This window comes from Cryptomeria japonica, chromosome 4 (assembly GCF_030272615.1).
Source record: "Cryptomeria japonica chromosome 4, Sugi_1.0, whole genome shotgun sequence".
Lineage (NCBI taxonomy): Eukaryota > Viridiplantae > Streptophyta > Pinopsida > Cupressales > Cupressaceae > Cryptomeria > Cryptomeria japonica.
In genome coordinates this window covers 259,393,384-259,537,562 of record NC_081408.1, presented here as the reverse complement: position 1 = coordinate 259,537,562, position 144,179 = coordinate 259,393,384, and the positions used below count along the sequence as shown (strand labels likewise).

At 34.2% G+C, this 144,179-nt stretch overlaps 1 pseudogene; it reads right to left on the bottom strand.

Moving 5' to 3' along the window:
- Nucleotides 1-118,649: 118,649 nt before the first annotated feature.
- Nucleotides 118,650-120,841, bottom strand: LOC131065439 (indole-3-acetic acid-amido synthetase GH3.6-like; annotated as a pseudogene).
- Between the last annotated feature and the right edge of the window lie 23,338 nt (nt 120,842-144,179).

Below are 144,179 nucleotides of genomic sequence, written 5' to 3'. Positions count from 1 at the left end.
GTTTGCAATGTATATGGGCACAAATCTATTGAGTACGGGTCAAATAGGAATGTTGATAGAATTGAAAATGATATAATAAATAAAAGTAAATCTCAACAAGGTCTAGTATGCTATAACTTTAATAAAATGGTACATATTGCAAAACAATAAAGAAGAAGGAATGAGAAGACAATTGATCTGGAAAAGAAAATTGATATCAATGAAGAGAAGGAGAGAATGAAGATGACATCGGTGAAGAAATAAAAAGATAAGGTTGAAGAGAATATTGAAGATGGATCCACACCTTCTGTATGTTATGACCCTTCTTTCAGAAAATAATTCAGCCAACTTTGTCTGAGGAGGAGAATTTAACGCAAATTTCTTTCACCCCCTTGAAATTTGGATGTTGAGTTTCTCTCAGCATGGAAGATGTTTGGAAGATGTATCTAATAGTTTTTTGAGTGGATTTGTTGATCCAAAAAAAAATTGTGGTCTCTAGTGTATAGTGTGTTAACTTTTTGAGGAAACCTTAAGTGGCAAGTATTTTTTTGTTCAAAGTTCATTTTGTGCAATTGTGATTCAGGAGTTGGTCAATGTGAAGAAGAGAAAAGGCATTGTTGCACATGATCATATGCATTTTTCAAACTGTGATCTTTCAAACCAAAAAATATAAAATTCTCTATGTTCATGATGAGGCTTGACCTATTTTCGAGAGTTGTCTATTTATTCCTACAATAGAAGGTTTTGCATATGTTTTTTTCTTATTCCTAGAACAAAGTTATACATAATCAGGATGTCCACTTTCACATTCACATTTCTATGGAAGAATACAATCATGGAAAGAATAATTATTTTAAGATACTTCATCTAGTCATTGGTTTGCAAAGGTTTAAATTTGATTATGCCAATATAGGGCATATGGGGTTGGATATATCGAGCAAATTGCTGATGTTTTATGATGAAGAAATAATAAAGATTGTGCTAAGTAGAATACATGAAGACTCTCTATGTTTGGATCAACCATTCTTGATTTCCAAGGAATCCCTAAGGAATGTGACTAGCTTGTGATCTACTGAAAAGGTACCCACTTTGAAGTCAGAAAAGAATGAAGAGGTGAATAGGCTAATTTGAGTTGTATTTGCTAGGTGATCTCTTCAAATTGATAGTATTGTTGATTTAGGTGAAAGGTATGTGACTATGGGAATTTTGTATTAATTAAATTTTAGAAATTGGGAAGGGTCATCTTCCTCAACAACAGTCTATGTAGTTTATTAAATCGTAAAGGAGAAAAAATATTATGGTCTGTGCAAGATTTTGAAGTGTTAGCTATTGGACAGTATTTGGATGATAAAGGATGAAATGTATGCCTTTCGGTAAAACTCTCTTATTGTTTTGTGGGTGTCTATTTTCTTAATGCTTTGTCTGAAATGAAAAAGATTGTGTGGAGAAAAGATTTATGACTATTGGTACTCCAATTAAGGAGTACTTGGATATTTTGGATGACAATAATACTAATTGCTATAAGTTGTTTATGGATATCCAGAAGGAGATGGTTATCAAGTAATGGATTCCTCCAAATGTTGTGATTTGGTATAAAAATTAGATTACGTACATGGTAGACAAGGATAATTGTTTTATGGAGGTAGTAATTCTAAGGAATTTATGGGTGTCAAAGCTTCTCTATGACACGTTTGAATATGAGTGCATGTGTCTTGCGGAGATACTTCTTAAATTACCTAAAGATTTGAGTGAAGAAAGACTCAGAACATTTGATGAGATCATAGAAAAATTAGGAAAAAATAGAATTAGTGATGTTGGAAGTGTATCAAAAGCTAAAAGATCTAAGAAGTCATCTATAGAGGCCTCCTTCTCTACCTGTAATATTTTAAAATCTAACCATTTGAATCGAGAAAAGATGGAATGTTCAAATGTTCTATTTATAGAAACTAATGAAGAAGTAAAGGGAAAAGTCGGTATGTAGAAGGATATTGAGAAAGAAGTAGAGTTGGTTTCTTTCCCTCTTCCTTGTAAAGAAAATTCTTTTGATATTGATAAAGTACTTGGTTTGATTGGACAACCTAATGGTCTAAAGGATGTTGATGATCTATATCTTACTATTCCTACATATGATCAATAAATTATTTTAAAAGCATTTGTGACATATCCACTTTGAAACAATATTGTTCCTAATAATTTTTTTAATATACTTCCTGAAGTGCTAGTAGAAGTGTTGATTAGGCATATAGCTCCAGTTAAGAAAGGTAGTAGGGATTCGAATGAGTTATGTATAGAGATGAATTTGGTAGACAAAATGACAGAGAAGTGTCTAATGATACATCATAAATTTAAAATTTTATTGGTTTAAGAAAAATGATGGATAATGTTGGATGGTTGTATTGGTATTTTTTGGGATGGCGTACTACTACAAAGAAATTCAAGGACGAGATAGGCTCCATTGAGTCTCAGTTTATTGAATTGGCTCACTCATTTGGTATCTACAAAGATTATAATGGTGCTATAATATCTAAGGTTTGAGATCTTTAATCTAAATTATCCATGTGATAGAGGCAAAGAGATAAATATATGAGATTGTTCTCTGTTCTTAAGGATGTAATGGAATTACAAGTGTCTTCATTCATCAAGTTATAAGCAGATGCAGAAAAGGTATTACAAAGTGTGATAAATGCTAATATTTTTTATATTGAAGTAAATTTATGTTTTAGTGTGAGTATTAGAGTAGAAAATTCTTTCTACTACTATTCATGCATGGAATTCCTCTCTCATAGGATTGAAGAAACAATTCAAGGATATTCAACCTGGTAATGTATGACGAATCTTTGTACTTAGTTATTGTTTCTTATTTTGATTATTTTTTATAGGGGGAGTTACAAATTTGTATAGTGTGTTTTTGGCAAGGAGAGTTGTCTTTTTTCTTTGATGTCAAATGGGGAGAAGTATTCTGCACATGAGGAGAATTTTTTTTGCCATCAATGATAAAGGGGGAGATTGTTATAAATATGAATCTTTGTTGTCATTGAAATCAAACCTATTGTTGTGGTCTAGCATGTCAACCTACTTGTTCTAGTTAACTTAATGGTGACCTAGTTATTAGTTTGGTTGTTGGTTTGGTCCAGAAGTGATGTAATGTTAAAGTATATTGTCTAACAGTGTGCATGGGTTAAGTTATTGATATTGGTTGTATTTGGTCATTAGTCCATATTATTATTAGTTAGTGATATGATGTAGATTTTTATAAAGATTCTTGTGTAGATTAATGTGGTGTTTTTAGGAATAGGTGAATATGCTATGATAAATATTTGCAATTTCTATGGATGGATAATGTTGATTATATGATGTATTTCTAAAGGATTAATGTCTCTTATTTGGTCTAGAAACTATGTGAATATTTTGGGTGACTGCTCTAGTGAATAGTATGTTTATTTGGAAATGTGTGTATATGTGAATGAAAAGACTTTTTAAAACTTACTTTAAAACTTGACTTAAAACCTTTTAAAACTGCATAAGCGTGAGAAATGAAACACCACACAAAGGCAAATAAATGAATTAAGTTGCTGCATAAACAGAGACGTTATGACATAATGCGATGCAAAATATGATATGAGAGAAAAGACATTAAATAACAGAGATAATGCAGAGGTGTTACAAACTGTAAGGAAAGCTTAATCTCTGAGCAAGATGTCAGTGCAAGGAATTGCATGGTCTGCAAGAGGACTACAAATGTTAGACATTACAGAGACGTTACGACAGTAAAAGTTGAAAAAGAAATATGTGTAGAAATAGTTACAAAGATGTTAGCACATCAGACGTTAATAGTAGATGAAGAAAAAAAATAGAGGCGTTGCAAATCCTTGTTTAACAAATCTGCAGAGACAATGAAGCTTGCAAATGTGAAAGATTTACACAATTATTTGCAGAAATAGAGTTATATTTTGTAATAACAAAAACTAGGTTCCAGATTTGAAAGGAAATACAATGTAGAACTACAAATAGAGAGATTTATGCCTTTCACATGGTAGAACCTGCAGAACATGTTAGACTCTGATATTTTATTTTTTTGTAAATACATAAAGATTCAATGAAGAAACAATATAAAAAATTAGTTTTATCAAAAAACTTGCAAGTAAATGAAATGTCAGAACCTACAAACAAATAGAGAATGCAATTTAATAATAAATCAGATTTGGCGACAAGCCGACCAAACAAATTAAGGAGGCTGAGTTTGGTGGTAAACCTTCCAAACTAGTCACAATAAAAAAACCAGAAAGAAGAAACTTTGGCCGCAAGCCTTCCAAACCCACAACTTTAAACCAGAAAGAAGAAAATTTGGTGGCAAGCCTTCCAAAGCTTTTTTTTTTTAAACTAGAATATAAGAAGATTAAACCTACAGGCAAACTTGTTAACAAGTTTGAAAAAAAAATTAAAAATCTGAACCTGCATAGTAGAAAATTTTTGAGAAAAAACTTCTTCTCTTCTCAAGAATGCCTCCAAAAAGGTGAACTCCACAAAATGGTAACCTTCATCAATCTCAACTTGAAACAAGGATTAAAAACTTGCTCTGATACCATGAAAGGAAATACAAGAGCAAGGAAAGAAAAACAAAATCCAAGTAATTTTATTGATGAAGTAAATGTTACCAAGAGAAATGCAAAAACCTTGGAGCAATCACCCAAATGTGAAGAAGGAGGAACAAGAAATTTTGAAAGGAGAAAAACAATGAAAATCCCCTTGTGATATTATGAATAAGGAAATGCCTAAAATGAGAGTGAGAGAGAGAGAGAGAGAGAGAGAGAGAGCAAGAAGCTCTTTACAATATTGTCATTAAGAAGAAATGAGAGAGGAGACATCTCTTAAATAGAGATGAGGAGAGGAGTTACAAAGTAACTCCCAAATCTATAAATGCCACCATTCATAAAATGTATGTGTCATGTGTCCACATCCTCTTATGGAGGAAATCTAATATTCCCTAATAAAGGAAAATAAAAGAAATGACTTGTCCTCACACATGTACTAGAGGACAAATTACATGTAGGAATTCCAAAGGAATATCCTAAACTAAATACAAATAAACCTAAGCCAAGTAAAGATTAAATATTCTAACAATTTCTTTGTACATTTGAAGTGAACCCAATTACCCAACTGAAACCATATGTGATAAATCTCTAATCTCTTTAATTGTGAAGGATATGGGGTCAAATTTTATTATTAGACTACTAAGGATTTTTTTCAATGATAATGATATTTGAATCCTAGATATCTTTATAATTATTTTATGTTGATTTATGGGGCTATAGGATATTATGTGAAATTTTTCAATGGACGAAGTATTCTTCAATTGAAGGGTTTCAAAATCTTCCAAGAAACTATAATTTAACCAACTTTCTCAATTCATTTTTTTGAATTTTGAAGAATCTCCAATGCCTCCTTTGAGTAGTTAGCTACTATTATTCTAGAGAGGAAAATATATCATTTTTTGTTTAATAATGCAAAATTGCATCCTTCATCCTATTTTGTTTTAGCAAAGTTTATTGTAATATGAGAGCTATATTCAATAGAGTTTGTTAGACTCGTGATTCTATTTATGGTAAATTCTAATAAATCATTAGCCATTTAAATAGTTTTTGTTTTCTTTCAATATATTTTAACTTTTTCTATTTAATATGGTTTGCTATTGCAAAGTTTTAATGACCTTTCCAACCATGCTAGAATCTCAAAAAAAAAAAAATTAATATCTAGAACTATAATGTTCCATATAATCCATTAACTTTGGCTCTAACATAAATTGTTAGAAAAATAAAATAAATAAAATTAGAAATATGAAAGAAAACATCTCTAAAACTCAAATATATTTTAAAATATCTATAAAAGTTTCGTTTGTACAAAATGCTTATAAATATATTCTAAAATATCTTAAAAAATTATACTTTATATTATGTATGTTATCCCTAGAGTTAATGTATGAGCTCTTTTTATTGTTGATCTTTGAGTTGCTATGTACACTCTTTCTTACATTGTTGTCACTAGTTTGCATTTGATTTCTAGAGCTATTTCTATGTTCTTCCTTGTACCTACCTATTCTTTAGACATGTATTTCCCTTCTTGTTTTCTACGTAGTCTTGATTTGTACATTTTTGGTTTACACTTGCCCAAAGTTAATTTCCACTTCATTTTTTTAAAAATCTGCACATGCCTTAAAATAAAAGAAATTAGGTAAAAGTTGTGGGATGAGATCTCTCAAAATTCTAAGAGGTCTTAAATTAGAATTGAACATATGTCAACTTAAGTTATGTCTCAACATGTTTTATTTCCAACAAAAATTATACTCTAAATAAGAAATTCCTTGGTAAGACTATCAGCTAAGATGAGAATGTAATGGTAGACCTATGGTGGGATTGTGGACTTAGGGTTTTGAAAGATGGATGAATATTTGCAACACCGACCTTTATGAGTAGAGCCACTAAACATTGGTGGCAACAACACATGGTCCTATTTGAGGAAACGAAAAATTTTATTTACTAGCAGTTGGACCTGACGAAGGTCCAATTGTACTGCCAATAGTAATTATAGCAATTTATCATATGAAGCTGAAGAACACCATGCCTGAATTGCCATTCACATTATAATTTTATAATATTAAAATGGATTTATACATTCAAAAAATGCGAAATTCAGTCATTCAGAAGGGACAATGGGAAGGATATGCGTGGAGACCACAGAAGTCAAGAATATTATCCCCGTTACATATTTCTATAAAATCATATCATTTACAACCTTCCAATCGATTTATGCATCTATTACAGAAAATGACGTAACAGTTTAGGGTTGTATCATCTATGTGTTAGGTGGAATGTTACAAAATCAATGCATAAATGTGGCTGAATAAACAAGGAGCTTCACTTTCTTTAATCTCAAATAAACGAAGATCTTCAGTTTCTTTGATCTATAAAACAACATAAGAAACAAAAATATTAGAATGGAAGGTAGTTGTGAAAACAAACTAATTAATTTTTCTTGCCCTCTCTAAATTTGTAAATGTCTTGTATACTTATAAAATACTCAGAAGGAGCATCAGTTTAAGCAGATCGAATTCCTTTTGATGATTGAGTTATATAGTGGATTCCAAAGAGTAGGAAATTTGGCTCAACTAAAGTAGTGCATAATTCTTTGAAAAGGTAGCATTTGGGTGCACAGCGTGGTGATTTTCATCACAATGGGATGACGAACATAGATATTATGATGTGGTATATAGGGATCTCTAATAAAATATTAAGTAAAGTAAGTAGTGCCAGTCGAAGGATGCATACCTAATTTTGGCAAAATTCCAAGGTATGTAGTGTTTTCCCATCATATGTCATTGTAGGTGAACTTCTTCCTTTGGTTGTGAACCCTATGTATGACACAGAAACTTGTTAAGGATTTTCATGGATGGTATATAGATGAAATTCACTGAAAATGTTTCATGAAGCATACTTATTTTTTATCTGGAGAGTTGTTGTAGTCGAGCTTCTTCTTTTTTCCTTATTACCATGTATGGATTGTTTTCCATTTTTGCATACTGCTCGTAAGAGAATGCTTGGTCAGTCAGGAGGTCTTCCAAGGATTTCACTCTGGAGATTGTGGTGAATGCTCAACCTTGTCTTTCTATTGCACCGATATTGATGGTTGCCTTCTATAGTGTTAAACCTTGGGCTTTGTGTATGGTCATAGCCCATGCCATTTTTATTGGTAGTTGCCTAAGATTGCCTAGTGAATCAATATTGTAGGCTTCACATGGAAGGACAATTTAAATGACTATGACTTAGTTGTGAAATAAATATAATGATATATTTATGCTTGTGCTTGTTTCATTACATCTCAATAAAAAGGTTTTTCAGAAAAAGAAAAAGAGAAATCATTCAGATAGGGAAAATGTTGCTATGTTTAAGATAGTTTAGGAATGCCTAATGCCTTGTAATGTTGATGGTGGGTACCCATCTATACTAGTGCTCCATTTTCTTTGAAATTTTTTTATTGTATAGCCCTTACATTACTCGAAGTAGCCCAAAATGCAGTTCATAACCAAAGTTTCAAGATCAGGGCATACAGTGAGATTCAGATTTAATAGCCCATAATAGGGAAGCCCTGAGAGGATGTAGAGTGTAGGACAAATTTAAAGTTCTATGGTAGTTTGAAAGGACAACATAGTTGACAACATCAATATAGCATAATACATAGTAAGAAGCAGTTTAAGCATTGTACCAAGAACAAGTATCGCATGTTTCACTTGGAAGTAGCAATTTATATAGATTGTTGTTCTAATATGATCATTGATGTCGTAGTTCATCAGTGCTCTTTAGTTTGCACAATGTGGAGCCTCCTCTTGCGCAAGATGTAATCAGAATTCTGGTTACAAAGTGAAGAAAATTGCATCTAACAAGTGAAACATAGGCACTTGTTCATGGGTTTGCTTCTGCGTTTACTATTTCTATATCACCAGCATCCAGTGCTAAGGGCTTATTGGATCAAGCAAGTTTACTCCCATTACACAAATGAGGTAAGATGCATCATAGTCTATTGAATCGCAAGTGTTGTACAAATATGTCAGCTCTAAATTAGTGAATTTAGAAAGACTCTGCCACCCAATTTTTCTACAAGAGCATTTAACTTGTTTCTTTTTATCTTACACATTTATATCTGGTTTTAGTTCTATTCTAAAAGAGGTCTCTTCAGTCTCCATACAGGATTATAGGATTATAGACAGTAGAAACTAAGGGCAGAAATACATAACAGAAAAAATAGATTTTGAGATTATATTTGCAGATTGGCTAAGGCACGAAGGAATGATTATAAGAGCAAGCTTTCAAGGCTCCACCCATCCAGCCAGATCCACTCGAATTAGTATTAGAATTTTTAGCTTTAGGTTTAGTAAATATTTATTATTATATAAAAATTATATTTAAATCAATAACAGTTCAAGTGCTGGTATATACAAAGAATAGACAATCTCACCAAAATTAAACAAATGAAGAGACTATTTCAGCTCCAATCATGGAGGAAAGGTTAAAATTAAGGCAATTGATATTCAATTCAATTAATCACAAACATAGGCAAGCATTTACGTTGATACATAACTATATAAAAACTGATCATTAACACAAATGCAGGTTAAACAGAATCTAGAAAAATTTAGCACACTAGGGCACTTGTGCCCTATTTCAGCTAATAGGAGAAAAGGAGCCCAAAACAAAAAGCAGCAAAATTAAACAAACATCCATGAAGCAAGGCACAAAATACGTTTAACTACATATCTAGTTAAATTCTACAATTGATATTTCTAATGGAGAATAGACTTGCAGATGAAGAGACTTCAGAGAAGTCATTGAGGATAAAGAGGCTTTATCTCTGCCAAAACTCATGAAAGTTGTGAACAGATGGGTAAGAATAGCAGCATTTAGTATATGACAGAGTATGCATTTGTGGTATGTTTGGGAAATATTAGTATCACATTATCAAAGCAATTGGGTGTTTTAAGAAAATGGGTATGGCTTGATCCTTCTTCACAGTGCATTACCGTATGAAGTTATGAGATATTGCTTATGGCCTTATTTTGGATCAACTGGGCCTATTCATGCATTTTATTTACCTATTGACAAATGGGTATGGCTTTTGCACCTTTTTTTTCCTCAAATCCTCATGTTTTTTGGTTGATTTTGAGCTGGTGGGATTCAAGGTGCCAACCTGTACTTGTAAGGTTGGCTTCTTGCGCACTCTCATATAGGGGTATGCCCTTGTCACCGCTATTAGGATGCTTCTGGCAACTCGAGGATTCCATCTAATTATAATTAATGCCCTATTTCTCTTCCATTTAAGGGCATAAAAGTCTGTAGACAATAAGTGCCCTATTGCTCCGTGATTGTCTGTGCTACAACAGGGTTTTCGATTAATGCTAGATGTATTTAATGTCTAAAAGGCCTTGTAATATTGTGGTTCTTTGTCAACGGTAAATGCAATTAGTGTTTAGCAGTTCAACTTTACATTAGGGTTGCTCATCAATACACTTTAATGTTATGTCGATAAATGTAGGGCCTATTGCTGTTTAGTTCTATTCACAACTATAGAGACAGATCATAAAGAGATTATGCCAATTTCTAGGAATAATTAAAATTGGTTAGTGAAACTCAAAAGTGAAGCTGCTCCATTGAAGCATGGAGGGATAAATTTTCATCCTTAGCAAAAGAGAAATCAGTGTTTTTGTTGCACTTAAACGACAATGATCTACTCCCAATGTTATTGATTTACATAATTTAGTATTCTGAAGATAAATATTTATGACCTAATAACTCTTCTTATCTTGAGGGTGGATATGATTTGGGATCCTAATACCCACCTGTATTAAGTTATCTCTTTGTTGGCCAGTTTACATGAGTAGTCATTCCTTCTATAACCTTTGAGGGAAATATGTTAATATGTCAACTTGTGAACATTCACCCCAAATCTTGATCCAAATGGGCAAACTTTTGTAGTATATAATCCTTATAAGCTTCTATTGTCACAGAGTTATTATCAATGTGGTTAATTCCATTCGAACATTTTTTGATATTTGTTATTTTTCTAGAGCTTTGATTGTCATATTTTAATTAGACTTATTTGATTTTGGTGGGATTTTTGTAGCTTGTGTATTAAGCTATCTCTTTGAGGACCAATTCTAGTGAGTGGTCATTTCTTCTATGGCCTCTCTATCATGTACAAGACTAACAATCAAGAGGAATGGGAACTCAAAAAACAAACAAGCACTTCTAATTGATGTTAGGACTATAGAAAAAGGGAGACCATAAAGCATCAACTTGGGGACTTTCATCCCAAAGCTTGTTTTGTATGAAAAAAGCTTTTGGTGTGTGTGCATTTCTTTTCCCTTACAAGTGAAAGAGGCAAACTTCATCTGCATGATAAACTCATAATAAATATAAGTTACAAAAACTAATTGCGGTATCTTGTTCTTTTTCAATAGATGCAGATCATATGGTTGAAACAGAGTTGTCACAAGGTAAATTAATCATCAGAGTAGTTGCTATGGACTATTGTATATTATGCTGGGTTCTATTGTTTGAATCTTAAATTGCTTGTAATCTTCAATCTGACTATAGAAATAGATTTGGTTGAACTAAATACATATTACAAATACAGGTTCAAAACCACAACATTCAGGCTTGGTCATTGGACTGAAATAGCCTAGACCCTATGTAGAGAATGGGATAACCCATTATAGCTTTAAAAAAGTGCATAGGGGCAAGCTGAAAAATAACCCTGTTGCATATTGTGTTTGATCTATTGTATCAAAATGGGCTTGAGTGTAAGGGATGCCATCTTTGGCTTTTGATGTACATCATGTTTAGCTGTTGCATGTGTAATGAATCTTAATGAATTAAACCATGTGCAAACCCTTGTATTGGTAATGTCTAAGAAGAACAATGTATTTGAAATAAACACATTCGCATCTTTGAAGAAATGAGTATAAAGTATTCCAAATTAATTTAATTTTATTCTAACAATAACAGGTAACATTTCTAAATAGGCAGTATTCGTAAACACAGAATCTAAAATTTTTTTTTTTGTTTTTAGATTAGACAAACAATAATCATTATTTCAATCTAGTTGTATTAAGTTAGGAAGGGCCAGTTGAAAGAGGCATACCTGATTTCGATGAAACTACAAGGTACACAACAGAGACAAATTTTATGCACATAAAATGCAATGTAAAGTGCAGATTGATATCTTCAAAGAAACTGTGGATTATGATGCTCTTGAACCTGCAATTACATACACTTCTTAATTCCTAAATAGAAAGCAAAAATTAGATTTAAAACGAATAATGTCAATCTGGTTGTATTAAATTAGGAAGCGCCAGTTGAAGAAGGGATACCTGCTTTCAATGAAACTCCAGCAGAGACAAATTTTATGCACAGAAAATGCAATGTAAAAAGTCGATTGAAGAAGGGTTTAGGCGATCTTTGAAAATGCCTATACAAAGCCCTAAATAGAATGCCAGCAATACACCTCCAGATGGATATGCAACCCGCATGCAGGGAGGCACAACAATGTCCACCACAGTTGGAATCGGAAGCCCATCACACGGTTACAAAATAAACCCTAATGTCAAGCACAGGTGGAATCGAAAGGCCCTCACACGATTACATGATAAACCCTAACCACGCGTTAAACGAGCTATCACAAAAAACCTATCAGCAAAAAATCGATGGCAACAAGAAGTGTCGAATCCGCAGTGTGAGACAATTCCAGTAGGGGTGCAACCCCACAGGGAATTGCCTATCGGCAAATTAACATCCCTTTCGATTATGTTTTGTGAGGTAAGCTGTAGATCAGAAACCCTAGCTTTTGAAGTAGCCTACGTAATCTTTGTCCTCTGCTGAAAGAAGTACTAAACACAATGGAGTATAATTCTGGGCTGAAGTATAAAAGCTCAGGTGGCGCAGCTTATGGTGGACCATCAATAATGAAATTCTGTGATAGTACTGGGCTACACTTGTCTACTTGTCGAGAGATTAATTTTTTAATATGTTTGTCTTTTCGATTTTGTGCCGACTCCCAATTTCTGTCTGCTGAAACGAAACAAAACTGATAGAAGCTGGATACATGATATGCTCTCAATGCTATAGTCCAAACTATACAATAGCGACGATTTAATGGATGTAAAAATATATATATTATCCGATATCTCCAAGGATTGTGGTCCACTAAATACGAAACAGAATCTTATTTTCGTTCTCAACCTCTCTTTCGATCTTATCCATGTTCAGTGACATACTGTATTGTATGATAGTGGTTAAACACATCTATTAGGACAAGAATGCCAAAGGATGCGATTTACGACGGCATTGTTAACTCAGCTTTACAGACTACTTAACATCTCAAAGCAATGGGGGTTGTCGCAAATTTGCCGGAATCTTTTGACCGGCCCCGGGGAGTTTTTCCACTTGTGTCGGTAAGAAAAGTTGATAGGATCGTTTAAAGGCGTAAGCTTCGTCATCGTTTACATTGGTGTGTACCTTTACTGATGATGAAACTGGTACAATAATGGGTTCGTAATCAGACTGAAACAAATACGTACAGGCCTTTATCAATAGTCAACAAAAAATTATTGTTGTTGGTATTTGCTGTCTTCAGCAAACTTTGTCTTTTTGAAATCCTATGCACTTGTAGAGAAGTCAGACGGTAATCCCTGTCATTGTGTCTATTGTTTGATCACGCAAGCTTCACAACACTCATACAAAATGCGTACTTTGTCATTCTTGTTATTTTCGTGTGCTAATATTCCTAAAAGAAATTAGCATTAACATGAATAGGGGAGAGGATCCATAGTAGTGCACCCTAACTTCACGCTTCTCAAAATCTTAAGTGGAAATTTCAAATCACTCCCAATTTTTTACAATAGCTTACTTGGCAAGTCTCTTCTTATAACTAAGGTTTCAGGGCCACATCATCAAGTATGGTGCCACATCAACATGCTTTTTGTTAAGGTGTCCAAAACAGCCTCCTAAAAAAGTGAGACCAATAGACGTGCAAAAGAGGCCCCAATACTTGTGGAGTTGATGTGGCATCACATGATTGGTTATTTTTCACAACAAATGGTACGTTCCTAACAATAACAATTTAAGTCACAACTATTGATGCATGAACACACAAAAAGTGATATTTTATGTTTCAAACAATAGTTTTTATTTGTACCAGTATTGGACCAAAAAGTATCAACAACCCTCACAACAATTCACACATGCTCAACTAGTGTTACTCTTCCCTTAGATATCATTTCATAAGAATGAAAAAGAGTTAAAAGTGTGGAATAAGACTTTCAAATGTTAAATCTAATAGGAAAGATGATGTTAAAAAAAATTTCTCACTCTTAAACTATTACAAATTAGATAAACATTTATAAAATCAGATTTAAACAAATATAACCACAATATCAGATATGTGGAATAATCCTTTCGGAAAAAAAACTCACACTCCAATAATTGAATGCAATTGTATTATTAGGAACACCAACAAATAGAGTACAATGTCTAGAGCTAATGATATTCAAGAGTAAATACAATAACATAGAATTATAGAGAATATCCGACACATAAAAGTTTCTTAGAAGATATCCAATTTATCATACAAATACGCAAAAAAGTCGCATATTTATAGAGCTCAACACAAGCGGAAGCGCCCATGATTTCCAAAACCAACTCAAATTTCAGAGAGGTATGTGATGTCACAAACATCAACTTGCTAAACCCATGACATGTTGCACATAGCAACTTCTAATGCAACAATGCATAACTCATCCATAATAGTCACCTTGTCATATGCACCACCTACCTCACACCTTTGTCGAAAATGAACTCCACCATAAATACAAGTTGCCAAAAAATAACTCTCTATGACTCTTTCACCAAACTAGTAACCATCATAGTAAATAAAAGTAATTGTCATAATCTCAACATAGCAACCTATGACACTAGTTCCCTAAAATTTAGGACTTCTAATGTGAGTAGAAATAAAATAAATATGTTTGGACTCTTAGAAGGTTGAGGTACCTTAATCCCAACAAATAATTAATCAATAGAATATTTTACATGAAAAAGTTTTCGCTTGAATGTAATGTTACGTCGGAAAATATTTCTCAACTAACCAAATGAAATTCACGTTTCCACAAAACTGAGATTTGCCAGTGTCATGTCAATAACCCCAATAAATTACTAAGCTTTGTTAGGGCCATGTGAGCAACCTCAATAACTTAACAGCATGCAATTTAACTTTATCGATGATGGGAACGACAATAAGCAACACACACATATAATATATATCTATCAGGTCAGAGAATCGTGCAATATGTTGTGTATTTTATTGAAGGATGTACATTTTGATCTAAAAACACACACACACATAAGTCAGAGAGTCATGCAATGTGTTGTAAATTTTGATCGTGCAATGTGTTGTGTGTATTTTATCAAAGGATGTAAATTTTGATCTTAAAAAAGTCACCCATGGATGAGGATGGGTATTTTAAGCAAAGCCTTAGTTATGTAGCCTCATTTATTAATAACTTGTCTTTGTGAACTTCATTAAATTGTCGTGTCTTTCTTGGCTATCATTACTTCATTTATAAATTTTAATGATTGAATAATAAGGCTTCAATGGAAGAACAGTTTTTATTTAAATTATAAGTATACAAAATGTCAATTTTATATTTTTCAATTTGTTTGTTTTTTATTTTGTATTGTTGATAATCTATTTCAAATTTGTATTTTGTATATGTTTGTTTTAACTTTGTGTTTTTAATATTTCTTTTTTTAACTTTTTATTTTAATTATTTTCTATATTATATTTAATTTTGTAAAAATGTATTTTTATTACAAAAATATCTTTAATAATTTTAAATTGTATTGTTTATTATAACAATTATTTATGAATAGTTTAGTTATAATTTTATAAGCTATGTTACTTTAATATTTTTAAGGTGTTTATTTTTAATATATTTTTTAATTTTCTATATTAGATTCTTATATATGTGTAAATATAATTTAATGTACAACTATCTTCAACAATTTTAAACCGTATTGATTGTTTAAATAATCTATTTTTAAGTATTTTAATTTTAATCTTATATAATATATCTTTATATGTTTGTTTATATTTTATTATTTTTTATATCATTTTTTTTTTTATTATAGAAGCATCATACTAATTTAAAATTGTAATGATTTTATATTTTTTAATATGCTTGTTTTTAATTATGTCTTTCTAAATATGTTTGTTTATATCATAATTTATATTATTAATAGATTTTTAATTAATATTGAAGTTATATTATATATTATATAGGCATAAGTGGAAATTAAGTGACCTTAAATTGAGAGAGTATCTTCTTAGATACGAGATCAAGAAAATGTTGTTTCTCTACAAAAATAACTATTCAACTATGATCAAAATATAGTTTTTTACTCTTGTGCTTTAACAAAGTAAATAATAATTTAACTAAATGAAAAAGTTAATAGATTTCATAATAAATGAATTTTGTCAAATATGTATTTAAAATTAAGTAATTAAATTTAATTGGACTAAATATTAAAATTAAATAATTAAATAGAATCAAGCTACACCTCAAATTTAAAATTGCCTTAATACAATATAATACAAAATGTCATTTTTTTTTCTATGTGGTGGAGTTTATGTTAGCTTAAAATGCATGCTATATAGTCATTTTTCTTGTAGAAGTAATACCTTCTTAGAATTTACTATCATATTTCTCTAACCCATGCCTTTTTATATTTTATTTAGGCCTTTTTAATAATATTGGCTCTAATTTTCTATCGAAACACTTGAATCCTGCATAGGCCCTTGTTTCCTCTATGCACAAGCACAATAATAACCTTCATATTTTATTTAGTGTATCTAATGATTTATGTTCTCTCATTCTTAGGTTTCTACTCTCCAATATATTATTTAATGTATATTTTTTAAGGATACCCAAGGTTCTTATTTATATCTTTAAATGAAAAAATTAGGCAACTTTCAATTATAGGCCAATGTATATTCATTGTTTTTTGAATTTCAACTAAAAAAATTATCACTAATTTTCATGCTTGTTAGCATTATTTTTGGATTAATTGAATTCCTTTAATTAGCATTATATTTATAATATTTAGCTAAAATTTTATGTATTAATGTTAATTTTCAATTCTTTTGAACAAAAATAATTTTAGATATTAAATTTCCACAGTTCATACACAATTGTTGGTTATTTATAATTTTCTTGTATTAAAATTATTTTCAAAACATAAATATGTAATGAAAATCATATAGAATAAATAATAATTATAATTATAAATAATACTTATGATTTTATTGTAATGAAATTTGTCTCTGATTTTTAATTTTGATTTAATTACATTTTTTAAGATATTTTTCATTCTATAACATTATTTATTTTTTATTAAGGGAAAATGGGTTTTAAGAGGACCAGAAACCCCATACAACAGGTTTTGAAGGGACCTGAAACCTAGAAGATTTTATCAAGATCTAGAACCCAACAAAGCAGGCTGCTCGACGATATTAACAAAGAAAATCATAGCCAAAGACCAGCACAACTAACTCATCAGCTTCCAACTAATGCATAACGATGCTGCTAAAAAGAGTAGACATAGAAAACCAGCAGGCCTACCAGATCCAAGAAAGAAAGGATCAGCCCAAAGAACCAACACAAGGGTTTTATAGGGGGACCCTTAACCTACAAATGTAACCATGGGTGGATCTAGACACCCATAAACTCCATCATAAACTCCAAATTACAATAATTGACCATACAAACCCAATCTAGACATAAAGGGTTTTGAAAGGCTCCCCTAACCTTGAATCTGGGTTTTGAACTGGTACCCAAAACCATCAAAGGGTTTTCCCAGGATCGCTTAACCTTAAACAAAGAAAACAAGTCACCAGACTCAAAACAAGCCCTTAACCAAAAATAGGGACAACAATAGGCCAGGCTAGGCCCTTGAAAACTACCAGCATCCAACCTGCCTAAGAGAAAAGCATGGCTCCCATAGCCCGACAAAGGGTTTTTCAAGGCTCCCAAAACCTGCAACTTGAATAGCAGAAGCAATTTGATAGCCTCTTCCAACCATCTCCCCACCTCAATAGAACATGAAAGAAGGCGAAATGATAGCCCAAAGTCCACAACTGCCAATGGAAACCAAACCAATCCCTTCTACCAAATCTCCACCTCCAGAAGAGATAGGGTCACCTTGGACAGACAAGGATAGGAAAGGTTCAAAAGCCCATTAATCCCTCTCATTGTGTACCACTGAAGAAGCCCCCTAACCACAAGAAGAGTGAGACCTAGCACAAAAAAATCCCCTAGAAACTAGAGGAAAAGAACAGAGAGAGGAGAGGCCACAAGCCCAAAAAGGAAATGAGCAATAGAAGCTCTTCCCCACACTACCTCCTTACCGCACCAGGAAAGCACACAGAGTCCACCACCAAACATCTCCACGAGCATCTCCACAAGAGTTACAGCCATTATGCAGAACCAAGGGCCAAAACAGAAACAACAAACCTTGGCTGCACCAACACCAGCAACAATGCAGAAAGCCCTGGTATGGCTTCTCCAAGAAGAGAGAAAACCCAACCAAAGGTAAACCATCCGTCAGTCAAACAGAATAAAGGGGGACTCTCACACCTACCTAGGACAAAACCCAAAAGCCCTAAAGACTGAGGGCCATTACCCTCGAATCAGTTAGCAGTGAGATCACCTGCAGGGCTCAAAGAAGGACCTCCAACCCTACTGCACACCCCACCGCTCTTCCCAAGCATCACGAAAGCCATTCGTAGGGGACGTGACCATCATACACAGACCAAGGGAGGGAGGTCCAGAGACAACCAAACATCACAGAAGCAACAAAGGGCAGAAAGACTCTAGGTCTTTCTACACCCACACACCCATGGGTACTCAACTCCAACAACCACCAAAATACTGTCAACATCATGGGGTAGAGAACACCGAGTGTCTAAACTTGTGACACTCAAACAGTGGGCGGTCATGGGCACCATCATCGTTGTCGTCGTCCGCCTCTCCATCAATGCATTCTCCAGAGGAAATCCTACCTCCTCCTCCTCCACCGTTCTCCATCATAACACCCAAATTGTATTTAAATTTTATATTTAATAATATTAGAAAATTAGAAAATATTTATTAAAAAATGTAATAGTTTTTAAAAAATTAAATTATTTAAAAATTAAAAATTCATTACAAAATTTATAAAATTATTTTATTATAGTGTGTAGATTACCATCTTTATGAATTGAATTAAAATCTTCAAAATAATGTAAATATTAAAAAACATCTTCCAAAATTAAATAATATGTACCATCTTTTAATTGTAGTTAAGTTAGGGTTAGGGTTAATGTTAAGGTTATCTTAATGTTAGAGGTTGGTTAAAATAAGGTTATATTAGAAGACAAATATTATAGTAGGTTTAGCATTAAGGTCCAATTAGGGTTATAGTTAGTGTTATTTTAAAATTTATTTTAAAAAAATATTAATAAAAGTGTACTTATACTAATAAAAAAAAGAGACAATATCTATAAAGAATCAAAATGTATTGTTCAATAATTAAATTAAAAATTAAAATATAGTTTTTGATTTCTGAATAGACAAAACTAAGAAATAAGAATCAATTTGAGTAAATGTTATATGACATAGTAATTATTCCATAAGGAACATTAGGGCACAAGTTCTTCATCATAGTTTAATAGTTTTGTTAATAAATAATGGTGATTTCTTTAACTAGTTATTTCTTGAAGAGTAATAATAAAACTTAATAAATTGTTGAATTATTATGATTGAATATATTTGAAGTAAGCTATTTGTTATAGTATTGGATGATTTTATCTTTAAAATTTTATCTTCTAAGAAAGTATGATAAGAGAATTAAGGAAAGTTTAAAATGAAATCTCAAATTACTAATATATTTTAACACTTACAATTCTAAATATAATAGCAACATCTTATTAAAAAAAATTAAATTAAATAATTTAAAAATTGAGATCTGCATCTTTCAGCTGGCCCTAAACGGATCATTTTCAAAATTCTCGACAGAGTAGCTTTTCTATTTCTTGATTATCCACAAAGGAGTTTGTGGAACTCACAGGTCAATCTTTGCTAGGGAAATCGGATGCTTAGTTCCTTGATATTCTTAAGCTAGGTTGGTGAAAAAATGACTAAAGATATGGCAGATGAAGTGTTATCAGAAGATAGGTGTTTGGATCAAGGTATGTTGGATGATCAGTGGTCTGATCATGATCTTTCACCTTCTATTAATCAGACTCTTTGCTGGTAAATAAGAAAACTCTGAAGAAGATATCCAAATAGAGTAAAGGGCTTGAGCATCCAAGGAAACCAGTAAAGATTGCTCGAGAATTAAATCAAGGATCCAAATAACTCTAGATGATTAATTTAGGTCATGAAGAGCTTGTCGCTCTCCACACAAATCATATTAGGGTATTAATGCCCCTAACAAATCCCGCCTCATTAAATCACAAGTGGATTCTTCTGGGGTTGATATTGCGTATCTTCAAGAAACCAAATTTTTAGCAGAGTGGGTTGAAGATTTTTTTTTAAAAGTGAAATCTATGGAAATTTATAATGTCACCCTCTATTGGTGCTTCAGGTGGTTGGCTATTTTGTGGCATCATAAAAATGTTCAAATTGAGTTTCTCTGTAGTAATATAAATTGGATTCTCGGCCAAGCCTCTTCTTTTCAGTCTTAAGTATTTCCAAATCAATGTTTATAGTCCTAACTATATAACGGGGAAAAATAATTTATGTGATTCACTATTAGATCTTCCTGCTACCTTGAATGAAGGGAGTATCATCCTAGGGGGTGAACTTGATGTCATTCTTTCTTTACAAGACAAATTTGGAGGTATTGTTCCCTCGCTTAGAACAATGCTAGAGTTTAGCTACTTTCTATTCCAAAATGGGTTACTAGATTGCATTCCTCAATTTGGAAAAGTACCGTGGATTAAGAAAAGACTAAATTTTTTCACATTGTAGAAAGGTTAGATAGATTTTTTGTCAATCCAAATTTGTTGTCAAATCATGATGTTGCTATTATTGGAATTTTTTGTCTTTTTTAGGTTTTAATCATTTCTCCATTCAGCTAAAGGTTCTTTTTCGTAATTCTCCACCTAGGCCAAAATCATCATTTAAGTTTGACCAAATTTGTCTTAGGGATCCTTCATTTCTTCCTTTGTTGAAGGTATGGTGGGAAGTAACCCCTTGCATTCATGGTTGAAGAATATATAAGCTAGGTAAAAAACTTCAATTCCTTAGAAGCTAGATGAAAGTGTGGAATGTCACCACTTTCAAGAACATTTTTCAATCAAAGGTGGTTTTGGAGGGGAAATTAGCTAAATTCAATGAAGAAATTATAACATATGGTATCAATGATAGATCATATCAGTTGCAAAAATCTCTTCAAAAAAGTCTTAAGGAAGTTTTCAAAAGGGAAGAAGTTTCTTGCAGACAAAATATTAGGGAGATTTCGCTTAAATATGGTAATAGAAATACAAAGTTCATCCAAGTTTCAGCTAAGGTGAGAGGCCAATATCATTCTATTTCCCATATTAAGGATTATACAAAAGTTTTACTTAAAGAAAATGATAAGATCCAAGCTGAAGGTATTTAGTTCTTTCTACTATCCTCTCAGCACCTCTAAATCAATTGGATTATTTTGACGTTGAATGTCAAGAGTTGCTTTCACATGTTCCTAGTCTCATATCTCAACAAGACAATAACATGTTACTTTTGCCTTAAATTTGTCTTGAAAAACCTAGAATAGCAGTTTTCTCCATGTGTCTAGATAAAGCTTTAAGGTCAGATGGTCTTTCTAACATTTTTTATCAAAAGGTCTAGGAATTTATTGGTATTGAGATATAGAAACCTCTTGAGGAATCAAAGAGGAATGGATCTATGCTCAAACAATTTAATTCTACATGTATTGTGCTTATACCAAAACTTACTAGTCCTTCATTTTTTTAGAATTTAGATGTATTTCTTGATGATATACTATTTATAAGATCTTTACTAAAGAAACATCTATGAGATTTGGAAAAATCTTTCCCTTTTATTTTTGAGGGACAAGTGGGCTTTGAACTGGGTAAAGAGACCTCATAAGGGGCTTTAGTAACTCGTAAAATGCTTCATACCATTTATACCCATAAGATTGAAGCAATGATTATCAAGATAGACATGATGAAAGCTTATGACAGGTTAAATTGGCAATTTTTGGATTTGGTATTGCAGAAGTTTGGTTTTTTAGATAAATGGTGCAAATGGATTATGTCTTGCATTTTAGGAGCAAGATTTTTAAGTCCACATTAATGGTGCTGTGTGTGTTTTTTTTCCATCATCACAAGGGGTAAGCTAAGAAGATCCTCTATTCCCCTCCTTATTCATTATCTTGGCTAAAGATTTAAGCAAACCCATTAAAGCTCAACATCATATTGAAAGATGGCAGGGTATTAAGATTCTAAAATTCCTCAAATGTATTGACTCACATTTTTTTTGTAGATGATACATTTCTATTTGGTGGAGCTTCCTTGAAAGAAGCTAGGGTAATTAAACAAGTTTTGGATAAGTATTGTGACATTTTCAAACTAAAAAATTAATGTTCTTAAATATAGAATTTTATTCCAAAATTGTAGTTTGTGTTAGCAATTGACACTCATCCGGTAAGGGATAATGGCATTTTGGGTTGTCATTGATGGAAACTCATCTCCAAGTGTAGATATTCTTTATCGGGATTCATTGATTTATCATTTTACTCTAATTAGGTCAACTGGTATTCACTACACTCAACCAATATTCACTTTTCTTAACAACTAGTTAAGTCCCCATCCCGGTAATGTGTATTTGGAACCCGGTTAAGGTTAGGACCTGACTAAGACATCTTGTGGTCCCGATAACTTCTTTCAAGGAAATTTTGGTAACGTGTGAAGGCCAACATGATCATCAGAATTATGTATGAAATACCTTGTGATCTGACAGCTGACATGATTATATTCTTCATTGAAGCCAACATGGTAAAAAATTAGAAGGGTATTTAAGGAAATCTTTTCAGCGATGGATCAGATAGGATTTGAAATGCGATTTTGGTAGTGAATTAATCAGTGATCGATGATATGCTTTTTGGTTAGCGAAAGGAAGCTTTTGTGTGCAGTTTCATGTGCATAGTGTAAACCAGTAGCAGAAGAGGGTAGAACAAAGCATCAGCAAAACCGGTACACAGTGAGGGCTAACAGAGCTTAAACCAAAACTTATCCAGCATGGTCAAATGCAATTTATAAGTTCATTTATATTTGTAATCACTTTGTAATATTATGTAAGTCAGTGAGACTTCTATTTGAGTAGTGAGCTCTAGGTTGTTGGCCTGATTGCATGTGCAATTCCCTCAATGTAATATGTGTATACCTTGATCAAGTATATAGATATTGTGGGTATCAGCCCCACCATGGTTTTTCCCTTTTCAAGTTTTTCAACGTATAAATATTGGTGTTATGGTGTTGCTTCTTTATGTGTTATTTGGTTTATGCACTTTAACTTTATTTAATGTTAACTGGTTCAGAAGGAATAAGTTCAAAATTAATATCACTGTAGAACACTGATTCACCCCCCCACCCTCTCAGTGTTCTTGGATTTCAACAATTGGTATCAAAGATAGTTCCTCGAAAGAAGTTAAACCACTTGAGGGAGATCTGGAATTTGGAATAAATGGAAACCAGTTTGCAGCAATAATTTCAACTTTCTCTTGACTATCTTGATAATGAGTAGATGGAAAATAGTGAACTGGAGAATGAACTAATTCAATATAGGAAACACATCATTTATTGCAAGGAAAGCTTTCAATTGTTCAAGCTAAGAGAAAGGAACTCTGTGATCAATTGCAAAATCAGAACAATGATGAGGAAGATGCTATAAAGGATCAATGTAAGAAACTCACTCGGGAGAACACTATCTTGAAGAATGAGATGCAAGCCCTAACCATGAGAATGTGTAAGGATATTGAAGACAAAAAGAAGACTGAAGAAAACCTATCTCAAGCATTGAAGGACATATATGATGAATGCAATAGACTCACACATGAGAATGACATGTTGAAAGTCGAGTTGACCCAGTCCCAAAACAATGAACAAATACTTGAGAAACAAATTATTATCATGAGAGATGACTTAGTCACTGCAAATGAATACAAGGACAAGTTCAAAGAAAACTCTACAAAACTTGATGAACTAATGAAGAGTTAGAGGGATGCTAATGGAAAGACAAGGTCAATCATCTGGTTAGAAGCATAATCATTCCAACAACTGAAACTAGATCACTGATAAGATAGCCTAATGCTCACAAATTTAATGATACATGCTTTGTCTATGATAAATATGGTCATATAGAAAGAGTGTAGAAATAGGAATAATCAGAACAATGAATCATTCACTGGTCTTGGAAATATAAGATGTCATGCATGTAGTATATTTGGACATATTGCTAACTAGTGAAGATCAAAAGGAAATCAAGGAAATCAAGCGTTTAACAAAGCAATTCAGAATAAAAATATTGTCTATTATGCATGCAACAAGATTGGACATATTACTAAATATTGCAGAAGTAACAACCCACTGGTAACTAATGGAAATGCAGATGAGAAAGGAAAGGCAAAGCTAGAAGATATTAGAAAATAGCATGAGAAAAGATGGGTAAGGAGATCACTTACATAATCGACAAAACACCTGGTAGAGTCATCGGGTCCTGCACCAGAAGAAAGAACAATCAGTAACTAAGGCACTCTGCCTTAGGGGTAGGTAAATCATTGAAGATCATGCAAATACCCTAGATTAGATCTGTAGTCAGAGAATTCTAATTGTGGATGGGTACTCAGGAAATTTCAAGTGTTTACCAGAACCTACTTGCAGACTATGTGACCCGATAAAACTTCTTGGTGGCATTTATGACAGTGAAAAATTAGGGTTAATGGCAATAAAAAGGGAAAGTTAAGTTATTTTCTTTACACAACGATCGAGCATTCAAGAGTCCAAGATGATTTGTGCAAGTATTTTCTCTTGAAAGCAATTTCATCTTCTGGCAGTATCTTAAGGTATTTTTCGTTAATAGAAACCCTAGTTTCGATACTTCTTTAGATCATGGCTTCTTCATCCAATATCGATACTCCTTTGGTGGTGGAAATCAAGAACCACCCTCATCCTGAATTCAAGAAGAACCCCTTCAAATCTCTTTTGGATGAACCACTAAGAACATTCTCGAGTGTCTGCCATGATGTTCTTCATATCGAAGACATTAGGGCATACATTTACTGTGACATCGAGGATCTCAGAGGTTATGAGTTATCCCATGTTTTCACTGAGAATTTGATCACAAATAACTAGCTAAAACCAAAAATTCGCCCACTTGCAAAGGAAGGGTTTCACCCAATTCATGGATTTTCCCACATTCGATGAAGCACAATGGGTCCGTTACATTCTAAGCCACATTCATGGTGAATTTATCTGGTTGGACCGGCCCTACAAAATCACGGAGGAAGTGATCAAGAAAATCGCCAACCTGCACAAGATTGGAGGTCTATCCAGCCGTAGGTGCAACCTCTCCAATCTCGAACTCTACAAACTCACCAATGCCATTTTTTATGGTCATTTGATGAGAGTTGATGATGTTAAGGAAATTGATTTTAAATTTTCTACAATGGTAATCAGATACCAAGTTTACTAGTCAAACTGGTTGAACTCTATCGCCGGTAACAACATTTTGATTGCTCACCAAATTGTGAAGGAGGATTCACAATACAATTTCTACAGTGTGATGTTGAAGGAGTTGATGTCAAACCTTTAGAAGATCAAACAAGACAAGAAAAATACCTTCTAGTATGGTTCATTTGTTATTTGCCTAGCATTCTCCTTTTTGGGTACTGTTCTCGGTTATGGGAAGATACAATGGGCTTTTGATCGATCAGTAGCCACCCAGATAGCCCAAATTTTGGATAGTCAAGAGGATAAAGTGAAAAGGGAAAATTTATGGGCATTTTTCATACCTTTCAGGAGGAAATAAAGAATAGGGCTAGGATTCCCAAATCTATAGTAGAAAAATATAAAGATAGAATATGTTTTATGGTAAATAAGGATGAATGTATGATGGAAGTAGACCAGCCTAGGATAGTCTAGATTATGCCTATGGGTTATGAGGTGGATGAGGCCATGCTGGATGCTTATGCACAACATCTACTACAAGCACCATTTGATGAGAAAGTGGAGAAATTTGGCATAGCCCAAGAAAAAAGGTCTAAAAGTTCACCAAGAATAGGTTGCACCAGCTATCAGAAGAAAAATGACTAAGGTTGCAGTTGAGACCTTAATAAGTGAAGGACATGATAGGGGAAAAGTAGAACAAAAATTCAAAATCCTTGAAGCTCAGAGAAAAGAAGAAATGAAACAAAAGAGGAAGGAAGAGAGGGAATCCAAGAAGGTATCTTAGGCCACTCCCAATGTGGTCTCAGTACCTACTGAGTCTTCCAAGCAACCAGAAGCATCATCCGTCGATCCTGTCAGTTCTAAACCAACTGAACAAGTAAAGAGAAAACATAAGGTATCCCGACAATATATGATAGTTTCTTCTAAAAAGACCAAGTCAGATGAAGAAATCACGGTTACTCCAAAGAAGAAAGGAGTTTTTTCCAGGGTAGTATGACAGAAGAAGGAAGAATAGAAGGAAGAACCAGCGAAGGAGCCTTCTCGAAACCCTAAAATTACCATTGTACATAAACGCAAGCCAAAGTCTGATGAGTAGTCTAAACTAGAAGCCAAAAGAAGAACTAGTAAGAAGAAATTAGATGCTCAAGACATTATTGATCAACTAATTAATTATGGTAATTTAGACTATATTTCTACATTCTTTGATGAATTTGATGAGAAGGATAAAAAGTAGATTGAGGAAGCTATTCTTTTATAGCTTCATTCTTTCAGTAGAGAATTAATTGAGTTAGAGAAAATTTTACCTAAGGGATTGTATGATAATATAGAAGTCAAAAAATTACATGCACAAAATCTGGACCGACAGATGAAAGAAACTAAATTAGTTAATCTTTTCCCATCAATAACTCCGACAGAGGTAACTAGTTTTGTCAATAAAACCAGCTCATCTTAATTCAATTCAAAGAACAAAATAAATAATTTAATGTTTGAAATATTTGAAGAAATCGGGAAGGAGACCATAGACACTTGGGTCAGAATTCTTTTGAATTTAGGTTATGAGTTGAGCCCTAGTTTTGTTCAATCATAGAATATACAGTTACCATGGAACAAGAAACTGACAGAAACAGAGGAAAAAAATGTAAATACAAATCCACCAGCTAGCACTCCACCGAATACTACTATACTAGCTAATGAGTCAAATTTTGTAATAGAGGATAACCCCTCAGTTAATGTACAAGATACAAAGGTTAATGTTGAGAAAGAAAAGGATACAGAGGCAAATATAGATAAGGATACCATCAATAAAATTGTTGAGGATGTATAGGATTAGGTCAAGGCACCAAGTGGGGAAGCCACTGGTGCACAACAAATAGAGGATTCAACAGATACAGTAAATAAGTCTCTGGTAGACAAAGGGAAAGAAACTATGAGAGATCCTTCTACCGGCATGGTAATTCACACTGCATCTATAACCAAAGGAAGTTTGTCACAATTTTCTATCATTTTTGAAAAACCTTCCCATAAGATGTCTTCGATAGAAAATTTTGGTGGCAGCAACACTCTAGGCTCAAGCAACTAGAGAGTTGGCCCAGGAGGAATCAAAAGACAAAGAGATCATTAAGCACAGTTTTGAATTTTTGAACTGGTTGGTACCTGAATTCCAAGAAGAGGAGAGTGCAAGCTCATCCGATAAATTGAAGGATTTAATTGATTGCATTCCTAAGCACTATGATTCTTTACTCAAAATTTCAATAACTGAGGCTAATGACAAATTTGTTGAAGCCTGAAAACAAACATTCTTACAAATGATTGCATCTGAAAAGGGTAAACTCCAAATTTACTTGCAATCCTTTGATACATCATTGGAGGAAGGAGGTAAAGCTTATAAGATTTGTCTAGATTTTTCCAAGCTCACAGCTTCCATAGACAAGCAACTTTCAGATAGCATGAATAATTTGATTCTGATTTCTAACTCCTATAACCCAGAAGCTAACCTTACAAGTTCTTTGGATGATCCAATTGTGGTAATCATGGATCAAATTTTAAAATTAAAGAAGGAAATGGACAACACAATAAAGCGAGCAACTAAGCTCTAGAATCTCATAGGTCCTTGATTGGAAAATTTATTATTTCACAAGACTAAATGTATGACTTACATGTAGAAGAAGGATCCCACCATACCTGAAGAAATTGAATATTATGCCAATCTCTTGAATGGATTTACCTCCATTATTTACTCTCTTAAGAAAGGTTGGGACTCTTATTTTTTATTTTTGAAGTCTATGTATGTTGATATTCTGAAACTTGTATAGAACCAACATGTGTATATAGTTGTACAAAATTCTTTGTGGGCACCCCGCTTTGTCATTGATGCCAAAGGGGGAGGAGTACAGTGAAAAATGTATATATTGCTTAGGGGGAGTATCAGATGTATTTAGAAGATTCATGTACAAGTTAGGATGTGTAGGTTCAGAGGCCAATTCAGTGAAAGCATCATTTTCACATGAGTGTTGTCATCAATGCCAAAGGGAGAGATTGTTGGCAATTGACACTCATCTAGTAAGGGCTAATGGCATTTTGGGTTATCATTGATGGAAACTAATCTCTAAGTGTAGATATTGTTTATCAATTTTTCATCAATCCTTTAATGTAAATTGTCACTATTGTAATAATTTTGATCATAAAGCAAGTGAATGCAGACGTAAGTTGAATTGGAACTAAAATGGAAGTTTAATTTTTGGCAGAGTTGTTAAATCCTTCAATGGATATTGTTATGTTTGCAATGTATATGGGTAGAAATATATTGATTATAGGTCAAATAGGAATGTTGGAAGTAGTGTAAATGGAAAAATAAATGGAATTAAACCTTAACAAGGTTAGCAGAGGAAGGAAAGAGAAGATAGTTGATCTAGAAAAGAAAATTGATATCAATGAAGAGAAGGAGAAATGAAGATGACATGGATAAAGAAATCAGAATATAAGGTTGAAGAAAATATTAAAGATGGATCAACACCTTCTATCGGTGTTGACCCTTCTTTCAGAAACTAATTCAAACAACATTGTCTAAGGGGGGGAATTTAATGCAGATCTTGTGTGCCCCCTTAAATTTCGAATGTTGAGTTTCTCTCAGCATGGAAGATGTATCTAGTACTTTTTGAGTGAATTGGTGACCCAAATTTTTTTTTGTCGTATCCAGTGTAGAGTGTGTCATCTTTTTGAGGAAACCCTTCAAAACTCCTAAGTGGCAAGTATATATTATTTTTTGAAGTTCATTTTGTGCAATTGTGATTGATGAGTTGGTGAATTCAAAGAAGAGAAAAAGCATTGTTGTACATAATAAAATATATTTTTTAAATTGTGATCTTTCAAATAGAAAATTCTAAAATTATCAATGTTCATGATGAGGCTTGATGTATTTTCAAGAATCCTCCATTTATTCCTATAGTAGAAGGTCGTGTCTAACTCTTTCTCTTATCCTTGACAAAGTTATACATAAAGAGGATGTCCATTTTTACACTCATATTTCTAAGGAAGAATACAATCATGAAAAGATCATTGATTTTGAGAGAATTCATCTAGTTAATGGTCTATGAAGGTTTTAATCTGATTATGCCAGTCTAAGGTTGTAATGGTCAAAAATTGGGGTTTCCACCTTTGGATGTATGAAAACCACTAATTTACCATTAAATTCAAAAAAACCCAATAGATTCAATCACAAACAAAAAAGATAAGGATTGAATGTTGATTGGATTTCAAGGGGGTGTATTTTGTTTACCCTCTTTTGTGAGTTGAATTGCTGAAAGTTAAAAAAGGTGTTGAAAATGAAGGTAAAAACATGAAAAATAGAAAGATATAGATGTTGGATTAAGGAACACACCTAGATCTGATGAATATAAGCATATTCAAATCTAATCCTTGAAAAGGCTCCAAAAATGTCAGGACTAGAATTCCAAATTTTGCACACCAAAAAGAGTTGATTCATCTCTACAAATAATGCCTATTCTAAAGATCGTAGCTCTATACCTTTCCTCCACACAGAAAGAAAGGGGAATACATCAGGAATAGGATCTTACCTAAGTCAAACCTCATTTTTGGAATTAACCATGAAATAGAGATAAAAGATGATTGAATTGCTATAATTGAAGATTATCCTTTTCATGGAGATGTTGAATAATGACTGAAAACCAAATAATATACCTCTTTGTGAATTTTTTTTGTCTCCATGCTTGATTAGGGTTTCATGAAGTCTTTAACAAAATAGGATGTGAATCTCCACTTTGTTGTTGCTCCTAAGCTTAAAGGAAGACTGGTTACTTTCTCAATTACTTGAATACTTGAATGAATTATTGAATACTTGATCTCATGCATATGTATTTGTTTTATTGATTCCAAAATGAGAGGGGAAAGTCTCCTTTTATACTTTCCCATCAAAAAAATTGCAAATTTCCTAACATGAACCAACACGGAGCTAGAAATATCGCTCAAATTTGAAATAGGAAAGAGGGTTTAAAGGGGCCTCAATTAAGAAGGACTAGAGTTTGGAACCCTGGTCCTAATTAGGACCATGGTATGGTGCTCTATTCCTACCCCAATTTAGGGCTAGGACAAGGTGCCAAATCGATGCAAAAGTAAAAAATGTAGTCATTCATGAGTGATATGAGTAGAATCAGATCCCAATCAATCCTAGGGCACAAACGCTAAGGTAGGGACCCAATATAGTCAAAATTATACAAGGCTAAAATTTTAGAATGCTGCATTTATCCCCCACTTTAGTGAGAGTATGACGTCAATCATACTCTCAGTAAAGTACAAGGGTTCACACTAAAAAATTTTAACCAAGTCACCGAGAAGGCAAGATACACCAAGCCCCCTAGTACACTTTAGGATCTTACAACTTCGATGACAAGATAAAAGGGATATCTTGAGAGAAAGAGAGAAGGAACCATGACTAAAAACTAGTAAGTTTTTCTGACCATGAGTCATAAAAAGAAAAATACAAAAATTACAAAGCAAAAGACTAAGTTTGCTAAGTAACTTGAGTATCAAGATATGCAAAAGAGAGAGAGAGATAATTGAGTAGAGTGTATGCCCCCATGTTAAAGTGATTGCATCCACCTAATTAGGAGCAATTTTTTAAGGTACGATACACCCAAAAATACAAGCACATTATCACAATAATATGTCGCAAAGAAAGGAAAAACCAAAGGATAATGATAACAAGACAAATAACATGAGGTGGTTTTTCTTAACTCTAGTGAGTATTCTTTTTATGATAGATAAAGTATATCATATATATATATATGCACAAAATTACCCTCATCCCCCAAAGAAACGAAAACTACCATGGAATAAGGGAACATGTGTATTTTGAGTCAACATAGGAGAAACCAAAAGAGATATCAACACTTTGCATCATCCTCAAGTACACAACACTACGGACAACAAATAGAATAGCTGAGAGACAAATAGAAGAATATCACAAACATAAATAGATGAGAGAGAGAGAGAGAGAGAGAGAATCTATGACACCAATGAAGCTAATAATATAGACCATCCGCCTCCCCATCTTTCTCATTACTATTTAGGGAAGGTGGATGACATGTAAGAGGAGCAAAATCGAGTACAATAGATGGGGCTATCACAAGTTCCAAACAAGGACCATGCTCTGATTACTTGCTCAATTACTTGAAGGCTTGAATGAATGACTAAATGCTTGACGATCAATAACGAAACTCTGTGATAGTACTAGGCTACACTTGTCGAGAGATTAATAGCATCGCCTACCTTGTGCTCATCAATGGATAGTAGTGTATGGACAACAAGGACATATGTCCCAATTAGGAAAGAGAGAAGGTATAACAACACCCGCACAAAAATAATATGCCTAACCTAATAGCTAACTAGCTTACATATATTTGATTTTAGTCAAATATATATATAATACGCTGAGAGATATCCTTCTAGAGGTGCCTATTAGAGTTCGGGGTACATGATAAAAATAGGCACCTCGAGAAGGATATCTCTTGGCGTATTATATATATATTTGATTAAAATCAAATTTATGTAAGCTAGTAGTAGTCGCGACGCAACATGGGAAACAATAAAAAATTTAAAATAGAACTATATAATTTTATATTATTAATGTTTGTTGCAATAATATGTAATATTATTATTGCAATTATTATTATTATTTTCTATTTTTTTTGGAATAATATTATAATATACTATTATTATTAATTAATATTGTTTTGATTATTATGGTATTATTTTTATAATTTATTGAAAATAATATTCATAATATAAATTTGAAATATTTTAAATGTATTATATTATTATTTTAAATTATTGTTAGTTATAATATTATTTTTATATATTTATTAGTAAAGTATAATAATATTATATTCTTCTTTTGAAACTGTAATATTGTTGTATAGTTACTAAGTGTATAATATCAGGGTCGAGGTTTAAATCTTGGTTAGAGGTAGGGTTAGGATTATGGTTATAGATAAGATTATGATCATGATAGAATAATAATTATGATAAGATATAGGTGAAAATTACAGTTAGGGTTAAGGCTAATATCATAGTTAGGTTTATGCTTAGGATTAGGATTAGGATTGGGGTTAATCTTAATGATTGTAATTAGGGTTAAGGTTAAAGACTATAATCATTAATTATAAATAAAATTAAGGTTAGGGTTAGAATTATAATTAGGATAAGAGTGGGTTAGGGTTAAGATTGCAATCAAAGATAGTACGTGATGATAGCTATAAGAGTTAGGGTTTGGGTTAGGATTAGGGTTGGGGCTAGAATAGGGTTAGGGTCAGGGTTAGAATGATAATTAAGGTTAGGGTTAGGGTTAGGGTTAGGGTTAGAATTATAATTAGCGTTATGGTTAAAGATTATAATTAGTGATTATAATAAAAAATAGGGTTAGGGTTAGAATTAGGGTTAGGGTTAGGGTTATAATTATAATTAGGTAGTGTTATAATTATGATTATAGTTAGGGTTATAGTTAGGATTATAAGGTTATATACAATTAATAATTAGATATAAGGTTAGGTTAAAGATTATAATTAATAATTAGATATAAAGTTAGGTTTTATGGATAACGTCAAGCATAGGTTGGATTTACAATCAAGGTTACTTTAGGGTTATGGTTGAGGTTCAAATTAGGGTTTAAATAGTAATTATGGTTAAGGTTAATTTTAAGGTTATGTTATTATAAGGGTTCAGTTACAGTTAGTGCTAGAGTTTAAGTATGGTTAGAATTAGAGTTGTTATTCAAGTACATTATGGTTAGGGTTAAATTAGTAGTATATTTCAATTAGGATAAGGGTTTGGGCTAGATTAGGGTTATGATTAGAGTTCAATTAGGGTTAGGGTTAAGTTTAGGGCTAGGATTTGATTATGGTTAGTATAAGGGTTAAGATTATAATTATTATTAAGGTTAATGATATAATTATGTCAAGCGTTAGGGTTACAGTTAGTGTTGGGCTTAGGATTAGGGTTAATCTTAGTGATTATAATTATTAATTATAAATAAAATTAGGGTTAGTGTTAGGGTTATAATTATCATTAGGATTAGGGTTAGGATTTGGGTTAAGATTGCAATCAAAGATAGTATGTGATGATAGCTATAAGAGTTAGCGTTTGGGTTAGGATTAGGTTTGGGGATAGAAAAGGGTTAGGGTCAAGGTTAGAATTATAATTAGGGTTAGGGTTAGGTTTTGGGTTAGATATATAGTTAGGTTCAGGGTTAAAGAATATAATTATTAATTATGAATAATATTCAGGTTTTGGTAATGATAATGATTAATATTAAGGTTTTGATTATGGAAATTTCTATAATGTGAGTGGATAAAAATAAAACATTATATTTATTTGATTTATATTAGCATTATTAAAAAAACTTTCAAGCCATTTGAATTTTGATTTTAGCATTAGTTAAAATGTGTAAAAATTGTAAAGATTTACAAAATATTAAATAATTAATATTAAAAATGAAATTCTTATCTATTGTGACAATTATTATTATTATATACATGAGCCTTGTCAATTCAACAATTTTTGAATCATTTGAAAAATAAATTTATTGGTGGAAAAAATGCATAAAATAGACTATCGAACACTTAATAGTCATAGTAAAGTATGTAATAGTAATTGAGGAAAATTTGAACATAATTTATTAAAACATTTCATAGGAATTAAAGTGAATTTAAACATAATTCATTAAGAATCAGAGTTTACAATCCAAAATTTTAATTTTTATTACTCAATCCAAAATTGACTACAATCATAATAGTTACAAAATTTAGTAGGCTCAATAATTGTCCATTGGTTTTTACACATTCCCTAATAGCACATAGTGCCTAGTTGGGCCATTATTTAACAACTACATAAAACTTCAATATTTAAGAAGTATTAAAGATCGACCAAGAAGTAACTAAATGATGTAAATACATAGCAAATTCTTCAATGATGAGGATGGTATTCTGACCCTTGTTCTCATAATGATTGTGATATACTTCTTTTAAAGAATCTGGAAATTTTGATGCTATTGCAGAAACTTCCTTAACTTTTGTTGCAACATCTTCCATTTGCAATATTTCCAATTCTTCAACATCATCTACCATTAAGGCCATGTTTTCATATTCTTTGACAATTTTGTTGCAGTAATCTAAAATTGTTCTCGCACATTTGTCCATATGGCTCTCAATGAATTCATTTGAATTTGCATATACATCTGGGCTTGCAACAACAATTTCTGATGTATTTTCAGAAACATCCATGTTTTGATTATTTGCTGAATATAAATAACATAAAATGGAAGTTAGTATTTTAGAATTATGAGAATGAAAATATCCATAAATAGTTACAACATAATATTAAAAAATATTAACATTTAGTAATAAAAAAATATGCATAAAATAAACCACCAAACACTTAATAGTCATAGTAAAGTATGTAATAGTAATTGAGGAAAATTTGAACATAATTTATTAAAACATTTCATAGGCATTAAAGCAAATTTGAACATAATTCATTAAAAAATAGAGTTTACAGTCCAAAATTTTAATTTTTATTATTCAATCCAAAATTGACTACAATCATAATAGTTACAATCATAACAGTAATAGTCATTGAAGCAATCTTGGATTTGATATAGTAAAGTATTTAAGATTAATTGGAGAAAATTTGAACATAATTTATTAAAACATTTAATAAGCATTGAAGCAAATTCGAAAATAGTTCAATAAAACATTCAATAGACAGTAAAGAAAATTTGAATATAATGTGTTAAATGTTTTCCCCATTTTAATAGAATTAATTTATGCTTATTAGATTCACTTGAACTTTTACTTTTTTTTATATATGTATATAATAAGAGAATAAATAAAAAATAAAGTTTACAATCCTAAATTTTAATTTTTTATTACTCAATCCAAAATTGGTTACATTCATAATAGTTACCAAATTTTGTAGACTCTTATTTTTTATTTTCTTAAGGTCTCATTACAAAAAGATTTGTTTAAGGTCCCATTGCAATTGTGTCCATTGTCCTTCTATCCACTCTTGAGTAGGGCGTAGGTCAGACTTAGGATATGCTTTCATAGTACAAGTATCAGGAAAGTAGATTTGGAAGAGTTCCTTCCCATCAAAAGGTGATGGAAATTTATTCAAAATAATACCTCTCCACCAACAATCAGTGTTAATCACTTCTACTGCAAAGCCAGGTGAGCAATCGATGGGCATTTGCTTGTATGGTGGAATGGGTCTCATATTTTTCAAATATACCTCCTCCACTAGTGGCTCTCCATTCAAATCCTCTGTAATGAATCTATCATATTGAAAAAATAATGTATGGTTCTCATGACCGTCATTTTCAAATGCAATGATAGTTCCTTCAAACCAAGGTTCTTTGAATCCCTCCTCTTCACTACACACCTCCACCTTCATTCCTACGCTCACCTCCATTTTTCTGATGAATTATCACTAACAAAATTAAGTTAAAAAAAATATCATAGCAAAAGCTATACAAGAGAAGGCTATGCATATAACATATTAAGTTTGATATTTAATTTAAATTCACTATGATGTCAACTATTCATCAATTTAAAGCTAAAGAAAATAGTATTGTTAGTAAAAAAATTTGTTCACATAGTTCAAGTTTTGAAAATCATAGATATATAATGAGAAATAACATTGTAAAAATTAAGTTGTACCATTTTCAACTACAAATGATGACTTGTAATGCAACTAACAATGGGTCATAGTAGTAAACATAGTAAAGTACAAAATTTTGCAAATACAATAGTAAACCATTAACATTGTAAGAAATAAGCATGCTCAAATATGAGTTTAATACATCTTAACAAAAATATAGTATTTTATTAATTCATCAACAATAATCAAGTTTCTAGTCTTAACATTTTTATAAATTACTATTAAACTTCTAATTGAAGCAAATTTGAAGAAAAATATATTACATCAAATTATCTTCTAAAAATTTGAGTCTATTTTCTTCAGCTTTTCGCTTGGAAAGTTGTTTGCCATTTTTCATTTTATCATAACAATCATATGTGAATGGTGGAATTATTCTAAGACTTTCTAGAGACTTCACACAAGATACTGTGAAAAATATCAATCTTGTTCTTTCTCTTGGTCCTATATCAATTGTAGCTTTTGAGAGAGTCAACCCTTAAGACTTATGTATTGTCAATGCCCATGTCAATCTTAATGGTAATTGAAGTGTTCCACCCCTCTATATTGGTGTTATTGGAATTATATTTGGATGATGATCTTCAAATGGCATTCCAGAATAACTATCAAATTCAACCATCACATATGTAGGTGGTTCAGGAGGAGCACTTCTTGGTTTGTAAACTATCTTTCGAATATACCCTAGAGCTCCATTTATAAGACTTGCTTGTATCCAAAGATTTGAATTCAGCATCACCCTTGAATTCTTACTGATCAACAACTCTAGATCAAGTTCATCATTTGAACAATCCTTTATTGTATTGACACTTCTTGCTCTTGTTGCAAGACTACGTGCAACGAGATGGTTCAATGAATATAGCATTCTCTTATTGTGATTATGAACAATTTCATTTGTAGAGAACAAGTGGATAGCATTGTCAAAATCATTGTTGCTTGCAACATCTAAGCTAATAGGGGTTCTCATCATCAACAACTTCCAGTCATCAATTTTTGGGTTTGCATCTCTTAGATTTGTCAAAAGTTGACGAAAACCTTTGTTGTTGAATGTTTTCTCCATTTTGTCTGAATATTTTATCTAAAGTAATCACAATTTTGAATTCTTCCCATAATAACTTTGCCCTTCTATTGCTATCATATGCTAGTCTATCATTCACATGAGGTAACTATCCCAAATCTCCAACCTAAATCATCGATATACCTAAAAGATAATCAATAAAAATTATTGTCAGACTATATACAAATATTATATCAATCTAATACATATGAGTTATATTTAATATTGTAAAAAATATTAGACCTTATTAGTAATATTTGAAATATACCTACAAAGCTCATGTCTGCACTTTGTGGGAATGCTTGTCTAAGTTGATAATCTATATTCTCCAACATGTTTTGACCAATGAAGCTCATTTCATCAATCAAAATGTATTTGATATGTGACATTTCTTCTTGAAAACTTGTAAGCCTTGTTCCTTCTAGTTCAAAAATATCTCTTATTGGAATTTTTAGTTTTGAATGAACTATAGAGGCTCCTATATTGAAGGCTGCAACTCCTATTGGTGTAAGTAATGGAAGGAGAGAATGACATGGCATTGTTGCATTTTGAAAAGATTGACTAATGGCACCAATCAGATATGATTTTCATGTTCATGTTGTTCCTTGAATTATCATGAACAAAGGCATTCCTTCCTGATTGCTATAATAATGTGTCATAATTATGTTGACTGCCTTTTGTTGTTTATCACTAAGGGTTGTGTAGTTGATGCATTGTGGTATATCAACATAGATGAGACATCCATGCTCCTTCATGTTGCTTATGAAATTGATTGCTCCAACTGTGTACTCTTCACCTTGATATTCATTAGGCCAATATGTATTTCTATCAATGTCCCTTCTTCCCAACATATCTATTTCAAAATGTTGTATATGTTGACCTTGATGAAGTCTAGATATAATCTCCCATTCATGCTCTATAGTATTTTGCTGAATAGTTCCATTTTCTTCATTTTCAAAATCACTGGTAGCTTCAACATTTTGTACAGTTGTTATTCTCTCCACATGCCAAGGATTATAATTAAATGACTCCCATTTTGCTTGTATGGAGTCATTGTCATGCCCAATATCTCTTTCAATGTTACGGAATGGTTTGTAGAGTAATAACTCTGATAAATAGAAGTTAGTCCATTTATCTGAATCACGTGAAGGAATGTTTAAAAATCATGGAAAAACTTTGACAATAGCAGCTCTTTGTCTTGGCCCCCATTTGTTGTCACCTCTTCTTCTAGGATTGTGTATCCATGATTTGGCTGCATCAATCAATGCGATACCTTCCATAGAAATAGGCCTTGTTTTATATCCATCAATGAAAGATTTTGTTTGTTCATTATCATTCTCCTCATTATTTACTGTTACAAGTTTGAAAACTTCATGTGACACATTTAGATTAACAAATCTTCTACTGCTCTCCATCAACGAAAGTTCTAATAACATGTGACATGTTTCTTGACCTCCAATGTCTCTTTCTATAATTGTCTCTGTTAGAAGCCTTCTATATGCTTGTGAAGCTAAGTCATTAGGGTTTTCCATGTTTGAAATATGCATCAACATCTGCTGATATGTTTCAGAGCTTTTCTCGGCTTTTGATGCATACTTTGCAATGTATTTGATTATTGCATGCTTGGAAAGAACAAGTTGCCAATCTATATTTGCTCTCCACAATTGCAGTATGTGGCGGTTATGTGAATTCACTCTGCCATCATTTCTTGCTAGTTCAAATTTTTTTTCACCTGTTTCTATGTCTTGATATAATATAGATCCCCTCAAATTCAATGGCCAAGGAGCATTGTACCTATTATTAATATTAATGTGAGTTAAGTATTTCATTTATTTGTTTAAGTAGTCGTTATATATTGATATACAGATACTCTTTGATAATAAAAAATTACCTGCAAGCCATCCTTCCCCCTTTTTTTCATAGGCATGCACCTTCTTTGCAAAACGTGTCGTTCTACACAGTTTAGTATCTCTTCATAGTCATGTTCGATATCCATCTCCACAAGTTGTGTCATATTTTTGAGACATGGATGCTGAACAAAATTTTGGAATGCCTACAATTTATAATAGAAAAAATTAATATATTACTTATATGATAAACTATGTAACATGTCATATAATATTAGATATATATGTTGAAATGATTAAATAAACATGCCTAAATATTTCTTTGATGGGGATCTTCTCTAGGATTCCATGCATGGATAATGGAATGAAAATATCTCTCAGCACTTTTTCTTTCCTCCTCATTTGACCAGTCAATGTTGTCCATATTGGGTGCTCCATTGATCCATATGAGTCCATGCACATGTGGTGACCCCCTATGTTGCCATTCATATCTTGGCCAATAATCTTTAACATTCATTCCTTTTTCTAGAATTTCTTTTCTAAATAATGAATGTCTTAAGTGCATGTAATGTGTGACTATATGAGGATAGTTTATTACATTTTTCCTTCTCCAATTTTGAGCTTCACATGGAGTTGTTGGTGTTGCTCCTAGCATTAGCGCATGCAAATCTGACCAATACATATCAGATGCACTTAATGTGAATAATATTGTAGGAGAGCCAATTTGATGAAGCATATATGTCAACTCTGCATGACATTTAGCCCAATATGACCTTGTACCCCTCAATGATGTTCCAAACCGCATCAACCTATCAGCCAGATTATTGTTTGGCATGTTTTCCATATGCTGACGCAACTCATTGATGGTGATTGACATATCTTGAAAACTTCTTTTTGCAAACACTGCAGATGAATTTTGTGCACAGTGTCTCATAATCATGTTCATCATAAAATACCTAAATCTTGGATGTTGGCCAAAGCGATGATCCTTATATCGCAATAGATGTTTAACATATTCATGCAAATGCACTCGCCTCAATCGTGGTTCTAGCCAGTCACATCTACCATCAGGAAACAATGTTGGGAATGCCATATCAAGTAATCCTAATGTGACATATTCATTAATAGGAGATGTACCAATACCTAGCCATTCAATCAATGTTGTTGAATTTGCATTAGGGTTATTAACCCATGCATGGATTAATTCCATTTTTCTTTGGGCATTAGGTGGTCTTGAAGCCATTGATGTTGTATGTTCTATTATATTACCTTCATCGAACTCCATGACTGGACCCACAAATATGACTTCATTTGCATCAGAATCAAAGTCCATGTGCTCTGTTTTCAATTTATTGAAAATATTTTCATCAGAATTTCTTGGCAAATCATTGAGAGCATTTTCATCAATTCTAACATTTGCATAAAACTTGTCATTCTCTACTTTGTATTTAAGTGCTTTGTACACACGATCCCTATTGACTGTAAAGTTATAATTTGTGCCATGTTGATCCCTTCTCTGGACAATAATGATTGGTAAATGCTCTATTGTATGTGGCAAAAATTGAGAAATTTGTTCTACATTTTGTTGGAAGCTAATCATGTGTCCTTTATATTTAAATTGACCACCAGTTGCATGTGTAACCTATAGTATTGGGTTGACACGTGCAATCAACATCTCTTCTACTTGTGTCAATTTTGAAAGTTCTTCTGGTTGAGGGCTAGGATCCATATTAATTGAAGATGAAAATATATGATTTCCTCTCTCTTGTCGACATCGGTTGCATACAGGTCCTTCAAAGTTGCGATATACTTTGATTCCAAGATAAGATTATTGACAAATATAACACATCTTTGGAGTTCTAAATCCATCAAATTGAATTTGAAACTGCATTTGGAATCTTCTAAAATCTGATTGAAGCATACCATTTGGGTTGGGTATGTTTTGTTTAGTATCTTGTACAGCCACATTCATTTCTGTTTGACTTCCATGTTGTGGTGTTTTTGGTACATGTTCTATTGATCCTAAATTTTCATTTTAAATATTGAACTCAATATTTATTACAAATGGATGATTATATCTCTCATATGATTGGGGATCAACTTGATGCCTTTCTTGTCTTTCAAAATGAGAGACTTGTTGAGATGTACATTGACGACTATTTCTATTCCCATTTGTTTTATCTCTATTTTCATATTCTAATTGTTCCACTATTACTTCTGCCCTTCTCCTAGCATATCTTTGTCTATCACCTTCATTGCGTATTCTTCTTTGTTCTTCTCTTTGAACATTTGTCATTTTTTCTTGTTGTCGTCTATGATACTCTCTTTGATATTCTCTTCTTTGTTCCTCTAATTCAAAATTTAGTCTTGGTCACACCATAGCTAGTATTGATAAAATTGAAGTTAAGAAACTAAATAAAATTGCTTCGCTTATTATCTAACACTTTTTGATCATCAAGATCCCTCAAAGGGGCAAGATGAGAGCATACGATAAAAGAGAAAAGGTCGACAAATATAATGCTAATAATTCTAATTAGAAGGCACACAACTAAAAGAATTATTTATTTATTTCACTTTGATGTTATATTTAATGAAATTTCAATCATATTCATGTAGTGGCATCAACTTGTAGATAAGAAGTTCAAAATATTACACTATTATATATTTATTTCTAAAATTGTATTTAGAACTATATGGTGGCATTTCCTTCCGTAAGAGAAATAAAAAACATTCTAAATTTCTATATACATTTGAAATAACGTGTTTGCATTCATCTAGGAGCATTTCCTTGCAAATAAGAAATCAATATTTTACTGATGCATATTGCTTCTAGATAATAAATAAAATTTCTAAAACAAAATTAGTATGTATTTAGCAGCATTACCTTCCAAGTAAGAATTTAAATAGTAAAAATTGAAATGAAAAAACAAAATAGAGTTGCTTCCCTTATTATCTAACACTTTTTGATCATCAAGATCCATCAAAGGGCAAGATGAGAGCATACGGTGAGAGACAAAAGATTGACAATTAACTAAGAAATATATTTATTTATTTCATTATTTATTAGCTAAATTGCCATCACATTCCTGAAGTTCCATCATCTTGTAGATAAGAAGTTAAAAAAAAATGAGTATTATAAATTTATTTCTAAAATTGCATTTACAACTATATGGCGGCATTGCCTTCCACAAGATAAACAAAAAAGCATCCTGAATTGCAATAACATGTATTTGGTGCCATTGCCTTCCAAATAAAAAAAAACTTTCTAGTTTTATATATATATATATATAAAGATTCCAATCACTTAGATAATAAATGAAATTTCTAATTTTATATGTAATTACTATAGTTTAAAAATTAACCAACCTAAAAGTTGAAAGACTCCTCTTGTGTGAAAAAATGAAGAAAAAACTTGGCTCTGTGATAAAATTGTAAAATTTATAATTAGTAAAAAAAAAAACACTAATTGAATAATTTTTTTAACAAAAATCAACCATTAAATAATATATGTAATACATTTATTTTTTTACATAAACTTAACAAAATCCCTATTTTTTCTCCTATGAAATTTATATGTACCTATGTTGTGCATAAATTGTTTACTAATTTCCCCTCTAAATTTTAAACAATATTTTTTTAAAACATTTAAGAAATTTTTTTTCTAAAAACATTAATATGTCACTACTAAATCAGCCTGCAAAAATTTCTGCAATTTAAAATAGAGCTCTCTTTGGTTACCTATATTAGCCCACAAAATTTGTCATAGGAACCTACGATTATGTAAAAAGAAAATTTTACAACATTCATGCTATATTTTGACTTGAAGTGAATGTAATATATTTTCAATTTTCTCAACTACTTTACGTTTGGCAATTCAAATAGTTGTCTAAATTTAAGGAGATGAAAAAGTAATGTTCAATGCAAATAATTTCTTTCAATTTCCTATCATTTAATAAAAATCCTCGGTTTAAAATAGAGTTTCTTTTGACTATTTTTATTAGCACATAATATTTCTGTGTATAATTTCTAGTTTTTGTTTTTTATATAATTTCTGGTTTTTCATAGATCTTTCTTTGGCTATTTCTGGTTTTTCAATTAATTAAGACTCTTTTAAATAAAAGTGAAATGGAAAAAAATGAAAACATTAACCCTAAATCATTTAATAAAAATCCTCAGTTTAAAATAGAGTTTCTTTTGACTATTTTTATTAGCACATAATATTTCTGTGTATAATTTCTAGTTTTTGTTTTTTAATATAATTTCTGGTTTTTCATAGATCTTTCTTTGGCTATTTCTGGTTTTTCAATTAATTAAGACTCTTTTAAATAAAAATGAAATGGAAGAAAATGAAAACGTTAACCCTCACAATTAAATCTACTAGTTGGGTGTTTAGCAATTCAGATATATTGATTTTCAGTATGAATCATTATAAGGGTCAAACATCTCACACTATTTTGGACATCCAAATTAAAAGTATAAGGGTGAAATAAGTATCATGCACACTCCATACACATTAATTTATTAAGTATCATGCACTCTCCATACACATTAATTTATTTCAAGTTACTCATTTAGATTAACAAAATTTCAATTCTGGGACCAAATTTTATCTTCTGGTAATTAAGGTTTTGTGTGAACTAAAACAATTATATTAAATCCGAAAGACCAAGTTTTATTGTAATTTATTAAAACAATTATATTAAATCTGCTATATTCTATGGTAACAATTTTGGAAAATTGGTTGTATCAATGCAAATTATAACACTCTTAATATAAGCCTTTTTAAATTTCTCGAACTGAAATTTTAGCTTTTCCTACTTCTGAAATGCACAACAAAACTGGTTGGATTCCAGACAAAGATCTACGCAATGGCTACAAATTTTCTGTGGTCATATGATAATGTAGACATAACAAAGTAATAAGAATAATGTGTCAATGTAATGATCAATGAATAAAGATGCAAAAGGTGTAATGATCAAGGGATAAATGAAATGATTAAGACCAATATTGCAGTGTTATTTTTTGTACAACAATTAATGATTGTGAAAGAAATAAAAAATAGAGAATTTCCTCAATTTCATTATGATCATCGAAGCACACATGAGCAAACAGGGTATTCTGGAAACGATGCATACTTGATTTTGGCAAAACTGTAAGGTGTCTACAACAAATATTCTATAGAGAAAATGTAGAAGAGTAGAAAGCCCAGAATATGATGCACTGAAAATTGCAAGAAAAATACATTCGTTAATTCCTCTACAATAAAGGAAAACTGAATTTAAAACAATTTTTTTTGTAAAGCCAGCTTACCAATAACGTACTTTTCTTCAACAAGATGCCCAAATATGGACTATAACCTGTATTTCAATCTTTGCAAACAAATATTTTGGAAGAAAATCACTGCTAAAAAGGAATGCTAGATATCTTCAAAACAAATGACTGGAAAAGAGAATGAAATTTCATTTAAAAAGACTGATAGTGAAGAGGAAACTAATTGTATTTCACCATATTACAGTTACCAAAGCTGAAATGAATGGTTTTCCATCGCCACTATAGCTACAAAAGCTGAAACGGATGGCCTTTTGGTAGCATGGCTCTGTTGTGGTTACAAATGGCCTTTCGATAGCATGACTTTGCTGCTATTACAAATGAAATCACTGGCCTTTCACTATGATTGCAATTAATGGATATAACCACTATCATTATTCACACAAGATGGCAAGACTCTTTGAATTCCATATGCTAGACTGTAACTGCCCTTTCTTTTTTGTTTCATGGATGTGCTGACATTGTATAGGATGCCTCTCGATGTAATGAATGGCTATGCATCTAGAAGATTACCTATCCGTAAGTAAACTTAAGAAATTGTGTACTACCTAAATGCATACACCAACACCTTCCTTAAGTACAAAGTAGGGAGAAATATGCAAAAGCTACAATGAAAAAGTGATATGAGAAGCATTATGGGTCCTGCCCAAATCATCATATTAGGTATCCATGTACAGCTACAATGTAATGCAAATCTTTCACAAGTGGAGAAAAGGAGAAAAACCCTCTAGGAGAAAACTGCTTTCCAAAAGAAAGAATAAACAAAAGCTAAAAAAGAGAAATTGAAAGGAAGGAGGACTCCTCGAGACCCCCCAAGGACTACTTCCTTCACCCCTAACATTGATTGTAACTAAAGGTAGTTAAAAGATGCCAAAGGTTTAGTGAAGATATTTGCAACATGCAGCTTTATGGGCAAATACTCTAGGAAAGAACACCATCTTGAATGACCTACCAAATGAAGTGTATGTGAATCTCAATATGCTTAGTGAACTGATGTTTCACTGGGTTGTGATAAATATGTATGGAACTCTTATTATCACACTAAAGAGTAGTGGGATGATTAGCAGGAAGGCCAAACTCAACCATCAACAGTCAAACCCAAAGAATATCTTGACTATTCAAGACTTCTCCTCGATACAAAACTTAAATTGATGATAAGGCAATAGAAGTTTGCTTCTTACAAGACCAAGCAACTAGACCAAAACTAAGACAAAAGATAAATCTAGAACTAGACTTCTAATCATGAACATCACCAGCCCAACCTGAGCCAGTGAAGCCCGCAATCATAGTAGCACTTGATGTGTAGTGAATGCCAAACTATGTAGTGCCTTGAATGTACCTCAAGATACAATCGGTTGCCTTCCAATTAATCTCATGAGGATCATGAGAGAATCAAGAGACAAGAACAACCATATTGGAAATATTAGGAAGATTGTGTATTAAGTACAAAAGGTTGCCAACCAACTACTGATACAAGGTAGCATCAACTGATGGAATAGTTCAACTAGTACACAACACAACACCTAATTGAAAAGGGGTAGGGATTGGCTTGGAATCAGCCATCTTAAATATTTGAAGCAAATCAAGAGCATACTTATACTAAAAGATAGAAATACTAGTAGAAGACTAATGAACCTAGAGACCAAGGAAGTAATGCAAAATACCAAAGGTCAATCATATCAAAACACTCCATCAAATCTCGCTAAGTATCCTCAATCAAGGCAAGAGAACTCCTAGTGAGAATCAAGTCATCCACATAGAGAACAAGAATGAAAACATCCTCCCATGCCTCTAAATATAAATTGTAGGATTGAAGTGACATCAAGTGAATGTTTAAGTAAGGAAACAACTTCTATCTTCTCATACCAAGCTCTACGAGCTTGTTTGAGTTCATACAATGAACAATGTGGCCTACAAACAAGTGAAGAATCATGCACAAAGCCCGGCAACTAAACCATATAGATCTCCCCTTGAAGATCACCATGTAGGAAAGAAATCTTCACATCCATCTGATACACTAACAAACCCTAAGATGCAGCAATAGAAAGTACAAGATTGATGGAATCCATCTTAGCTAGAAGAGAAAAATTCTCAGAATAGTCAATACCCTCAACTTGAGAAAAGCCCTTAACCACAAGATGAGCCTTATACTTATTAATAGAACTATTAGTTGTGAATTTGGTATGATACACCCACTTGCATCAAACCAACTTTCTTCCCTTAGGAAGAGGAACCAAATTCCAAGTACTATTTTTCATCAAAGAAGAATACTCCTCTATCATATTAGCATTAGCCCATTTCAAAACACCCGAAACATAAAAATAAAATGTGGATCGACAGAAAGTGCATGAATCAAAATACTGAAACCTAGAGTGTGAGAACAAATGTAGCATGTAGCATTTGGATCACCGAAAAAAAGGAACAACATCCTCAAGAGTTATATGAACCCATAAAGGTTGGCTAGGTGTAGGTCAAGTAGGAGGAGAAGATGGAGTGATGTCAACAAAAGGATCAATACCATCCTCATCATAAATACCATAATCAAGAACAACATCTTCAGGAGCATCATCATCATCATGCTCTCCACACAAAACATCCTTAAAATAGAACTGGGAGGGAGGGAGGGAGGGAAAGGTGTTATGGATAATCCTTTGGAATGAAAGACTCATTGAACTGAACATCACAACAAAAATATGCCTCTTGAGTGTCAGGATCAAATAAATGACAATGCTTCACATCCTCACAATAGCCAAAAAAGATGAACCATTGACTCTTATTCTTCATTTCCTTATGCCTACCATATGAAATGAATGTCCATGCATCAATACCAAATACTCTGAAGTAGGAAAGCTTGGGCTTGACATGAGACCAAGCCTCCTCGAGAGTCATATTTTGCACTAATTTATGAGGCATATGGTTTTGAATATAATTGACACAATTGACAACCTTTTCCCAAAATGTTGGAGCCATGGACCTAGACTATAACATACAATTAGCCATCTCCCTCAATGTTCTATTATTTTCCTTGACCACAACATTCTGCTAAGTAGTGTATGTCATTGTGTGCTAATGAAGGATGCCTTGAGCATAATAGAATTCTTGAAATTCCTAATTGACATCCCCTCCTCCCATTATGTATGTGAATCTTCTATAAATAATGTCTTGACTCCTTCTCCACAAATGCAAGTAAGGTTATGAAATGTCCAAGAATCTCATCCTTTTACTTCAAAAAGTACACCTGTGTGTACCTAGAAAAGTCATCAATGAAGGGGAGCACACACCTGGCCTCTGAAAATGAAGGAGTAGGGATTGACTTGAGGTCACTATGAATCAGCTCAAGGAGAACCAAAGCTCGTGTGGCCATACCCTTAGGAGATGGATCACTATGATGTTTTCTAAGAACACAACATTGAAAAAATTCATCAAACAAAAGATCTGTAAGTAGAACAATCACCAAGTTCTGTATGCTCATCTACTGGAGATATTTGTAATTTAGGTTCCTGAATCGTTCGTGTCAAATCTTGCTCATAGAATCTACATGAGCAATTGCAGACACTTAAATTTGGCTAATCAATTTAGTCAAATTTATTTTCTTTATCCGTTTAATTAATTAAATATTTTAATTGATTAAATATTTTAATTAATTAAATATTTTAATTAATTAAATATTTTAATTAATTAAATATTTTAATTAATTAGCATGTCCCTTGAATTAATTAATCTAATTTATTGGTTCTCCTCTTCCAATCCCTTGAAATAATTAATCCAATTAATTAAGTCTCCCCTTCCAATCCCTTCAATTAATTAATCCAATTAATTAATTATCCCCTTCCAATTCCTTTGAATTAATTAATTTCTAACTACTTGATGCATCTTTCATCCTATCATATTAATTAATTAATCTCCCTTTCATTCTATCCCTATTAATTAATTCTTGATTAATTAATGATCTCTTTCCAATCCCCTTTAATTAATTAATTACCCTCTACCCATTTAAATAATTAATAATTTAAATTAGTCACGTCTCCTACATTCTAACCAGATAACCTAACCCTCATCTAACCTACCCCTTATCCTTAACCTTTGGTTCTAACTACCCTATCCCTTCTAACCTCACCCCTCACATCTGTGTTTGCATTCTAACTAATTTTCCTATTTATTAGGAAGATATTCCTTTATTTAGGTGGTTATTCCCCAAATAGACATGTCTCCTTGAGGACACATGTCATTCCTTCCCAATAAATGTGTCCCTCCTTTGGGACACTTGTCTTTTCCCTTTGAGCCGCTTGAGGACAAGTGTGGAATCTTTTCCCACCTGGCTCTTTTTGGCATGCCACTTGTCTTCTTTGAGGACAAGTGTTTCATTTTGGGATCCCCTCTCCTTCCTCTCATCTCCTATTTATTCTTCTCATTGTATACCAAATCATCCACTTTCACTCAACCATATCGTCACTCTACCAAAATTATCACTCAAGTCACACTTCATCCTTTATCACTCATCATTCATCATTTTGGATCAACATCATGGAGCAATATCGATAATCCAAAGCTATGTCATGGGCACGCATCCAATTGCAAAATAATCAAATTAAAGAATTATGGTTTGCACTGTTTATCATTTTGTTCTCTGTCTTAGTTTTACCATTCTAAACTTGAGGTAAATAATGTATTGTGTTTGCTTGATTAATTAGCTTTCCTTCTAATCCTTAGTACTCACACACACATTTTTCATCACACATTTTTTGGCATGCCTGGTGGGACCCACTTCACAGGTAATTCTAACTCTTTTTGTTATTTGAGTGCATTTTTTGACAAATTGTGAGCACTTGCAAGAAAAAAAGTGGAACTATACACGGATTCCCATGACAATGGAAATCTATTTTATCAATCCCAATATTTCATGAAACAGTGGGAACACTACCTGAAACAGTGAGAACGCACTCTGAAACAATGAGAATGCACCCTAAAATAGCAGGAATGCAAAATAGTGGGGATGTTACCTAAACCAGCGAGTTCACATTCTCGCAACCATACAAAAGGTATAAATCTACATTTTAAGTTTCGAGAATTTGTAAATGTTTTTTGGCATTTTTCTGCATAGCAACGAGAATGTGCCCTAAAACAGTGGGAACGCACCCTGAAACAGTAGGAACGCACCCTCAAAGAGCGGGTTCACTCATTATCTTTTACATGATTTGCTAGAATGATATTTTTCTACTAATTAGCTAACTTGTATGTTGTTGGATGATTTAAATTTTACAAGTTTTCACCCTAAAACAATGGGAATGCACCCTGAAATAGTAGGAACACACCCTGAAACAACGGGAACATGAAACAACGAGAACGCAAAATAGTAGGAATGCACTCTCAAACAACAAGAATGTGAAACAACAGGTTTGCACTCTTAAATAGTGGTTTTCACCCTAAAACAAGGGGAACGTGCCCTAAAACAATGGAAACGTGCCCTAAAACAGTGGGAACGCACCCTGAAATAGCGGAAATGTGAAATAACGAGAACGCAAAACATCAGGAATGCACCCTAAAATAGAGAGAACGTGAAACTGTGGGTTTGCACTGTGAAATAGCAATTTGCACCCTGAAATAATGGGAACACACCCTGAAACAACAAGAATGCGGCTTGAAACAGTGGGTTCCCTTATTATCATTTACATGATTTTTGAGAATGTTATTTTCAAACGAATCTGCTAACTTGTGTGTTTTTGGATTATATTTTGCTAGCATTTGTGCAACAAATCAAGCGATAAGAAGACCCCATTATTTTAAAACATTATCAATTAGTTGCAGAACCGCTAAAGAGGGATTTCGCAAAAATATATTTCCTTTATTGCATTTCAATCTTCGCATCTTGTGTCTTACGGGTAATAAGGGAACACTTCATTTCAACTAAGGAAAAAGACATGTGTCTTTTGAGTAATTAGAAGCACTTCGATTTGATTAAAGGAAATGAACCTCATGTCTTTCATGATTGGCACACTTGTGCACATGTAGAGTGGTCCTACTGCTAACACACACTATCCTCTCCCTTGGCTCTTGTTGTCTTAGGTACAAGAGAAAAGTGTTAGCGACACTCATTTTTTATTTTAGTAGTGAATCACATCTTGGGGGCCTCATCACCTCAAGGGAGTGTTTCAAAATAGGGGCACATTGGGGATAGCATCTCTCCCAGCACGACCTCAATAAGTGTTTTTTAAGCCACCATATAAAAAATCCAATCAAATGGATGAAGTGTTGATTGAATACGTCGTATGTGGAGGCCTTGTCTGCACCGATAAGATTAATTAAAGTATTAAGTGGCTTTCTTCAAGAATATGTTGTTGGATTGGACCCATCAGAAAATTACTATGAACCATTGTTATAGTGGCCCTTATCCTTCTACTTCTTGACTCAGGCATTGTGATATGTGCATGCCAAAGGCACCCCTCATGTATCCCCCAATTTGAGAGAAAATTTCTCGAGATCTTCGAGTCTTTAGAAATTCAAAGTTTGGCATTCCCGAGAAGCATGTGCCGAGGGTGGGGTCAGTGTTTCCAAGCTTCTATCTATCCAGTTGGTTGTGGTATTTTGGGCTAGGGGATTCAACAAGTACTGTCCTTTGACTATCCAATAAGTGCATGATTGTTTTATTGCATTCTATCATTCATATGTTCTTGTTGTGTTTGTGTCACACTGATCTTTTACCAAAATCAATATTAATCATTAAACACATCACATTTCACATAGTCCTAGTTGTCATTATCCTACAATGGGTTCGCTTCCTGGTATAGCAGGAATGCCTATCTTGAGCTAGATTAACATACTTAGCATAGTCACTATCATTTGAACTCTCATAGTTTTTCTTTAAAAACTTGCGGGTTTTCTCTTTACTCTGGCGGGTTTGCTGTCAGTCTCACCTATCTTTCATGATCTTGTTCTTAGATGTTATTATTCTATTGTTATGATGTCTGCATTTCCTTAGAAACTTCTTGATTCTCTAGCTATTATTTATCTTTGTGATCTTGTTCTTAGACATCATTATGCTATCGGAATTCTATCCATTTAGCGATAGATTTTTCTCGGTCTATCAGTAGTTTACACCTATCTTTCAAGATCATGTTATTAAATGTCATTATGCTTCTGAAGTGTTGTCCGCATCATGTTAGATATTTCTTGAGTTTCTAGTAGTCGATATATATCCTTGTGTATTCCGAGTTTCAGATGTTGTTGCGCTAGCATAGTGTTGTCCTTGGTTCATTATTTCACTCTCAATCGATATCTTTGGCTCTTTGCTTTTGCATTCCAGTTTGGCTTCTAGATTACATCATTATTATCATCCACTAGGGTCTCGACTTGCATGGTCACTTTATCATCTTAGTTGGTAGTCGTCACCTTAGTTATCATCATCTTGGTTCTTGTGGTGTCACTAACATCTAATATCATCTCTCAACCCCTAGTTTCGTAATCATTTCCTTCCTAGGTCATCAATCCGAACATTAGCTATACAAAATCAAACATCAAACCTCATCCTATTTCTAGATTCATCATAGAGTCCCCATCCTAGTCTGAGCTAGTCATTTATCTTATTTTGAACTTTTGCTTTGTCGTCCTTTTTTACATCTTTCATCTCTCCAACTCATCAACTAATCGTCATGTTGCAATTTTATTATGATGAGTTTGGTCATCCTTCATTTTCTTCCACTTCACCCTATGTCGATGATCACTAGGGTATGGTTGATCAACCCGATGACACAGATGTCCAAGCCATGTCTTAATCCTGTTGTGTGTGTGAAAAAGTGGTAATCTGTAAGCTGTAAGACACAAACACTTCAATAAGTCATTGCATGAATGGTTAGATAGATATAATCAATGAATGTAAAAACCATAACAAATTGACCTATTTCCTCCTAAGAGATGCGAGTATAAACTTGCTCTCAGATTTATCTAAGAAATATTAGTGACTAGACTACATCAAGACAAAGGATTTAATCTATATGAGCACAAAATTAAGCTAAATGGATGCAAGATTAAGAAAATTAAGCTATATGATTCTAATCTAGCTAACATGATTAAACTAATATGCAAGAAAGATAAGATGTAATGATCTCAATACACAATATTCTCAATGACTTCAGAGAAAAAACAACATAATAACAATAAATCTCCAAGGTCCTTTTGATTGAGAGGTGAAAGACTGACTTTATAGGGAATCCAAATAGAGACCAACGGTCAAGATCGATTAATGATGAGCAGTTGAGATTCCTTAAGAAAAAGCACAATCCAAGTGAATTGAAATGATTGGTTGCTTTCTTCATATTTGAAGGAAATAAAATTGAGCTAAAATTAAGATAAAATCAGAAAAACTGATTTATTCCATAGTTTTATTCAATTTTGAGATTTACTTGTTTTAATTCCTTTTCTTGAGATTTTTTAATTTATTAGATTCATTTTCATAATTTTTTTAATTCCTTTTTCCAAATTAATTCCTTTTTAATGATTTAATGGAAAATTGATTTATTAATTAAATATGCTAGGATATTTAATTAAATATATAAGATAATTGATCAAAATGATTTACTTGGAATGACTAATTAATTAAATAAATATTTAATTAATTTAAGATGATTTATTTGCCATGTGACATTGATTGTTTAAGAATTAATTAGTTAGGTGCTCAAGATTGATTTAATTGCCTTTGGTTAGGACCTTGGTGATGTAGTCGAGATTAGGGGCCCATGGTTTAGATGACCATTTTAGGGGTATTATATGTTCCCCTCTTTGAATTTATGTGAGAGCATCGCATTGATTCAAAGAATAGTTGATGTCAAATAGATATCAATTCTGAACTTGATGGATCACAAACTGATGAAGAGCAAGATGTTTAGCTTAATTTAAAGCGATGAAACTAAATAGATTGATTAAAGCGATATCGATCCTGAACTTGATTGAACTAGGACCGCTGAAGAGTGAAGATACCGATCTTGAACTTGATGGATCAAGAAGCGGGTACTGATCTAGAACTTGATTGAACTAGAATCGGTTGAGCAAAGAGATAATACCTATTCTAAACTTGATTGAGCAAGAACCGATTAGCAACACAAAATGTCCAGTATTGATTTGATGTGATGAAACTGAACACCAATTTGAAGATTGATTCAGATGAGGACACAAAAAGTGATATGCCTCTAGTGATTGTTTTTTATTTCAAAAACCTTAACTTGCTATGATGCGATGAAGTTGAGATGCCCCTAGCAAAAAGGTCTTGTTTGATGAGATTTGATTTATGTTCAATTAATCTTCGATTGAAAAGATTTGTTGCTCATCTTTTCATGAAGATTTGAAAAAAAAAATATCAACTTTTGATGATGTAATAAATATGCCCCCTCAAGAGCGAAATTGAAAGATAGCAAGATTGCAGTGATTTTAGGAAATTTTATTTATTAATTTCCTAATGATAATCTGAGCATGGAGATTGATGTAAGATTGATTTGAGATAAGTTGAAGAAATTTAGAGTTGATTGGAAAAGATTTGAGTGCAAAATGATCCAAAAATAGACCCGAAGATGAAAGTGCCAAGTGGTCAATGTTGTGAGAATTTGACTAGAAAATTGACATCAAATTTCAATTTTGATCCCGAAATTGGACTCAGGATGGTCGATTTAGCTAAGAGTATTAATTTTGTGTCAATTGAAGCAAGTTTGAAAATTAAGGTTTTGCCTATATAAGAGGTTGAAGGGGTCATTTTCAATTCCTTTTTATCTCTCCAAGTTTTAAATTTCAAAAACCTTCTCTGTGACACAATGCCAATTCCAGTTCCAATTCACCGATTTGAGTGCCAGAGATGCCACAACCGACCTGGAAACTATCCTTCAGCAGTAAGTGATCGATCTTAAGCCTCGTGAATTTCAAATTTCATAATTTTTTGTTGAATTTTTTTTTTTTTACTTCATTTAGTTCGTGCCTAGTCATTTCATCGTATGGTCAGCTAGGGTTTATCATATGAGTATCTAGTAATTATTATTTTCTCATATTTTCATATAGGATTTGTCGTATGGTATATACGCCTAAATCATACAAGTTTATTCATCATAGACCATTTTTCATCTAGATGGAATGATAGCTCGTATGAGATAGTTTTGTCATACTACTCATAATCTTTTGTCATACAAGTTTTTGCTTTTCTGTGTTAACTCATATGGGAAACAATAGGTATTTTTGAAGTTCCAATTGTCAAATTTTGATTTTCATTGTTGGAAATTTGGATTCTTTAGCATTTTTGACACATTCTTAGCTCAAAGTTGATCACGTACTGATGATTTTTTTGTTCAATTTGCAGGTTCAGTTGCTAGACATTTAGTTTAGGTGTACATATCCACTGACTCTGATATCAGTGTGAGACTTGTCAAATGCACAGAGGGGACACATTGGGTTATGTGGACTCAGATACTTGCTTGAGATGCTTGATATCTGTGTGAATCATGGATTACTCACAACTTTAGTTGAGAGATTCCATTGTGAGCATAACACATTCCACCTACCGACTGGGGAGATGAATATCACCCATGAGGATATATATAGGATCTTGAGGATTCCATTTGTTGGAGATAAGGTGGATTACGATGCCACTCCATGATAAGGTATTGAGGCACTTAGACGTATATTTCATGATGACGTGCTATCCTAGATCATTCTATCATTTGAGATGATCTAATGATCAAATATGGAGAATAGTTCCCCCTTGCTTGTGTTTTGGCTGTATTATAGGCTACTTTTGGATACCAGATAGGGGACAACAGGGATTTTTGTGTGGATGGGGTAGGATGTTAGAGAGATTTCTTACTCATCCTATGAGATCAAGTTGGGGCTCATGCTTACTAGCCCATATGTACCATGAGATGCATGAGATCGCCTATAGAGGGGCAAAGAGTATGGTTGTTGGTGTATTAGTTCTATAGATTTGGGCCTAGGAGCACATCCCAGTTTGTAGGCCGATTGTGGATGATGCGTGGCAAGAGGGTTAGCTGATTGAATATAGATATGCATGATATATTACACAAGCCCACCTAGGGAATACCGACTACTAGAGGAGAAAGTTGGATGATATGATTGCAGTAGTCTGGAGATCATACATGGGTCTAGAGGTGTGGGATTATGGGAGGAGGTAGCAGAGAGATATGTTTATGATGCAGCCACTTGTTGGTAGATCTTCCATGATTATTGAGTGTTTTGTAGTTAGTAGGGTTTTGAGATAGTATGGGAGGCTACAGAGTATTTCATAGGATTTTATTGCATACGTGTGTTTTGTTGATGAGGAGAGGCAAGGATGGGGGCCTAGACTATCATATGCCCTTGCTATGCAGGAGTTAGTAGGTTTATAGACACGAAGATGGGAGTATCTAGAGGATGTTGCAGATGCGGGGGTAATTCCCCTGTTTAGTGATGGGTTCTAGAGACATCCATTCCCATAATTTACAAACACGGGATAGTATGCACCTCAGATAGATGAGGGTGATGATGTTCCAGTGCAACCTCAGAGAGAGACAACACCTAGGAGGGGAGGAGGAGATCCGGGTGTGAGTAGTAGTAGAGAACCCATCGCAAGACAATAGTGTAGGTGAGGAGAGGGAGGGTCTTTAGGAGAAATTGGAGGGGATGTAGGTGGTGATAGGGGAGGAGAGACTGCACTAGATGTTGAGATGGGTGAGGCAGCGGGCCCTAGTGATGATGGCACTCCTAGATAGGTACAGTAGAGGAGGGAGGAGCAGGCTAGTGGAGGTGAAGAGAGAGGAGTAGGAGGTCAGACACTAGCAGACATCATTTGCTCCTTGAGGGGTAGAGTTTGGGGTCTATAGACATAGTTGGCAGTTGCGGAGGCATAGATCGTAGAGCGTGATCGATGGATCACCGAGCATGATATGTAGATCCAGAGGATGAGAGCAGAGCGCGATCAGCAATTATAGAACATAAAAGAAGAGCACGATCAACAGTTGTAGAGCATGAGAGCAGAGCGTGATAGCCTCTAGCATGAGGTTGTACACTAGACTAGCAGGGCAACATACTACATGGCAACCTATAGTGCAGTAGTACCAACAGATAGGTAGGTAGTGCCTTATTCGTAGTATATGGCTTGATCAGAGGGAGCTAGGGCACCAAGGCAGGATGATGCCCCTGCACAACAGTCACCACCTCCTCCTCTAGGTGATGAGGGAGAGGCGAAGAGTTAGATTTTAGATGTCTCCCTAGATTGTGTACCCCATTTTTGTACTCGATAGATTTGTTTCTTTGTCGATAGACATTGTATATGAGATGTTGAGATCATTTTTACCCTTCGACTTTGATGTTTTTTATGAGATATATATATATGAGACATGAATCGACTTCATTGTACTTTTCTTGATTGATATGAGATGATTTATATGTATGTCTATATTGCTTATTATCATGGATGTTTTTCTTTTTATCATGAAAATGAATGATCTAATGGATGAACATGATGATGCAAATGTGAATGCAAATGTTATGTTTATTATTATTATTTTTTCGTTTTCCTATGTAATAATATGGATGTAAATGGATGTGCAATGAATTTTTGGATCTATATGATATGCTCATGTATGTGGCTAACATCTCACATAGGGATTGTAATTTCCATACATAGGTACTCTGTCATGCTGATGATGATGATTTGCAGTAGACCACTTGACAAAGAAATGTTGATTGTTTCAATTTCAATCACTCATTCAAAGGATGAAGAGAACAATGTTATCATGCTGAAATCACTTAAAATACAATAAACTTAGTATGAATGCAACCTAAAACTTAGTCACTAAATTTGGTAGTCTTATTTATCATCACTGAGCATTTTACAATATCGGAGATAGACATAAGCAGCAAGGAATGAAGAGTCAGGATGACTTGAATGTCACGTCCTTTTGATCTAGAAAGAAAAGATAAGCACCAAGGCGTGAAGAGTCAGGATGACCTGAATGTTGTGTGCGTGCAAACACACCAGACAAAGAAAAGTTCCTTCCTTTTCATATGCAATACTGATTATCTTGTCCGCAATGACCCTTTTATTGTTCATATCTTAGGATAGATTAAGCATTCATCCAGATTGCATAATAAAGAAATTTACTCAAAATAGGCAAGGAAATGGTTCCAACCTCCCTTTAGCATACAAATAAACAGAGTCAAGGTATGTGTGGCCATTTCACCTTGATGTGAAGGCACTTATCACAGACACCCAGTTTATAAGATGCTTCCAGATCATTGGAATCATTCCTACAAGCAAAAAACAAAGAAAATTATTATGCCCCTAGTCCTTGCTCCTCTTCATCAAGATAGACTTCCTCGAGTTACTCAGAGGGAATTAATATTTGAAAATTAATTTTAAAAAATAACACACAAAGAAAATTTTAATCATATCTCAAACAGTTTTAGTGATTGTTTTCATTGTTCTTGTTTTGCTTATTTACATAGTAGTAAAACCCTGCAGTGAATAGGAGACAAGTGACTGACATGGATTGGATGACCTGGTACTACCGACAGAAAGATGACTTAGTTAAATTGCTTAGGCCATTTAGATTGATCAGTCAATTACCCTAAGACTAGGACGTTGATCGGTTTCAAGTCATGAGGGTTCCAAAAAGAACCAGGGTGTCACAAAAGCGACTAAAAGATATGTACAAGCTAAAGCAAAGATGCAGGAAAGTGGGAAATAAAACAGGAAATGCCAAATTTGCATTGATATATGGAGCACTTTAGTACAAGAGGCACCTATTTACCAGGTTTTCATCTTCTTGGCAAATATTTTCTTTTTTTTTTACTACCAAGGTGCTTGTATACCAGGTTTTCACCAAAGCATTTGATTTTTTTCATATTTTGATTTTATTTTCTTTTCTTTTCTTTTTTTTTTCCCTTTTTTTGGGACTTTTTAATATATTTTTTTTATTTTTCAAGACTTTTTAGCTATCAAGAATGTTGGAGCAAAGAATGATAAGTATAGAATTTCTTCAAGTGGATGGTGTTGATCAGCTCACAGAGTTATTCTCACTATGATGTTGAGAGTTGGTAAGCACCAGAGCCAAAGACTGTTGTAACAATGTAGGTGTTGGCATTTCATGAAGATTGCATTAACGAAGTTTAGGTGTTGTCATTATGTCAATTGTAACCGGTAACCCTACATGTTGATATGACAAACCCTAACCGATGGAGCATGGTGAATCGGTTGTATTGATCTATGATCAAATGGTGATCGGAGATGATTATGCCATGTATGCATGATGCATGTGATGAGTTTCAAAGTGGTTTTTGGCATGTAGAGATAATAGTTTTATCTTGGGAATGAGCAAGTGCATAGCATGAAGTGGAAACCGTGTGATGAGTCACAAGATCCTATGTGCAGTGATCCAAGAGCAGTCGAGGTTGTCTTGGACAATGTACAGTGATTGCTATGTAATCCAACAGTCATATTTGAACTGATTTGTTTGTAATCTCTATGAGATCTTAGGTTTTGTGATGTGTTACCTACCTATTGATTGTCGAACCAAAAGGAGTATCTATAGAATGTTAGAAGGTAGATAGGAGAATGAAAAGGATCTGATCAAGTAGTGTGGTGCTATTACCAGATTAGCATAAACCCTATTGTTTTGTAACAATTACAATAGTTAAATCCCTTAACCGAGTAAGCTTTAATAGGCTTGGTGTTTTCTAAATCCTCTAACCAAGTGATCCATTAGCTTGGATTTTGAAATCCTCTATCAAGGTTACTAATAACAGGGTATTGCCTTTAACAGGGTATTGTAGTCAATCCCTTAACTGGGTGGTCCTTAACTAGATCTGTTCCTAACAGGAGATTTTTGTAAAGCTTCTAACAAGGCTTGGCTCCTAACAGGGCGAACTTAAGAAGACTTCAGAATACTTGTGGGTATTCATCCCCACCATGGTTTTTCCCATTTGGGTTTCCACATCAAAAATCATTGTGTCAAGTGGTGAATGGTTTTTGTGGTTATGTTTTGATATGGTTAATTTGTTTAACTGGTAAATCCACTTAGATGTGTTAAGATGACTGGAAGTGATCTGAAATTTTCTATTACTAATGTTGGTAAAGTGTTTCTATGTTTTGGTTAAATGGTTTGAGAGTTTCAGATCTATAACACTATTATTTTGGTATACTAGTCAACTGGTAAACTTGACAGTGAAGTTGCAGTTTGTAGTATAGTGTTTGAACCGGCTAGTTCAGTGATTGATTTATGAGTTGGGTTATGAGTTTGGTGAAAGTTTAGTTTATTTTCTATCTACTTATTCACCCCCCACCTCTTAGTATTTGTTCAGATCCTTATTGATTCATCATATCATCAATTGGTATCAGAGCATTTCAGGTCCTCTAGTGTCTAGGCCTAACAACTTGAGGTAAATATCTAGAATAACATGATGAAGAAAGAAGGTCCAAAGTTCAATAGGGAAAACTACAGAATCTGGAGTGATAGGATGAATGGTGCAGGAGTACCTAAGCACCAAGAGGCTAAAAGAAGATAAAATAGGATTCATGAGTAAATTCAATCACATTGAGTTTTTATGTTGATTTTGAGTCATGGTGAATCAATATGTAAGGCTAATTAGAGCCATTTATAAAAAGTTGTCAAATTGTCCTAGTTAAGGTCTTAATTGGTCAAATGGGTTAAAAAAAAATTGAAATGACCCTTGAAATGGTAATAAGCATGTATAAGATTGTCAAATGGTCATTTGGACATGTATTGAAGGTTTTTATAAAGCCATGAAGTCATTTGTGCAAAAGTGTAAAAGTTATCAACTTGACAACAAAATGTTGTCAAGCAAAGTTGCAAAAGGGGTTAAAAGTTGGTTATGAGAGGTAGTTGTAAGGTCAAAACTAACCAAGAGTCTATAAAAAGGCATTGTATGGTCATTCCAAATCAGAAAGGGAAGAAAGGGAAGAAAGGGAAGAAAGGAGAACATTTTGATATATTTTGGTGCATTCTACTATTGTTATTTTGATTGGCTTTCCAGTTTTTAAGTTGGTTTCAGGCCTTGTACAACCATGTATGGCCTGGAAACCTTTGTATATATAATGGATAGTTAGATATGTGAATTACCTTTCTTTTCCTTTTGTTTTGGATTGATTATATTTATAAATGAAGAAGTTATGGAATTTTTGGTGAAAGTTGTTGATTGCAGATTTGAGGTTTCCTGAGAATAGTCATGTTGCAACGTATGGTATGGACTCATATGGAATAATTATGACCTCTAAATAGATTTATTGGAAATATATGTGAATCATATTTCTTTTCCTTTTGGTCTAAGATGTTTTTTTTATATTTTTGGAAGTTATGAAGATTTTGGTGAAAACTGGTTTAAACTGTCTTCAATGGAGTTGCAAGCAATGATTTGTCTTTATATAATGATTAAACCATTGGAAAATTTAATGGATTACATATTCTAAAATTAAATTAATAAAATATTCATGTGAAATTGGTTTGGGATCATTTGGGTTTGTTTTTTGAAATATATTTGATGCCCTAGGCGGACTGGGCATGCACATGCATTGTTTGGGGACAAAATGAATGGGTTTCAATACATCGGCCATAACTTTTAATAGAACTGTTGGATGTGGATAATGTTTGGATATGTTGTTTGTAAGCTAGTTATTTAGGGTCTAGCCAAAGGGATTGAGGTGTACGTATCTTGTTAGAGAGTTATAGACCTATGTGTATAGGTCTATCCAAGGGGACAACAAGTTGGCAAGTTTGATACCTAGATTAAGTTAATGTTTTCTTGATTGATTGATTGTTGAAGTATGATGAAATATGCCTCTAATGAGTTATTCTCATGATAAAAATATGGATGGATCAGCATGATCCTAGATTTTTGATTGGTTTTCCAGGATGCTCTGCATGAAATTGGTATTAGAGCTCAGAAGATTCTAAGCATGTAGATAGAGCACCGAAAGAGGCAATCTACACTATGATTTTGGGTTGAGCAAAGGTTTTGGATTTGATTCTTGTTATTGATTTTTTATGGTTGTAGGTGCACGTTCACTCGCTACATGTGGGTAGATAGGAAGGTCTGTCAAGAGGGCCAAACAAGATGGTTCATTAGGTCTCCCCAAATGTCCTAGGGAGAGAGGCATGAAGGGACTCCTAGGTGAGGGACAAAGGTTATTGGTGTTTGTAGCAGCATGGAGAAGTGGACTTCAGATTAGAGATACACCTTAGAGGCAGCCAACATACACTCCATTGATAAGAGTCACAGTTGAAGGATAGAGAGAGCATAGTGGAGGCATCAATCCAGTGATCAAGACGAAGAGGCAAAGTTTTGTTTGCAGGTTTTTAACCAAAGCATTTCCATGGGACATGGAAACATTTCAAGGTCGGGAGTATGGTGTAGGAGTACCATAGCACCAAGAGGCTACAAGAAGATAAAATAAAATTCATGAGTAAATTCAATCACATTTGAGTTTTTATGTTCATTTTAAGTCATGGTGAATCAATATGTAAGGCTGATTAGAGTCATTTGCAAAAAGTTGTCAAATTTCCCTAGTTAAGGTCTTAATTGGTCAAATGGGTTAAAAAAAATTCAAATGACCCTTGAAATGGTAATAAGAATGTATAAGATTGTTAAATGGTCATTTGTACAAGTATTGAAGGTTTTTATAAAGCCATGAAGTAGTTTGTGCAAAAGTGTAAAAGTTGTCAACTTGACAACAAAATGTTGTCAAGCAAAGTTGCAAAAATGCAACAAAAGTTGCAAAAGGGGTTAAAAGTTGGTTATGAGAGGTATTTGTAAGGTCAAAACTGACCAAGAGTCTATAAAAAGGCATTGTATGGTCGTTACAAATTATAAAGCGAAGAAAGGAGAACATTTTGATACATTTTGGTGCATTCTACTATTGTTATTTTGATTGGCTTTCCAGTTTTTATGTTGGTTCCAGGCCTTGTACGACCATGTATGGCCTGGAAACTATTGTATATATGTAATGGATTGTTAGATATGTGAATTACATTTTTTTCCTTTTGTTTTGGAGTGATTATCTTTATAAATGAAGAAGTTATGAAATTTTTGGTGAAAGTTGTTGATTGCAGAGGTTTCCTGAGAAAAGTCATGTTGCGGCATATGGTATGGACTCATATGGAATTATTATGACCTCTAAATAGATTTATTGGAAATATATGTGAATCATCTTTCTTTTCCTTTTGATCTAAGATGTTTTTGTTTATATTTGTGGAAGTTATGAAGATTTTGGTGAAAACTAGTTTTAAACTATCTTCAATGGAGTTGTGGGCAATGATTTGTCTTTATATAATGATTAAACCATTAGAAAATTTAATGGATTACATATTATAAAATTAAAGTCATAAAGGGTTCATGTGAAATTGATTTTGGATCATTTGGGTTTATTTTTTGAAATATATTTGACGCCCTAGGCGAACTGGGCATGCACATGCTTTGTTTGGGGATAACAGGAATGGGTCTCAATGTAGTGGCCATACCTTTTAATAAAACCATTTGATGTGGATAATGTTTGGATATGTTATTTACAAGCCAGTTTTTTAGGGTCTGACCAAAGGGATTGAGGTGTTTATATCTGGTTAGAGATTTATAGACCTCTATATATAGGTCTATCCAAGGGGACAACAAGTTGGCAAGTTTGATACCTAGATTAATTTTATGTTTTCTTGATTGATTGATTGTTGAAGTATGATGAAATATTCCTCTAATGATTTTTTTTTATGATGAAGATATGGATGGATCAGCATGATCCCAGAGTTGTGATTGGTTTTCCAGGATGCTTTGCATCAATGAAAATCTATACTGAGAGTCTAAGAAGCCAATATTGGAAACATGTTGTTACCAAATATACCTTTCCTAATGGGATTTTGTCTGATGATCAAAAGAAGGAGCAACAAGAGAATAATCAAGCATTGGAGGCCATTATCAGTTCCTTGTTCAATTTAGAGTATGTTCATGTCCATGGTTTGGAGACTTCTTATGATGTGTGGAAGAAACTTGAGGATATCTATAGCGGTGATGAGCATATGAAGATTGCCAAAGAGGAGAGTCAAAGAGGTAAATTTGATGACATGCAGATGGCTGAAAGTGAGAATATTCTACAGTATCATCAGAGGATCAAGGAGATAGTCGGTGAGATAGAAAGTGTTGGTGGTAAAGTGGAGGATACCACAGTGGTTAGCAAGGTGTTTAGAACCCTTCTATCGGTCTATGCTATCCGAGTTGTAGCCGTTCAGGAACTCAAGTCTATTGATAAATCAAAGGTAACTCTTGACTCCATCATTGGTAAACTGACTGCTTTTGAACTAAATGTTTATCATGGAACTATTCAAAAATTAGAGTCTGCATTTAGAGCTTCAGTTTCTAACCCACTGGTAAGCAAAAGAAGAGAAGCCAGTCACAGTCATGAGTCTAGATCCAGAAAAGAAGTTGATGATGAAGACAGTTTGGTTGAGCTTGAAGCATTATTGACCAAGTGGTTACCTAGAGGTACTGGTAAGTACAGAGGTAAATTACCTTTGAAGTGTTTTTCATGTAACCAGATTGGACATGTTGTAGCTAACTATCCAAATGGAGACAATGAGCATAAATGTGAGAAGTATAAGAAGTACAAAGGCAAAGGAAAAAGAGATTGTCTCATTGTTATTGATGGAGGAATCATAGATGAGGAGTCTGAAGATGATGCAAATGAGGATATTGTCTTTGTTTCTATTAAAGAGGAGACATAAGATCAGAAGGTATTAGTCTCTCGCATGGATAGTTCAGATGATTGGATTATAGATAGTGGTTGTTCACACCACATGATCGATGACCGGAGTAAGTTTCTTACTTTGAAGGAATTTGATGGAGGTGTTGTAATATTTGGAAATGACTCACCCTACATGGTAAAAGGTAAGGGAACAAAAGGCATGAAAATCCACTGGAATTCAAGAATGAAATGTGTAAAATCTATGGAAGCAAAGGTGAATTGATTGAAACTGGCAAGCAGACAAAAGGTAATCTTTTTTACCTAAATCCTAAAGTTAACAACTGTTTAATTGCTAAAGTAGATGATAGTTGTCTTTGGCATTGAATATTTTGTCACATAAACTTTGATAATATTTTCAAAGTCAGTAAGTCCAAATCGGTAAGAGGTTTGCCTCAGTTGCACAAACTAGTGAATGCTCTGTGTAAGGAATATCAATTAGGGAAGATGACATCCTCAAGTTTTAAGAGAAAATCTTTCTCAGGGGAAAATTTGCTAGATTTGGTTCAAACAGACCTCTATGCACCAATAAGGACTAGAAGTATTCAATGTGATCAATATTTTATGATCTTCACTAATGATTGCTCAAGAATGATGTGGGTCACATTCTTGAAGGACAAAACAGAAGCCTTTAGCAAGTTTAAGGCATTCAGGGCCTTAGCTAAAAAGCAAAGTGGAAAGAAGATAAAGTGCCTAAGAACTGATCAAGGTAGTGAATTTACTTCAGAGGAATTCACTAGATACTGTGAAGACAATGGAATTAAGAGGCAGGTTTTTGCACCTAAGATACCATGGTGGAATGGTATTGCAAAGAGAAACAATCAGTTAGTTGTTGAAGTTTCTAGAACTATGCTAATACAAGGAGGCGTAGCTAAAACTTTTTGGAGAGAAGTTGTCAGCACAGTTGTCTATGCTATGAATTGGATATTGGTTAAAAGAGGTAAGGATAGAACTCCTTATGAATACTAGTATGGTAGATCACCTAATGTCAGTTACTTTAAGGTTTTTGGCAGTAAATGTTTTATCAAGAGAGGTGACTATGTTGGTAAGTTTTATGCTAAGAGTGATGAAGACATATATCTTGGTTACTCCACCAAGAGAAAAGCCTACAAATGTTACAACAACCAGACACAAAAGATTATTGAAAGTGCTAATGTCTGAGTGGATGAGTGTCCTAAAGATACAGAAGAAACCAGTGAGGAGAAGAAGGAAGATGAACCTTAAATTCTGATTTTGGAGCCAGAAGTTGGTGAAATGAATGTTGTAGTACCAGTTCAACTGGAATAGGTAGATTTTGTAGAAGATGAAGATAGTAAAGAAGAAGAACCTAGTGATCATGATCATGTTATTCCAAGGTTTGTAAGACTCAATCATAATCCTAATCAGATTATTGGAGATAAAGATGATGGTGTGTTAACTAGAAGAAGAATTAGAGAGAATTCTTGTATGAACTCCACTATTGAGCCTAGAACTGCAAAGAAAGCCTTTGGAGATGATCATTGGATCAAGGCTATGTAAAAAGAGCTTGATCAGATTGAGAAGAACAATACATGGACCATAGTACCTAGACTGGTGAACAAAAATGTAATAGGTACTAAATGGGTATTCAGAAATAAACTGAATGAAGATGGAGTAGTAGTCAAAAACAAAGCCAGATTGGTATGCAAAGGTTATGCACAGGAATAAGGAGAAGACTATGGCGAGACATTTGCATTGGTTTCTATATTGGAAGGTGTTAGGACTCTACTTGAATTTGTAGCATATAGAGGATTCAAATCATATCAAATGGATGTGAAGTCAGCATTTCTAAATGGAATACTAGAAGTGGAAGTCTACATTGAACAGGCAGATGGTTATGCTTTGACTGATGCAAAGAATATGGTGTGCAAACTACACAAGGAACTATATGGACTAAAGCAAGAAGAAAGAGAATGGTATAAAAGACTACATTCACACTTGGTGAAGATAGGTTTTTAGAGAACCAGTGAAGACAACAATATATATCTCAAGACTAAAGGAGATAAGATACTAGTTAGTGAGGTGTTTGTGGATGATATTATTTTTGGAGGAAATGGACATGAGTGATGACTTTGCAAATGAGATGAGAAGAGAATTTGATATGTCTCTGGTGGGAGAGATACAATTCTTCTTAGGTTTGAAAATTCAACAGATGAAGAATGGTATTTTTATCACACAGTCCAAATATGTGAAAGAGGTATTGAAGACATTTGGAATGGGAGACTCTAAACCAGTTGAGACACCAATGGTTACAGGCTGTAAATTGTCTAAGGAGGATGATGTTGCATCCGTTGATGAAAAGGAGTATAGGTCTATGATAGGGAAACTGCATTATGTTGTTCACAGCAGACCAGATATTGCTTATGCAGTTGGATTAGTTATCAGATTTTAGAAGACCTGAAGGAGACACACATGGCAGTAACTAAAAGGATATTCAGATATTTGAAAGGCACTATTGATTATGGATTATGGTATCCATATGCAAGTAACTTTGATTTGAAAGTCTATACAGATTCAAACTAGGCAGGAAATGTTGATGACAGAAAGATTACAACTGGAGTTGAATTCTTTCTTGGAGAAAGGCTTATATCTTGGAGCAGCAAGAAGCAAAATTGTATATCACAGTCAACTGTTGAAGTTGAATATGTGGCAGTGTATATGAATTCTACCTAGGCAATCTGGATGAAACACATTCTGGAAGGTTTTATGTGATAACACCAGTGCAATAAATATTTCAAAGAGCCCACTATTGCATGCTAGAACCAAGCATATTGAGCTGAAATATCATTTCTTGAGAGAGAAAGTGCAGAGTAAAGATGTGTTATTGGAGCATGTATCTACTAAGAAACAGCTAGTGGATATCTTTACTAAACCTCTGCCTAAGGCTACTTTTGAGTATCTTAGAGGTTAGCTAGGGGTTGTGCCCCTACAAGAGGTTAGTTGAACAGATGTGGAAGACATCAATCCTAGAGCTAATTGAAGAATCTTGAAGTAGGATTGGCATAGAGTTGAGCTACTCCACAAGGGGAGCAACAAGTTGTTGAATAGTAAAGTATGACACTATATGATTTACTTTCACTTTGGCATTATTGTCAAAGGGGGAGAAGAACTGTATGATTGATATAGAGAAGAACTGTAGCAAGTTACCAGTTGAAGACATGGAGTCTCACTTGAAGGAGAGTACATGGAAAAATGTAAACCAAGAATCGTATCCTTCTGTATGTGCATTACTCTCAATCATCACACTCAAAGGGTATTGATATTTGTATTTCCATCAATGTCAAAGGCAGAGATTGTTGGCATTTCATGAAGATTGCATTAATGAAGTTTAAGTGTTGCCATTGATGTCAATTGTGACTGGTAATGGAGTTGTATTGCAACCGATAGTGATGCAGTATTGCAACCGGTAGTTGCATAGTGATGGAAACTGGTATTACTATTGTAGCAGTGAGATCAACCGGCAACCCTACCTAGTTGATATGCCAAACCCTAATCGATGGATCTTGGTGAATCGATTGTGTTGATCTATGATCAAATGGTTATCGGAGATGATTATGCCATGTATGCATGATGCATGTGATGAGTTTCAAAGTGGTTTTTGGCTCATAAAGATAACAATTTTATCTCGAGAATGAGAGAGTGTGTAGCATGAAGTGGAAACCATGTGATGAGTTACAGGATCCTATGTATGGTGATCCAAGAGCAATCGAGGTTGTCTTAGACAATGTGTTGTGATTTCTATGTAATCCAACGGTCATGTTTGAACCAATTTGTTTGTAATCTCTATGAGATCTTAGGTTTTGTGATGTGTTACCAACCTATTGTTTTTCTTATAAGGTTGATGTGTTTTTTTGTAGTAGTGTTGGAAATTTAGCTTAAGTGTCAATATGATTCATTGTCGAACCAGAAGCAGTATCTCCAAAATGTTTGAAGGCAGATAGGAGCATGAAAGGATCTGATCAAACAGTGTAGTTCTATTACCATATCAGCATAAATCATGTTATTCTCTAACAATTACAACAGTTAAATCCCTTAACCAGGTAAGCTTTAACAAGCCCTTGGTTTTTTCTAAATCCTCTAACCAGGTGATCCATTGGCTTGGAGTTTAAAATCCTCTATCGAGGTTACTCCTAATAGGGTATTGTCTTTAACATGGTATTGTAGTCAATCCCTTAACCAGGTGGTCCTTAACCGGATCTATTCCTAATAGGAGATTTTTGTAAAGCTTCTAACAAGGCTTGGCTCCTAACAGGGAAAACTTCAGAAGAGTTCAGAATACTTGTGGGTATTCATTCCCACCATGGTTTTTCCCATTTGGGTTTCCACGTCAAAAATCATTGTGCCAAGTGGTGAATAGTTTTTGTGGTTATGTTTTGATATGGTTAGTTCATTTAACTGGTAAAGCCACTTAGATGTGTTAAGATGACCAAAAGTGGTCTGAAATATGCTACTACTTGTGTTGGTAAAGTGTTTTGATGTTTTGGTTAAATGGTTTGAGAGTTTCAAATCTGTAACACTATTATTTTGGTATACTAGTCAACCGGTAAACTTGACAATGTAGTTGCAGTTTGTAGTACAGTGTTTGAATCGGTTAGTTCAGTGATTGATTTATGAGTTGGGTTTTAAGTTTGGTGAAAGTTTAGTTTATTTTTCATCTATTGATTCACCCCCCCCCCCTCTCAATAGTTGTTTAGATCCTTATTGATTCATCATATCATCATTAGGGACCCAGCCAATTGAGTTCAAACTTCCCTTTTTGTTCCCAATGCTATTGATTTTTAGGATTCCCTCTCAAAACAAGGTCACCAACTTGAAATTCTCTATGTCAAACTTTCTTGTTATAACCTCTAGACATTATCTTTTGGTAAGATCTTAGATGATCAAACACCACTTGTCGACGTTCATCGAGCAACTCGAGTTCTTACAATCTAGACATTATGTGATCTTCATCAGTGAAAAGACATTGAAAAGAAACTCTCAAAGAAGGAATTTCAACCTCAATAGGCAAGACTGCTTCGGCCCCATACATCAAAGAAAAGGTGTAGCCCCAATAGGTGTTATAATGCTCATTCTATAAGCCCATAGCACCGAATTGAGTTGCAGATGCCAATCCTTTCCAATTTTGTTGATCATTCTATGCAGGATGATTAGCAGAGTTTTGTTAGATGCTTTAGCATGTCCATTACCTTGAGGGTAGTATATAGAAGACTAATGTTTGATTTTGAACTTATAATAGAGTTCATCTATATCCTTATTTTTGAACTGCCCTCCATTGCCAGTCACAATTGAAGAGGGATTCCATACTTGCATATGATGTAGTTAAGAATGAACATAGCCACTTATTTGTTGGTTGCTTTGATTAGCAGAACTGTTTCAACCCACTTAGTGAAGTACTTGGTGGTAGTATTGATAAACTTGTGTCCATTGGATGATGGAGGATAGATTTGGCCAATGAGGTCAAATGCCCATTGCTGAAATGGCCAATGTGTGATAAAAGGTATTATCTCTTTTGTTGGAGCATGTATGAGATTCCCATGCAGCTAGCATTTTTAACAAGTTTTAGCAAATTTTATAGCATTTTTTCTATATCTGGCCAATTGTAGCTATCCCTTAGTATTTTCTGAGCTAGTGTTAGACCGTTTGAGTGAGATCCACAAATACCTTCATGGACTTCATATAATGCACGTTGAGACTCTTCAAGTTCTAGACACATAAGAAAAGTACTATCTAAACCTCGCCTATATAAATCGTTAGTGATGATGATATATCATGAAGCATTTCAGATTAGGTTTCTTTTCTCATTACGAGTAAGGTTATTAGGGTTAATTTGGTCATGTAATTAGGAGTATATATGGTTATAGTGATATGAGTCATGGCCAATGATAGAATAGACAATCTGGGAATTGGGGGAATCATAAGAAGGATAATGAAGCTCTTTCACCAAGAACTCATAGCGGAACTTTGTTTCTTGTAGTTGTGGTATAGATTCCAATATAGCCATAGCATATTTGCTCTATTTGTTGATCTAGGAATCTACTGAAATGAAACAAAGACAAAGTACTTTGTAAAATCATCAACCATTCTTTTATAGGGCATCGATTTTTTATCTTGAGTTTGATATATATCATTGATCTATTTGATTATCAATTGGGAGTCTCCATAGCTGTATAGCTCAACAACTTTCCATTCAATAGCTAGCTTGATTCCATTTACCAAGGTTTCATATTCTACAATTTTGTTGGTACAAGGAAAGAAAATCTTATATGCCTTTGGAATTGAGTATCTCTGAGGAGTGATAAAAAGGATTCCAACACTAGAACCTTGTTGAGTAAAAGATCCATCAAAGAACATTTTCCAGGATCGCTAAGTAAGATGCATTATGTATTCATCTAGAAATTTTGTGTTTAAAGGTTGATTGTCTTCAAGCGCAGCACCAACAAGTTGATCTGTAATGACATGCCCTTTGATAGATTTGTGTTCTACATACTCAATGTCAAATTTTATGAGTATCATAACCCATTTACCCAATCTCCCTATAAGTGTTTCCTTTCTTAGAAGATATTTCAGAGGATCAATTTTAGCAACCATTTGATAGAATATGCTAGTATGTAATGTCTCAATTTCCAAACAAGCTTTCTCAATGATAGTGTAGTTCATCTTATAGGACACCAATGTCCTACTGATATAATATATAGCTCATTCCTTATTATTGTCATCCTGTTGAGCCAAAATTGCCCCCAATGATATGTTAGTAGCTGATATATATAGAATAAAAAGGTTTTCCTTGAATTGGTGGCATCAAGATAGGTGGATTGGATATATATTCCTTGATCTGTTTTAGGTGTTGTTCATAGTCTTTATCCCAGTTGTATGTAACTCCTTTCCATAATGCTTTTGTGAATGGTTGATCCTTATCTTCTAGCTAAGAAATGAAGTGTCTTATTGATTGGAGCCACCCTTGTAGAGTTCTCATTTCAATGACATTCTTTGGAGGTGGCATTTCCATTATAGCTTTAACTTTTTCTAGATCAACTTCAATCCCTTTTGCTGAAACAATGTATCCTAAAAGTTTGCCAGATGTAACTTTGAAGGCTCATTTCTTAGGATTTATTCCAATTTTAAACTTTTCTATTATGTCTAAGATTAGATCCAATTTTGAGAGATGTGTCAACCTTTTCATAGATTTGAGTAAGGTATCATCGAAAGTCTTCCATATTTTTGTGCATCATATCATGAAAGATTGTAGTTACAGCTCTTTGATAAGTAGTACCCACATCCTTTAAGCCAAAGGGCATAACATTCCAGCAGAAAGTTCCCCATGCACATGTGAATGTTGTTTTCTCTTGATTCTAAGGTGCGATTTTGATCTGATTGTAGACGAAAAATTCATCCATTAGAGAGTACATTTCATAACCAACAATTATGTCCATTATCATGTCAATGTTAGGGAATGGAAAATGATCTTTTGGACATGCCTTGTTTAAGTCTCTGAAATCTATGAAAACATGGATTGATTTATCACATTTGGAAATAGGTACAATGTTAGATATCCATTCGGCATAATCAATTTCTTGGATGATTCATGATTTTAGTAATTTCTCTAGCTTAGCCTTAACAAGAAATGCAACATGAGGATGCATTTTTTGGAGCTTTTTCTTGACAGGTTTGACTCCAGGAGCAATAGAAAGATGATGCATTATAAGGTCAGGATCTAGACTAGAGGCATATCAGCATGTGTCCATGCAAATTTGATCTTTTTCTCTATGAAAAAATTGGCAAACTCTTTCAGTTCTTCTGCTGATAGGGATTGAGCCACATGTATTATATGCTTAGTTTCGTCCATTCCAATGTTCATTGGTTGTGTAGGTTCAATCAACACTGATGAAAACTCTTGAAAGTGATCAGGCATAATATCAAGCATCTCCCCTTTATATGCCTCAAAGAGATTTTTACAATCAGATATGTCTTTTATTTTTACTTTTTTTTGTTCTGATACTGCCACAGTGTGTTTTTCACCATCTGAACACTTATTTTTCTTTTTTTTATATTTGACGCTAAGATACTTGACATCCACTTCTATCATGTTCACACTTTGTTCATTGATGGAGGAGTTCATATGTTCAACTGCATTAAGATAACATACTAAGGTATAGTCACTGGAAAAAGTAGGGATATCCATGGGTTGATCTTGTAGAGTATGGTCAATAAGCTCGGGGTGTACCAGGGATAAAGGTTCAATGGGTTCGAGGAAATTCACAATATTGTCATCACAACTATAGACCATCAAGTTCTAGAAGACTAACTTGCATAAGCATATTGAGATTGGGAATACTTGTAACATGATTATCGAATCATGTGTTAGCATTTAGAGAATATAATGTAGCAGACCAACTACTAGCACCTTCTCCTTCTTCAAACTGGACTGTGTATTGTGGTTCAACAGCAATAACTTCTTCAGACAGATTTTCAACATTCATGACAAAATAGTCATAGTTTGGTGTCGAATGGGTAATGTCATAGATAGATCTTATTTTAGATTGATCAAAGTTAGAAGATGAATCATCTGACTCCTCTTCAAGAGGATCAATGAAAGCATGTATGGTATCAATATCAACATCTTTTATGCTGCAGGTTCCTTCTTGTTTTGGTTCAATGATCACTTGTAGTTGACATACCTATTGACATAGCCTTGATGACTCTATTAGTCTTTGTCTTCTTTCCCATTTCGTTTCCTTTGGACTGATGACCGTTCCTACTTGACTAGCTTATAGTTCTTCAGTTGTGTTTCCATACCTAATTTGTTTTGTCTCATTAGATGGAGATATAGTAAGCCAGTGACTTTCCTGTGCCTTCTCTTCTCTTAGCTATTGGTCATAAGCTTCTTTTCTTTTTAGTCTAATTTCCTCCAATTCTTGTTGTAGCTTCAAGCGTACTATATCTTGTGCTTCATCTATAGTATCATTAGGTTCTTTAGTACTTTCTTTAGTAGATGCATCTAATAAAGGTTTTGGACCCCATTCATACTCATTCGAGTTTGTTTCTGAATCTTCTTCTTTCATTCTTCTTGTATATGTGATAGGAATATTTAATGGTGCAAACATTTCTTTGAATATTTCCACATGTTCTCTCATTTCTTCTGAAATTTCTACTTCTTCTATTGTTCTTGCTAATACCTTTGGAACTTGGTTATAAGTTTCTTCTTCTTTCTTGATTTCCATTTCTTTCTCATACTCTTCCCGAGTTTGTTGTTTGTTTATTTCCCGTGATGCCTGATGTCATGTCTTCTTCCTCCACTTAGGCTATTGAGGAGAATTTTGTTTTTGATTTGATGATACATCTAGATGGTATCCAGGTCAAGTTTTGTCATTTGTAGACTTAGTTTGTAGCTTGATAGGTTCAATAATTCCTTCTTGATGCTTTCCTAAAGGACCTGTACCTAAATACCCCATACATTGGATTATTTGATAGCCTTTACCATATTGTTCAAGAGAAACTTCAGAACATTGCACTTCTCTAACTTCATTTTCTCCTCTATAAATCCATTTGAGAATAACTCCCTCTTCTATTTCATCTGCAAGGGAAGCAGAGGATTGCACAAAAGTACCATCATAGATGACGTTTGCAAGTGAAGGTCATTGTTTCATAGCTTCAGATGGTTTTCCAGACTGTCTAGGTGATGGAGGAAGATTCATCAGTGAAAGTACAGGTTCTATCTTGTGTCTTCCCATGCCGGAATCTGTGCTTTTTAGTTTCTTTTCTAAGTCCTTCATCATAGCTTTTAAACTCTTAGCTATAGAGGTTTCTCTGTTGTGAGGAACAAGATTATCAACACACTATTTTAATGCATTACAGGTGTAGCTTGTATCAGTGGGAACATTGACTTCAACTCCATTATAGGGAAATTTTAAACACTGATGGTATGTAGATGGCACTGATTTCATATCATGAATCAATGGTCTGCCCAGCAAGATGTTGTAGGATAGCGGAAGGTCAAGCACTTAACAGATAACATCTCTTTCCATGGGTCCTACCCTAATTGGTAATAGAGAAAGACCCTTAGAGGTTCTCTCTTCTTCATAATAAGATTTTATTGTTATCTTCTTTGTTGGATCAATAACATTCTCAAAAAATCCCAAATGTATCAGGGTAACTATACCAAGACGATGAACAGAAAAGTGGCCACATGCCAAAAAATACTAAATTTTTCATAATGCACGCGGGTTCTGAAAAATTCAAAAACGTGCTAGGCTTGGTAACAACAAGCCTAGCAAAAAACAATTTAAAAAATAAAAAGTTCCTCAAAATCCATACGAGTTTTGAGGAACATTTTTTTGGGGGTAGCCCATGGGTTTTAGCCATTTTCAATGCCAAAACCTGCAGAACAATAGCAAGAGAAAGCCAAAAATCCACAGAACCCCCATGTGTTTGTAATAATTTTTTATTTTTCTAGCATTAAGAGTAATTTTCAACAATGGCACCCCATCAAACAGGTAAGATTTGATTGGTTTGATTATTTTTCTTTGCAGTTTAATTGAAGTAGGGTTTTTTAATTGATTTAAGTTTTGTTTATATTAGTTTGATTTCAGATTCTTCAAGCAATCCCCAAAAATGAAATACACAACAAAGGCCTCCTCCTACACAAGCAACACAAGCAAACCCTATAAACATTGCACATGAGCAACAAGAAAACCCTCAAGACGTTGCTCCACAACCACAAAATCCTCAAAATTCTACTCCTAAACAACCACTGCCACCCCGAAACCCTCCACGTCCTCCATTAGATCATGTAGATGCCACACAAGAGGATCTCATCAATTGCCTTACACAAAATAGTGCCCAAATTTCTATATTGGTGAATAGGTTGAGGTCCTCTAGGCTTGAGCACTACTCAACCCTTGCCAAAACACTAGAAACAATGGCCAATAGTGCAAATGAGGTATCTAGGGAGGTTACGAAATGGGGTTCATGGAGGGATAGATGTCGAAGATTTTATGCGGATGGGTTGTCATATGATCAAGTGAAAAAAAGGGCATACTTAAAGCTGACATATTTGCTCTTTTCACCGATCTTGTTACCAATAACAACCTAGAACTAAATATGACTCAGTTTCCTATACATTGGTGTGTTCATGCTAGCCTAAAAGAAGCTTTTTGGGATAGGTGGTATATGGTGTTTGACCAACCACCTTGTAATAATTAGGAGGTGCCTCTATATTTTTTGAGAAAGTTGTATTGTGAGTTTATACTTGGCGAGAAGCCAAATTACTTTGACATCTGGTAATTTTAGGGTAGAGGAAGAGGCTCTGCATAGGATAGTCCTAGGGCCCATAGGGTGGTATAGCCATAGCATAGGAGGCATACATCTCCTAAACCCATGGTTCATGTCACTGTCCCTATATCCTTGAAGGATTCTATGGAATTACAGACTCTTCAAGTAGTTGCATCATTGACTGATGTCATTGTTCAGCATGGCACATAGTTGGTCGGAGCAGAGGATGTACCAGCACCTATGGAACCTCCTTCATCAGTGGCACCTCCTTCATCAGTAGCACCTCATGCATCATTTGGCACAGGCCAACCCATTCAGCATATGTGCCCCACCTGCCAAGGTGTATGTTCTAGTGTAGACACTGACATGAATGAGGATGGTTTGATATCTCATTTGTGTACATGTTACGTGAGTAGATGCCATGCTTCCATTGTAGAGGATGCAACCCTCACCAATGACCTGATCAGTTTGTTGTACTCTCTCTATCAGACACAAGTGCGTTTAATTATGTTTATGACATGTTATCAATTAAGTGACTAAATCTTATAAAAAGAAATGAATTTTTATTTTTAGAACAATTTAAAGTGACATATAAATAAAATGCATTGCAGGGTGCAGCAGGTGGTGGGAGTACACCACATACTTTTCAATCAACTGCACGATCACGAGTAGTTTTGCCACCAAAGGTAAAGATTTGTAAATTTGTTAAAAATATAATAATACATTGGTTTCAAAATATATTTTATTAATTATATGTATCATTACTTGGTGTTTTATAGGTTTATCAGGGGCTGAGATGTCCCAACTTGATGATATCACACTTCTGGCCATTGACTTTGGCCAAGATAACTATGCGGTACCATTTAGATTTATATATTTTTTACTTAAGTGATATATTAAATATATGCTCTTTTCCCTTATGTTGATTTTTTTCTGTTAGTTTAGAGGACATGTCATGTGAGAAAGCCATCCTCTAGCACTCCGAGGCAAAAAAAGATATCCTCTCAGACACCCAAATGACATAAGGTAATTCAGTACAACTTAAATTCATTTGTTGAAATGTATTATGATTAAACATGTATATGTAGATATTGATAAATGCACTTAATTTATTTGTTCTATATACAAAAACATATGGGGTTTACAGAATTAATTAATGCACTTGATGTCAATGAGGTTCAGCAGAGGAAAGAGGTGATATCTTCATATTCACTTTGGATTGCATTCTTGCTTGTTCAAAATAACTAAATCTTTTTATGTCTATATCAAATGTTATCATTTTTCATACAGGAAATGGTAATAGCTGCATCAGATTCGACTAGGCCTCCTAAGGTTACAGGAGAACTATACGAGGCTTCGGTGTGCATTTGTTTTATATATGTTAAAAATATTTATTCTATCTAGTTTGTCAACAACTTTGGGTTATTAACTTGTATAATTGTCTTTAACCTATTACAGCCCCCTTCCAAACTTCCTACTAATGTTCTACCATTCCATTTCAGTAGAAGTCCTGCATGTATAAAATGGGATCCAACACGACCAAGGGAAAAGGTATGTATGTCTTAGATCAACTCCTTTTCACTAAGTGCACAACGGAGTTGAAACCCTCTAATTAACTCCTTTTGGATCACTTACTATGGATATAGGAAATGATCGTTACTGATTCATATGTGACTTTGCCTCCTATGATCACAACACATCCATCTGAGGCTCTGGTATGCTTTAGTTTTTAAGTATGGATTCATTTTTAGTTATTATGTGTTATTTGACATATATGTTATTAAGTTGTATTGATGTTGTTTTACCAGTTACAGCCCCCTTGAGGACATCCCATGGATCCTCAGCCTCACCCAATTGTAGAAGATTGAGATGAGGTAATCAACATTTCAACTTCAAACAATTTAGAGTTCAGCGTTTAGTTATTTTGATGTTATATTGAGAAAATATATCTGATTGGACATTTGAGTTGTCCTTGTGTAGCCACCTGCAGAGCCACGTACTGCTTCGAAGAGGCTTGATTTTGATGATCCACCATAGTCATATATACAGATAGAGACATATAGTTATAGTTGTGGTCATTGAAGGACCAATTTTTTTATATATTCGATATTTGTATATGTATATATTGACTTTCATAGACATGGAACATGCCACATTTTTGTAACTATTATTGATTTGGCATCTATGCCATTTTTTTTATATGTACATGATTATTGTTCATTTTGATATATATGAAACTTGATATTTGATACAATTTGTTCATTGATATATATGAAACTTAGTTATTTTCTATTGAAATGTGATCAAACTTGTTCATTGTGTATATGTCTTGAAATGTGATCCAATTTGTTCATTACTTGTTGTTGTGCTCTGTGAAGTGTACCTGTACCTGCAACCACAATGCACTCAATAAATCATTACAAGAAATGTTTAGTAAATTGAAACAATGAAAGACAAAACCATAGCTAATCGACTTATTGCCTCCTAGTAAAAGTGAGTATGAAAATGCTCTCATATCTGATTATGCATATTCCAGTGACTTGACTACACTTAGATGGAGGATTTGAATGATGAAAATGCATGATCTAGCAAGAATAGCATGATTAAGCTATATGAGTTCATGATTGATCTAGAAAATGAACTAAGATTAAGATGCAATTAAGCTAAAAATGAGCATGATAACATTGCTAAGAATGATAAACTAGAAGCTAGATGCCTATAGTAATAATGCATAAGATGAGAAAGAGAAGAGATCCATATTGCTCCAAAATGAGGTCTATTTATGGGATTTCCAAGGCTAGGGGCGATGTGGCAGGAATCAATGGTCAAGATTGATCTGAAGATATCAATGGTTAAATTGGAGGAGGTTGGCAAAGGGGTTGGATTAAAGGGAACATGTGTCATCTCTATGGTGACAAGTGTCAAGAGGCTTCTAGAAGGAATTAGATGAAAGGGAACACTTAGTGACAAGTGTCACAAAGCTTCCAGAAGAGGTTGGATGAAAGGGAACATGGGGGTAGGATGGAATGGGTTAGGTTTAGGAGTGGTCGAAGTTAGGAGAATTTGAATTTAAAACTTCAAATAATGGGAAAAGGATAATTAATCTCAACAACTCATGAATTTGATTTGTTTTAATTAATTAAAGGATTTTAGGAGAAATGATTTTCATGGGGGGAATTAATTAATTTAAATTAATTAATTAAAGGGGATTATTGGAATGAACCTATTAAATAAATCCTTAGATTTATTAATAAGTAGATGAAAGGGGAATTTAATCAAATTGCTTAGTAAGAAGGGAGATTAATTAAATAATTGCTTATTTAATTAATTATCTTCAGACCATTTTTAGGTGTATACATTTTGCCCCTCTTTGAAGCGAGGTGTGATGACGTGTTGATTCAAAGAATAATCTCATTTTGATGTTGATATTGATTTGATAGGATGCCCCAGCTCTTGATTGCTAAATTTGGTACGATGATGCCCCCTCAGGAGATCAATTGTGATAATTTATCTTTGGAGTTTTTGTGAAATTGATATCCCGATAGATTTGATTTGATCTTTGCAACTGTGGTTTGATGAAAGTGTGAGTTCTTCTATTAGCTTGATTGCTTAGATTGATAAGATTGAAAAATCTTTATTGATTAGATTTATAAGATCAAAATTCAGTCTGGTTTCAGGAAGGATTCATCCTGCATAAGAGAATGATGATCAAAGCGTCTGGTTTCAGGAAGGATTCATCCTGTATAAGACATGATTAGAACGTCTAGTTTCAGGAAGGATACATCTTGTATAAGACATGAATTAGAATCAGATCATCTGGTTTTAGGAAGGATTCATCCTATATAAGACATGATCAAAATCGATTATGTTTGATTGATTGATTAGATAAAGAACTGACAATTTGTTGATATCAAGTTGCTGAAATTTATGGATATGCTGATGTTGATTCTGTTGAGAGAGATAGCGTAAGATTTGGACTAGGTTGATAATATCATGAGAGATATATGAGTCATTATTTTAATTGCGTATACACTTGTGATGATACTTTGATGATTCCTGTGATAGATTTAACCTTGGATAAAAGGAGCCTATGGGATCCCATGCAAGAATGAAATGCAAGCTAAAATGCAAATGAAAATGCAAAGCTATGACCGGACCAGTAACTGGATTATTTTGCATTTTTGTCATCATTGAGCTTTTTGAAATATGGGAAGTGAGTGCAAATATCGATGGTATAATTAAACCATGATGACCTGAGCACTTCTTTCCTGGATTTTGATATAGCAAGTTAGCACAAGCATCGAGGTATAATTGAACCGAGATGACCTGAGTGTTGCTTGCGTAAAAATAGGCAATATTAATCATTTCAATACGCAAATTGGAAATATCTTCAATGATACTTCGATGATCATGTCTCGAGACAAATTAGCACATATTAATGATTAATTTTTAGATAGTAGACAAGAAAAATATCATGTTCCTTCCTTGTTCCTCTAGTCAAAGACATCCTGGAGTCACTCAAAAATCATGATAGCGAAAAGCAATTATAGAAAAGTTCAACAATCATATTAAAATCATTATCCAAAAGATATTATCCACTTAAAAGTGTGTGATGTGCTTAGATTGATTTCATGATAGCTTGATAATTGATAGTTTGATCTTGTGTTCAATGTTGGATGTGTCTCAGTTTTCACTTGATAAGAGTTGTCTAACTATTTTCTCTACCTGTTTGGTTTAGCTCAAAATGATCCAAAGTTTGCCCCTAGCTAGGTGTAGGATTTTGCCCCAAGCCTAGAAACAAAGTGGTTATGATATATCCAATGATCCAAACCATGGTGAGAAGCTACCTGGGATGTCTGCATATGTTCAAATGCTTATGATGGATATGGACAGTGCTGATGGAAAATGAATGCAAGAGGAAAGATGCATGAACTAATAGATGGAAGAGCTAGCGAACAGATAGCACCTGTTTGCCAGGTTTTCACCATCTGTTTTTATTGCACTTTTTCTAATATTTGATTTTTATTTATTTTTATTTTTATTTTATTTTTCACTGTTTTTTATTTTTCACTGTTTTTGAATTTTTCTGATTTTTTCATTGTTTTTGATTTTTTCTGATTTTTCACTGTTTTTGATTTTTCTAATTTTTCACTGTTTTTTATTTTTTTCTTCTTTTTCAGACATAAAACTTTTTTAGATTCATGCTATTGATGGGTTCTTCAAGTTGATCTTCAACCTGTGTTGATAGTGCTCCTGACCCAAATATTGTTGTGACCACAAATGGACCTAACCAGTTTGGTTCAAACTTTCCTTTCTTCTCTCGATCTGCCTGGTTGTGTGGATTTTCCTTTAGCACTAGTTCTCCAGCTTGAAAGACTTGTGGTTTAACCTTATGATTATAGCTCTGGCACATTCTTTGCTGATATACCTTTAGATGATCAAAGGCATTTTGTCTTCGTTCATGGATCAGTTCTAACTCTTGTAGTCTAGATACTCTTTGTTCTTCATCTAGGATAAGTCCTTTTAGTGATACATGTAGAGAGGGTATCTCTACTTCGATTGGCAATATTTCTTTTGATTTGTATACAAGAGAGAAAGGTGTGGCACCTATTGGTGTGTGAATACTGGTATGGTAAGCCCATAGAGCAGGGTTTAGTTAAATATGTCGATATTTCCCAGCATCGTTCACTATCTTTTTTAGGATTTTCAGAATAGTTTTGTTAGATGCTTCTGCCTGCTCATTTCCCTGTGGATAATATGGTGTGGAGAATCTATGCTAGATTTTAAACTTCTTGCATAGCTCTTGTACATCTTGATTCTTGAATGGTCACCCATTATCAGTGATAATGGTCATTGGTATTCCATAGCGACAGATGATGTAATTCAAGATAAATGCAGCAATTTGTTTTCCTATGATGTTGATGAGAGGTACCCCCTCAATCCATTTTATAAAATATTTTGTAGCTATAAGGATGAATTTGTGACCATTAGATGAAGAAGGATTTATCTTTCCTACCACATTAAGACCCCATTGACAAAAAGGCCAAGATGTTGCTAAGGCATGAAGTTCTTGTGTTGGTGCATGAATCAAATTCCCATGGATCTGGCATTGTTTGCATGTTCTAGATATCTGAAAAGAATCTCATTCCATGGTTGGCCAATAATAGCCCAAGCATATGATTTTTTTCAAAAGGGTAAGACCACTTGAATGAGTGCCACAAATGTCGTTATGGACTTCATGTAAGGCCTTCTCAGATTCTTCTTGTTTGAGACATCTTAAGAGAGTACCCTCTAGACCTCATTTAAACAGGGTATCCGCGACGAGAGTAAAATGGGAGGATTGGCGAATAAAGTTTCTCTTTTGGTTTTTCAATATGTCAAGAGGTAAGGTATTGTCTTTCAAGTATGCATAGGTTTGACCATAGCGGGAGGAATTATGTCCAATAAGTTGACAGATGGTTTGGGAATCAGGACAATTATAGGCGGGATGAAACAACTCTTCTACCAGGAATTCATAACGTTGTTGATTTTTCTGTGTTTGCAATAGAGAAGCAAGTGTAGCCATGGCATCTACTACTTTATTATCATTTCTTGGGATCTATTCAAAATTTATTTCTACAAAGTAATTCTTGATATCATCAACCATCTTTTTGTAAGGCATGAGTTTGTCATCTTTTGTTTGATAGTCATCATTAATTTGATTAATGATGAGTTGGGAGTCTCCAAAGACTTGAAGTTATGTTATATTCCATTCTACAGCCATTTTGATACCTATTACCAATGCTTCATACTTTGCTATGTTATTTGTGCATGAAAAGTTTAATTTGTATATTTTCGGGATTGTATGACCTTGTGGTGTGATGAATAGAATTCCTGCTCCTGATCCATATTGTGTATATGAACCATCAAAGTATAGTTGCCATGCTTTTGTTGTGACTGTTAGGAAATCAACATCAGGAAATTCAATCTGTAAAGGATGATCATCTTGAAGTGGTGTTTCTGCTAGTTGATCTGTGATGACTTGTCCCGTGATAGCTTTTCTGTCAACATATTTGATATCAAACTCGCTTAGAATCATGATCCATTTTGCTAGTCGTCCTGTCAATGTTGCTTTACTGAGAAAACACTTTAGAGGATTGATTTTAGCTATCAACTTGATGGAGTGAGATAGTAGATAGTGTTGTACTTTTTGCGAAGCAAAAACTACTGCCAAGCATGCTTTTTCTGCTGATGAATAGTTAACCTCATATCCCACTAGTGTTCTGCTAATGTAGTAGATGGCTTGTTCTTTTCCTTCCTTGTCCTCTTGTGCTACCAAAACTCCCAATGATGCTTCAGTAGTTGATACATAGAGTAATAATGGTTTTCTTGGAATTGGTGACATTAGAATAGGTGGTTGCATGAGATATGCCTTGATCTTATTGAATGCTTCTTCACATTGATGGTCCCATTTAAAATTAACATGTTTGTGCAATAGGTGAGTAAATGGTTGACATTTATCTACTGATTGAGCCACAAATATTCTGATTGACTGGAGTCTTCCTTGGAGTGATCTTAGTTGACTAATATTCTTGGGAGATGCCATTTCCATGATTGTTTTAACCTTAGCTAGATCTACTTTGATTCCTCTTGCTGAAACAATGTATCCCAATAGCTTTCCTGAAGTAACACCGAAGACACATTTCTTAGGATTTAGCCTTAGCTTGTATTGTTCTAACCTGTCAAAGATGTTTTCCAGTATCTCTATATGTTCTTCTTTGTTGTATGATTTAGCTTATATGTCATCCACATAGTCTTCCATGAATGTATGCATTATGTCATGAAATATAGTTGTCATAGCTCTTTGATATGTAGCACCTACGTTCTTTAATCCAAAAGGCATGACGTTCTAGTAGAAAGTACCCCATGGACATGTGAAAGTTGTCTTTTCTTGATCTTAGGGTGCTATTTTGATCTGATTGTATCTGGAGAAACCATCCATTAGAGAAAACATGGAGTGTTCAGCAGTTAAATCTACAATGATGTCGATGTTAGGCAAAGGAAAGTCATCCTTTGAACATGCATTATTAAGATCTCTGAAGTCTATGCATATTCTGATGCTTTTATCTAGTTTTGAAATAGGAACAATATTGGATACCCATTGAGGATAAGCTATAGGTCTGATGAATCCTACATCCAATAATTTCTTTAGTTCTGCCTTGACTAGAAGAGCAATATGAGGATGCATTTTCCTTAACTTCTGTTTAATTGGTTTAGCTCCTAGATTAACATTTGTGATGCATAATAAGGTATGGATCTAACCCTGGCATGTCTGCATATGACCAGGCAAAATTGATTTGCCTTCGTTTGAAGAATTCCATATACTGTTGCATTTCTACCTCTGATAAAGATGTTGCAGAATGAAGAATCTTTGGTTGTTCTATTGTGCCAATGTTAACTGCCTCTGTTGGTTCGATCAAAATGGATAATTTCTTGATAGTGCTCAGGTAAAGTGTCAAATCTCCCATCTTTCGGTGCCTCAAGGAGGTTTTCACCATTAGATGTGTCCATTCTTTTTACTTTTTCCTGATCTAATGTTGCCAATAAATGGTATTCAGCATTAGATTTGATATTCTTTTCTTTATTTTCACTTTTGCGACTAGGAGATTTGGCACCCACTTGATTGGAAGATGCGTTGTTGACATTCTTGGTGAGAGTTGTTACGGGTTTGATTGTGTTAAGATGTACAAATATGGAATGGTCATATAGGTAAGGTATCAATGTCAGTATGTTATTTATTTTCCCAGTCCATAGGTTCAGGATAGCTTAAGGATAAAGGATCTTGAGGTTGAATAGTTTCAAAGATATTAGGGGTCATGATACAGATGTCAGGGCTTTCAGTATGTATTTTCATGTCTAGAATGATACTCTCATCAGACTAACCTCGTATAAGAAAATCTTGATCGTCCTCAATTAAGTCCATGTCAGTCGAATGTGATTCTGATTCAAGTGGGCTAGTTCCTAACGTTTGTCCTACATACATGTGAACTACATCGACTATATCTGCTTCTTCATCCCTCTTACTTTCACATTGCTCTTGTTTACTTTTCCATGATAGAAAATATTCTCCATTTCCCTGATCTTTTAGCTGCATTTGTTCTTCCATGTTTGACAAAATTGATTCAAATGATTGTTCTTTGAATTGTGTGCTTGAAGATGCTGTCTCTCTATTATGTGAAACACTGACCTCTTGGGATTTCAAATTATTACAACACTACAATGGATTTGAGTCTACTGATATTGTGATTTCATGTCCATTGTATGGAAATTTTAAGCACTAATGACATGTTGATGTAATAGCTTGTATGTCCTGTATCCATGGTCTCCCCAAGAGTATGTTGTATGGTAGGTCCAAGTCTATAACTTGGCATGTTGTATCTTTTTGTAAAGGTCCCACCCTGATAGGTATTATCACAATTCTTTTAGAGTAATGTTCTTCTTCACCATATTCTTTGATTTTAATCTTTTTAAGGGGATCAACTACATCTTCTGAATAACCTAGAGCATGGACAAGATTCATAGAACAAATGTTCAAGCCAACTCCCCCATCTATTAGGACTCGTTTAACAAGCATTCTATGAATAAGGACTTTAATTTGCAAGAGAGTGTTATGGGGATTTTGCAATGAATCAATGCTTGGATATGAAGGAGATGAGCTTTGAATAGGATCCTCTGAAATAGGCTTGATGGGTATATTGTTTGGTGAGGATGCTATGGAAGGTTCTTGCAAGCTTTCAGGAGGTGTAGTAATGGATGCCTTTGGAGAATCAATTTGTTTGTACGGGGATAATCCATTGCTAGACATAGGTGCATGATTTTGATCTTCTTTAGCCAAATCCTTTAAGGACATTTTTAAGAGTTGCATAAAAGAGCCACCTTTGTTTTGAGATGTATTTGAATCCTTGTGAGGTTTTAACATAGTCTGATTGTATTTTGCTTTGGTATGTCATGTTGATATGGTTTTCGGCTATTTCAGTTGTTTATGTTTCCATTTTAGGGGTTTGATTGTCTAAAAGTTGTTTTGATAAGTGATCAATGGTCAATGTCAAGGCAATAGAGTGATATGACACTAAAAGAGTATTCAAGTGTTTAAAAGTTTGCAAGTTTTTCGATCTTCGGTTTAGGAGTGCAATGGTGATGATTTGATAAGAACCAAGTCTAGTAGGAATGATATATCCTACAATGTGGGACATGGTTATCCAGACCAAATGTTTCAGTTCCGTGATAAAGGATGATTGATCCTGATGAGAAACTATGTTTGAGTGATCAGTTTATCAAAGAGGGTGATAATGCACTTTGAGATGTTTAGATCTTGAACTTGTTGGGGGTGAGCACTTTGAAAATCTTAAGGTGCATATGTTCTAAAGTCTGATTTTGATGGATGATAACTTGACTAAGCGAACCGAGCGGACAATCTAAGCATAGACTGATAGATAACAAGTGTTTATATTTACTACAAATTGATCAAGCAAAAATGACAAATCTGAAACAGGCATACATGACATGGCTCTGGATTGACAAATGCAGTTTCGTACGACAGATTATAAAGCCTAAAACAACAAGAGATATACTACAGAATGATAGACTAGTGATTTCATGTAAAAATCCAAGTTTTGTATGACATAGAATATTGACTCGTACAACAGAAGATCAAGTAATACAACAGAGAATATTGACTCGTACGACAGGTATTTGAACAGTGATAAAAATTGTTTGCTTGTTTGAGTTTTTAATCACTGAATTTTGATATTTTACTTTGGTTTTCCAATTTTAAGTGTTGATTTTTCAATTTAGGGATGAATACAGAGCAAATACATGATGTGATATGTGACTCTCAATCAAGCTAAACCCTAAGGAAATTGGCTGAGAATGAAAACCTTTGCTTGCTAACTTAGGTACACACCCAATAGCTAATCAGAATATGGCCGCTGAGTCTCACACAATGGATTCTCAATGCCATATTATCTGACTCCAAATGCTAATGGGGTCACAATATGGAAAGTGTCTTGGGAGAGTTACTATCTCTCTTTCACAAATATTATCACCCTTTCAGAGGTGAATCGGGTAGCTTCTATTTTAACCGGAACTAGTAAGGGATCTGTTCAGCACATCGGGGTATAAACTCAATTAAGAGGTCTCCCAGCCTTGAAAACCAAGGTTTGATATACCCGAAGGTATGGAGGAGAGCTATTCTCAAGCACTTCCGTTGATTTGATTTTCATCAAAAACACATTTATTTTATAGTGGGTTGGATTACTTGGCATTAGCCGTTCCCACTTAGGTCGTTCCCCTCTCACCGGCCTTAAAGGCTAAGAGTTATTACTCCTCGGGAGGGCAGGCCTTCTAAAGAAATGCACTAATGAAAGCAAAAAGATGAGTCTATCTTTCTGATCACCTAAGAAAGGTGAGAGCATACTCACCTATCATCAAAGACACATAAGAAATGATAGTTCATTTCCTTTAGAAAAATTGAAGTATGCCTAGAAACCTTTAATGAATACACAAAGTTTAGTCGGATTCATAGGCAACCTGCAAAATAGATCCATTAGTAGTCATTGATTGGTTTTTGAATTACGTCTTCGACAAGCGTATCTTCATCAATCGTCTTGCAGAAAAGAGTTAGGTTGCCAACAATCTCACAAACCAGTCAAGTTTAGTGTTAGAAAATCTCATATTAGAATCAGAAAACCCTAACTTGCAGTTTATCAAAAAAATAACAAATGTAAAAACTCGTATGACATGATTTATCAGATAGTACAACAAATATTTAGACCTCTGACACAAGCCAAAAACTAGATTGTACGACACAGAGTTATGCTTAGTATGAGTAAAGAATTTGCAAGAAATAGACTCATACGACACAACTTTAGACCTAGTACGAATAAAGAATTTTCAACATAAAACCTCATACAACACAAATTTATACCTAGTACAAGTCATAATGAGGTGTCGTCCTAGGTTGAAAGGAAGTTCGTACGAGCTGAAAAGGCAACTTGTATGAATTTTTGAAACAGAGCTAGATAGAGATGAAGTTTGTTGAATATTAAGAGGCCAAAAGAGATGAATCTGGCCCCACGGTGGGTGCCAAAATGTCATCCTCTATGAAGTGTACTTGTACCTCCAACCACAATGCACTCAATAAATCATTACAAGCAATGGTTAGTAAATTGAAACAATGAAAGACAAAACCATAGCTAATCGACTTATTGCCTCCTAGTAAATGCAAGTATGAAAATGGTCGCAGATCTAATTATGCGAATTCCAGTGACTTGAGTACACTTAGATGGAGGATTTGAATGATGAAAATGCATGATCTAGCAAGAATAGCATGATTAAGCTATATGAGTTCATGATTGATCTAGAAAATGAACTAAGATTAAGATGCAATTAAGCTAAAAATGAGCATGATAACATTGCTAAGAATGATAAACTAGAAGCTAGATGCCTATAGTAATAATGCATAAGATGAGAATGAGAAGAGATCCATATTGCTCCAAAATGAGGTCTATTTATAGGATTTCCAAGGCTAGGGGTGATGTGGCAGGAATCAATAGTCAAGATTGATCTGAAGATATCAATGGTTAAATTGGAGGAGGTTGGCAAAGGGGTTAGATTAAAGGGAACATCTGTCATCTCTATGGTGACAAGTGTCAAGAGGCTTCTAGAAGGAATTAGATGAAAGGGAACACTTAGTGACAAGTGTCACAAATCTTCTAGAAGAGGTTGGATGAAAGGGAACATGGGGGTAGGATGGAATGGGTTAGGTTTAGGAGTGGTAGAAGTTAGGAGAATTTGAATTCAAAAATTCAAATAATGGGAAAAGGATAATTAATCTCAACAACTCATGAATTTGATTTGTTTTAATTAATTAAAGGACTTTAGAAGAAATGATTTTCATGGGGGGAATTAATTAATTTGAATTAAATAATTAAAGGGGATTATTGGAATGAACCTATTAAATAAATCCTTAGATTTATTAATAAGTAGATGAAAAGAGGAATTTAATCAAATTGCTTAGTAAATTCAATTAAATTGGGAAGGGAGATTAATTAAATAATTACTTATTTAATTAATTATCTTCAGACCATTTTTAGGTGTATACACTTGTAACTCATATGGTGTATACTTTTAAACTATCTATTTCTCATATTGTGTATACCCACGTACCCAAGTACCGACACTAGTAATGCTAATATTGTGTATTTTGATTGAGTGAATTTACTTTGAGCCCTTCATGCATGAAGAGATTGGAGTGAAGTTATTATTTCATAAACTCATGCTTATGGAGTGAAGTTCATCATTTCAAGAATCAATTAAGACAAGATTTGAGTGCACAAAGCAGATTTGAAATTTATCTAAGGATGAGTTGACTTAGGTAAGGTTTTCATTTAAATTGTATTCCATAACAAGTTGGCCTTAGGGTAAGAGACACACCTATTCATCCAAATTGCCTATAAAATAAGAGTTGAAGCAATCATTTTAACATCAAATCAAACCAATTATCTCTTCTTTCGTCAAAATTGTCAGTGAGAGGTGGCAAAATAGTGCATCTTTCATTTTGATCATCGTGGGATCTAACCATCAGTGCAAGAGCATCCAGGTGGTCGGGTTTACATTATTTTTTCCCTTTTCTTTCTCCCCAAGACATTCAATCATTCTGAGCCACCTCATAGCGATGCTCTCCCTTGAGCGCTCAAAGTGGAAAAAATGGTCAAAATTTGACGTTGAGTAACTCAAAGATTGTGGTACCTATGGATGATCCACCTGAACCTATGCGGTCATGTTGTCACTTCCTAAAAAAGCCTCTCTCAGTTTCTGACAACTCGATTTCGTTTTCTTGTGGTGAGATATATTTTCTCACATCAAAACCCATCAAAAACTGTCAGTGAGAGGTGGCAAAATAATGCATCTTTCATTCTGCTTGTCATGAGAACAAACCGTCAGTGCGAGGGCATCCAAGTGGCTAGTTTTATTCTAGGTGTGCCCTTGTATCACTCTCTAAGATGTCTGATCATTCTGAACCACCTCGTAGCGATGATTTCCCTTGAGCGCTCAAAGTGGAAAAAATGGTCACAAACTTTGGCATCACGTAACGTAGAGACCATGGCACTTATCGATGATCCATTTGAACCTATGGGGTCCTATTGTCACTTCCTAGAAAATCCTCTCTCAGTTTCAGACAACTCGATTCCATTTTCTTGTGGTGAGATTTTTTTTGTCACATCAAAAACCATCAGTGAGAGGTGGCAAAATAGTGCATCTTTCGTTTTGCTTGTCGCGGGAATGAACCATTAGTGTGAGCATCTCTGGGTGGTCATTTTTACACTAGGTGTGCCCTTTTCTTGCTCCCCAAGATGTCTGATCATTCTGAGCCACCTCGTAGCGATGTTTCCCTTGAGTGCTCAAAGTGGAAAAATAGTTAAATTTTGACGTCACATAACTTGGAGGCCATGGAACTTATGGATGATCCATTTGAACCTATGGGGTTCTGTTGTCTCTACCTAAAAAATTGTCTCTCAATTTTAGACAACTCGATTCTGTTTTCTTGTGGTAAATTTTTTTCTATTGCATCAAAAACCATCAATGAGAGGTGACAAAATAGTGCATCTTTCATTTTGCTCATCATGGGAACAAACCATTAGCACGAGCACATCTGAGTGGCTGGGTTTACACTATGTGTTCCCTTGTCTCACTCCCCAAGACGTCTTATCATTTTGAGCCACCTTGTAGTGACATTTTCCCTTGAGAGCTCAAAGTGGAAAAAATGGTCAAACTTTGACGTTGCGTAAATCGGAGACCATGGCACTTATGGACAATACATTTGACCCTATGGGGTAGTGTTGGTTCTTCTTAAAAAATCCACTCTTGGCTTTAGACAACTTGATTCTATTTTCTTGTAGTGAGATTTTTTTTGTCGCATCAAAAATCGTTAGTGAGAGGTGGCAATATAGTGCATCTTTTGTTCTGCTTGTCATGGGAAAGAACCGTCAGTGCGAGTGCATCTAGGTGGTTGGTTTTATGCTATTTGTGCCCTTGTCTTGCTATCCAAGATGTCCTATAATTCTAAGCCACCTCATAGCGATGTTTTCCCTCGAGTGCTCAAAGTAGAAAAACCATTCAAACTTTGACGTCGCATAACTCGAAGACCGTAGAACTTATGGATGATCCATTTGAACCTATGGGGTCATGTTGTCACTTCCTAAAAAATACTCTCTCGGTTTTGAACAACTCAATTTTGTTTTCTTGTGGTGATATTTTTTTTGTTGCATCAAAAACCGTCAGTGAGAGGTGGTAAAATAGTGCATCTTTAATTTTGATCATCATGGGAATGAATGGTCAGTGTGAGCATGTTTGGGTGGCCATCTTTACACTAGGTGTGCCCTTGTCTCACTCCCCAAGACGTCTGATCATTCCAAGCCACCTCGTAGTGACGTTTTCCCTTGAGCGCTCAAAGTGGAAAAAATGGTCAAACTTTGATGTCACGTAACTCAGAGACCGTGGCACTTATGGATAGTCCATTTGAACTTATGGGGTCATGTTGTTGCTTCCTCAAAAGCCTCTCTCGGTTTTGGACAACTCAATTCCATTTTCTTGTGGTGAGATTTTTTTTGTCACATCAAAAACAGTTAGTGAAAGGTGTCAAAATAGGGCATCTTTTGTTCTACTCATCGTGGGAATGATTCATCTACGTGAGTGCGTTTGGATGACCGGTTTTCTCACCAATCAAATTCCAATCATCCATTACTAGGTTTCTCACCCTTTCACACCTTGTCTCAACACACTTTCAAGGCATCACCCAACCACTGAAATGGGGTTTTCAACTTCAATGACTTAACCAAACATAACTATGGGGTTTAACACACCTATGACACCTTGACACAAGGTTTCACATGCCCAAGTTGACTGGTTCACTTCCCAATACACAAAACTGTACTTAGGAGGCTTATTCCTACTAGCCCTTCAAATCAGGTAATTCAATAATAACTCAAAACTTTCCCAAAACACTTGGAAAAAAAATTGCATATTCAGATACCCATTTGCAAGTTATTTAACATATGTCAGAATCAGACACAATTATTTATAATCAAATAGTACAAATTTATAATCAAATGGTACAAATTTGGGCTCTCAAAATTTGCAAATCAGCCCCATGGGAACTTTGATATATAAAATTTGGCATCTAATATAAATGATCAATCTCATTACTATTTATATCTACAAAATTTTGCATCTAAATATGCAAATTACAACTCGTTATTTCTTTATATAAAATTTAGCATCTAGATATGCACATTACAACTCATTGTTGTTTTTTTATATAAAATTTAGCATCTAGATACGCATATTACAACTCATTGATGTTTTTCTATACAAGATTTGGCATCTACATATGCACATTACAACTCATATGCATGTAGAGCACATCCAAAAAAGTGAAGTTACAATGTTTACCAAAAGATATATACAAAATTGTGAAAATTATTCTACCATATTGTAGAACTATTCTTGTAGATGGCCCAAAATCAATCAAGTGAACCTTCTAGATCACCTCTAACCCTTAGTGTCTCAAGTATTGCCTTGTGGTCAGATTCACGAACTTCCCACAAATCCTTGTTAAGAGGTCTACCATGATATTTAATCAAATGAATATTTATTGCAACAAGAAGGTTTAAGTAATGAAGAATATGTCTATGTGTCTCAAAGTCCTCAAACAACTAGGCATTAGAATTTTTGATAGGGTACCTGCATTTTATAGAAGGACAAGTTAATGTCAAAATCAATACAATGATTGATAAATAAATGAGTTTAAGAGGTCTCAATACAACTCAACACAACAACAGTACCTTCTAAGCCATGTCCCTATCACAACAACAGATCATATTGGGTACTCAATACTCTCTCCATCAACCACTATAGAAGTCAATTTATTTTTGGCCTCAATACAACAACACAAAAAGTAATATGTTCCTTCTTCGTTGTTCTCATCCGCAATAACTGCATATGCATGACCTACATTTAATAGAAGGATATAAGTTCATATGTTTTTGTCACTTTTGCTTTGAAATGATTGATTTGTCTCGTATATTGGATTGTTTTTGAATTTATTTTATCATTATTACTTTATATTATAACAAAATGATGATCGTTTGTTATTTTTTTGCTTTGATCATGATTGATTTGTCTTGTACTTCTGTTTTTTTTGAAGTTATTTTATTATTGTTACTTTAGATTATAACAAAATGATGATCATTTGTTGTTTTTTTTCTATTTGATTGTAGATTTTCATCATGATGTTATGTGTAGGAAAATGGGAAAGAATCAGAGAGAAACGAATGAACAAACAGAGGCAACAAAGGAAAGACAAAGGGAGCGTATGAGGGGCCTTCAAACAACTTGCAATGTTGTTTTTTAGGCTGTTGTGACTAAAATATATTAATATTTTCCCATAACCCGTACAGGTTATGGAAACCTTTAATGTGAATGTTCACAATTTCTCATAACCCGTACGGGTTATGTAGAACTAGGAACCAAATAGGAAGTGTTGAGAGAGAGAGAGAGAGAGAGAGAGGGAGAGGGAGAGAGAGGGAGATTGGGAAAAGGAGATGGGGAGAGGGAGAGAGGGAGATTGGGAGAGAGAGAGAGAGAGAGAGAGAGAGAGAGAGAGAGAGAGAGAGAGTAGGGGAGAGGGGGTAAGAGAGAGAATATGGGATAGGAAGAGAGGGAGAGAATAGGATAAGGAGAGAGAGGGGAGGGGGAGGGAGATTGGGAAATGGAGAGGGAGAGAGAGACAGAGACAGAGAAAGAGACAGAGACAGAGAGAGAGAGAGAGAGAAAATAGGATAAGGAGAGGGGCATGGAGAGAGTTAGAGAGACAGAGAGGAATATAATAGGATAAGGAGAGGGGGATGGAGAGAGAGAAGGGGAGGGAGATTGTGAAATGGAGAGAGAGAGAGAGTAGGAGATAGGAAGAGAGTTATAGAATAGGATAAGGAGAGGGGGATGGAGAGATAAGGTGAGAGAGGTAGAGAGAGAGAGAGAGAGAGAGAGTAGGATATGGAGGGAGAAAGAGGGATATTAGGAAAAGGAGAGGGAGAGAGGGATATTGGGAAAAGGAGAGGGGGAGAGAGGGAGATTGGGAAAAGGAGAGAGAGAAGGAGAGAGAGAGGGAGAGAGAGAGAGAGAGAGAGAGAGAATAGGATAAGATAATGAGAGGGGGAGGGAGAGGAGGGAGAGGGAGAGGGAGGGGGAGAGAAAGAGAGAGAATGGGGAGAGGGTGATAATAGGATATGATAATGAGAGAGAGAGAGAGAGAATGGGATAGGGAGAGAGAGTAGGAGGAGGAGAGGCTGAGAGACATGAGGTAGAGAGAGAATGAGAAGGAGAAAAGGGTGAGAGAATTGACAGAGAAAGAAGTGTGAGGGGGAGAGAGATGAGATAGAACTCAAGGAGGATAATTAGGGCTCAGAATAGACAGAGACAGTGATGGGGGAAGGAAGACGCGAGAGAAAGGAAAAGAAGAGATACATGCATGTATACAAACATATATACATATATCTATATAAATATATGTATATATAACTATAGATATGCATATATACATACATAAACACATATTATATATTTATGTCTATACATATGTGTATTAAATACTAAGTTTACAAGCATACATTATTATGTCTTCATAACCCGTATGGGTTTTGTGAAACACGAAATAATGGTTTTAGTTCTACATAAGTCGTACGAGTTTTGTGAAACAAAAAATAATGGTTGTAGTTCTACATAGCCCATACGGGTTATGTAAGACTGCAAATAGTATTTTTTGTTTTTCAAAACCCATGTAGGTTTTGCCTTGGTAAAAGGGTTGGAAAACGACCCTAAGGCTTGCAAGCCCATTTTCCCCCCATTTTTTTCCCTTTACACATTTTTGCATCATCCAACATGATTTCTCGACTTCATCGTCATCAAGTTTACAAATGATCAAGTGAGTATCTCTAAAATTACCACCATAATCTCACACATCTTCTGAATTTTCTGACCATATAAATTTTTCTATTTTTGGACAACATTAGCATAGTAAACTTTAATTTTCTTTATCATTCCCTTGAGAGTCCTCACAGACATATGTGTACCATTTTTTTAACAAATTTTGATATACTTGACCAAAATAAAAATAAATTACATATAATTTTTGTACACTACATTATATACACTTAAAAAAAAATTGCATTTTTTATTGTTTTGATGCAAGTTATGCCCAGTGCATGAATAGGTACCAAATTTTCAGGATGCAGTCACTTCAAAAATCATAAAAAAAAAAATACTCAACAGAAAATTACAAAAAATACATAACTTCTAGATCTCACTCTTACCTATCATCCTACCAAAGGGTTTTGTAAAATACTAAACCTAACTATATATTTTGTGCAGTGCATGAAAACAGCTATGTTATTTTTTTCTAAAAAAATCAGGAGCAACTTTTCGTGCATGAAAGGTTTGACCCTCTTAATCTTATCCAATTTTTAAAAAATTTAGTAGTTTAGAAAATAGATTCAGATTACTACAATTCTTATTATCTTCTCAACTCCTATTTTTGAGTGCATGACCTTCAAATATCTCTTTGAAGTTCAAGTTTACCTATTTTCAGAAAAAAAAAAAAAAAAAAAAAAAAAAAAAAAAAAAAAGTGCAAATGTTCAATCCAGCACCTCCATCTATCAAAACACATTTGACTCGATGTTTATGGACAATGGATTCAATGTGTAATGGTTGATTATGCAGATGGTTCAAGGAATTATCATCTTCTTCAGAGAAGGTCAGGTAATGAGGTGAAGTTAGATGACCCACCATAGATTGAAACCAATCCAGATCTAAGTCTTTAGGGATATTAGTAGCAAGAAAAGATTTGTCCATAATATCCCAATGAGAAGGAGAGATCTTAAGCAATTCGAGAATAGAGATTTGAGTGGTAGTTCGTTTTAGTTGTTCAACAATGTTGTAACCAGAAGAAGATGATGAAAGCGGATATTTAGATGTAGGAGACTTAGCAGTGATCATAGCTGGTTGTTTGTTTATAGATGTCGGTAGTTTTAATGATGTCTGATCGGGAGATGAGGAACCAACTCCTTTTGAGAGTAACTTTTCTTTGAGCATGGGTCACGAGATCCACAGTTCTTGGCTTTTTTTGCTCTTCTTTGAATATGATTACATTGCAATGTTCAGATTAAGAAGATTCAATCATGTTGATGACATTATCATTGTTGGTATATGTGTAATTGATTTTGGCACCTCCCTTAGATTTAGAGGAATCTCCCTGCTCATAAGCAGGCAAGGGGTCTTTGAAATCTTTATGATCATAATTGGTTGTATGATTTCCAACAACAATTTTGCTAGCATCGATAATGTCTTGAATCTCATGTTTGAGTTTCATGCAATTATTAGTTGTGTGACCCTTGTTTCGATGATATTCACAGTAATCATTTTCTCTCCACCATTTTGGTTTGACTTCAAGATCATATGGTTTGGAGTTGTTAGGCAATGTGATGAATTCATTTTCCAACAAAGTCTTAAAAGCTGACTCATAGGATTATCATAGAGGAGTAAAATCATGTTTAGGATTTGAAACCCAAGTCTTATCTTTGAACCACTCTTTTGATTTCTTAGGAGGGTTTTCCGCAGCACTTTCAGCTACTTTGAGGTCCTATGTGCTGCTAGCTAGATTAAATATTTTTTGGTTTTGGTTTTGTTTTAACAGTGTCAACTACCCCATCATTAACAACATTTATGTTATTATCTTTGCCATATTTCCAATATTTGTTTTTCTCTTTAGAATTAGAGCCCTGTTGTGTTTCCTTATAAAGTGATGTTTCTCCTTTCCTCACAAGTACATCTTCCATTTTGAGATCATTGTCCACCATCTTATTAATTGAAGGATATACTTGTATCTGAATATTATATTTTTACTCACGAATCAAATTGTTAAAAAAGATATCCATCTTCTCAGAATCAAGAATGGGTCGTGAATATCTAGAGAACTTCTTTCTCCAACATTGAAGGAAAGTGAGAAAATATTCTCCTATTTTTTGTTTTGTATTATATAGAGGTCAATCATGGTGACTGGGTGACGAATGTTGTAGGATTATTGTTGGAGAAATAGTTCGAATAGCTCCTTGAAAGATTTAATTCCCATAGACAGTTTGAAAACCATTCCATAGCTTGTCCTCCTAGACTTCTTAGGAAGAGATGCATAAGATATATCTACTCATGCATAAATTCTATACATAGAGCACAGAATTCTCAGACATGGTCTTGAGGATCCAATTTACCATCATATTTGTCAAATTTAGGAATTTATGTTCTTGAAGGAAATGGATGCATGTGAAGATTCTTCTCGAATGGAAACAAGAAGATTGTGTCCAAGGAATAGTGCATAGAAGATTTATCCTTGTCTTTCATTTCTTTGATCTCAGTTAATAGTGCTTGCAATTGTTTGTTTACCAATGATAGTGGTGTCTCTTCTTCTTTAGTGATAAGGCTTTCAATGTTGTAGTCAGCAGGAAGTCTAGCTCCTTATTTAGCCAATTTTAGAAAATATTCTTCTTTTTCCCGAGCCATGATAATTTTCATCATTCTTCTGAAATCCTTGTCCTTTTGACATTTAACTATAGTATCTTCTTTAGGTTCAGAAGGTTCGGTGTCACTAGATGAGGAGTCACTATCAGTAGCTTGAGTGCTAATGTTATCTCAAGCACTACATTTAGAAGCCTCTTTTTCTTGTTTATCCTTGGACATATTGGAAGATAAAACTTGATAAAAATTGGTTGAGTTGAGGATGAAGGCTTTTTAGAGATTAGTTCTTCTTGAAAGAATGGATTAGTTTGTAATGAAAAAGATTGTTCCTTACTTTTGTCTGAATTATTATAAGAGCTTCTAGTTCGAATAGGCATTTACAATTCATGTGACCAAGAGCTAGAAGTGATACATATGTCAAGATCAAATCAGAGCTAGTTGTTTGCTTGAGGTGATAATTGGATGAAGAGATTGAGACCAAGTCTAGTTTCAGGAATGATCTATCATGTATAAGACGTTATCTAAGCAGATCATATTGATGAATGATTGATTGAAATAGCTGGGATATAATCGACAAAATTGTGTAACACAATAATAGGGGTACACTATCAAGATTGATATACTTAGGATGAAAAAGACCAGATATATGCTCACTATGGTGTATCGGGACTAATTAGGCAAGTACGGTAGATCCAAAGAGGCAAACAAAAACAAAGGTTTCTGGGTTGATGAAACTAGAGGCTCATATGACAAAATATTAGGACCCGGACAACAATTTCAGGATTGTCAAATGACAAACTAGAAATATCGTATGAGTTGCTGCCTTAAGTTGTTAGAAAGTTGTAGCAAATTATTCAGACTTGTAGGATGGTTTAGCTTTTCCCAGATGATAATTCCCACTATATATTACGACAACTTGGAAAAGATGAACCCTAGGTGTTATGACTCATATGATAGTTTATGAATTAACAGATGACAATTCTCAGAGGCTAGTATGACAAACTGGAAGACTCATACGATAGAGGACTGGACAAGGATGAGTTTCTAACAAGAACAAAGTTTGGACTACTAAGTTTTGATGTTTTGATTATTTTCTCTAGTTTCAGTTTCAAGGACAAAGACATAGCAAACATGCAAGATGTAAAGTGACTTTAAGCACAACACACTAATCCAAAGGAAGTTGGCTGAGAGATAAAACCTTTTCTTGCAAGCTTAGGTACACACCCAATAGCTAATTAGAATACGGTCGTTGAGTCTCATGCAATGGATTCTAAACACCATAATAGCCGACTCCAAATGCTAATGGGGGCATGATATGGCAAGTATCTTGGGAGAGTTACTATCTCTCTTACATAAAGATTATCCCCCTTTCGAAGGTGAACTAGGTAGCTTCTATCTTAAAGTTCTTACTAAGGACTTTCGTTTGAAATTGAGACCGCAAGGCCCTACAAAATGCCCAATATGAGATATCTCAAAGAGAAAACTCAAATAACTCCATCCTCCGATACTTTAATCCCAAAGAGGCCTATTTATTATAGTGAGTCAAAATCCTTAGGTCTAGTCACTCGGGTCATTCTCACAGGGTGATTACTTTTTCCCATTGTGATAGACCCACTAAAAGGAACACAAATCTCAAAGTAGAAAAGCTTCACGGGTCTGGATTTTTGATTGTCTATACAAAAAAGAGCATACTCTCCTACCTTTTAGACTTTTCTCAAACATGAAAAATATATTTGTTTATTTACCACATTGCAATTTAAGTGCCTAGAAAACAATTAAGAATACACAAAGTTTTCTTGAATCTCCTTAGGCAACCTGCAAAAATAACGAATCAGTAGTCATATTGTTTTTTAGCAGTAGATTCTCTGACAGGTGCAAGTTTGATTGATAGATTCTTTGACAAGCGTTGTGCAAAAAAACCTGTTAGGCTGTGAATATCTCTCAAATAGACAGGAAACAGCTTGGGGTTAGCATTAGTATCAGCAAAATCCAATGAAAAAAACCCTCTAAAAATCACTATGTTTTTAATACGAGAAAATAGAAATTGTACGAGTAAACTCATAGAGTCTTACGATTATTATCAACATATACGAGTAACCTTACAGAGCCATACGAGAAAATAGAGAATCGTATGAGTTTTCTCACAGATTCGTACGATGATTCTCAACAGACCATACGATATGCCATAGAAATTCGTACTACCCCTAACAAAAACTCATATGAGTTTTAGCAGAAATTGTATGGATGGAATTTAAAAAATAAAAAGAACCGATCTGCAAGGCTGAAAATTGTAATCTTGGGGCCCCATGTTGGGTGCCAAAAATGTGTGTATGAAAAAGTGGTAATCTGTAAGTTTTAAGACACAAAGACTTCAATAAGTGATTGCATGCATGGTTAGACAGATATAATCAATGAATGTAAAAACCATAACAAATTGACCTATTGCCTCCTTAAAGATGCGAGTATAGACTTGCTCTCAGATTTATCTAAGCAATATTAGTGACTAGACTACATCAAGATGAAGGATTTAATCTATATGAGTACAAAATTAACATAAATGGATGCAAGATTAAGAAAATTAAGCTATATGATTCTAATCAAGCTAAGATGCAATAATCTCAATACACAATATTCTCAATGACTCTAGAGAAAAAACAACATAATAAAAATAAATCTCCAGGGTCCTTTTGATTGAGAGGTGAAAGGCTGAATTTATAGAGAATCCAAAAAGAGACCAATGGTCAAGATCGATTAATGATGAGCAATTGAGATTCCTTAAGATAAAGCACAATCTAGGTGAATTGAAATGATTGGTTGCTTTCTTCAGATTTGAAGGAAATAAAATTGAGCTAAAGTTAAGATAAAATTAGAAAAAAAAATGATTTATTCCATATTTTTATTCAATTTTGAAATTTAGTTGTTTTAATTGCTTTTCTTAATATTTTTCAATTTACTAGATTCCTTTTCTTAATTTTTTAATGCCTTTTTCCAAATTAATTCCTCTTTTCAAATTAATTCCTTTTTAATGATTTAATGGCAAATTGATATATTAATTAAATATGCTAGGATGTTTAATTAAAAAAAAATAGGGTAATTGATCAAAATGATTTACTTGGAATGATTAATTAATTAAATAATATTAATTAATTTAAGATGATTTATTTGCCATGTGGCATTGATGATTTAAGAATTAATTAATTAGGTGCTCAAGATTGATTTAATTGCCTTTGGTTAGGACCTTGGTGATGTAGTCGAGTAGGGTCCCATGGTTTAGATGAGCATTTTTAGGGTATTACACTACCATAATGAGTATGGTCATCCCTCATTTTCTTCCACTTCACCCTATTTTGATGATGATGAGGGTATGGTTGATCAACTTGATGAGATAGATCTCCAAGTCACATTGCAATCTTATGTCACTTCTCCATCCAATTCTAATCTTCCATCATATCTCAATCCTTCGTCTAATCCTAATCCATCATTATTTGTCACACAAGCTATGAATGGTGGCATGAATTACACAATTCCATTATCATTTGTGCCCCCAACCATCCAATAAGTGACACAAGTGGTCAGTGCTCCACAATATCAATCTCAAGTAGCATCACAGCCTACTATTTCAAAACCACGATTCAGTTATCTACAAGCACCACCTTCACACATTATTGTGATGAACATTCATGAACAAGAACGTGGCACCAGTTGCAATCCTTCATCTCACCTCAATCCTCCACCATCCACTTCTTTCTATCTTAGCCTACCATCCACCGCATCTTATCTCAATCCAATAGCTTCCATTCCAACTTCCACATCTATCATTCCTCTTCAACTTCCTACCACCATCAAAGACCTTTCAACCATTGAGATTCTTCCCTCACAATCCACATCACCTACTCCTACACTCATTCAAACTCAATCTAGGGAACCTCTCATTCTTCCATCCAAGCAACCTACCCTAGTTGAAGAACCTCCCATTTGCTCCATCTCCCCTAGTTGAAGAACCTCTCATCCTTCCATCCACTCCATCCCTCCCAGTTGATGAATCTCACATCATTCCATCCACTCCATCTCTTCTAGTTAAAGAACCTCTCATCCTTCCATCCACTCTATCTCTCCCAATTGATGAATTTCCCATCCTTTCATCCACTCCATCTCTCCTAGTTGAATAACCTCTCATCCTTCCATCCACTCCATCTCCCCCAATTAAAGAACCTCTCATCCTTCCATTTACTCCAGCTATCCCAATTGAATAACCTCTCCTCCTTCCATCTACCCAAGTCACTAAATCTCCCCTCTTTTCATCCATTCCATCTAAAGAGTATACCCACTCACCTCTTATCACACCATCCACACTAATCTCATCATTCCAAGATCTTTTTTCAAAGCATGTTCAAAAAATTATTGATCCAAATCAAGATCCTACCATTTCATCCCCTTCATCTCAAGATCCCTTATCATCCCCTATTCCAAGTCAATATCCTCACGTCCCATATACTCCACCTCTTGATCCTTCATTTCCTCCTATCCAAACCATCCCACCAGCATCACCTTATCCACTTGGTTCACTTACATCCATCCATGGAAGTTCACTCACAGCAGAAGAACATCTAATATATACCACCCATTCTCCTCCATCTGATAAAGGACTTGCATCTTGTTACCCAGAGAACAAGTATCCTACTTTAGATAAAATGCTCAAAAAAAAGAACAATTAAAGAAAAGGCTTAGGCCTACATGAGCAAGGTATTTTGGATCCTGTCCATGTCAAAGCACATCCAATATCTCATGGTCTCGGTTATATATCCCAAGGCACTTCATCCAAAAATGTTGGTACAACTAATGCAAAATCCAAGTATGCTTCTGAACACCCCATTACATCTCCCCATAGTTCCTCCAAATCATTTATCTCCATCCCCCCTCCTCCATGATATCAAGCTAAAACAACCATCCATCTTCCTGATTTATCCTCTAAATCAATTTTCGGTCCCTATATCCAAAAATCCAGCTTCATATATTCCCCACATGCAAAATCCATTTTGGGCCATTATATCCCAAAATCCCATCCTCCATCTTTTCCTACTCGTCCCTCCATACACAAATCCACTATCTCCATCACCCATCATAAACATACTATTCCTTCCATTCCTAGTTAGGATCAACAAAGGCACATTTCCTCACATTCCATCCAACATCCTACCTCCATCACTTCACCCATATTCCCTCCATCTCCTACACCTTCACACACTCTTTCCAAGGCTACTAGCAGCAATTTGGATGCCAAATCAAAAATGCATAAATCTAAACATCCACAACAATATAAAGATGACCATGTCCACTCAAAAAGACATGTTCCAATAGTGAAAAAGTTAATACAAAAATTAAATGAATCCCATAGGCCACAAAGGCCCATTAAGAAAAAGCAAAAACAATGTGGATCCCAAAGCAAAAAGAAGTAATGCATCCAAAAAGAAAATTCCTAATGCCATCCAAAGTTTCTAATTCACAAGCTAAACATTCTCCCCCTCCATCTCCTAAATATATTTTAGGTCCCTATGTCCCAAAGCTACCTATTATAATTCCTCCATCATATCCACATGCTACTTCCATCTCCCCTCCGCTCATCCCACTTCCTCCACAACATGTGTTAATGTTGGTTCTGACAGCATCCCCCCATCACACTCATTTTCCCTCGTTCCCTCTAAACACTTGCCACTACCATATCCCTTACATTCCCCATCAAAACCAACTAATCCAAGCCTTTACATAATCCACTCCTTCCTAATAAAGTTGTACCAACATCCAATGATCACTCCAAATGGCCTCCTAATACCTTGATATGGAACTTGATGCTTGAGTCCTCAAATCCATCTATCCTCCATATCCACTTATCCTAATCTAGATCCATCCATGAATTTTCTCCCAAAAACTAAAAAAATTGCAAAAACAAAAGAGAAAAAGAGAAGAGAAAAAAATTGTCCAATGGTGAAAACTTGGCAAACAGTCACCTTGGACAAGTAGCATGATGAAAACCTAGAAAATAGGCATCATGCGTAATTCCCCTCATCATTTTTCTCTATGCACTTGGGGGAAAGATCTTCTACCCCTCTAGCCATTTCCTTCTCCATTCCATCTGCCTACCATATCTATCATATCTCATCCATTTCACTTCCTCCATCCTCCTTGGATCTTGATGAAAAGAAAAGGCTAAAGTGTATACATGATCTGGGTACCTCTTGGATTCCATTTCTCTATCACACTTTTCCTTTGTAGCTTGTGTCCACCCATCACCCTATCTTACATCCACTTCCCTCATCTTCCTATCCCTATGTTGGTCATCTTATCATATCCATCCATCCACCCATCCTTATCTTCTAGTTCCTCCATCCCTCCATCTTATCATATCCATCCATCTACCAATCCTTGGACCTCCTAGTTCCTCCATCATTTCATATGTAACCTAATCCATCCACCAATCCTTTTCCTTGATTTACCCATCTATCCACTCATCCTTCCTCTAGTCCATGTAATCCTTCTACATCCCTTCCAAGTTCCTCCATCCCTTCATCCATATCCACTCATCCCCCAATCCTTTTCATCCCATTCTCCATCCTTTCATCCCTCTTCTCATATCATTCCATCACCTCTTGTATCCCTTGTCATTAGTATTTAGCTCTAGGCTACCTCCACATAATCCAATATCATTTTGTCCTATCAATCCATCTGCTTCTCACAATTCACCATCGTATTCAAATATTATCCATATCCTTTCACTATCCAAGGTCAATCATCCACTCGCATCCATGGTCTTGTTCCTAACCTTGCTGCAATCCTTGATCACAATCCAATTATCATCATCAAGGTGCATCCTTCCCTTGACCCTTGTATTGTTTCAGGGTATATCATTCCCACATCAATAACACCCAATCAATCATCAATCTCTCATGGATTTTCATCTTGACTGGGGCAAAATCATGCCTATCCCTAGGTCTTCTTCTATCATACATAGCTCTTGTACATCTTGTATATAAGTGTCGCTATACATAGACATTTGTCGGTCTTTTCCTTTGAGATCATATCCTATCAGTTGGTTCTTCGGTAGTTATCATATAGCATCTTTATCATCATCATCATATTAGATCCCTTTTGTCATCCCATTATCAATCTTTTATCCTTGTGTTGTTCTTAGATGTATCCTTCTCACCAACACCCATCATTTGTCTGTGCAGGATGTATCCTTCCTCAAGTCAGACATCATCAAATATTCATCCAATCAATCATCCTTTTGGCAAAAGATATTTGAGGCCCTCATGTTGGCTTTGATTCTAGTTGATCTTTGTTTATCTTTTTAATCTCTTCGGTTCATATTTCCTCTTGGTCGCCATAATCCTTTATATCATGGTGCACTAGGAATAACATGGGTCGGGATGTGATCTTGTTGCTTTTGATTTTTGCTTGGTGTGTCTTTTGGATGTGTTCCTCGTTGTACCCTCATAAGGTCTTTGTCATCTCGTATTACACTGGGGCATAACTTCTACTTGGGGTTCTTCTAGCACTGTTTCCTGTAGGGTTTCTATAACTCTGTGTGGTGCTAGATTATCCTATGCGTCTATTTATATGTGTCAGTCCATGCATTAGCTATGAAATTCCACCTTGGTTCCTTATACCCTAGTGACTCACATACATTTCTAAATCAAAATAATTTCTCACTACATGGCATCCTATTTCATGAGTGCTTACGCTCCATGATCATTTCATCCATATCATCCATTGAATTTGCATTTTTCTCCCCTTCCCATTCTGCTTCTTTCCTTCTATCTTTTGTGATGGGGGAATTTCTTTTTTTGAGGCATTGCTCAGTTCCTTTTTTCCCGTACTCCCTCTCAAGGGCACATTCCTAACCATTCCTTCATCCGCCTGAGACATTTTCTCGATCCTTTTTTTTTCCCTAGCAAGTGTCTTATTTGTCTTTGCACCAAAACTATTCTAGTGCCATCGCAAAGAGGGGTAAAATGTAGACACTTAAATTTGTCTAATCAATTTAGTCAAATTTATTTCCTTTTTCCATTTAATTAATTAAATTTTTAAATTAATTATCCATCCCTTGAATTAATTAATCTAATTAATTAATTATCCTCTTTGAATCCCTTGAAATAATTAATCCAGTTAATTAATTATCCCCTTCCAATCCCTTGAATTAATTAATCCAATTAATTAATTGTCCCCTTCCAATCCCTTTTAATTAATTAATTTCTAACTAATTAATCCACCTTTCATCCTATCCTATTAATTAATTAATCCCCCTTTCATTCTATCCGCATTAATTAATTAATGATCTCTTTCCAATCCCTTTTAATTAATTAATCCTAAATTAATTAATTACCCTCTCCCAATTTAAATAATTAATTATTTAAATTAGTCACATCTCCTACATTCTAACCACCTAACCTAACCCTCATCTAGCCTATCCTTTATCCTTACCCTTGGGTTCTAACTACACTATCCTTTCTAAGCAAACTTATCCTATCCCTTCTAACCTCCCCTCTCACATGTGTGTGCACATTCTAACTAGTTTTCCTATTTATTAGGAATATATTCCTTTATTTTGGGTGGTTATTACTCAAATAGACATGTGTCCTTGAGGACACATGTCATTCCTTCCCAAGACATGTGTCCCTCCTTTGGGACACTTGTCTTTTCCCTTTGTCATGCCAATCATCTTCGTTGAGGTTAAGTGTTGTATTTTGGGATCCCCTCTCCTTCCTCATTTTAGACCAAATCATCCACTTCCACTCAACTGTATCGTCACTCTACCAAAATTATCACTCAACTCACACTTCATCTTTTATCACTCATCATTCATCATTTTGCATCAACATCATGGAGCAATATTGAGAATCTGAAGCTATGTCATGAGCACACATCCAATCATGGAATAATCAAATTAAAGCGGGAATTATGGTTTGCATTGTTCATTATTTTGTTCTCTGTTTTAGTTTTACCATTCTAATCCTGAGGTGTATGATGTATTGTGTTTGCTTGATTTTTAGCTTGTTTTTTATTCCTTAGTATTTGTACACACATTTTTCATCACACATTTTCGGAGATGGATGTAGCATGTGGATATGATAGAGGAATTAGGATAGGTATCTTTGGGACATAGGGACCCAAAATAGACTTAGGAGATGGAGGGGGAAATTGTTTAGCTGGTGGACTAGCAATTTTGGATGCCATTGTAGGTTCTTCTTTTGGATGCACTGCTTCTTTTTTCTTTGGAATCCACATTGTTTTTGCTTTTTCTTTGGTGGGACTTTGCAACTATTAAGATTCATTGCATTTTTGTATTACATTTTTCTTTGTTGGAGCATGTCTCTTTGAGTGGACATGGTCATCTTTAGATTGTTGTGGATGTATAGCTTTATGCATTTTTTATTTGGCATCCAAATTGTTGGTAGTAGCTTTGGAAGGAGTGTACGAAGGTGTAGGAGATGGGGAAATTATGGATGAAGTGATAGATGTAGGATGTTGGATGGAATGAGGAGATATGTGCCTTTGTTGATCTTGATTGGGAATGAAAGTAGTAGGAGGTTTATGATGGGTGATGGAGATATGGGATTTGTGTATGGAGGGATGAGTCAGAAAGATGGCAGATGGGATTTGGGGATATAAGGGCCCAAAATGGATTTAACATGTGGGGGATATATGAAGGTAGATTTTGGGACATAGGGACCCAAAATGGATTTAGAGGATGAAGGAGGAAGATGGAGGATTGTTTTATCTTTATATGATGGGTGATGGGGAATGGCGATAAATGATTTGGAGGAAGAGGATGAGGTTTTATGTTTGAGATATTTGTAATTTAGTTTCTTGAACCATTCGTGTCATAGCTTTCTCATAGAATATGTATGAGAAATAAGGTATGATCTTGATGGAAACTCAAATTCTTAAAACCTATACAAATGGGTTGCATGATCAACTATGCTTCTAGCAATGACCTTATTAGGATCCTGCATCTCTCGAATAGTCACATCTATAGGAGAGAACTCAAAAATTCTTCCATCACCATAATGGAAAATTTGATAGATGGAAAGAAGATTCTAAAAAATATCGAGAACTTGTAGAATATCCTTAATGCTACCATCCCGCATCAAAACTGGACAATGTCCCCAAAACTAGAATCTAAGAAGAGTTCCCTATAGCAATATGTGAAGTAGGACTATCATGAAAATAAAAAATATCAATAGTATGATTCATGTGATGAGAAGCACTAGAATAAAGAATATAATTGGAAGTGGAAGAGGATAAAGCTATAGCTAAAAGAGATTTCCCTTTTTCCAAGGAAGAAGACTTAGGCATGACAATATTATGCTTTTGCATAGCTTCCTTTAATGTTGCTAACCTTGTGAAACAACTTGCATCACTATGTCTTTGTTTTCCAAAAAAGGAACAAAGACTTAACTTAGAAAATAATTATCTTGAGTTATAAGGAGGAGGAGTATTCTTAAGATCATACTTTGCCTTATTCTTGGAGGGAGGCTCATTGGCTTTACGAGAATCTATCTTGGGATTCTTGTTTTTCTTACCCTTTACCTTGGAAGATTGAGCCATAAAAGTATGGCTCTTAGTAAGAGCATCCATTTGAATCAACTTTGCCTGCTCCCTAGTTAAAGGATCACAAAATACCTCAAAAGAAGACATCTTATGGTCATCACCCATAGCATCTATGATAGAATAGAAGGTAGAGGAAGACACTTGGAAAGGGATTTTGATCTTAGACATGATTAGGTAGATACACTTCTTGTCATCTTTCTCTTGACCATATCTTTTCAACTATGACAAATTCAGTTTCAACTGTGCAAGGTAATTTTGAATAGGAGTAAATGCATCTAGAGTGAGAGAGGTGAGTCAAGCTACAAGATCTTGAACTAGTTGATCTTTCCATACAACTATGCAAGCTTATCCCACATATCTTGAGGTGTGTCACACTCAATAATATGAAACAATAAGTTATCAGATACATGAATCCATATGAGACCTTTCACCTCCTCCCTATTCAGAGGATCACAAAATAACTCAAAAGAAGGCATCTTATGGTCATCTCCTATAGCATCTAGATAGAATAGAAGGTAGAGGAAAACACTTGGAAAGTTCTTTTGATCTTAGACAGGATTAGGTAGATACATTGCTTATCATCTTTCTCTTGACCACATCCTTTCAACTATGACAAAGTCAGTTTGAACTATGCAAGGTAATCTTGAATAGGGGGAAATGCATTTGGAGTGAGAGAGGTGAGATCAACTTCAAACTGCAAGATCTTGAACTGATTGATCTTTCCATACAACTCTGCAAGCTTATCCCACATATCTTGAGGTGTGTCACACTCAATAATATGAAACAACAAGTTATCAGATACATGAATCCATATGATACTTTTCACCTTCTCCCTATTCAAAGGACCACAAAATACCTCAAAACAAGGCATCTTATATTCATCTCCCATAGAATCTATGATAGAATAGAAGGTAGAGGCAAACAGGTTGAAAGGGGTTTTGAGCTTAGACGGGATTAGGTATATACGTTTCTTATCATATTTCTCTTGACAACATCCTTTCAACTATGAAAAAATTAGTTTGAATTGTGAAAGGTAATCTTGAATAGGGGGAGATACATCTAGAGTGAGAGAGGTGAGATCAACTTCAAAATACAAGATCTTAAACTAATCAGTGATCTTTCCATACAACTCTGTAAGCTTATCCCACATACATTGAGGTGTGTCACACTCAATAGTATGAAACAACAAGTTATCAGATACATGAATCCATATGAAACCTTTCACCTACTCCCTAGTCAAAGGATCACAAAATACCTCAATAGAAGGCATCTTATGGTCATCTCCCATAGAATCCATGATAGAATATAAGGTAGAGGAAAACAGTTGGAAAGGGCTTTTGAGCTTGGACAGGATTAGGAAGATACATTCCTTATCATCTTTCTCTTGAATACATCCTTTCAACTATGACAAAATTAGTTTTAACTATGCAAGGTAATCTTGAATAGTGGGAAATGCATCTAGAGTAAGAGAGGTGAGATCAACTTCAACCTACAATATCTTGAACTGATTGATCTTTCCATACAACTATGCAAGCTTATCCCACACATATTTAGGTTTGTCACAGTCAACAATAGGAAATAACAAGTTATTAGATACATGAATCCCTATGAGACCTTTCACCTCATTCATTTTTTTTAGATGAGAAAACAAATATCAAATTCCTTGGTGAACTTGGGTTGGGTGGAAACCAACATTCACCAAAGACCTCGAGATTGAAACAATTGGGACATCTTTAGCTTCTATGTTTGATAATTGTGGTGTGAGTGGCTCAATCCTTGGGTCCAACATGATTTACAAGGACTAAAAATCACTATACACCCCTCAAAAATGGATATAAATAAAATTTGCAATTCCCAAAAACATCAATTTTTCCAAGAGACTAAAATTAGTAATTTGCTAATTCAATCTATAAAAGTTGGTATAAAATGTAAAAGTGCTTAATAAATACCTCAAGCATAGCATAGTTCATCAAAGAATCTTTTTTATGATATCTTCTTTATTGAAAAATGACTCTATATGTAAAATTTATGTGAGTTTGAAAGAAAAAACTATTTTAGGCACATTTGGAGACTACAGTAGCCCTTGGTCACTCTCCATGTGACCACCAAATAACACAACAGCAAAATTTTAAGCCCTTTAGATGGAATAGTTGAATTACGTGGTGGTTTCCTGTGCCATGCAAGAAAACAACAAATCACCACCCAAACTCCACAAGACACAAGGAAACAAGTCCACCGATGCCACACACATAATAGAGGCTAAATGCAGTGTGTAAGCCTATGCTTACATTAAATTTTATGAGGACCAAGCTATATAAAAGCCAAAAACTTTTTTCACCCAATGAATGTGAGAAAAAATTCCCTTCACAACTTGCACCAACTTTGCCTACAGGCCCACCAATGTGTGCCTCAATGAAACCCTAGTCGCTAAATATTTTGTGGACACTTTAAGAGTTCTCACTCTTGCCAAAAGAACTCAACCAATGAGAAAGAACCTGTCATAACATAGGAGAGCCATGCATAAGCCTATGCATAGAAAATTAATGACATGGACATGACTACACCTCCTTGTAGTATTCACAAATTGGCCTGCAATCACAAAAACACCATGATTAAATGGCACAATTAAAAGGACTAATAAATGTTGTCTCTTCACAATTCAAAGCGGCCACAAAATTAAAAAACTTCAAAACCGATTCCAATATAGATTGTAAGGAAAAATAAATCACTCCACACAAAGGGAAAATGCCAACCACGACATGAAAGTGAAAATATGGACTCTCAAACAAAACACTTTGTCTGCAAAAAAAAACTCCAAACCCCATACCTAAACCACAATCAGATTTGGAAGACTAACGATTTTGTGCCAAATATAATGGCACAATAAATCACTTAAATAAACACCCCCAATCCCAAATTAAAACAAAGATCTCAAACCTAATGAAAAATCAATTGGCAGGAAAGGAAAGTAGTCACAAACACTTTGATACCATATCGACGCACCCAAGAGCCTATGCTACAAGTCAAAACCTCCACCAAACAATGAAAAGTAACCATGAGATATTTCACCAATCAATGTACACAATGCATTGATTAGATTGAGATGTTTACAAATGTACAAATCTCGTTCTTATCAAGAAAATTTTGAGAGAGTAGTGTACAAAAAATGAGGGTAGATGTCGCAATCAGGAAAGAGAGAAGGTATAATCACTCTTACACAAAAAAGGATATACCTAACCTAATAGCTAATAAATAGCTATACATATAGAAGATTACCTATCCCAAATTAAACTTAAGAAATTTGTACAATCTAAATGCATACACCAACAATTATTTGGTTTACTATTGGAAGGAATTCTTGTTCCTAGACAATTGTTTATACATCAAATTTGAGACTTGTATATTGTAGAATAATCAATTATATTTTCAATAATAATATATGAGGATATGGTTTTCCTAGGTTCAAATCATATTAGGTTTACAAAGGATATTAACTAACATTGGTGTTAAAAATGGCTTTCCACATTCTCACTTTTACTTTGGTATTATTTCCATGTCATGTAGTTTTGTATATTTATAACAAAACCTTGATATATTTAGTTCATTTTTTGATACTTATGGTTTATAAGAACAAACATGTAAAAAATATCAATATTTTTAATACAACTAAGAATGAAGCACATCAAACTAATCTCATTTACAAATGAAACTTGGTTGAAGTGGTTTCATATCATATTTACCTTAGTGTTCCTATCACAAGGCCTCCTATAATACATTGTCATTCCTAAAGATTTTATAATCAAATGTTATGGGTTGTGTTGATGTTGTTTTATGGACTAATCAATCATAGTTATCATGATAGTTATATAATTAAAATAAATTTTGTGATATATTTTATATGTTATCTTACCATGAATTAAGTATTGGTTATAAATTATGGTCTAAAGTCACTTTCATACGCATTGTATACTGTTCGGGTTAATCTATACTTTTTTTAGCTCTTTGGAGTTGATTGTGAAGGTTTCAAAACTTACTAATTGTGATATGTGAAAGTGGTCCTATCCTAACTAGCAAGCTAACCTAGATCAAACTTATCTCCAAAGGACATTAGAATGTGAACAAGCCAAAGGTGTATAGGCTTGGATACTCTCCTACAACGAGACCCAAGCTACCTGGGTTTGGTTCCTTTGTTGTAAATATGGAAGATTGATTAATTTTTTGTCTAATTAGGTCTAAAATTTTAATAGGAAAGATAATTAAATGATAGTAATAGAAATAAATGCACAAAATTTCACAAAAACAAGTACATAATTGAGCACAAAGTACAAAGAGGAACTTGACTCCTAGGTGCTAGACAAAAAAGTTTCAAAATATTTAAGTTTGAATGATCTTAGGAGGTATCTAATCTTCCACCCTATGAATATTAATTTAAACTCATAGGATAATGGTTTTGGGTGCTTAGGTCCTATGGTTTTTGCCTTGAAACTTGTTTGACAAGCACTACCTCAACCTAGACATTACATCAATATCCTCTTATCATCATCAACTTCCAAATATGAACCTACATAAGCATAAGGAGAGGAAATATCATTGTGACTATATAGGAGCTTGACTTAGCCAAGGCCTCATTTAGGCATCTTACCTCCACAAATATCCAAGAAGATAATAGTGAATAGTGTGTGCTCGTAATATTAACTATGTCTAAGACTATGGCAAGCAATAAAAAATATAAATAAATAAAAATGAAACCATACTCAAGTGTGTTAGAGTTTATTCCTAAATGCCTCAAACAAGATAATGATAATCAACCTAAGAAAAAAATAATATTCTCAGGGATAGAAGATCAAAATAATTCAAATTAGGAGATAAAAACATAGAATGTGATAACAAATCAAGAATCATACTAAACCACTATAGGAGAGGTATGAGTTAATCATCAGGCAGTGATTCTAACTCATCCTTCAACATTTAATGAGCTTAAATCAGAACTTTGAGTATGATAGCAATAATATAATGTGTATAAGCACTTTTACATATAGATTTAGGTCTTCATTTTTTAAATCTTTTTCCATAGTATTCATACCATTAGATATTTTCAAATGATAATTATCAGGCTTAAATATGTGTAACAACTTAAATTTTTAATAAAAATGTGGCACCTAATTATAAATTTTCAAAACTAAAAGCATATCACATAAAGCAAGGCCAACACACACCATGTCCAAGAATTCCAAGCCAAATAGGTAGGATAGGAATCCTCAACACCCAAGTCCATGCCTATTTTCCTATTCAAAGAAACATCAAGTATATGGACTCAAGATACTAGACATATTGTTGTCTCAAGCATCTAACAAAATTTTCATGCTTGGAGTTATGGTAAAGGATTTTAGGGTCAATCATAGTTGTAATGGTTATAAAAATGGGTTTCCACCACTAGATTTAAAAAAATCATTAATTTACCATTACATTCAAAAGAGGGGTGAGATCCAATAGATTTAGTCACAAACCAGCAATGATAAAGGCTGAAAATATTAATTGGATTCAAGGGGTGAATTTGTTTACCCTCTTTGTGAGTTGAATTGTTGAAATTAGGGTAAAGTGCTGAAAATGGAGGTAAAAACACATAAACAGTGAGCTACAGTCGTCGGATTGAGCCACGCACCTGGATCTAAGAATTGTAAGAGGATTTAGACATGCTCCCCGAAAAAGCTCCTAAAATGCCAGGACCATGGTGCCCATCGCCATGGTCCTCCAAACTTTTCACACACCAAAGGGGGATTGATTCGTCACTATAAATATGCCTATCCTGAAGATTCAATCTTTGTACTTGTTTCCCGCACACAAAAAAAAAGGAGAAATAGATTGGGAATAGCGGTTTGCCTAAGTTAAACCCCAGTTTAGAATCAACCTTCAATAAAAAATTGAAAATACTGAAATAAAATGATGGAAGGATATACCGCAGATCTGCAATGACTAATAATGATGCTTCAAGCTTCTTGAATGTAATCGCATATGTTGTATGAAATCACATGAACATGATAAAACCCTAATCACACACACATACTTGCATATGAATGTTGTAATTTACTCTACAATGGTTGAATGAAAGAAATGCAGCCTTGAATATCTCTAAAAATGCTTGATAATACTTCACAGAAGCAAGAATGCTTGATTACTTGGAGAGATTGATTGCTTAGATTGAATTGGCTGAAAATGAGTTGAGAATTATGATTTATATAGGGATTTCATGATTTAAATAACCTTTAGGATTACCTATAATTGATATAATATTGCATGAAGATGGATTTAAACATTATAATACTGCAAAAACAAGACCCTAAAATTCGGGAAGAAAAAGTTGGAACCAATGTGAATCACATCAATCAGACCAATGTTTTTTTTTTAAATTTAGGGATGCAAGGTATCATGATTATAAGGTGATCCCCAACTTGATGCAACAATTCAAGGTGTTTAGATATGCAAAATTGGGCCTTGAAGGTCAAAATAAGACCTAATAAGGGCTTTAATGGATTAATTGATTAAAAGGATAACATAAAAAGTTGCACACTTATGGTTAAGGGACCAATTTTATGATATGTAGAGTGATAAAAGAGGACTTTAGATTCAATTAAATTAATTAATTAAATTCTTAAAAGGAATATAAAATGAAGAATGCAACTCACTAAGGTAGGTGCTTACCTAAGCATGAAATTGTACCACCCAATTAAGGGTGTAAAATTTGCGATGCTACAATAGTATATTCATTTAGTTGAGGGTAATGTCAAGGACTGTAATGGTCCTAAAATGCACTAGGTGAGTGGATACCAAAACACATGTGAACTGAATAGAGCATGAAATGGGGATTTCACAATTAGGGAGAATAATCTATGAAGCTACACTACCACTCTTTCTATGATTTCCACATTAATTCCTATGCATTTAAAACTATTTTTTAGATGTATTAGAAAATATATATATGAGCTAATTAGATCTGTAAAGCTAATATTTGATTCTCCTATTATCTAAAACCTTCTTTATAAGATGGTAGTGAATCTCAATTTCTTACCTCAACCATAACAAAGTGGATTCCATTTAAAGGCTATTGATGATCAACATTAACACAATGAATGGTCATATTATCCTCGTTAATTCCCAATGGTGGTATAGGAGATAGTATAAGGCCCAGAATGTATCTATCCCTAGCCATTGTCCTAACCTAGGGACAATTATCTAGTATTTATCTTTATCCAATCAAATTTGTCATATAGACAATATCTGATCACTTTGTTGTTAGTGGTAAGTCTTGTTTTGATATTGGTATTATTTTATGATTTACTTGAATGTGTGGGTTTTTTATGTTATCTTAATTAGTGTTATTAATTATAGCCTAAGTGGTATTTTTATGTTATCTTAATTAGTGGTATTAATTATAGCCTAAGTGGGATTTTTATGTTATCTTAATTACTAGACTACCTGGTAGCAAATGAGGGGTTTTAGAAAGAACTTAAAATGTTCTAGACTTATGGGCGTCCAAATCCCAAAACTCAAAGGCTACAAAAAAACATAAATAGAAAACATGGCAACCACAACACACCAAACACTGGCCAAATATCAAGTGTAAAACATTACAAACTAGGTTGGTCAAAACAGACGGTCAATGTCAACAAACAATAGACCTCAGAAGATAGAGATAGAGGTTTTATCAGGAACCCTCAGCCAACACAAAGGGTTTTCCCAGACTCCCATAACCTATAACAACATCTTCAAGTCACAACAAACAAATCCTAAACCTAACCAAAAACAAAAACTAGCCAAACTAGGCCCTTGAAAACTACCAGCATCTAGTTTGTCCCTAAAAAGAACAAGAGACATAAGGTTTTTCCAAGCTTCCTCAACCTTGAGAATGGGTTTTACAAGGATCCCACAACCTAAAAGAGTGGATTTTACAAGGCTCCCACAACCAGTCAAGTCCCAAACAATAGCATCTCATCATGAAGGCACCTTCTAGGACAAAGGGTTTTGATAAGGCACCCAAAACCTCCTTCAAAGACAACCATGAGGGTTTTGATAGGCTCCCTAAACTAGAAACACAAACAGTAGCTTCCTAAAAAGATCCTTAGCCTAAAACCCATGTAGCCACTCCACCTCCATAAGAGAGAAAATCACCTCAAAGAGAGATCCATGGGAATGGATAAGAGGAGTAGAAGAAGCCCACATGGGTTTTAGAAAGGCACCCAAAACCTTAACCTTTAAGAAGACCAAAACTGAGAACATGGAACCCTCCAAGATCACCACCTCAATAGGGACTAAAGGAGGGAAAACTACCATAAAAATATCCTCAAAACCAAGTCATCCACAAAATAAAGCACCAACAACCTCCCACCAACACCTGCCAGCAATAACTACAACATCCAACTCCACCTCAATAGGAGAAAGGTTATCTCCAATACCAACCATCTCCACCTCAATAAAAGACAGGACCACCTCTATAAGAAGAACTTGAAATAAACCAGGATACTAAGATAGAAGCGACAAGGCTAGAAAGAATGAGGCAAACAAGGGGAAACCAATAATAAGGCAGCCCCGGAGAGCACTAGAAAATATCCCTTGTAGCCCCAAAGACCAAACCAAGAGTAGAAGAACACCAAGAAAAGCACCAACTGAGGGGGGAGAAAACCCCTTAAGAGAAATGACAACTCCACCCAAGTCCCAAATTCCCCCTCCACACCCACACTCGAACAAAATAGAACCACAGCCAGGAGATAAGAGAAAACCCAAAACCCCACACCCAGCCACACGGAACTAGGCACACAGGACATGGTAGAGGAAGAAAAACCCGAAGCACCAACACAGCTCCCACTCGAAGCACCCAAGAAGACCTGAGCCAAACTGAAATAGGCGACCAAAGGAAAAGTGCCCAAACTACACAAAAGGGCAAGCATTGCAGAGTAAAAACTCCCCACGATCCACAAAAAAACTGAGGGGGTGCAAGCCCCACCCACCTCAGTCTCCAAGTCATTGTTTGCATCATCGTTCGCCTCCTCTACATAATCTTCCTTGATGGAAACCCTAATCCCTACACGCCTACCTCCACTCCTGCTCATTGACTTTTGAGTTCAAATGGATTTTTGTCAGATTTCAATTTGGAGCCTTTGTGTTATGTTTTTCTTTATTTTTCTGCATTTTTTAGCAATTACGTAGCTACAAAGCTCAACTACACGGCTAAAAAGATCAATTGTGTATCTTGTGGGCTCAATTGCATACCTTCTAAGCCCAACTATGTAGGTTTAGAGAGAATCTATGCAAATCTTATGGGTTTTTTCCAGCTTGCAATTTTGACTCAATATGGACTCCCGGTCAATTTAGAGGCTATAGGTGACAGTATACCCTATCAATTTTGTATTTTTGTGTCTAATTGGACTTAATTTGGTTGGATTGGTGTTCATATGTCCTATCCTGAGTTGTCTTGTGAAAATGAACAATGATTTTGAGGTTATCATTCAATTTCAGGACTTGACCTTCTTATTGGTCTTCGTTTGGAAGTCTTATTTATAGATTGTGAAATGTATTCATGTATATGGATGCTTGTTGTTCCTATTTGTATGCCATATATTTCATGATGCTTATTATGATCCATAGAAGATAGGTTATCTAGGTGCATTAAGGGGGAGTGGCTCTCTATTGAGGCCAAGGCCCTAAGTGGTTGTCAAGATAACCCATAAGAGAGTAGATTAATAAGTGGTAGAATTAATTAAACTCTAGGTTGGGTTTACACACTAATAAGATAATATTTTGTGCCGCACTCATGACCTCATGTGCTCATATGAATAGAGGATGAGATTGGGAAGGCCCATTCGTCTAGAGAGATGTTTGATTTGGAAAGATCATGCATTGCCTTGTCTTCATGAAAAGATTGTACGATTCTACATGAGTTGTCAAATGGGGGACAGGTCTGAAGGGGCTACTAGGATAATCCATGTTGAAGCTATGTGATAACACTCTCTCCTTCATGTATCCTAGTATCCTAATGTGTCAACTTATATGTGGAAGTATCTAGAAGTCTTTTGGTTGTTATCCTTATACTCTTATCTTGTGCAGTGGTGTCTTGTGTATCTTGGTTGTGGTGTATGTTCAGTTCTTTTATCCCTAGCCTTCTTGCTTGTTTTTTAAGGCCTTGTGCCTATCTCCAACACAAGGGGTGGACCTACAAGTTCCACATTGTCGGATGGTAGTTTTTTCCATTCATTGGGGTTTTGGAGTTCTTGTTCAAGTGCAGTTGGATGGATCTTACCTTGTATTCCAATATTTTCACATTTAGATGTAGATTGGTCTACCATTGTAATGTATTTGTTATGTATTTTCCATAATGTGAAAAAATATGTAATTGTATATTTATACTTGTAATTGAAAGGATATTTGTAATTGGATACTCCAAGTGAGAAGGATTGTAGTAGGACTATTATGATAGATGCTTTTGTGTTAATGGATGACTTGTGAGTGAATGTAATCATGGGGATTATATGTATGTTCTTATTCTTGATGAAGGTTATCATAGGAATCTTTCATTTGATGTTTTAAAATGAACTTAATTAACATGGGCCTTTATATGATAAGTAAAATTATTAATGATTGGGAATTTATTTGATTAAGTTAAATCAATGTATTATATTAAAGATGTTTATGTGATTTACAATAATGTAATAGAATAAAGATATCTTCATGTGACTAACTTAGTGATGTTTAATACATGTTAATAAATGTTGCTTAGTAGTAGAGAACCCATATGACATGATTAAGTCTTCTCTTAAACATTGTTATGATTCATCTATATTATGTAATAAATTTAGATAGTATTGTATTGAGTTAAAAGATGATTGATGTATTATATATATTCTAGTATTAGGTAACGTGGGAAAGGTAGCGTGGGAATGAATTACGGTTATAATTTATTTATAGTGGAACTGACTGAAACGTGGAATGTAAATTTGGAGACATAAGAAACAGTTTTCCTTTATTTTAGCGAACGGAGACACACGACTATAACAGCTACTGAGTTTGTGGAGTGCAGTTTTCGCTGACTGCATACGTGGATGAAGAAATTACTGATCTCTAACACAAACATATTAGGAAGCAGATGAAGATTTAGAGAGATTTGGCAGAAGTTTCCCAGTCGGTGCGTGCAGGTGTCCATTTAGGACAATTGGGGCTGAAATAGGAGGCGGTGACTCTCGAATTGAGGAGCTCGAATAATGGGGCGAACTTAACGCAGCGGGGTACCTTGTATTGATTGAAAGACGCCCCTTGGCTTAGGGCATAATCCATCAACTCCTCAAATGTCCCACTTTCTACTATTTTTATCTCCAGAGGGCCGATGGATTTGTCAGAGGCTCTGCCTTGTCTGTACACCGAATTTAAACTCTCCTCCACGGTAAGACAACACTGCTGCAAAACTTCATCAGGCACTTCCACCTGCGTCACACTGTGGAGCTCCCAGAAGAGAACGTAATGCCCCGGAATGCTAGATACCTCTGCGTAGCTCGTGTACTCAATTAATCGAGTTCTATAGCGATCCAGATACTCGGTTGCCTTGTTCACCGCGTTCTGCAGCTCCACTTCGTCAGTTTTATCCGAGTCAATGCTCAACATTACATTTTTCCGGCATACAAACTGGAAATTCGGCGCCGAGTTGTAGAAACCAGTAACCCTGAGCACGTCTCCCACTCTATATCGATACAGCCCTGCATCGCAACACTGAAAGAATGTTAATCATATTGCGTATATGTCTAGAACTTCCCTTTTTCGGTCAGAAAATTTAGGCAAGTTTTTACCTGCGTATGTGGTGACCACAACTTCATATTCTTTACCCACTTTAACGTCAACGAGCTTCACGAGCTGCGACTGTTGGGCCGGTGGCGGCTCACTGCTAGGGCTTTTGTGGTTATCATGAGGGCAAATTGGGAGGAACTCGAAGTAGGCCATGTTGGGCATGAAAGTGTATGACACTTCCCAGGGTTTGCTTAGCGGGTGGAGATTGAGACCGAAGTAGCATTCAGAGGAGCCGTACATTGTGCACACCTGAGGGAGCCCACCGCTGTAGAAATCGAAGGTGGGAATATATTGGGCCATCTCCCCGTCACAATCACATCTAGATACTTTATGTTGGGCCAGAGCCGCTTGATTATTCCCTCCCATGACGCCTTTGAGCACTCGCTCTCCATGAGCTCTGCCACCTCAGGATTGGGACTCAATATCATCATCTTCATTAGGGCTTCTCTTAGGCAAGGATCTCTCACTTCTTCCTCGCTCGGGCTTCCAACTCGAATATCATGACACAGCGATTTCCAATGCTGTTGCAAAAAACGTATTGCCCTAAGCAAGGCCGACGCGAAAATGGCTCCTGCCCTCAAAACTTGAGTGTTCTGCACCAGGCCACAGAGGAGTTGAACGTACATGCTCTGTTGAGAATCTGGACACAAAATGGCTTCCATTGGGCTGGTGTGCGTATTATAGGGGTCGTAAAACTTTTCTCTAAACTGCCGGCTCTTATGGATGCTCGTTAGAACTGGCCGAGCTACCAATCCGCCTGGAGTCTTGGTTTCAGATTTGATGAAGAGGAAGTACATCCCTTTTCCCTTGTCAAGCCCTTTCATATACCTGATACACACCATTACCAAACTTCTTTAAAAACCCATTTGAATCTAAGAATCTCATGTTTATAGATAAACGTCCAACTCTAGGGAATATATACTAGAACTAAGGGAAAAGACACTCACTGGTTCATGACCGGCATGATAAAACTATATAGAAGGGTTTTTCTATTTATTTCCTCTTCAGTTGTGGGCATCAGCTTGCGTTCTCCAGTAGATGTTCCAGAGCTGATATAGCAAATCACACCATACATTGCATCAAACGCGGCCACTAGAAAACACCGAATTAACACAGAAAATGCCATTTCATTCACGCAACGTTTACATTTTTTAGCGAAATACTGAACTGTGACATTTTATCTACCTGGTGAGAAATTCTGAGATGGGCTGAGATGAAAGAATAGAAGGTTTATCACCGTTAGCGATTCGAAGAATATCAGGCTGCAAATCCTCGTACGTAACGACGGGCACGAACTTTTGGAAAGAATCACTATCAGTGCGACCGTTGAGCTCATAGCGCATAAAGTATTCGATGTGAGCGTTCCTCGTCAAAATCTCAGAAAGCACTTGAGCCTGCACTTGATCAGCATGCATGGTAACATTCTCAATAAAGTCCAGAGCATTCTTATCAGTATCACTGGCGGTTGCAGTATTCTCATCAAGCATGGCTTCAGATATCCTGATCATAGAGACAATTTAAAACTATAGCCTAAAGGACTATGATGAAGATGAGGATGGGAGGAAAACCAAATTAGACTGGACTCCTATTGTACAATTGGATGTGTGAGGAAGGCATAGCCGGATTCATTTATAGCTACATTCAGGTCATCCTGATAAGACGGTCCAAGTTGATTATAGGGCAATATGATTGGCGTGCTCTCAAAGATAGAGAGTGGATTAAAATCAGTAGATTTTAATATTTAGGTGATGTTGATAAGATTGTAAGTATCAAAATTTTGAAGGAGGTCATTCATATAGATAATATTTCAATTCAAATAGTTTTGTCCCTTGAATCAGGGTATTTTCTTGAAGCCACACAATTTACATTTTAGACGTGGAATTTCGATAGATCATGGAATGTAGTATATTTATAAATTTCATATTTACGAATACTTTTCATTGATTTGACAATATACATATTGTCTATGGTCATCATCTTTCATGAAATGAAATCAAGCACAAAAAATTATTAAACACAAAGAAAATCAGAAGATTATTTTATTTTAACACTATAGTGCATTTTCATGATATGAATACATATGTACTAGTGGTCTATTTTTGCATAAAATAAAAGTAAATAAAATATTAATTTCAAGTTTCTTCTAAAAATTTAAGATTATATTCTAATATTTAAAAATACAAAGCATATTTCACATAGATATTAAATGAAGTGAAACATTTAAACCATTAAACTTATGCTAGTAAATGTAGAAATTTATAAATTTAAAAAACTATACCACAACAAACACAAAGCCAATGCTTTGAAGGAACCACACTTTTCAATACTATTTGGTACAGCAAAATATTAGAATAGTAGGAAACCACTACAAATAAATAGGATAATAGGTTTCCCCACATAATATGACTTTAAAACTAAGCACAAGCTCCTTATCAAACAAAGCTCACTTAACATTGTCTTACAATTTTGACACTAAAATGAGGGTAGAATTTTAAGGGATTGATTTATGCATAAGGAATCACCTTCAAGTGAGAATGGCTAGTACAAGTATGGAATTACAAAATTGGTGCCATGTATGGTTGTCCAATAGTCTATAGAAATCAATTTTATTTCATGGAGATATATTCCACCACAATGTTAGTATGCACATAGTAAGGATCGAACTCTTTTAATTTTTTTCTCAAACCATTCAAATTTTGGCTACTGCATATATAATTATTTATAAACAAAACTATGAGAAAAATAGTATTCAATGGAATCACAACCAATTAGTGCAAAAATAAAATATTTGAATAAGGTTTAGACATCCACCAAAGAATGTAGAAAATTATATTGTGTATATATGTGGTAAAATTGTGTTTCTATTTATTTATACTTATTTCGTAGTATTCTAATACTCTCTTTTTGTAAGTATATCACTTTGAGTCTTTTCTAGATTTCCATATGTTATTCAAAATCAACCATTTTGGATTAGGCTAGGATCACATTGGGAAATTCAAAGGCCATTTCATAACTTTTCCTATAATTTTTTAAAACTAGTAATCAATAATTTCTTGTGCCTTCTACATGCCTTTACATTTTGCATTCATGTCAATGAGAGTAGTGGAAACAAAAAAATGTTAGAATTTTTTCTATCCCTTATGCTTTGATGGATGCTCATACCTTGTTTGAAACCACCTATTTTGATGTTCAAAATAAACATAAACTAACCACTCACAAACACAAACTAATTGAATTGGACAAGTGATATATATAAAAATATCACTAATAATTTAATTAGACCTTAATTTTTCTCAATTTCTGTTAATGAAATATTATAAATCTACCCACAAAAATTTGTACACACCTATGAAATAAATAGAATGTAAGTTTTTGACAAAATAAAAATAAGAGAACATTATAACTTTAGGAAAGTACATTAATTATTTTCCTTGCAGAAATTTTGAAGAAAAATATCCAAAAATGTATTAAATGTTAGTAGATTTGAAGACTTTAGTATCCCTCCTTATCACACACATTGATGAGGGAAGTTGTCATTCTATCTAGGTGTACTAGTTCCTTAGCACTCTAAAGCTTTTTGGCTCTTCTTTTTTTTATTTCTTTTTTTTCTCTTTTTTTTTCTTTTCTTTCTTTCTTTTTTTTTTTTTTTTTTTGTCTTTTTTCTTTTTTTTTTCTTTGCCAAATATCACTTTCAAAATTTCTACAATATGGTTATTTAAAAATTATTAAATATCTATACTTAGTAATAGTTTCTTTAAAAAAAATAGTTTATAACTATTCATAGTATGGTTTTTTTCAAAATTGATAAATATTTATTTGTAGTAGTATAATATTGATGGTATGGAAGTCTATATGGGATATAGTTTAGATTACAAAAAATTACAATTCAGTGTAGATTAAAGAGCATGGACAATGTAAAAATATATCTCACTAGAAATGAGAATAAATAAAATCATAATAATAAATTACCAAGGTGAACTAGATTAGATAAGACTTGATCAAAATTTAATCACCTTTTGTCCAATAAATTATCTTAGTGCATCTCTTCAAGTAGTTTGGAAAAGATTAAATAAATAAAGAGATATCTATGTAAAGTAACATAGACTAGATCCTAATACCAAATCTAACATGCATAAGAAATAGAATGTATGTGTGCTTATACCAAATCTAACATGCACAAGAAATAGAATGTATGTGTGCTTATATCCTTAGTATTATGTAATATTTTAAATTATCTTTCTTATATCTAGTGCATGTTTCTAATTAGTTTTGTTTTAATATAATCAGGATAGATTCTTTGTAGTGGATATATATATAGAGAGAGAGGGATATATATAGTTAAAGAGTATGATACTTGTATTAATAAGTAAATTTTTTATTCAAATTATTTATTCCCATACTTGGTTTTTTAATTTTGGTTTAGTTGAAGCTCTTTGATTGTCATTATTATAATTTTATTTTTAATGTAGAACTACTTGGAGTTACTTGGTGATGCTATAATCTTATGTTGATCCTAAAATAAAAACTTATAATGGAAGTGATTATTTTTCCATATTCATGGTTGTATTTTTGTAAGACATTTTTAAACAAGTAGGACTTGACATTTTTATAAATGATTGTCTATCACTATAGTGTGCTTTAGCTATATATCAATACAATGCAGTGATACTTATACTTGAATCAAATAAAAATCCTTAAAATAGAAGAAGTAGAAGTTTTAAGGGTAGAACTACAAATTGAAGAATGTACTAAATACTCTTGAAACATAATAGAAATGTCCTAGCTTAACGCACACCACCTACCCAAGGTTATTGAAGAGGAAAAAGTTGCAACCCACCTCAAAGGTAGTGTTAATAATGAGATTAGCACAACCAACTTTTATTAAACAATGATCATCCATTCCTCTTGAAAAACAATAAATATGAATCCAAGCTTATTTTTAAGTTAGATATTGAGTGTGTTGGATAGCTAAATATTCTATGTGATTTTTTATATGAGGGGCCTTTTTGGGTAGATTTTGTTTTATGTAAGCTTATTTCTAAATAAATTCAATCAATTTCAACTCCTATAAATGATAATTCATGTGCAAGATATATTTCTCTTAAATTAATTTTACTTAGTTTCTATCCATGCATGTCACAAAAATTTAAGAAAATTTGAATTTTAAATTCACTCACAAGGACTTTAAGTTATTTAAATGTTTGCTCCTTAAAGAAAAAATAATAATATGGTAATGAGAGAGTAGAATAACTCATATTAAGTGGTCAATGATAAATTTGATTTTTTTAATCAAATCTAAATGGGTAGGAAAAATCGCATAAATTGATGTTATGCTATTTAGCATACACAAAATTGATGTAATCATCAAGGAAAATGAAAAAATAATATACTTCAACTCACATAAATCAAATACATATTGCCATGCACTAATTTGAGACGAGACTCTATGCAAGCACATTAAACTATTGATTTTACCAATTTATTTAACCTAGGTAAACAAAGTAAATAATATCATCATTATGATCAAAAACTCATGTTAGAATGGACATGTGTAATCCTTGAATTTAAAATATATCAAAATATAACAAATTTCATATAAAATCCACACTAAAAAATGTATTTTTATTTATCTATAACATAAAAATTATTCCAATTTGTCATAAAGGGGATTAACCCTTTCTTTGAACACATTGACTTCCGATGCCATCCATTTAAAGAGATTACCCTACCCTTCCATAACATCCTTGACCATCATTAGTATATCCTTAGACCCTGTGGCAGTGGACCCTTTATCCATACCCATAGGGGTACCTTTCACAATATCAATAGTGATTTTGATATGTAAATACATCCTTTGTGAGTCCCCCTCAAAATCAAGAATATCAAACTTGTCCCCTTCCATTTCAACACATTTCTTTTTAATATTTAAATTATCCAAGGCCTTTTTGACATGATTAGTATTGGACACTTATTTATCCCCAATGGCCAAATAAGACATATTGAGACCTTTTTTCTTTGCTTTCACCTTCTTAACAGATTGGAGGGTTCCCCCACCAAGGTTATACCCTTCCTAGTAGCCAGGGGAGGTAATGAAGCTTGATCATGAGGAAAATATAAGAGCCCTTGAATCCTCCATTAATAAAATCCATGAGAAGATTAGGGTCACTGTTGTTGTGAATATAACTGCCATGCAAAATAGTTTTGAGGGCCTTGGACAACTGAATGAGAAGGTGATGACTTGTAAATATCTCTCTAAGGGTGATTTAAAGCCTCGTCCCCCCTTTGTTACTAGGAAGAGTGATGAGAAGAATGATGTGGTTATTCAACCGGATGTGGATACTAGACCTATTCTTGGTCCCTCATCTAGAACTTAAAGCCAGGATAAAGGTAAGACTATTCAAGCCCAAGTTTTTTAGGATGTGCTCAATTTCAATGAAAATGTTATCAACAGGAATGCTGAAATTTCTAAAATGATGTAAAATGTTTAATAGGTTGTTGGTTCATGTTTTAGTACCCCTCCTTTGCTCTTTTTTTTAGCTATTGATTGTCTTTTGGTTCTTTCTCTTGGTGTTGGTTGTCTTTTTTTGTTAAGGGTTTTGGGTCCCTTCAAAACTTGTTTTACTCTAATCAAAAACATAAAAATTATTTCTAATTCCTAAAATAATCACTAGAAATGGAAAAAAAAAAAAAGATTTACATCCTCCAAGATTTATGGATTTGACAAATCTTAAATGGAGGTTCAACTTGGATGACGAAATCTAACTAATAGTGACTACTAGTTCAATGCCACTTCAAAGATATCAACCCTTGTTGATTTATTATAACTGCATAAAGAAATAAAGGATGAAAACAATTAAAATAGATGCCTAAGTTAATTATGACTCTAGAAAAGCTTCCCAAAAAGCCTTGATTGCATCAATAAGATCACTCGAGTTGAGACCTTTGTGATATTTCAACTTGAATTCTTGTGAGAAAGTTGACTTTTATTGCTTCTCCTCTAGCTCTTCAAAATTGACAAACTCATCTTGAAACACTTTTATCTTTTATTCGGCAATAGATTCTTCTATAACAATTTGAGGAAGATGATCATTTTGAATTTTTAAATTATTCTTGAACCTAACTTTACCAGTAAGGACATCTTCCAAAATATGCACAAGAGGTATTAAATAAATTTATAAACCTTTTCCGTGACTTGGTCAACTAAGGTTTTGTTATTAATCAATTTTTCTTTACAATTTTTCAATACCTTGACTCTATGTTCGCAACCCTTTAACAATTCTTTAGGTTCATCTTGGTCCTTTTTCTAAAAAAGTACTCTTTAAGCAAGTCCTCAAAATTAATTTATCTTATTTTTTGCAAATTTAGGATTTAGTCTCCCCACATCGTTAAGTATTTATATTTTGTAAAATTAGGATGTAGTCCCCTCACATCATTAAGTATTTATCAACTCTTGACTCCATTTGATGGGCTAGGCTTTCTTCATCACCAATAGAGTGATATAATTTTATTCTCCTCTTGATTACTCTACTTCCCAAATATTATACTCTTCATCCATTCCTTTGTTGTTGAGATGAGGCCTTTAGAGTCTACATGTTGAGCAACCTTATTAACATTTCTCATAAAATTGAAGGAGCAATAGAATCAATGAGACCAACTAAATGATTGACATATGTTGTGAGATATGACACTTGTGCTTTTAGGTCTATCTTGGAGTTCATGTCCTTCTAAATTTTGGTCAAATAAAAAAAAAAATTCTTATAGATATTATTTTTCTTCATATTTAGTTTGAACTCCCAAATCGATTTATTATATTTGGTAGTCATTGAGTGGCATATCAACGTCTATTCTACTAACCATAGGAATCACAATTTGTGTGATCCTATGCCCTTGTTCATTCATAGTATTTTTTGAGATCCTTATTCCTCTTTTATTCTTTCTATTAAGAGTCTTGAAAGCCTCTACTGAAATTAAGAAGTATTGTTCCTTTTATTGGACATGTGTCTTTTTTCTTTTCTGGACAGTATTATTAAGCCACATTGGGTGGCTAGAAGTGTTACGTGTTGATTTCTTCAAGGGAGAAGGAGAGTGGGTTCCAAATCCTTCAAAATAAACCTCGTGTTCTCATTATTATTATTGAGGAGACTAGTGTAGACAATAAATCTTCTTCATACATGTTGTGTCCTAAGAGTCTTTCAATTGGATATCTTTTTATTGTCTTGACATCTCAATTTCTTTCTCCTCCTCTTCATTTCTCCTCTAGGTTTATCTTAGGTCGGTCTTCTTCATCCTTTAGTGTTTTTTCCTACTCCTAGTGAGGTGGTGAAGGGATATTGGAGTCTCTTGGAGTAGAAGAATGATTTAGAGAAAGTGGAGTAGGAAAATGAGGTTGAGGAATTGAAGGAGGAGGTGGGGCATTAGGTGGAGAAGGTAGATGTAAAAAGCACAAGAAATTATTGATTGCTAGTTTTAAAAACTATACAAAAAGTTATGAAATGACGTTTGAATTTTTATACACTAATACATTTGGACTAGATTTTCGATTGAGGTTTCCGACAGAGAAGGTATATTGTGGCCAAATTTGATTTTTTTTTTTTAATTGCTCGCATTCGTCGCAATTCTAACAGAATTTACCCATTTGGTTTCGACAAAGAAGACATTAGCAATGAGAATTTTCTTTTTTTCAAAAAAGTGCTCGAGTTTGTCATAATTTCGATGACAGCGGCCATTACAAAATAAAAAAAGAGGCGGGGAATTCATTTGTGAATTGCAATCCCACTTAAGTGTCTATGGTGACTTCAACCCCCAAAAACATCAAACCCACATCGAAGGCAATCCCACGTAGGAGGTAGATTCAAATTGCCCTAGTTTTTAATTTCATGTTGCAAAAAATATACATGTGGTGGTTAATTGTCCTAGTTTAATCTCGTAAAACCATAGAACTGTGATTGAGGAGTGAGCATTCAATTTTGTATCAGCAATCCCTTCCTCCTGTATACGCGCTTGTTGATTGTTCACATGAGATCACATCTCTTTGCGGCATCATATCAAACAATTCACGAGCCTTGTCCATGTTTCCACATTTTGTATTCATGTCAAGCAGGGCATTTGCAAGTACAACACCTAACAAAATTCCTCTATCCATTATGCTTTGATGGATGTCCATACCCTATTCCAAAGCTCCCATTTTTGCATAGGCAGGGAGGATGTTGGAAAAGGTTGTGGAATTTGGCTTTATGCCTTCCAATTTCATTTGCTTGAAAGTGTCTAAAGCCTTTTCAAAAAATCCATTTTGTGCATATCCAGCAATCGTTGCAGTCTACGAGACAACATTTCTTTCAAGCATTCTATCAAATAGTTCATGTGCCTTGTCTATGCTTCCACATTTTGCATACATGTCTACCAAGGCAGTTACAACTACAACATCTAACAAAATTTCTCTATCCTTTATGCTTTGATGAATGTCCATACCCTATTCCAAATCTCCCATTTTGGCACAGGTAGGGAGGATAGTAGCAATGGTCATGGAATTTGGCTTTACACCTACTGATTGCATTTGCTTGAAAGTTTCTAAAGCCTTCTCAACAAATCCACTTTGTGCAGTTGCAACTACATCTGACAAAATTCCTCTATCTTTTATGCTTTGATGGATGTCCATACCCTATTCCAAAGCTCCCATTTTGGCATAGGCTAGGAGTAGGCTGGCAAACATAACTAAAGAAATGTAATGATCAGCTCCAAAGACATCAAACCACTACTAACAAAACCGACAGCCTAAAATATGATAGGGAATAGTGTGAGTTGTCCTGAAATAAAATATTTTATTTTCAATTTCTACTAAAACATAATTACTTAGCCATTTAATGTTATTAATAAGTGTTTAATTTATGAAAGAGATAAATGGTTGGCCACAAGTACATGAGTTACTAAATGCACACAAATAAGTGAATTTGATATTCAAAACTATCTACAATGAATTCAATTCTTGTCCATTAGTCATTTATGTTTGCAATAAGCATCTTTCTTTGTTTTTCTTAATCTTTATTCATAGTTATGTTCATATTTCACATTCTATAATTAGGATATCAATTGCTATGGCTGAACACTAGCATGATGTTTGTGTTGTGGTATAGATGTGTGGAAACATAATTATAGGATTGTTATATTATAGAGATCATAAATCTAGATATCGCATATTAGTTATAGCTCTTCTTGGATTGAGTCTAAAGTTGACATACAGTCATAAAGCCATTATTAGCTGATCTATCCATTTCTAGTAAAGACAATTGAGAAAGTCATTTTGATATTGAGAGTTTCTTATCTGTTTACCTATTGATCATTATTAAGCCATAATATTTAGGTCTATTTATCTCTCTTGTAAAACCTTTGTAAGTGTCCTAGATTGTCCCTACTACTCACTCTTCAATTCGGAAAAATGGAGTTCTAAAGATTTGTTGCACAAGATAGTGTTGAACGTATCAACAAGGCTAGCATGGAAGGCATGTTCAAGCTTCCACTAATAGTTCTGATACTTAATATAAGTACAGATCCAATAGCCAACAAGATGAGAGGGGGGGCTGAATCATACAAACTTAATCATCCATATAAACATCAGATTCAACCTCGGTAACATATATATCAGTAATATAACCAAAACTGTTAAGCATGCAAACTCAAAATCATATGAACAACATAAACCTCATAACACCAGATTTAACGTGGAAACCCAAATAGGGAAAAACCAATGTGGGATTTCAGACCCACTAAGAAATATACTCTTCTAGAGTATGCTCGGTTAAAAGAAAATCCTATTAAAGATTACAAACACATTGCTAGATGTGACCCGGTTAAGGGATTTCCCTCAGATCTATTAGGATCTTCACTTTGTTAGAAGTGACCTTGTTAAAGGATTTCAAACACTCAATCAGAATGTCACCTTGCTAGAGGGTTTACATATAAGACTCTTAAGTCCACTCAGTTAAGAGATTTTCTGTCACTTTCACAAAATAACAGTAATAAAAATCTATTTGCAACTTCACATCTAAAATGCTAAAGCAGATTCCTTTTTGTTCAATACAATCTAGACATAGAATTAATCTTGTCTATCTGTTGGGCTTCTATACTCTATTATTCAAAATAGGTCTTCAAGCTTCTCTGCTCGGTAATGACTATGTAGCATCCTTGTGCATACACTTGCCTGCATACATTGTTTATCAACAGTTTCCTATTTGTAAACAATTAGGTAACCGCTTAATCTCCTTGATCACATTTCCCATGATCAATCATAGCCATTAGATCTTCAATCTTGTCCAGGTTCAATGCATCTTTCGACTTGAAAACATTTTACCCCACCTTGGAACTTGCATAATAGTCTTGGAACTTGTGCCAGGGTATTGTGGTTCAATCTAAGCTGTAGATCTTCATGTCGACTTTTCATTGCCTTAGATTCGTTAACAAACTTCTTCTACGGCTTACCAATCATTTAATCCACTCCAGCTCATCAGCTTCCTTCATTAAATATCGTATGTAAACATTTAATGCATTCTGTTACAGCTCGGTTACAACTTGGTAATAACTCGGTGAATACTAAACTTCACTCGGTAGACATTCTGCCTTCATTAACCAATAGTGATAACCTTAGGGTTTACCGACTAGGTTCTTTGCTTGATAACATAGTATAGTATTAACCTTTATATTTACAACATATGTATGATGTTAAAACAATCTAAAACATCATGATCTCATCATTGCTTGACTCGGTAGTAGTTGCCCATTTGAATACCTTATTCATCCCCTTAATCATATTATTTCCTGTGTCTTTTACCGACATCTTTATAATCTTCATATCATACTTCTCAAGATATGGCAACATCATACTGAATTAGAAAATCAATTTCTTGACATCAATGACAAAATAATAATATCAAGACGATAAACATCTTTAATCAGTTATATCCATAATCATCAACAACCTTCTCAATATCCTTGAGAAATGCCAACAATCTTTCATTGTTTGTTATAATGCAATATTGCCAACAATCTCCCCCTTTGGCATTGATGGCAAAACCAATTGATTTGACCTTAAAAGATTTGGATTGTTGTGATTCTGAAATGCTGAAATGCTCTCCCCCATACATTGGACTTCTCCTATTTTCAGTCTTCTTTCCAATCTGTAGTCTGCTCAGTTTTCTCTTAGTCTTCTCCCCTGATAGGTCTTCTCTCTCAGTCGTCTCTCCTTTATAGTAGTCTTCTCCCCCTTTTTAGGTCTTCTCCCCCTTTAACAACAATGTGAAAAAGTAAAGAACTAAAACATAATTTCTTTCTGTAAGAAGTGATTTCCTGCTGTTGTGTATCAACTGAGTCTTGGTCAGAGCATTTGTCTTCAATTCTTGTTCCCTGTGATAGTTCTAGTATTAATTCCAGTAAACTTTTAGAAAACATCCTAAAGTGTATAAATCAGCATCAACTCCCAAAAGATATTCATTAGAGTCATCGGATTGATGCTTTCACCGAACTTGGTCAATGAGTAGAAGATAGGGGTAGGACCCCTAACTTACTTCTAAGATATTCAAAAGTGTCCTTTGGTAGTGGCTTGGTGAAGATATCTGCTATTTGCTCCTTTGTGCTAACATACTCCAACACCACTTTCTTCTCTTGAGCTTCTTCTCTAAGATAATGATATTTGATAGATATGTGCTTTGTCTTAGAGTGCATAATAGGATTCTTTGAAATATTAATGGCACTAGTATTGTCACAGAATATAGTTACTGGCTCAGTAACTTTCTCATGTATACCTTCCAACAGTTGTTTGATCCATGCAATGTTTGTACAATTCAATGTTGCAACAATGTATTCGGCTTCTAATGTTGACTGTGAAACACATCCTTGTTTCTTGCTAAGCCAACTCACTAGTCTTCCTCCTAAAAAGAAATCTCCTCTACTTGTGCTTTTTCTATCATCAATGTTGCCTGCCCAATCAGCATTAGTATAAACTTTTAAATCAAAATCATTTCCTTTCTGATATACTAAGCCATAATCGTCTGTGCCTTTCAAGTATCTAAAATTTCTTTTGATTGCTATCATGTGTGTTTCCTTAAGATCTGCAGAGAATCTTGCAACTATACCTACTGCATGTGCTATGTCTAGTCTGTTGTGAACAACATATTGTAGCTTTGCAATCATGGATCGGTAGAGTGTCTCATCAACAGATGCAGATTCATCATTTTTAGATAATTTGCAGTTGGTAGTCATAGGAGTACTTACTAGTTTTGAATCTTCCATTCCAAATTTCTTCAAGATTTCCTTTATGTATTTGGATTGAGTAATGAAAATCTCATTTTTCATTTGCAGTATCTATAGACCTATAAAATACTTTATCTCGCTAATTAATGACATCTCAAATTCTTTGCTTATTTCATTTCCAAAGTTCTTGCATAAAGAGTCATTTCCACAAAATATAATATCATCAACAAATATGGCTGAGATCAATATTCCATTTTCATCATTGTTCATGTACATGTTGTTCTTCTCACTTGTCCTTATAAAACCAATCTTAATCAAATAAGAGTGCAATCTTTCATACCATGCTCTTGGTGCTTGTTTCAAACCATATAAAGCTTTGTTCAATTTACATACCTGATCTTTATTCTTGTCTTCAACAAATCCTTCAGGTTGTTCAATGAAAAATTCTTCTTCTAATATTCCATTCAGAAATGCAGATTTGACATCCATTTGATATATCTTGAAGTTCTTGAAAGCAACATAGGCCAACACTGTTCTTACTCCTTCAAGTTTAACAACAGGTGCAAAAGTTTCACCATAATCAATTCCTTCTTCTTGAGCATAACCTTTGCAAACTAGTCTTGCTTTGTTTTGAATGACTTCACCTTTTTCATTTAGCTTGTTTCTAAAAATCCACTTTGTACCGATTAAATTTTTGTCCTTTGGTCTTGGGATTTGTGTCCATGTGTCATTCTTCTTGATTTGATCAATCTCTTCTGTCATAGCATTTATCCAATTTTCACTGTTAAATGTCTCTTTCACTATTCTTGGTTCAAATTCAGATATCAAGCATGTGTTATGTCTCAGTTTGTTCCTTGTCATCACTGGATCATCCTTATCGCCTATAATCTGACTTGGTGCATGATGTCTTCTGACATACTTGGCTAATACAGGCTCGATAGGCTCTGTATGATCTTCTTCATCACTCGGTAACTGGATAATTTCTTCATTTTCTTCAACAGTCTTCTCAGTAGGACTTCTCGATTGAACATAGACAAAATCATCATAGTCTTCTCGTTCCTTGGAATTTCCTTCATCATTTCTTTCTGCAAATTCATCAATTTTCACATTTGCACTTTCTACTATTTTGTTAGATGATTTGATCAGACATTTAAATGCTTTGCTTCTAGAAGAATAACCTAGAAATGTTCCTTCTTCACTTTTATGATCAAACTTGCCATTTCTATCATCTTTATGAACATAGCATCTACTTCCAAAGATTTTAAAATAACTAACATTAGGTTTCTTATCATACCAGATTTCATATGGTGTCTTCAAAGTACCTTTCTTCAATTGAACTCGGTTCAAGGTGTAAACTGTTGTGCTTATTGCTTCTCTCCAAAATGTTTGTGGCACCTTCTTTTCAATCATCAGTGTTCTAGCACAATTCACAATAGATCTATTTCTTCTTTCAGCTATTCCATTCAGCTGTGGAGTTCTCTGTGTAGAGACTTGTCTTTTAATACCATGATCATTGCAAAATAAGTTGAACTCATCATATGTGAACTCTCCTCCTCTATCTGATCTAAGACATTTCAGTTGTCTTCCTGTTTCATTTTCAACTCTTGCCTTGTACCATTTAAACATTTGAAAAGCTTCTGATTTTTCCTTTAAAAACATTACTGGCATCATCCTTGAATAGTCATCCACAAATAATATGAAATACTTATCACCATAATAACTTTGAACTTTCATAGGACCACAAAGATCAGTATGCACTAGATCTAAAATTCCCTTAGAAGTGTAGGACTTACTTGTAAAACTTGATCTTGTCATCTTACCCATCTGGCATCCTTGACACATAGCATTCTCAGGTTTTTCAAGACTCAGTAGACCTCTTACTCTGTGCTTCTTGCTTATTTTGATCAGATTATCAAAATTGACATGACAAAACCTTTTATGCCATAACCAGGTATCATCTAACTTTGCATGCAAACACTTATTCTGAGTTGAGTCAAGGTGAAATGTGTTACCTTTTGTTTGTGTCCCAGTAGTAGCTAACTTTCCATTTTTGTCATGAACTTTGACAATTCCTTTTTGAAATTCTATTCAGTAACCTGTGTTGTTTAGCTGTGCTACACTCAACAAATTGTATTTCAAACCTTCAACCTAATAAACATCATTGCATCTTGCATTATCAAGAAGTGTTATAGATCCTTTACCTCTCACCAGACATGGTGCATCATTACCAAATCTAACATAGCCTCCATCATAATCTTCTAATGTAACAAACTTGTGTTTATCTCATGTCATATGATGTGAGCATCCACTATCTATAATCCAAGAATCATTAGTGTTTATGTGAGATATTAGGGCTTTTTCTTCATACCTTTCTTCATTTGATCCATCCTTGATAGCCACATAAACTACTTCCTCTGTATCAATCTCATCTGATTTATCATTGTTAGATTCCTCATCAGCTATTAAGCATGTCTTTCTATCTCTTCTTCTGAAGTCTCGGTGTCCTCTATAATGATTATCTTTCTGTCTGTTATCTCAGTAATCTCTTCTTTCAGTAGAATATTTGTCAAGACAATTAGAAGCCATGTGTCCTATTTTATCACAATTGAAACATTTCAAAGGTAGTTTTCCTTTATACTTACCTTTGCCTCTCGGTAACCTTTTGGCTAATAAAGCTTCAAACTCTTCTTGCTTTCTGATTTCTTCATACAGTTTGTGTACTTCTTCCATGTTCTTCCAAAATATTTCACTTGCTCCACTATGATCTCCTTCAGAGTACTTATACTTTCTTTCATTGTAATCATTAGATTCATCAAGATGAAAATAACTAAATGCATATTCAACTTTATTTACCGAAGATCCACTGTTATCAAAATTACTTAACTCAAATGCATGTAGCTTACCAATAGTAGCATCTAAAGAGACTGGCATGTTAGGTACAGACCTCAATTCATTGATTGCAAAGACTCAGATTGCATAAGCTGGTAGAAGGGTTCTCAACAACTTACTTGTTATATCCTTTTCTTCAATAGTTCCACCCGCTCCTTTGATTTGATTGACAATCTCCTTTAGTCTTGTACTATACTGAGTTATGTTCTCACCTTCATTCATCCTCATAGATTCAAGTTGTCCTCTCAGACTGTCTACTTTTTCTCTTTGAACATGTTCATCTCCTCCATATACTAATATGAGTTTATCCCACATTGCCTTTGCATCATTGCAGCCTTCTAGATCATTAAACTCTGAATTGGTCAATGCAGATGTTATTTCAATCATTGCTTGAATATGTTCTTTATTCACCTTTATCTCTTCCATAGTCAATGGATAGGTGCTGGGTGCAACAAAATCATTCTCCAGATAGTATACGACATATTCTCCAACTCCTGATAGATGTAGTTTCATCCTTTTCTGCCATGTAGAAAAACTTGACTTGTTCAGCTTCGATGCATCCCTCTTATACATCTTTGGATCTTTAAACTCAAGTGCCTTTAAACTTTCCTTTTGGAGTCCAAGACTTTGATACCAATTGATAGTTATGATACATAATATAAGTACAGATCCAATAGCCAACAAGATGAGAGGGGGGGGTTGAATCATACAAACTTAATCATCCATATAAACATCAGATTCAACCTCGGTAACATATATATCAGTAATATAACCAAAACTATTAAGAATGCAAACTCAAAAGCATATGAACAACATAAACCTCATAACACCAGATTTAACGTGGAAACCCAAATAGGGAAAAACCACTGTGAGATTTTGGACCCACTAAGAAATATACTCTTCTAGAGTATGCTCAGTTAAAAGCAAATCCTGTTAAAGATTACAAACACATTGCTAGATGTGACCCGGTTAAGGGATTTCCCTTAGATCTATTAGGATCTTCACCTTGTTAGAAGTGACCTTGTTAAAGGATTTCAAACACTCAATCAGAATGTCACCTTGCTAGAGGGTTTACATATAAGACTATTAAGTCCACTCGGTTAAGAGATTTTCTGTCACTTTCACAAAATAACAGTAATAAAAATCTATTTGCAACTTCACATCTAAAATGCTAAAGCAGATTCCTATTTGTTCAATACAATCTAGACATACAATTAATCTTGTCTATCTATTGGGCTTCTATACTCTATTATTCAAAACAGGTCTTCAGGCTTCTATGCTCAGTAATCACTATGTAGCATCCCTGTGCATACACTTGCCTACATACATTGTTTATCAATAGTTTCCTATTTATAAATAATTAGGTAACCGCTTAATCTCCTTGATCACATTTCCCATGATCAATCATAGCCATCAAATCTTCAATCTTGTCCAGGTTCAATGCATCTTTCGATCTGAAAACATTTTACCCCACCTTGGAACTTGCATAATAGTCTTGGAACTTGTGCTAGGGTATTGCAGTTCAATCTGAGCTGTAGATCTTCATGCTGACTTTTCATTACCTTAGATTCGTTAACAAACTTCTTCCATGGCTTACCAATCATTTAATCCGCTCTAGCTCATCAGCTTTCTTCATTAAATATCATATGTAAACATTTAATGCATTCTGTTATAGCTCGGTTACAACTTGGTAACAACTCAGTGAATACTAAACTTCACTCGGTAGACATTCCGCCTTCATTAACTGATAGCGATAACCTTAGGGTTTACCGACTAGGTTCCTTAGGGTTTACTGACTAGGTTCTTTGCTTGATAACATAGTATAGTATTAACCTTTATATTTACAACATATGTATGATGTTAAAATAATCTAAAACATCATGATCTCATCATTGTCTGACTCGGTAGTAGTTGCCCATTTGAATACCTTATTCATCCCCTTATTCATCATATTCTTTCCTGTGTCTTTTACCGACATCTTTATAATCTTCATATCATACTTCTCAAGATATGGAAACATCATACTGAATTAGAAAATCAATTTCTTGACATCAATGACAAAATAATAATATCAAGACGATAAACATCTTTAATCGGTTATATCCATAATCATCAACAACCTTCTCAATATCCTTGAGAAATTCCAACAATCTTTCATTGTCTGTTATAATGCAATATTGCCAACATCCACTTGTACAACTTACAACAAATGATTTGTTGATAGAAGAAATTCTTGAAATAGGGATACAATTGAAAGACAAGTAAGTACATACAAACCTCCTCAGTTGAAAGGAAAATCTGTGTATAAAAAGAGTACATTGAATCCCAATCCATAAACACAATAGAGATACCAATGGAGACTTAATTGGATGTAGCATGTCGCACCAAAGTTGTTAGAGTATGCTAAGCTAGTACATAATGTTTCGTAAAGCCACATTAGTATTTTACACAGATCATTATCTACCAAAACTAAATATAGTAATCCTTTTGAGGATTAATTTCATGGTGCTAGATCTTCATTTAGTTCCACTTCTTGTTGGAGATAAGAACAGTTATTTCTTGAGGTAGATGAATATCCCATCAACAAAGGACAAGACCCTTTCTAGAATATAACAAATTCTACTCCAACAAAAGATCATGGGGGTTTCACTAGAGATATTGAATAAGAGATAGACTTCTACTGCTGCATTAAAAGCATTGGCATGTTCTTCATTTATTGATGTAAACTCTCTATGACGCCACCACAACCAACAAAGGTGTAAAAAGTTGTTTGCAATGCATGGATTTTTAGGATTATCCTTTGAGAAAATAGAATTAAAGTATGGAAGCAGGATCTGCCAGCTCCTAAGGGAAAGACCATGTCAGACAATAATTTCTATTTTCTTGCCTGTGAAGAAAGACCATGTTAGACAATAATTTCTATTTTCTTGCCTGTGAAGAAAGACCATGTCAGACAATATCAACGAACAACAAAATAAGGAGACAATTGCTAGATTGTGGTCTAACTTGAAAAGAAAAGGTGATGGAAAATGTTATTGTTCGTGCAAAATTTGTAAGGGATTAAAGACTAGAAGACTTCTAATCTAAACAGCAAAGAAACATTGTAGGCTTCATGGTCACATTGAAGGTGGACATGATTATCATCCATTGGTAAGTTTTTCATTATATCATTTTGACAATTTATATACATAATAAATCACGTGATGATGAGATCATGATCACGGTTTATTTATGTATATCAATTTTATATAGGTCGAGCACCCCGGAGCACATGGTATGGATCAACACAACCCTGAGAATATGGTTTTCGAAGTGGACGAACATGGAGGTGTGAATATTGAAGCTAAAGATAATGATCCCATGGAAGATGACGATCATGAGCTGGAAAACACAACTGAAGATGATGGTACAAATACATTGATCCATGACTCATTTAGTACTTGCGCAGCTGATCATGATTATGAAGATGACCTTATTGTTGTTCATGATGTCCCTCTACTTGAGAAGGAATTTGAGGCCCTTTATGAAGGCTCACAGGTAACTCTTCTCTCCATTGTATTGTTGTTGGTGAACTTGAAGGTTATGAATGGTTTATCCAACATAACAATGTCATGTATGTTAAGGCATGTCATATATGTCATAATAAACTGTGAATCATGTTGTACCATTAATATTCTTTATTATAACAAATTATATTTTGTTGATGTAGATTGATAGGTGAGTTTTTGTTACCACCATCAAATATTCTACCTCGCTCATACCGAGAATTATCTGTCGTTATGAAAGATATTGGAATGGAGTATCAAGCAATAGATGCTTGTCCCAATGATCATATTATATATCACAAACAACAAGAATTTCAAACTGAATGCCCTGAATGTCATATCAGTAGATATCGAACAGATCAAATAACCAAAAGGGTTCCTCACAAGGTTCTTCGCTATATTCCCATTATTCCATGTATGAAACGATTATTCAAGTGCACTACCTTGGCACAATTTATGGATTACCATGCACGCAATAGAAGTTGAGATGACATTATTTGAATTCCTGTGGATGGTTCAGCATTTATGGACATAGAGGAAAAGTGGCCACACTTTAAAGAAGAACCTCGTAATCTCAGGCTTTCATTGGCAGCAGGCAATGTCAATCCATTTGGAGAGATGAGATCTATTTACTCAGTGTGGCCTATTTTTGTTATCAACAATAACATTCCTCCATGGATGTCAATAAAGAGGGAGCACATAATGTTGGCAATGATTGTTCCAAGTATTTTATCATTTAAATATAGTCATCTAAATTTAATTATAAATATTGCAATAAAATGGTCATAATAATTATGTAATGTTTTTGTTCATTCGATTAGGTAAGTACCAAGTTAAAGATATGAATGTATATATCGAGCCTCTTATCGACGAGTTGCTGGAGTTATGGAATGGTGTCACTATGTATGACATCTCTAGACCAATAGGACAAAGACAATTTCAATTCCATGTGATGCTTCTATGGACAATACACGATGCCCCGGGGCTAACACATTTTTGTGGTATGTTATAGTGTTTAAGTTGTGCATGAACATTATAATTCAAAAAATTATCATATTTAATCCAATTATACATTATCTTGTAGGTCTTCAAACAAAGGGAAAATTTGCATGTCCTGTTTGTGGTCCAAAGATGAAATCTCATCATTCAAAAAGTTTAGAAAAACAAGTGTTTGATGAGTATAGGCACTTTCTCCACAAAAATCATAAGTATCGAAATAATGAAAAACATCTTTTCAATGGGAAAGAAGAGAATACATCAAAGCCACAAAGAATGAAACCTCACCTGTGGAAGTTGGAATATAATAGAAGTAATCGTCAAGGTAATGCCATTCCATCTATTGGTTTGTCATAAAACATCTTTTCTATTTTGTTTTGTTTACTGATGATGTGATTGATGATCATGATGGTCGTGAAGGCATAAATGACCACCTTCCTAAGGGAATAAAAAGTTATCCCTAACAATTTAGTAGGTTGCCCTACTACGAGCAGTTACAAATTGTTCATTTGTTTGATAGTATGCATATTGGAAAGAATATAACAGAGACATTATGGAAAATATTGGATGTAAGGCGTGACAAAGAAAAAATTGTCAAAATATGTAGTGACATTCAGGATTCCAATCATGCAATGATAAATGTCATTCAATCAAATAGCCATGGAGACCAGATTAATATAAGTGAGCTTCCTTGGTTATTAACGGACCAGCAAAGCAATGTTATAAAAGAAGTCATACGAAAAATTCGATTTCCCACAGGATTTGCTGCGAACATAAACAATCTCATATCAAAGAAAAGTGAATTTGGGCCAGGGATGAAAATGCATGATTGGCATACCTTCATTAAGGTAATTCATGTCCTTGTATTTTTAGTATGTAGTTAAGTACTGAGCGTATGTGTACTTTTCATTATGTTACAAAAAAATGAAAAGATAATTTTATAATTGTTGCAATACGTTCTACCTCTATCTATCCCAGATGACTTCGACAATAATGTCAAGCAAGTCATATATGATCTTGGAAAATACATAAGGTAAGTAGTGATATTTGTTTAGTTCATTGTATAGATATTATATTTGCAATTTGTTTTACTTCTTATGTAATATATTTTTTTGCATCTTGAATACCTTGTAGGTGGTTGTCATGTAAAGAAATCCATAAAGACAATATAAAATATTGGAAGAGAAAAATTCCTCGTTTAATGTGTGAAATGCAAAATTGTCTACCTCCAGCTTTTTTCAATGCATAAGAACACTACCTCATACACCAAGTTGAGGAGATTGAATTGTGTGGACCTATACACACTAGGTCAATGTGGATGGTTGAGAGGCACTTGAAATTTTTGAAGGCTTTGGTTTGACAAAGATCACATCCTAAGGGTTCTATGGTGGAGGGATATATGGTATACCAGACTATGGTGTACATTTCTGAATATCTTCCTAAGTTTGCAGCAAAAATCCATGTGGATCGCATTTGGGATCCCAACACCATTAACAAATTTGAAGGGGAGTACTTGATGGGGAAAGGTAGATTGAGGAAAGTGAGAGGTAATTATAAGAAGTTATTGTAGTTAATTAATTCTTAATATTCAAAATAAATCGATTGTAAGACGTCTATTTATTTTTTGGATAGTTGGTCGAGAGTGGGATGCACTACATTTGTATATTGCAAATAATCTTGATTGGATGATGGTATGGATTGAACGTTGTCAACATTCTAGATGCACGTTAACATGGGAAGGTGTGGCTTCATTGGTTAAAGAAGCACATCGTAATGGAGATTCCAATGTTATGCAAAGGGAAATTGATTTAACATATGGTTTAAGAGATAAACAGGTATGTATAAATTTATTAATCACCCATATGTTTATCAACTCACAATGCAATAAATTTTACATGTTTGACATATCGCAGGTCAAACACCACAACGCTATGTGCTGCAATGGTCATAAATTTTGCATAAAAAAGTTGGATGACACAAAGAAAACTTGTGATTCTGGCATCACTTCAGTCTTTGATGTGACAAATATTTCATCGAGAAATGACATTCATCCTCAACAGTCTCAAAATTGATACTATGGCATTTTGGATGATATACTTGAGTGTGACTTTAATTCCTTCAAATTAGTTTTGTTCGTTGTCAAATGGTACAGGCTATGATTGAATAAAAATGATCCTAATAGAACTATTATTGAACATGATAATGGTTTTATAATGCTAAATACAAGGTCATTTGAACCAGTTGGGGATGAGCCCTATGTTCTTCCAAGCCAATGTGAGCAAGTATTTTACTCTGAGGTTCCACATAAACCAGGTTGGTCATTTATTGTTAGACATGATCCAAGAGGAAGGCCGATAAAGTATAATGTGATTGAAGAAGAAGATACCGAAGAAGTAGAAGATGAAGTGGATGATGATCATGATCGACAGTTTCACAATGACGATGAAGAAGAACAACAAGAAGAAGAACATGATGATGATGATGATGATGATGATGATGATGATGATGATGATGATGATGATGATGATGACAGTGATGGTGGTGATGGTGATGATGATGGCGAAGACGTTGATGATGATGATGATGACGACGACGATGACGATGATGATGATGATGATGATGATGATGATGATGATGATGATGATGGTGATGATGATGATGATGATGATGATGATGATGATGATGGCGATGATGACCTTGATGTTCATGATGATGAGGAATGAAATGAATGAGGAATTTGATTAGTATATTATCTATTGAATATTGACTTCTTGATAGAATTTTTTTTACATAATTGATTCATTATGTTTTGAATTCTAATGCCCTTACATAATTAATTCATGATGCACTTTTAATATGGAGACAGAGATAGGGGGTGTGACTATTTCTGTGACAATTTTTAAACTGTGTTTATTTATGGAAATTGGATTGTTTATTAGCTATGTGACTATTTATGTGACCATTTAGTTGAGGATCCTGCATAGTCTACATAAAGTAAAGGTAAGGAATTACAAATTTTACAATTCTTTTGATGACAACATCTTTTTATTATTTAATACTCTTTTGTCTACAAAGTTCATGTTGTTCATGTTGTGTATGATATAATTTCGCTAACGTTTTTTATATTTTTTCTTTTTCACAAGCTGACATGGATCCATCACATATCGCAGATAGAGATGTACCTTGCGACACTTCTACCGAGCAGGTAAACCTCATTGTAATTGTACAAATTAGGTAGAAGCAAACTGTTATATTATTATGTTCTTTCTTTTAGTGATTTATACTAATTTTGTAATTGTTAAAAATATTCTTGACACAGACGAATGTTTGGGGAAAGGGAAAGGGAGTTGCAGTACTTGAGCACCTTTCTATGGATGTGGAATCATTAGGGTTAAGCAATGATGACCCTGAAGATCCCACAGACCTTGTGAAATTCTTTAAAATGCCTCTTATAAAAATTAGAAAAGAGATTGTTTCTTTGGCAACCGTGCATCCTACCACTAATGAGATATGACAGAGGGTGGAATTATTGTATAAGACGGCAGAAAACTTGCAAGTAAGCAGTAATGAAAGCTTTAATTATAACAAAAGTTCAATAATGGTTTATATTTTATTCTCTTTTTATGTCATTAACTAAAATATGTACGTATTGTTTTTACAGCAATTTATCCGCCCTCATGGAAGTCGTTCCCACGATCAGGGTGTTGCAGGATCAGGTGATGACGATTTTCTTGTATTATCACTTGCTTGGCTTATCACTCTGAGTACCCAAAACACATCATACTTGATACTATCAATTTTCAAAATAAAGGTTCATCCTTGTTTACAATTCTTGCACTTTTCATATATTTAATGTTTGATATATTTAATGTATTATTCTTTAGGTGTTGTCAATGTTACTGTGCAAATGTCAACGCCACCTCATCAGAGGTCACCCTCACCTGTACTGCCGACTGTAATTTCGACAACATGTAGCATGCAGACATCCTCTAGTGCACGTCATATTGGCCCACCCACTGTTGGTAGATCCCTCTTTTTCTCTATCTTCTGTCATGTGTTTATTTCCCTTCAAGCATTCTTTCTTGAATTCTAATGCCATTTCATAGTGGATTCATTTTTTTCAAGAGGAGATGCACATGAGGATGTGCCATAGGCGACTAGTGCTGATAACATAGCA